The following is a 137,082-nucleotide window of genomic DNA, read 5'->3' on the forward strand; positions in this document are numbered from 1 at the left end:
AAGAATTTCCTCCGCCCTCGCCGCCCCGCCCTCCCCAGCGGGGGACCCAGCCAGGTGCCAGGTGTGAAGACAGGCGGGTACCACTGGATTCGGGGCAGGCCCAGAGGCGGCTGCTGTGCGCCTTCAGAGAGTCCATGCCCCTGGCCTCCCTGGGCCTCCGTTTTCTCTCTCTAAAATAGGATAAACCTCCCGAAGATGGGGGTGACCCGAGAAAGACAAGCCCTATGCTCCTGAGGTCTCTGACCCTTGACTAGCTCCTAATCCAAGAGGTCTCCCTACTGAATTTCAACATGTAGAGTTTTTCGCGGATGTTAAACTTTCCGAAGCGCAGGCTCCGTTCCGAACGCGGCTGTAATCCCTGCCGGGTCTTCCTTGCAGCCTTGCCTGGCTGGTCTCCAGCCCTGCCGCTGGCTAGTGCTCAGCTGGGTGGAAAACCGGGCCTGGAATTCCCACCCCTGGGCCTGGATCCTGTGTTGGGAGGGGAAGCGGGGACGAAGGCTGCCTCGGCGGCGTCCCGAAGGCGTGTCGGGGCGGGGGCGGGGCCGGTAGGGGCCAAGGAGGAGGAAGAGGTGCAGGTGCAGCCGCGGCGACGGAGCGGGCTGGAGGAGGGCGAGAGCCGGGCACCTGCTTCTCCGCGACCCTCCAGCCTCCTCCCTCACGCCAGGGTGGGGGCCAATTGTTTCTAGGCCCCCCTGGGGCAGAGGCACTGGACGGCCCCCGGGTGGACTATGGCGGTGAGATTCCAGGCGAGTAGCCCGCCGAGGGCGGGAGGGGGAGGGGACCGAGCTGGGGTCAGGGCTGGGACCTGGATCCAGGACCCCAGATCACCTTCTGCCTAGGTAACAGATGGGGAAACTGAGGCCCAGAGGAATGTGGTGGCTAGCCCGAGGCTGCATGGGCAGAGGCGTCCGCGCCCACTGGCCTCCAAAGCGGCCTCCGGTGCTTCCTCTGTCCTGGGTCTGCCTTCGCAGGTAGACCTGGGTTCAAATCCCATTTTTTCTGCGTAACTTTGGGCCGGTGAATCCATGCGTCTCCGAACCTCATCTATAAAGCGGACGATGGTCACTTTATAGAAGGGCGTAGGAAGGATTCCAGGACAAAAGTGTGTTGCAAAGCGCCTGGCACGTAGTAGGTGCCCGGTTTCCCGGGAGATCAGCGGAGTTAGGCTTGAGCACTAAGGGCGGAACCGTGGGCAGGGACTTCATTTGTGGGCGGGAGAGCCTTTGGCGAATGCGGCGAGGCTGCGGACGAGGGGATCCCCATTTATTGGGTGCCTACTGTATACAGAGCCGTTCACTTGGGCGACCTGGTAGACATGGGCGTCGAGAGCCCCGTTTTGCACCGAGCAAGCCGACCGGGGCTGCGAGAGGGAATCCCTGTGGCTCTGTTTGGGGGGACTTCACTCTCCAGGGCTGAAGCTTGAATCGACTTTGTCACACCCACCCCACTGGGTCTCAGGTCGGGCCCCAGAGGGGTAAACTGGCCTAGGCTGTTTACTTGGCTCGCCCCAGGCCAGACGGCCCGAGGCTCTAGGGCCGGGCAGTTCTGGTTCCCGCCGCCTCCTTCCCGGCAGCAAGGAACCGCTCCCAGAATCCAGTCCCCAGCTCGAGTATTTGTGACCCCCCCTTCCCCTCCCCCTCCCCACCCCCGCCGTTGTTCCCAGAGGTTGGAGTGCGGAGGGGGAGAGCGGACAGCAGCCTGGTAGCCAAGTGTCCGGGGCGGTGTGACTTGGTAAGACCAGTCCCTCTGGAGAGGTCTCCTCTCCGGTGTTTCTGTCCCGCGCATGACAGGGGGCGAGGACGAAGGCCCGGGCCCCGCCCCCTCGGAGCGCACCTTGACGGGGGCTGGGCTGAGGAGGCTAGGAACTCAGGACGTACCTGGTTGAGTTCCTGGTGGAATCAGCCTTTTATTCCACCATTCACGCATTCCTCAAACTCCCGCATGCCTGGTCTTGTGGGGACAATGCTGGGGTCCCAGGGCCCCCAGCCCTGCCCACTAGGAATCTCCCTGACTAGAGGGATGTAGGGGAGACAGGTGGACTGGGACAACCCAGGCCCCAGTAATCAGAGACGTAAAATGTGCGTGGGTGGAGGGCGGGGGGGGGGCTTGAGGACTCATTTCCTGGAGGAAGAGACAGTGGCACTGGGGCTGTGAAGGATGAATAAGAGTTTGCCAGGGAGCGCAGCATGTGCAAAAGCCTGGAAAGGAACTGATTGGAGGGCCCGTCACCAACGTACCCAGAGAGACAGCCCCACTCAGCCTTCACAGCCCAAGAGGAAAGACCAGAAACTCACTAATTGATGATTAAACAGGATAATTTAAGATGGTTTTGGATGTCATGAATAAAACCTCATAAATTAAGTAGGGAGGGGTGGTAGGGTGCCAGGGAAGATTGGCTAGTCTAGTAGGGTCCCCTGGGGAGGTTGCGTTTGAGCTGAGACCTGAGTGTCGGGGCAGCTGTGTGCATCCTGGGAGGGTAACCAGGCACAGGGGACTGCCAGGGAAATGTTTGGAGGTGAACTAAGTTGAGGTGGGATGTGGCGTTAGGCATGACCCCATGGGTCACGGAGAGTCCTTCAGTATCCCTGGAGGCAAACCTACACAAGCTGGGACAAGCCCCAGCCACCTGTGCCTGCCCCCTTAGGGGCCCTAACTCCCTGTGGGCTGTTTCTTAAAATAAGGCCAGGAAATCAAAATTCTGGGAGGCTGTTTAATGACACTAAGCATAAAATCAAAGCAAGTGAAAAGATTCTGTTCTGAAAAATAAGTTCAGAAAGAAAAAAAAAAAAAGCAGAAGGATACTGTAGCCTGGTGGTTAAGATTAAAGGTATGGGATGGGCTGCCAAGGTTTGCGGAGCGCTGTGTGAGCTCCAGCAAGTCACTGAACCTCTATGGGCTTCCTTTTCTTCCCCTGGAAGGCAGGAAGGCAGGAATAGGAGAAGTGCCACTTTCTGAGGTCACTCAGGAGTAAATGAATGGGTACGTGCAATGCGCTCTCTGGCAGCGCACGGAATAGTGTTGCTTAGTGATATTATGCAGAGGAAGAAGGTCATTATTATTACTTCTCACAACAACACTGTCCTCTCTCCTAGAGGCTCCTTCTGCTATTCGTGCATGACTCCATGCCTGCTTCCCACACCTCAGTGCTGAAAGATGGGGCGGCGGGGGTGAGGGAGGTACACATTTCATAGATGGGGAAGATGAGGCTGGGAGAGGCACCACCACAGCCAGCAAAGGGCAGACTGCAGGATTTGAGGCTCAGTTGAGGGAGCAGACCTGGCTCCCAGGAGTGTCCGTAAGGCCCTGCCCTTGGCTTTGTTTCCCTCTTCTCTGCCCCCTTCCTACCTCGGGGTGGGGGGGAGCCTGGAATGCTGCTCTCCCAGGAACCTCTAAGAAAAGGCACCAGAACACATCACACCAATGGAGGGCTCACAGGGAATCCCCCGCCCTTACAGTGCTGAGCTGCGCAACCAGGCTGGGGAGGAAGCGTCATTTCTACAAGGCCCCCAGGGTAGTGGGACAGCCCCGCAGAAGGTAAGGGATGGGTGGGGGCTGGCTTCCCGGAGGGCTTCACATCCCCCCCTTCTGCCAGCATCTCCTGGCTGAGTGACCTCTACTCCCAGAGCCTGTGATTTCATCCATACCCTGGGCTTGAAAATAACAGAATCCACGCCCTGCAGCCCCACCCTCCAGCCCCATCCTCCAACTGCTCTGTTGTCTTGGCAAGTGACTTCCCCTCTCTGTGCCTGGCTTTCCTCTTCTGTGACGGGGGATAATAGAATGCCCCTTAGTGAGCAGATTAAATGAGATCTTACCTGTGAAGTGCTTAGCGCAAAGGAAGTACTTCATTCCTTCATTCATTCCTTAGATAGTTAGAATTTCTCCTATGATCCAGGCACTCAGGCTCAACTTTGAATGAGGCAGATAACAATCTCTGACCTCTGAAGCCAATATTCTAGAGGGAGAAGGGCAGTGACCAGATTTTAAAAATCTAGAGAGTGTCAAGGGATCACAAGTTCTGTGAACGAGGAATCAGGGAAAGGAGGATAAGCTGGTCTGTTGTGGGATGGCAAGCGTTCCAGTTCCAGAAGGGTGGCTGGGAGAAGGAGGTGAGGGAGCCAGCCAGGTGCAGATCTGGGGGAAGAGAGATCCAGGCATAGGAGATGGCTCGTGCAAAGGTCCTCGGGCAGGATCAGGCTTGGTGTGAGGGAGGAACATCGAGGAGCCCTGAGTGTCTGGAGCAGAGTGAGACCCTTGTGTCTGCAGGCCCCACCACCACCACAGGGACTGAGCCAGACCTTCCAGAGGGACAATGACAAGGACTAGCATTTCCTCTGCTCCCACGACAGTATGGCACTATTAACATTTGGAGATGGATCATTGTTTGTGGTGGGGTCTGACTGTGCACTGCATGTAGGGGTTTGAGCAGCACCCCTGGCCCCCACCCCCTCGATGCCAGGAGCACCCCCCAGTCATGACAACCACAGATGTCCCCAGATACCACCCAGTGCCCTCTGGGAGAGGGGGTAGAATGGTTCTGGCTTGAGAACCACTGATTTAAGTCCATTTTGCAGATGAGAAAACTGAGATCTCAAGAGAGGTAGCAAGTAACTCACAGACTTGGGCCATGGGAGTGTCAGAGCCAGGCTCCACACCCACCCAGGTATGGGGAGCCCTGATTGCTCTGATAGACCTCATGTCCACCTTCCCTGTCACCTCCCACCAGGTGCTGGACATGGAAGAGCTGACCATCTGGGAACAGCACACAGCCACGATCAGCAAGGTGGGGCCTCCCTCCCTCTGTGTGGGCGCTGACGGGAATGGTGGGTTCGTTCCTGCAGGACAGCCGTTGTCCCAGTGAGAAGCAAAATCACGTTCTGTCTCTCATCCCCCCTCAGGACCCCCGCCGAGGCTTCGGCATTGCAATATCTGGTGGCCGAGACAGGCCCGGTGGATCAGTGGTTGTGTCCGATGTGGTGCCCGGAGGACCAGCTGAGGGCCGGCTACAGTAAGTGTCAAGGCAGCTGGGTTCCGGCGGGAGTGGGGGTGGGGAGACACATCAAGAGGAGGGAATTGTGTGGGCCAAAACCAGGAGGCTGGAAAGCACCTGGTGCCTTCCAGCTCTGTCAGTACAGGGCTTGGGGCTGGCAGAAGGACAGACAGTGACTAGCCCCCACTCTCCTCAAGGCACTGGTCCTCTGATGAGTTCTGGGGGCCATAGTGGCCCCAGGATGCTCCCGGAGCAAATATCCTGGAAACCTCTTTTTGGCTGGAGGGAGAGAGACCCAGTGTCCTAAGCCCTTGGGGGTAGGAGGCTCCTGGGAGTTATGCTGGGAAAATGGTTCTGGGACCCAAGAGGCTGACGGGTGATATGGCTCAGCTCAGAATCAGCAACCACCTTCAGAGAGAGAGAGTATGAAACGGACAGGGAGAGAAGGGGAGAAAAGCAGGAAGAGGGGGCCCGAGAGAAAGAAGTGAGGGGGTACAGGGACACCAGGTGTAATTGCAGCTTATGTTCTATGATTTCATTTCACTATTATGTGGGTTCTGCAATCAGCCCCATTTTACAGATGAGGAAACTGAGGCCCAGAAGGATAAATGTCTTCATGAGTCTGGGGACACCAGTGAATCAAAACCAGGCTTTGTACACATGGGGGTACCTGCCAGAGGAGAGGGGCTCGTGGGTGATGTCTCCTCCCTGAGACCTGGCCTCCTCCTTCAGGACAGGGGACCACATCGTCATGGTGAACGGGGTCTCCATGGAGAGTGTCACCTCCACCTTCGCCATTCAGATACTCAAGACCTGCACAAAAGTGGCCAACATTGTGAGTGGGGGCTCAGTGGGAGAGGCAGCCCCTGGCTCAGGTGGCACTTCTGCCCCTGGCTGAACCCCACTTCTCCTGGTCCTGCTGCCCATGGGCAGTGTGAGTATAAGCTTCCCCAAGCAAGTGGAATCTTGTTGCCATTCACAGCTTGGATGTTAAGGCCCAAAGGGACCAGAGTCCCCCAGGGTTCCCCAGGGTCCGCCATGGGATGGGGCAAAGACTTGAGCTGCCCCCTGCCACCCCGACCATCTCTGCCTGCCCTAACAGACAGTCAAGCGTCCCCGGAAAGTCCAGCTGCCCGCCACCAAGACCACCTCTGGCCTGGGACACCAGGACTCGGATGAGGAAGATGGGCCGCGGCGGCTGGACGAGGCTGACCACGGCCAGGGCTACGAGGGTGACACGTCCAGTGGCTCTGGCCACTCCTGGGGCGAGCGCTCCCGCCGGCCAAGGACAGGTCGCCGGAGCCAGGCCAGCAGCCATGGGCGCAGGAGCCCGGGTGGTGGCTCCGAGGCCAACGGGCTAGCCCTAGTGTCTGGCTTCAAGCGGCTGCCGCGGCAGGACGTGCACATGCGGCCCTTGAAGTCCGTGCTGGTGCGGAGGAGAGAAAGCGACGGTGAGCATGGGGGCCACGTTGTCGGCAGTGGGGCTTGGCATCCCCGGAAACAGGCAGCACTGCTGCTCCAAAATCTGATCACATATGGTGTGTGGTCAGCAGAATAACGGCCTCCAAAGATACCCACATCCTGATCCCAGGACCTGTGGATGTGTCACCTCATAGGGCAGAGGGGACTTTGCCGGTAGGGTTAAGTTAAGGCCCCTGAGATGGGGATGACCCTGGATTCCCCAGGGGCTCCTAGTGTCATCACAGGGTCCTTATAAGAGGGAGGCGGGAGGGTCAGAGGCAGAGAGAGATGGGAGATGCTGCGCTGCTGGCTGTGAGGATGCAGGAGGGGCCGCGAGCCAGGGATGCAGCGCCTCTAGGAGCTGGAAAAGACAGGAACCGATGCTGCCCTGGAGCCTCCGGAAGGATCAGCCCTGCCCACACCTGGATTTTAGCCCCGTGAGGCCCATTTCAGACTATTCGATAAATTTGTGTTGTATTATAGCCATTACATTTGTGGCAGTTTGGTACAGCAACAGGAAACTCACACATCATGACATCAGTAGACTGTCGAGGGATTAGTAGGTATAGACTAGTAGGTTAGTAGGTATAGACTAGTAGGGACGTGATCTCTCATTCCTGTCTTGAGTCAATGGCAGTATTGTGACCTTGGAATTCTGGTCATGATGTGACAAATGACCCTGGGATATCTACCCCACGTTGTAATTTTAATAATCCTGGAAATGCTCATCGTGATGTCACTGAGTATTGGGGTTGTGACCCCTAAGTCGCTTTGGTGATGTCATCAGGGTGTTGGGAAGGGACAACCTGGGCTCTGCTCCTTCTCAGGTGCCTGCTGCTGACGGCTGTGCAATGATATCAGAATCCCTGCCCCAGGGCCTTTGCACGGGCTGTTCCTACCACTTGAAATGACCTTCCCAAGACCCCTGCAGGGTTTGCTCCCTTGCTTCATCCAAGAGCCAGCTCAGACATCACTGCCTGAGAGAGGCCATCCCCCAGCCACCTGTCCCCAAACTGCCCCTCCGCGGCCACTCTCTCCACCTCCTGGCTTACTCGCTCTCTTTTTTTCTTTTAATACTATTTATTTATTTATTTATTTATTTATTTATTTTGAAAATTTATTTATTTTTGGCTGCGTTGGGTCTTTGTTGCTGCACGCGGACTTTCTCTAGTTGTGGCGAGCAGGGGCTACTCTTCAGTGTGGTGCGCGGGCTTCTCATTGCGGTGGCTTCTCTCGTTGCAGAGCAAAGGCTCTAGGCACGTGGGCTTCAGTAGTGTGGCACACGGGCTTAGTTGCCCCGCGGCATGTGGGATCTTCACGGACCAGGGTTCGAACCTGTGTTCCCTGCATTGGCAGGTGGATTCTTAACCACTGTGCCACCAGGGAAGTGGCCCAGCTTTCTCTCTTCCCAGCGCTCAGCATCACTGGGTGCTTGTGTGTTCCACCTCCCCCAACTACAGGGGACCAGGTCTACTTTGTCACCCGCCGACAGGCACCTGCAGGGGGGAGAGTGCCCGCTGGAATGGGGCAGCAGGCTGAAGCCTGCCCCCTCCCTGCACGACAGCAGCCTGGAAGGTGGGATGGTTGAGGGCAGGTGAGAAGGCTGAGGTCTGAGAGCCCCTGGCAGCCCAGAACCCAGGCCCTGCCTCAGTTTCCCTCCTCTTCCCCCCACAGATTTTGGGGTCAAACTGGGCAGTCAGATCTTCATCAAGCACATCACAGAATCGGGCCTGGCTGCCCGGAACAGCAGCCTCCAGGAAGGAGACCTCATCCTACAGGTGAGTCCAGGCTTCCTGTCAGGGGGCAGGGAGACTGGGGCCAGAGGGTAACAGTGTTACCGAGGCATATGACACAGTCAGCAAAGCTGGTTCTGAACCACTTGCCTCCTGCACTGTGGCCTGTTTCACAAAGGTTGGAGATGGCTATGCAGGATTTTCACCCCTTCCCCCCATCTGCTGCAAATCCATTGCCAGATGTCGGTTTCTAGCACCCCCTTTGGGTTGTCTGTTTCTAGTATCCCCAGAATCACATGCCCTGCTGGCTACAGCACTGATTCATGGGCCTGCCTTTGGTGCCTGGATGCTAATGGTCCAGAGACCAGGCTTTGAGGAGCAGCTCTGCCTTAAGAGCTTGGTTTCCTTCTAGACTCCTCCCCTGAAAATCTGTTTCTAGGGATTCCTAGTGTTTGATATCCAAATCATTTCTGGTTGATTGTTTCTAGAGTTTCCTCAGAGTTATCTGTTTCTAGTGACCCTGAAGAATTGTCTGTTTCTAGTAGTTTGGGGCTGACACTTGAAACAGAGCTTGGAGGTGGGGCTGGGGGCTAGAAGGGTTACTGAAAACAGACATTCCCAAGAGAAAATGTTAGCAATGGATTCCTGGTGAGCGGAGATGACACTAAACCCCTCCTAGGAATTGTATGTTTCTAATCCACTTCTAGATGTCTGTTTCCAGTACCTCCCAGAGATTGTCTGTTTCTAATATCTACGTATTTACTCCCTCTCCCCCAATTAGAGTTGTTTTTAATATCTGTTCCCAGTGTCTCCTGAGAAATTTCCCCCTCTGGGGAAATGAGAGTCAATCCATTTTTAATTTTTCCTTAGCGCTCCCCCACCCCTCTTAGAAAATTGTCTGTTTCTAGAATTCTTCTCGAGGTCAGTTATTGGCATAGTCTCCTGTCACAGCAGGAATGCAATTCTATCATTTTCTGTTGAGAATGTCTGTTTTTAGTAACCCCTGAGGGTTGTGTGTTTCTAGTCCCCCTCACCAAGGTATCTGTTTCTAGTATCCCTTATCTCTCATGAACTTGCTTCCTCCTTCCTGATCCCTTTTAGATCAACGGGGTGTCCAGTGAGAATCTGTCACTGAGTGACACACGGCAACTGATCGAGAAGTCGGAAGGGAAACTGACTCTGCTGGTGCTCAGGGACCGAGGCCAGTTCCTGGTGAATATCCCTCCGGCCGTCAGTGACAGCGACAGCTCCCTTCTGGAGGGTGAGGGGCCAAGAGGCCGGCCCTGGGAGGTTCAAATGGAGGGCCAGGGAGGCAGGCTGTGCCAGGCAGGGCCAAGCAGGAGTTGGGAAGCCTGGCCCTGAGAGGCTCAGAGAGGGACAGAAACTTGCCCAAGTCCACACAGCAAGTTAGGGCTGGAGGCCCTCAGCTGAGTCTGACTCTGGTCTGGGCCCCTTTGCTTAGAGGGGCCTGATGTGCCCCTCTGTGAAATGGTAGCCTGGAAGGCGTGCCCGTGGCTGAGACACGCTTTTCCCCCACAGACATCTCAGACCTCGGGTCAGAACTGTCTCAGGCGCCACCATCCCATGTACCACCGCCACCCCAGCATGGGCAGCGGAGTCCGGACGCCAGCCGAACCAGCTCCCCCATGTATGTAACCTCATTGGCTAGAATGGCCAAGTGGGATGGGAACATGGGCCTATCTTTTCCAACATGGGGTAGCCTTGAGGGTGCAGTCATGGCGGCCTGCCTGGAAGAGGCCTCTCCTTTCACACACAGTCCTTCTTGCCTCCTTATTGTGGCTCAGGGTTCTTGGTCCTGGGAGAACCAGATATAGGCGGACTTAAAGCAGAAGGGACAACAGAATTTTACAAGAAGCCCTAGAAGACTTCAAAATGCATAAGCCCTGTCACTGAGCAAGGCTTTTAGAGAGTTCTCTTGGGGACAAAATAACCACAGCTGTGTGCAGGGATTAGAGGATGCTTATTCATTATGATGATGTTTATAAAAGGGACAGAGTGGCAGTTATTTTGTTAGCCTCCTGGGGCTGCAGTAACAAAGTGCCACAAACTGGTCAACTTAGAACCACAGAAATTTATGGTCTCAAAGTCCTGGAGACCGAAGACCCAAGTCACGCTGTCAGGGCCACGCTGCCTCTCAAGGCTCTTAGGGGAAAATCTGTTCCAGGCCTTTCTCCTAGCTTCTGGTAGCCTCCGGAATTCCTTGGCTTCCAGGTGGCCGTCTCCCCGCTGTGTGTCTTCATGTCATCTTCCCCCGTGTATGTGTCTCTGTGTCCAGATGTCCCCTTTTTATAAGGACACCAGTCAGACTGGATTAGCCACCCCCCCCCACCCCAGTATGACCTCAAGTTCACTAATCACATCATGATGATCCTGGTCCCAATCTGAGATCCTGGGGGTTAGGACCACAGCAGATGAATTTTGAGGGTACACAATTAAGTGCCTTAAAAAACATGACTGCACAACACTTGGGGATTAGGTAACAGGCACCTCATTTAAGCATGCAGTCTCCTGTGAAGTAGGGGGTTGTGTCTGTTATCTACAGCCGTATAACAAATGACCCCCAAACCTGGCCGCTTGAAACAATGGTAAACATGTATTACCTCACTGTTGCTGAGAGTCAGGAATTGGGGATGGCTTAGCTGGGTGGTTCTGGTTCATGGTCTCATGAGGTTACAGTCAAGACATGGTCTAGGGCTGTGGGCTTTTGGGAGTGGATGATCCCCTTCTAAGCTCCCTCGCATGGCTGTTGGCGGGAGGACCAGGAGGTGGGGGTCATTGCGGTCCATTTTAGAGGCCAGGGGAGGGCCCACGCCAAGGCCCCAGATCTTACTCCACACTAATTAGGGCACTAACTAGCGGTGACACAAGGAGATGGTGTGTGTGTGCTTGGCCCATAGTGAATGCTCTTTATTACGATTGTTAAAATATAATCCTTGCCATGAAACAGGATGTCTCCAAGAGTATATTGAAAAGGCCTTGGGAAAATGCACTTGGCATTGTGTATGGTGAATGAACCGGATTGCAGAATGACACAGGGCAGCATCTCAAAGGGTTTGGGGGACTCTTGTGTGATCTTCCCAGGGATTCCATGGGCACACAGAAGGATCTGTGGACAGATGGCTCCAAGTAGCTTGATGTGTTTCTCCGATGCAGACCCTGTACTCTTTGAACCTGCCCCGTGAGACCTGGGCTGCGGGTACATCATTCTCAAGTGTCTTTCCCCACCCCCAGTCACTCAGCACGGGGGGTTCACAGGCTGTATATCGGAAATGCTAACATATGGCCTGATCTTGATTTTCTTTCAGAAGTATATATTTCCTCACCATTTCTTTGAAAGCATCTGAAAGATCTGGAAAGTAACTCTTCTGTGTTAACAGTGGGTTGATTTTGCAGGGAACTTCTTTCCGTCCTGTGGTTTAACTCTGTGTTAGTCTGCTCAGGCTGTTAACAAAATACCATAGGCAGGAGGCCGGAAGTCCATGGCCAGGGTGCTGGCATGGCCGGTTCCTGGTGAAGGCTTCTTCCTGGCCCATGGACGGCCGCCTTCCTGCTGTGTGTTCCCACGGTGGAGAGAGTGATCTCTGGTGTCTTTTATAAGGACACTAATCCCATCGTGGGGACCCCACCCTCATGACCTCATTTAAACCTGGTCACCTCCAAAGGCCTGCCTCCTAAGACCATCCTACTGGGGGTTAGGACTTCAGCATATGAATTTGGGGGGACACAGACATTGGGTCAAGAGCACCTTCTATAACTTTTCACTAATATTAAAACAATAAACATGACTGTTTGTCACAGGCTCACCTCATTTTGAGGCCTTGACTCGACTCAGCCATCCCAGGGCTCGGAGGAGGAAACTGGGGCTCAGAGAGGGGAAGCAGAGGGCCGGAGGTCATACAGCTGCAGAGGGGCAGGACCAGGATTAGAACCTGAGTGCCGATAAATTAAAATTCTTCTAAAAATTGCTACTCAACATCCCCCCACCCCCACCTCACCCCAAATCTGTTCCCCACCAGGGAGAGCCCCCAGCTTCCGCAGGAAAGTTCAGTGGATTCTAGGACTGCGTCAGAACCAGGTGAGCAGAGGGTGGTGACTCTGAGCACCCCTCCTCTGATTTTTCTGATCGCAGCCAATGAGGCTGTACCGAGCAGAGCGGGGAAGGCTGACACGGACCTAAGAGGACAGGGACAGTTCCCTGGGAAGAAGTGGGGGGCTGGGGGCTGCATTCCAAGGGGCAGGGACACCCCCCAGCAAAGGTTTGGCGGCTGGACCAGTCAGTGTGCTTGGGGAAAACTGGCTGTTCCCTTTCAGACTCCCCGAGGCAAAGGAGCTGTGACATGCACAGCGTGCCTAGCGGTCAGAGCGTGGAAGACCACGGGTATGTGCCCCAGGACAGAGCCCCCCAGCTGAGGACCCGCACACCCCGGCTGCCTCCTGGTTCCCGTCACCTGCCTTCTCGCACCAGCATGGGGGTGGGGCTCTACCATCCACGGGCCTGACGCCGTCTGTCACTGCTTCACTGCTCAGGTACAGCCCCGCCTCGCGGGTGGTCCGCTTCCTCAAGGGCGCAAACATTGGGCTGCGGCTGGCCGGAGGCAATGACGTGGGCATCTTCGTGTCCGGGGTGCAGGCGGGCAGCCCGGCAGACGGGCAGGGCATCCAGGAGGGAGATGAGATTCTGCAGGTAAGCAGGGGAGGCTGGTGGTGGGCCTGCTGGGTGGTACCCGAGTCTCTTACTGCTTGTGTGTCCTCCCCCGGGGACCCCCTGGGGACTGGCAAGACCCCCAGAGACATTCAAACATTTTAAGGTTTCCCAGCCTGGGGCATGACCTTGATGATTGGGTCATGACCTTGTGCATGTCACATCCTTGTCAATGTCATGACCTCGATGTCCAGCTCACGACCTTTCCCAGGTCACTGCCTCGTTATCGATGTCAGTCTCCTTGTTTGTGTCACTGAGTTGACCGTGACCATGTTGCCTGGGCCGCACCCTTGATCCCTGCGTCTATCCACAGTCCCTTTCTGTGCCACCTCCAGTCTGCCGTGTCCGGGTCGTGGCCCTATCCAGGTCGCGCCTTCGTGGTGTGTCTTTACCTCCATGATAATCAGTGTCTGTGACCTGCCGTCCGGGTCTGTATATTGTGTCCCTGTCGCGACCGCATGTCTGTCTTGACTCTTTCAAGTATCACAAAATTCTCACTGGTGTCCTGGTCCTGTCACAGCTGTGACCCACCGTTCCCATGTCTTGATGTTGACAACCTACAGAGCCTCGGTTATGCCTGTACTGATTGCATTCCCTGTATCCTGGTTTCTGGGCCAGACCTTCGCGCGCGTGCGTGCGTGCGTGCGTGCGTGCGTGTGTGTGTGTGATGCCCAGGCTGCCACAGGGCAGTGCCCCTTTCGGAAGGCCGTCCCCCACTCTTGACAGCAGCTCTGGAAGGAGTTGGGTGGAGGGCTTTGTCTGGAGGAAGAGCTGGGATCTTGTGCTCTGGTCCCACCCCTGCACCCACTTCCCGGCAGGTGAATGGTACTCCCTTCCAGAACCTGACCCGGGAGGAGGCTGTGCAGTTCCTGCTGGAGCTGCCCCCGGGCGAGGAGGTGGAGCTGGTGACGCAGAGGAAGCAGGACAGTGAGTGTGTGAGACCGTGTGTGTATGTGAGAGTGCAGCTGGGATCCACGGCCAGGCCCTGGGGAGGGGTCGGGTCTGGGCTGTGGCCCTGCTAGCTCATGGAGCCTCCCTGTCCACAGTCTTCCGGAAGATGGTGCAGTCCCGTGTGGGCGACTCCTTCTACATCCGCATGCACTTTGAGATGGAGCCCAGCCCGCCGTCTGGCCTGGGCTTCACCCGCGGAGACGTCTTCCACGTGCTGGACACGCTGTACCCCGGCCCTGGGCAGAGCCATGCCCGCGGAGGCCACTGGCTGGCGGTGCGCATGGGGCGTGACCTCCGGGAGAAAGAGCGGGGCATCATCCCCAACCAGAGCAGGTGGGGACTGCCCACTGGAACAGGGCACAGCATTACTACTTAGCATCCTTGGTGATTCACTCCGGGGAGCCATGCAGAAGGCTCAGGGCTGACCAGTCAGTGCTTGTATGAGTTTCCTGCAGGTGCTGTAACAAATTACCACAAACCTAGGGGCTTTGAACAACACACTTTTATCCTCTCATGTTCTGGAGGTCAGAAATGAGTCTGATGGGGCTAAATCCAGGTGTGGGCAGGGCTGGTCCTTCCGGAGGCTCCAGGGGAACATCCGTACCTGCCTTTTCCAGCTTCTAGAGGTGTCGCATCCCTGGCTTGCGTCCCCTTCTGCATCCTCACAGCCAGCAGCGCGGCATCTCCCGTCTCTCTCTGCCTCTGACCCTCTCGCCTCCCTCTTATAAGGACCCTGTGATGACACTAGGACCCCCGGGGAATCCAGGGTCATCCGCATCTAAGGGGCCTTAACCCCACCTGCAAAGTCCCCTTTGCCGTGAGAGGTGACATATTCACAGGTCCCGGGATTAGGCCTTGGACATCTTTGGGGCTGTGATCCTGGACCCCAGTGCTCACTCATCTCCTCTCTTCTCTCCAGGGCGGAGCAGCTGGCCAGTCTGGAGGCTGCCCAGCGGGCCGTGGGGGTCGGGCCTGGAGCCTCAGCGGGCTCCAGCACACGGGCCGAGTTCTGGCGGCTGCGGGGTCTTCGTCGGGGAGCCAAGAAGACCACCCATCGGAGCCGTGAGGATCTGTCAGCTCTGACCAGACAGGGTCATTACCCGCCATATGAACGCGTGGTGCTGCGAGAAGGTGGGCCAGGGTGGGAGGGGCCCGGGGGGGGGCCTCAAGTAAGAGTGTTCAGAAGCCACAATCCTTACCTCTGTCCTTCCACCCAAAATACCCCCTTTTGGTTACTTTAGGATGAAAATACACATGCACAAAACCAGCACATAGATCCTTTCCCTACCTGAGAACCAGGGGTAAAAATACACCTCATTCAGATTTCAGGAAGGGAAGAGATTAAGCTCTTGCCCACAGCCTCAGGGCAGAAGGATTAAAACCAGGTGCTGAGGCTTTTTAAAGAAAACGGTGGGAGGGTGGGAATAGCAGGTGACCCAGGACGGGAAAGGGCTGAGCTGCTTTCCAGCTGCTGCTCCGTCGTCCAGACAAAAAAGGCTCAAACATAAAAGTCTATGTACTTGGGTTTCCCTGGTGGTGCAGTGGTTGAGAGTCCGCCTGCCGATGCAGGGGACACGGGTTCGTGCCCCGGTCTGGGAGAATTCCGCATGCCGCTCCGCAACGGGAGAGGCCACAACAGTGAGAGGCCCGCGTACCGCAAAAAAAAAAAAAAAAAAAAAAAGGCTACTTAATTTCTATCCCCAGCCAACGAAAGTTTAGAAATCTGAACGTATCGAGTTTTTAAGAGCAAGAGAGAGGCCTGGAAGGAGAGGAGAAAAAGAGAGAAGGGTCAGGTGTAAAGAGCAGTCTGCTTACTCACTTTTCTCTGGCCAAGATGCCTTCTGCACCCACTTCCTCACTGGTAAAAGGGAGTATTGGTGAGGCCAGGGGTCAAACAAGCTCTTCCTGCAAAGGGCCAGACAGTATTTTAGGCTTTACAGGCCAGATGGTTTCTGTCCAAATGACTCAACTCTGCAGGAAGGCAGGAGAGAGGGGACATGCTGGATGTGGCTTTGTGCCAATAAAACTTTATTTACAAAAACAGGCAGTGGATTGGATGTGGCCTGAGGGTTGCAATGGTGGTTGCCAATCACTGAGTTAGCTGGGTTCAGCTGCTCTGACAGACCCCAAACTATAAACAAGAAGTTTTCTTTTTAAGTAACAGTCTCAGTATAAGAAGGCCAAGAGGTCTCACACCTTCCCTTGAAGGATACAACCCAGATTTCACACATCATTCTGCTTGCATCCCATTGGCCAGGATGTAGTCACATGGCCATCCTTAGCTTCAAGGGAGACTGGGAGTTGTAGTCTTTAGCTGGGCAGCTATGGGCCTGGCTAGATCTACTACAGAGAAAGTGGAGAGGCAGTTGCACAAGAAGCTAGCAGACTTTGCCCCGCATGGGATCCTGATTCTTGTCATTGATTCTCTGCCCCGCAGCCAGTTTCAAGCGCCCGGTGGTGATCCTGGGACCCGTGGCTGACATTGCTATGCAGAAGTTGACTGCTGAGATGCCTGATGAGTTTGAAATTGCAGGTGAGAAACCAGGTCCCATAGCAACCTCATTGGTGAATCATTTCATAACCCTTTCCTAGGTTGAAGCAGCTTGATAAGGGGGCTGCTAATGATGCTGTTTGGGGGAAAGAGTTAGAACAACCATGCCAAACATGAGGCAGATCAGCTGCCAGCACCCCCTCCAACCCCTGGGCCAGACACCCTCAAACAATCTTGCCACCCTTTACCTGGATAGAGCCTCAGAATCCTTCTTTAACACAGTTCACCAAGCAGCCATTGCCAATGGAGCCAGTTGGACAATTGCCAGTTGTCTGTTTGTTCAAGAAATTTGTCTATTGAGCTATAGACACAGCATCGAATGAATACACAGGGTCTCCCGAGGAGACCAAAAATGAACAACCTAGGAACAATTAAGCTAGAGTAGAGAATCAACAAATTACAGCTCCTGGGCCAAATATGGCTGTTTTTATTCAGCCTGCTAATTAAGAATGGTTTTCAGAGACTTCCCTGGTGGTGCAGTGGTTAAGAATCCTCCTGCCAATGCAGGGAACATGGTTTCGAGCCCTGGTCTGGGAAGTCCCACATGCCGCAGAGCAACTAAGCCCATGCGCCACAACTACTGAGCCTGAGCTCCAGTGCCCGCGAGCCACAACTACTGAGCCTGAGCTCCAGTGCCCGCGAGCCACAACTACTGAGCCCGTGCGCCTAGAGCCCGTGGTCCACAACAAGAGAAGCCACCACAATGTGAGAAGCACATGCACCGCAACGGAGAGTAGCCCCCGCTCACCGCAACTAGAGAAAGCCCGCATGCCACAATGAAGACCCAATGGCAGCCAACAATAAATAAATTTTAAAAAAAAGAATGGCATTGATATATTTTTAAATTTTATTTTATTTTTGAAATAGGTGTGGCTCTTTTATTTATTTATTTATTTATTTTTGGCTGCATTGGGTCTTCGTTGCTGCACGTGGGCTTTTCTCTAGTTGCGGCGAGTGGGGGCTACTCTTTGTTGAGGTGCGTGGGCTTCTCAGTCCAGTGGCTTCCCTTGTTGTGGAGCATGGGCTCTAGGCGCATGGGCTTTAGTAGTTGTGGCACACGGGCTTCAGTAGTTATGGCACACGGGCTTAGTTGCTCCGTGGCATGTGGGATCTTCCTGGACCAGGGCTCGAACCCGTGTCTCCTGCATTGGCAGGCAGATTCTTAACCACTGCACCACCAGGGAAGCCCAAGAATGGTACTGATATATATATATATATATATATATTTTTTTTTTTTCTTTTTTTTGCGGTATGCGGGCCTCTCACTGTTGTGGCCTCTCCCGTTGCGGAGCACAGGCTCCGGATGCGCAGGCCCAGCGGCCATGGCTCACGGGCCCAGCCGCTCCGCGGCATATGGGATCCTCCCAGACCGGGGCACGAACCCGTATCCCCTGCATCGGCAGGCGGACTCTCAACCACTGCGCCACCAGGGAGGCCCGGTACTGATATATTTTAAATGGTTAAAAAGAAGTTAAAACAATTTTTTTGTGACACGTGAAAAGAGCTGAAAGCTGCAACTTGAACAGATACTTGTACATGAAGATTCATCATGATTCACAGCAGCCAAAAGATGGACACAACCCAAGTGTCCATCGACAGGTGATGGATAAATAAAATGTGCTCCATGCACACCATGGAATATTACTCAGCCTTAAAAAAGGAAGGAAGTTCTGACACTCACTACAGCATGGATGAACATTGAAGACATCACGCTCAGTGAAATAAGTCAGATACAAAAAGACAAACACTGTCTGATTCCACTCACAGGAGGTCCCTGGAGGAGTCACATCCACAGAGACAGGAAGTAGATGGTGGGGGCCAGGGGCTGGGGGAGGGGGATGAGGAGTCAGTGTTTCATGGGGACAGAGTTTCAGTTTGAGAAGATGAGAAAGTTCTGGAGATGATGGTGGGGATGGTTGCACCACAGTGTGAATGCACTTAATGCTACTGATCTGTGCACTTAAAAATGGTTAAGGTGGTATGCGTTATGTTACACACATTTTACCACAACAAAGAGAAAAAAGGCAAGTATGCGTCCCCCTCCTTTTAGGCCCCAGTGTGCCTTCTCCCTCAGCTGCCATGCTATCTAGGAGGGCTTTCTAGAGGAACCAGTACTCCATCTCATGTCCTAGAGGACAGATACGGGATGGGAGAGTAGCTTTTTTCGGGTCACAGCCCAAGCAAAGGTCCAGAGTCGGGACCGAGCCTGGGAAAGTGAGTGTGTGGAGCACAGACTCTGCATCTGTCTCCCCATCATGTCAGTCGTTGGCTCAGTGACACTGAGCTGGTGACCGTATGTCCCTGACTCAGTTTCCCCATCTGCCAGTAACAGCCACTCCTGCTCAGGAGGAGGAGGTGCGGGTCGTGGTCAGGAGGGGACCCAGTGTGGTGTCAGGAGTGGGGCCAGCAGGAGCTGCTGCTGCTGCTGCTGCTGCTGGCGTTAGGATTTCTCTCAAGGGCCATGGGGAGCCATGGTGGGTTCTTGAGCAGGGGAGGAGCAGGGAGACATGAATTTGAAGGGCCAGTGGACTGCCCTCCTGAAGCTGCCAGTCGCCTCTCCCCTCCACAGAGAGCATGTCAAGGACCGACAGCCCCTCCAAGATCATCAAGCTGGACACCGTGCGGGTGATTGCAGAGAAAGTAAGCAAGGCTCTGCTGTGGGTCCCATTTCACGGATGGGGAAACCGAGGCCCAGGACTCCAACCTGTTCTGGCCCCACACCCCGCAAGTGTGGTTTTCCCCCTCTTGGAGGCTTTGTGATGTGGGGGACTTGAGGCAGACAGAGCCTGCCCAGAGTCACACAGCAGCAGGTCCTGGGAAGAGGCAGAGACTCAAACTTGGGCTCTGGTGCTCAAGACACTGTGGCCTGGTCTATCACCAAGCCCCACCCCAACATGCTGGCCTGCAGATGTGAGAGGCTGAGGTCCACTCTGACCTCAGACTCTTCATCTCTGTCTCTCTGATTCTTCACCTGTCTCTGATACTCTGTCTCTGGGTGTTTTTCCCTCCACTGTCTCTCTGTCTCCCTCCCCGACGGCCCCCAACATTGGCCCGGCCCAGGACAAACACGCACTCCTGGACGTGACACCCTCAGCCATTGAGCGCCTTAACTACGTGCAGTACTACCCAATCGTGGTCTTCTGTGTCCCCGAGAGCCGGACAGCCCTCAAGGCACTGCGCCAATGGCTGGCCCCCACCTCGCGCCGCAGCTCCCGCCGCCTCTACGCTCAGGCCCAGAAGCTGAGGAAGCACAGTGACCACCTCTTCACAGGTGGGGTGGGAGCTGAGGGTCTGGGGTGGGCGGTGGGTCCTGGCCTGAGTCTCCCAGCCATGCTGATGCCCCTCCCCACTGCCCGCAGCCACCATCCCCCTGCAGGGCACAAGCGACTCCTGGTACCAAGAGCTCAAGGCTATCATCCGTGAACAGCAGACGCGGCCCATTTGGACGGCCGAGGACCAGGTACCTGCGAGGGTTTGGGATCAGTCGCAGTTAGGGCTGGGTTAGGGGCCATGGCCAAGGCCCAGATTTGACCTGAGGCTAGGGTCTGGACCTGGTTCCTGGGGTGAGGTGGGATTGGGGTCTTCTCCTGACGCTGGAGTCGGGGTTGGGGCTCAGCTCAGATGTGGCGGCTCAGTCTGGACCAAGGTCAATGTTCAGAACTCACCTTGGGGTCAAGGGTTAAGGCTCACTTTGAGGTTGAGGACTGGAGTTTGAAAGGTGGTGTCCCGGGTCTGGGGTTTTCTCTAAGATCAGGGAGGGCCGGGGCTCGGCTCAGCCAGGCCATGTGCACCCGCAGCTGGACAGCTCCTCAGAGGACAACCTGGACCTCCCTCATCGCAGCCTGGCTGACAGCTCCGCGGATCTGAGCTGTGACAGCCGGCTCAACAGCGACTATGAGACAGACGGTGAGGGCGGCGTCTACACGGACGGCGAGGGCTACACGGATGGCGAGGGTGGGCCCCACATGGACGTGGACGAGGGGCCCCTGGCGCCAGCCCTGGCCCGATCCTCGGAGCCCGTGCTGGAGGATGAGCCTCGGATCCTGCACGATCACGGGAGATCCTCGGGTCACCGGGGGACCCAGGTGAGCTGAGCACCAGGCTGGCCCCAGCAAGGGTCTCAGGACGGGGCTGAGACACCCGGGGAGTCTATTTTCTGCCAGGATGTCGAGGAACAGATACTCCCCCGACCAGATCAGTAGCTGGGACCTGGATCTAGGGTATTTGAACCACTGAGTCACTTAAAGCAAATATTCAACCTCTGCATGAGTTTCCTTATCTGAGATACAGGGATTGATGGTAAAGTCTTGACGTCATGAGCTTGACCTTGTGGGTGGCGGCCATCCATCTTGCAGAGGGAGAAAGGAGGTTAACGCTATTTTGTTGTTGTTGTTGTTTGGCCACGCAGCTTGTGGGATCTTAGTTCCCTGACAGGGGATCAAACCTGGGCCCCCTGCGGTGGAAGCTCAGAGTCCTAACCACTGGACCACCAGGGAATTCCCACAAGCTTGTTGTTTAAACAGAATACACTTAGTCCAAGTCCCGGCCCACGGGAGTCGGGTGTTTAACAAATATTGACTTAGCACTTATTCTCTGTGCGGCTGCCACAGCCTCCAAGGTGCCTTTCTGTGAATTTGACAAATTCCTCCAGACCCTCTCTAGAGAAATGTAAAACTGCACGAATCTATGATTCTCTGGTAGAATGGTGCTCCGTGGGGTTGTGCAGTACCCGACCTGCTCAACTGTCCATGGCATCCTGATTATGGGGTAGGCTCTCCTCTAAGCACTTGACATATACGAACTCATTTATGAACTCCTGACAACAGCCCTCTGAGGAAAGTCACAGATGGGAAACCCCACTCCCCCTTTGCTGACAGGCTGGGAGATCACAGCCAAGGCCTTCCCCTATCCCAGGCTGTTTTCTCATTTAAAATTGGGGATGAGCTCCAGGCTTCTGTGGGGGCAAGGAGAAAGCCTGTGGGTAGCACTGCGGGGGGCAAAGGTGGGGAGGTGGGATGGGGTGGTTACTCATCCCAGCTTATCATACTTGGGGGATAAGTGTTAACCTCCTTTCTCCCTCTGCAAGGTGGATGGCCACCACCCACAGGGTCAATGGCGACAGGACAGCATGCGGTAAGGGCTCCTGTACTCCACGTTGGGGGGCCTCAACCCTCCCCCTGGGACTCAGGGTGTCGGGTGGAGAAGAGGCCTAGAACCACGCTATGCCTCTGTGGTGTTGGGAGCCTACTGAGTGAGACAGAGCCAGACAGAGCCACTCCAAGCCCCATGTAGTTAGGGCCATGGGAGTAGGAATCCTCTTCCTGGGAGGATTGGGAGGGCTCCCTGAAGGAGGGGAATTTGGAGTGGGCTTTGAAGGATGTGTAGGAGTTTGTCAGTCTTGCTCATCTCTGACTGCACCCACTGTGCCTAGCCCAGAGTCAACTCAGATAATGGTAGGTAAGTCCACCCCACCCACAGCCTCTGTTCTATTTTCTGATCCGCAGGACATATGAGCGGGATGCTCTGAGGAAAAAGTTTACACGAGCCCGAGATGTGGAGTCCTCTGACGAAGATGGCTATGACTGGGGACCAGCCACTGACCTGTGACCCCTCCCAGGTGGCCAGCTGGCCTGTCCTCCCTTTTTCTCCCTGGAGCTGAGACTCAGCTTCCCACACAGAACCTGGAAACCTGCCTCCCTCTGCCCGATCTTTAATAAATGGAGTATTTTCACAGCACTGGCTTCTAGTGACTTCCAGGGACAAGGGGCCAGAGTAGGGTGTTGTCTTTCCTCCCTCAACCCCACAGACCCAGATCTGAGACTTTGCCCATTCAATAAGCTTTTAATTTTTTACATAAGAAAATAATGTAGAACCAAGAAACTTTTGGGGCCCTGGCCAGCCGAGGAGGGTCCGCGGACAGAGTTCCAGGGCCGGCGGGGGCTAAGGCACAGTGGTGGGGGAAAGGTGGCCGGTCACAGGTACACCGGCTGCTCCTGGCCTGTGAGCAGGCGGTAGGTGGCAGCAGGCATCGTCTTGATGTGGACCTGGGGGCGGAGAGGAGGCATCAGCTGGAGGTGGCCTCCTCCCACTCAGGCCCCGCCCACCACCCCCGCGCAGCGCACCTCAATGTGGGCCTCCGTGAGCAGCTCAATGATGCGGGCGTGGGGCGTGGCCACCACACTCTGCCCATTGATCTCAATGATGCGGTGCCCCACGCGGACGCCCCCGCGCTCGGCAATGCCACCCCGGAGGAGGCTGCAGATCTGGGGGGACAGGAAGGGCCACGCTGCTCAGGGGGCCACGCCTGGGGCCGCCCACCCCCCACCGGGTCCCTGGACTGGGGACTCACTATGCCGTCCTCCACGCAGAAGCCCAGCTGCTCGCGGATGTGGGGCCGGCGGATGATGGCCGTGGTGACCGGCGGGCAGTGGACGATGCTGAGGGTCACCAGCGTCTGAGACTTCACTTCCTGTGCAGGATGGGGGCTGTTGGCCTGGCTGGGCCTCCGGGTGGGCTGCCAGACTTCCCGTTGGGCTGCAGCCCCTCCTGGGCCTGTTTACCCACTCATAAAATGGAACCTATAGATTCTACAAGACCCCTTGAGAAGTGGTTAAGAATGCAGACCAGAGCTGGGCGGCCTTGGAGTCAGAGCTGTGCCACCTCTCACCTCCCTGGGCCTCAGTTTCCTCATGGTCAAAAGCAAGGTTCTAGCAGTGCCCACAAGGCACGGTTACAAGCACTCAGTAACACACTGCGTGAACCGTGTCAGACTTGCCCTTCTGGCCTGGCCAGGCCCCTCCCCATCTCTGAACCTCAGTCTCCCAGTCTGGGCAACTCAAGAATACACTTGCTGCCTCATGGCAGAGAGGACAGGCCTTGTGTTCCAATCCTGCTCCCGCACCAGAGCGGTGTCCCTGGACTTACCCTCTCTGAGCCTCGGTTTCCCAGAGTGCACGGGAGCGGGTAGGACTTGAAGCTCTACTTGCCCGTTGTGGACTGAGACACAGAGACCTGGCCTCGGGCTCACCTCCCTGGCCACGTGGGGAGGGGGGGCCTGCCATCTGGGGGGTCCTTGCAGGCCCTCTGCCCCGGCCACCCCGGAGAACTCACGCGGACGGCAGCCTGGCAGGCGGCCAGGGGCAGCCCCACCAGGCTGGTCCCGTTGATGGCAGTGATGCGGTCTCCGATGCTGAGGGCCCCTGAGCGCTCGGCGGGGCCCCCGTGCAGCAGGTTGGCGATGACGGCCGTGGGCAACAAGGAACCCCAGCCCGACTCCACCAGGGCTACGCCCAGACCCTCACCCCGGCGTTTCTCGATGCACACCTGGGGGGTCACAGGTGGCGCTTCAGGGCTGCTTGGAGGAGGTAGGAGGAGGTGGGTGGGGGGCGCGGGAGGGCTTCAGGGCCATTTGGTGGGCCGGGATGGGGGGACCTGCTTGCTCACCTCCCTGCAGTTCTCACTGTTGGAGAAGTGGTCGAGGTCCCCGTTGTGGAGGTGGCCGGGGCCCGTGGCCCCCTGGCTCTGCTGGGAGCCCACCTGGCTGGGGTTGATCCCGCTTTCCCGCAGGAACTGGCTGTAGGCCACGGCAAAGGCCTGGCCGATGGCCTGGGCGATGAGCTGGGCCTGTGGGGTGGGCGGCACCTCTCTGGGGGTCCCACCCACCTCCTTCAGGTCTCCCCCCCAGCCACTGACATCCTTACTACCAGCCCATCCACCCCCAAGTGGGACTGGCCTGCCAGCCGCTGGCCAAGCATCTAGGGGGAGGGGAAGGGAGACAGGCCTGGGGCAGGGAGGGTTTGGGGAGATGGCTGCCAGTCTCAGGCTCTTACAGGAAGGCCTGGAATATATGGCTCAGGGCCTTCAGGAGGGTGAGGACGGAAGGACGCTGGGGTGACAGTGCGACCAGGTGGGGCTTTGGTGGAGAGCAGGGGCCATTGTGAGGTCCCCCTCGCCCTCAGGACACCCGGAGCCCGCTGCTCACGTCCTCTGAGTGGAAAACGTGGCAGATCATCTTGTAGAGCCGGCGGCTGTGGGGCTGGGGTGCCGGCCGCCGGGCCAGCCGCCGCCGGGCCATGAGCACCAGGACGCTGCCGATGTCGGCGATGTAGGAGATGGTCTGCAGGGCATGGTCCATCAGGGCCTCCTGGAGGGGGCGGGGAGACCGGGCTGGGTGGGCTGCGGGGGCCTCGCTCGGCCTCACCCTCAGCAGAGGCGCCCACGCCCCAGAGGCCAGGCCTGGGCCCCGTACCTGGGAGTCAGCCGTCAGAACCTTGACCCTCTTGGTGGAGACGAAGAGGTCTACCTCTGTCATTGGCTGGGTCTCCCCATCGGGGGCCTGCGGGGGGCGGGGTGGGACGTGGAGGCCCCCAAAGACCCAGACTCTGACCCGCCAGGCTCAGAGGGCCTCGGGGGACCCGGCCTGCAGCCCACCTGCCCCCCACCCACCTGCTGGCCCCTGGCTTCACCTTGACGCGATCCATGGCCTCCTGGGCCTGTGCCATGCGCGTGCTGGGGGGCGGGTTTCGCTCGGACACCAGCTGGGTGGAGCCCAGGTATTTGGCCCCAAATATGACACCATCTAGGAGGTCTTCGTGGTCACAGGGGCCGGACGCTGAGGGCGACAGCAGAGACGGGTCAGCCCCCTAGAACCTCTGCCAGGCTCGCCTACCCCTGAGGGCTCTGCCCAGAGCCCTGAATGGTCTGGAAGCACAGAGAGTTCTGCCCCACGGCTTGGCACTTGGAGCCACACACGTCTGCCCACGGTCCCAGAGCCACCCCATCAGCCGGAGCCACAGATCAGTGGCTCGGCCCTCATGGATGTAGAGCCTTCCGTCAGTCTAGAGCCAGCTCCGTCCACAGCTCAAGGACTCCCAGGCAGAGGACGCAGTTTCAGGAGCAGGCTCTGCATCCAGAACCACGGCCAGAAACAGCTCTAGTGCCCATAGACAGCACCGCCCTGTGTTGCTAGAATTCCAGGAATCAGGATAGAACCAGACAGTCCCACTCCTATTTCTAAAACCCTTGACATTATAGAACCATAGTCAACTCTGCTGGATGAATCCCAATCAATCTACAGCCAGTCAGCTCTGCCCACTGTTCTAGAATTCTCTATCGGCCCAGGACCACAGACAACTCTACTCCATGGTCATAGAACTGCCCAAACAGAGTAGAAAGAGGAAACTGTCCATATACCTCAGACTCTCATACTGTCCAGAAACCCAGGTGGTTCCTGATCTGTGATTCTAGAACTCCCTGACACGTCTCAAACCACAGAATTCTGCCTGGGATTTTAGAAACCTACACTGCTCCAGAATCACACTTTTCCACTATGTGATTCCAGAACGTCTTGATCAAGATAGCATTGGGAAACTCCTCCTGTGGTTCTAGAATCCCCTCAATAACTCACAACTGCAGATGCACTGGGCAATTCTAAGAATTATCTGAACAATCCAGAAACGAACAACTCTGCTCATGGTTCTAGAATCCCCCCAACCCAGCTCAGGACCACAAAAAGCTTTGCCCCCATGGCTCTAGAATTCCCTGAGCAACCTAGAGCCAGACAGCAGTGCCAGTGATTCTAGAATATTCTAACCAATAGCTATTGCTTTTTGGAGAAACACAGGCCACAGGGAATGAAACCACATTCCCGTGAACTTAAAGGATAGCCAGTTCTGCCCACTGTCCTTCATGATCTAAGCATTCCAGAACAACAGATAACTCTGCTCTGGGTTCTAGAACTGCACCATCCAATATGGTAGCCACCAGGCATATGTGGGTATTGTGCACTTGAAATGTGGCTGGTCTGGACTTAGATGTGCTGTAAGTGTAAAATGCACGCCGGATTTAGAAGCTCTCATAAAAAAAAAAGTAAAATTATAAAATGTTGACTGTATGTTTAAATAACATTTTAAATATTTGAGCTTAATTTAAATGTTATTAAAGTTAATTTTTAGTGTTTGCTTTTTTAATGTGGATAACTAAAAAATTTCAAGTGACATGTGGCTCAAATTCTATTTCTGTTGTATAGCTGTAGAACTTTCTAGAATTGGACAGTTCTGCCCAGTTCTAGTACAGCTCCTAAAGGTCTAGAACCAGAGATAAATTCTATTCACTCCATGGTTCTAGAACTCCCCAGTCTGAGTAGAACCTGACAGCTCTGTTCATCATTCCAGAACACCCTCATCAGCTGAGGTCACTTTAATCTAGAACCACAGGCAAAATGCTAGGTTCTGGAACTCTAGGTGAATCACAGCTCCACCCATGACTCTGGAACCTTCTTGGAACTACAAGTTCAAACCAGCTTCCTTTCCCACAACCACAGAACTTGTTCTTTGACCTAGAGCCTCAGATAGTGTGGGGGAGAATGTTCTAGAACATTCCAGGTGGCCAGAACAGGTACTTCTCATGCCTTGAGAGCAGATTGGCAAGCTTTTCTGCAAAGGCCCAAAGAGTAAATATTTTTTATTTTGTGGGCCAGATGGTCTCCATTGTAACTACTCAGTCTGGCTGTTGTAACATGAAAGCTGCCACAGACAACATGCTAATGAATGGTCATGAGTCTGTCCCAATAAAACTTTATTTGCGGATGCTAAAATTTGAATTGCCTATCATTTTCACCTGTCAAAAAATGTTCTTTCAAGTTTTTTCAACCATTTAAAAATGTATGGGGGCTTCCCTGGTGGCCCAGTGGTTAAGAATCTGCCTGGCAATGCAGGGGACACGGGTTCGAGCCCTGGTCTGGGAAGATCCCACATGCCATGGAGCAACTAAGCGCATGCACCACAACTACTGAGCCTGGCTCTAGAGCCCGCAAGCCACAACTACTGAGCCCGCGTGCCACAACTACTGAAGCCTGTGCGCCTAGAGCCCGTGCTCTGCAACAAGAGAAGCCACCGCAATGAGAAGCCCGCGCACCGCAACGAAGAGCAGCCCCTGCTCGCCGCAACTAGAGAAAGCCCATGAGCAGCAATGAACACCCAACACAACCAAAAATAAATTTAAAAATAATAATAAATAAAATAAAAATAAAAATGCATGGGCTTCCCTGGTGGCGCAGTGGTCGAGAGTCCGCTTGCCGAAGCAGGGGACGTGGGTTCGTGCCCCGGTCCAGGAAGATCCCACATGCTGTGGAGCGGCTAGGCCCGTGAGCCATGGCCGCTGAGCCTGTGCATCCGGAGCGTGTGCTCCGCAACGGGAGAGGCCACAACAGTGAGAGGCCCGTGTACAGCACAAAAAAAAAAAAAAAAAAAAAAAAATGCATGGGACTTCCCTGGTGGTCCAGTGGTTAGGACTCACGCTTTCACTGCAAGGGGGTGCAGGTTCAATCCCTGGTCGGGGAACTAAGATCCCACATGCTGCGTGGCGTGGCCAAAAAAAAATAAATTAAATAAATAAATAAAAATGCAGAAGCTGTCTTAGCTCACAAAACATACCAGAAAGTCCACGGATGGTAATTTACCAACCCTTGCTCTAGAATCAAGTCAAGTGCTACAATTTGCCAAGTCTGCCCTAACGCTCCCTATTCATTCTAGAACATTCTCAGGACTGTCTCTCTTCTTTCAGTTGTCTGGAATCTATTCAAAACCAACCTCAGAACCTCTCTAGAAGCAACTCGTTACTGGCAAACTTTGTGCCAGGTTTTGGGAGCTTGAGTCGGGCTGTTCTGAAACCCCGAAGTCCCTGGGGCCAGGGTGGGCGGAACACTCACCCTCCTGGAGGGCAGGGTAGGAAGCCAGGGTCTCGGGGCTCTGGAAGAAGACAGAAGAGGGGTAGGCCTGAGTCCTCCTGCTTGGCTCCCAGCAGTGAAGCAGTCTGGGGGGGGCGGGGCGGGCTCTACCTGGGCACTGGCAGGTGGCTCTTCAGAAGTGACTAGAGGTACTGTCTCCAGCCAGGGTTCTGGGGAGCTGCTTGAGCTCCTGCCCTCGTCCTGCTCGACAGAGGCTCCTTCTGCCCACTCCTGGGGGCCCATATCCCCCTCTGGGTCATCAGGGGGCTGCAAGAGGCGAGGAGCAGGGTCTGGAGGTTCCTGGGGACCTGACTGGGAAGGAGGGCGTTCGTCTTGCTGCAAGAGGCTCAGCAAGTCTTCCCGGCCAGCCTCGGCGGACAAGAGTCCATGGGCATCAGTGATGTCCTGAGAGGCCAGGCCGTGGCCAGTGGCAATGTGCAAGGGGCATGGGGGTCCGTCTGGGGACAGGCCCACCAGATCACCTGGCAGAGCTTCAAACTGTTGCAGCAGGTCCTGAATATTTAGCCCGTCAAGTTCCATCTGACTCAGGCTGCCGGGGCCTCCTGGTGCCGGGTCCCACTGGCAATCAGGGGTAAGGTCCTGAGAGGGTGAAAGTGTGTCCCTGGGCTCCTCCAAGTCCATGGCTGGAGGTCCTGGAAGGGGTTGGGAGGTTGTCAGGAATTCCATGCCTGGACCCTGGGCTCAAGCCAGCATCTGAAAGAGAGAATCAAAGATGAGATTTCCTGGTTGCCAATTTGGTACCAGGCTCTCACCTGGTATGTATTCATACAGGACACATAATTTAATCCCCATCATACCCCGCAAGGAAGGTTCTGCTATGATCCTCATTTTACAGACAAGGAAACTGAGGTGCAGAATGAGCAACTGTAAGGCTGTGGCTTCCCAGGCTCCAAACCCCGGGGGATTCCCCTGTACCCGTTGCTCCAGACCACTCCCCATCCGTGGACCCTGTTCACCCCGGCCCTGGTTCTTCCAAGTCTTCCTCCCCGGGGATGTGGAGGCTGGAGACATACTCTGACTATATAGACCCGACCGGTGTAGGTCGCCGAGACCCAGGACTCAAGACCTCAGTCCAAGACTTTAGACCCATAATTTCAGACTTAATACTAGAGTTCCAAGATGCCAGAAAGCGGACTCTCATCTCAAAACCTCCAATGCCACCCTCAGGATCGACCCCAGACTCAGACCTGGAACTCAGACCCAGCCTGAAGACACAACTCGAGCCTAAAGCTGAGTTAAGACCCCAGTCCTCTCTAGCAGACCCCAGACTCAAGACTTCAGACCCGTGACCTCAGGCGCTGGCTCCAGACCTCGCTCTGCTCCGCCGGCACACTCACTTCCCAAACCGAGATGGCCTCAACCCGCGAGGCCCCCAGGACCCCGCTCCCTGGCTCGTCCGGTCCTGCCAGTCGCCGCCGCTCGCCAATTCCCAGACTGGGCGCTGGCAGATCTGTCCGCACAGCGCTCCTGGACCACTGGGCATGCGCACGCCCGCGGGGCTTGCTGGGAAATGTAGTTCTCTCAGCCGCCTGGCGGCGCGGGGGCGCTAGATGTTGGGACCGTGAGTTCGAATCCCGAACCTTCATTTACGCACAGTGAAAGCTCGGACTGGCTTCTGAGCCTGTTTCCTGAGCCGCAAAGTGCGGCTTAAAGCCACTGCTTGACTGCTACGGCTTTTTTCATTATTCCAAGGAATGGCAGATGGGAAGAAATGGGACTGGAAAATACTAAAGGAGCGTGAGAGGCGGACTCTTTCGACTCCAGGGACACCGGAAGCGACGCGGGGACCATATTATAGACAGACTTCCGGTGTGGCACTCAGTAGGGCGGCCGAATGGCTCGCCTGGCTTAACTTTACCTCCCTAAACTTCAGGCTTCCTCAATTGTAAGGATAATAATAGTACCTACCTCCTAATTAAACGAAATCGAGCTAGTTACAGATTTAGCAATAGGTTTAGAAAATAATGAGCCTAATAATAGTGTTAACTTTTATTAGTTCTAGGTTTTCAGTAATTGCTCATTGACTAGAATCAAGGATGTATAAGTTGTGATACTTAAAGTAAGTGATAAGTAACTGAAGGGCAAGAAGTCGGACATCCTTTGGAAGTCGCCTCGTGCAGCACCTGGGGATAGCTACAAAAGTTTAAAGAAATCACAATTAACGTATGCTTACGGCCGGAATACTACATTTCCCATAAATCTCTAGGAGCCTACAACTCCCAAGCACCCCTCGGCCGCAGACGTCCTCCGGAAACGTGCACGTGCAGGCGGCCGGGACACGTCATGGCGGCCAGGCGCCTCTTCGGTGCTACGTGGAGCTCGGCCGGCTGGCGGGTTCGGGAGCTCCCGGATCCCGCCGCTTCTGTAAGACTCCATGTACGAGATTATGCCAAGAGACCGGGTGAGCTGGGTTACGAGGGACCAAGTTGGGAATGGTAGGGACATTGGGGAGTTGGTAGTGCGCAAGCGCTGGTTGGGGAGGCACGTCCTAGAGTCAGCGCGCAAGCGTAGAGGCTAAGCTCTATGCGCAGGCGCAGTTTGAGGTACCTAGGGCGCTATTGGACTCAGCGCGCAGGCCCAAGTGTTTTTTGTTTGTTTGTTTGTTTGTTTTATGTGGGGGCGGGGGTAGGAGTAGGTCATGGACTTGAGTCCCTATGACGTTTCTGCCTCCAAATCAGTCACCTTTGGAAGGTTATCACCAGAAATTGGGACCCATCTAAGCATTAAAACCAAAACAAGGTTATTTAAATTTTCTCTGGTTACAGCCTTGCCCGATCTCCTTTGTTGAAAGGAGGGATTTGGCAGACGTGAGGTTTTAAAGGCAGAGCAGCCAGCGGAGGCTCTTTTTTCGTGAGATAAACAGAAGGAATGAAAATGGGAAAGAGGAATGACTTGGTTACTCTGAATATCAGTGTCATTTAATGCAGTATCCGTGTCCCAGTTAAAATCATTTTGAATGCAGCAGACAGGGTCCAGCCAGGGCGGAAAGGGACGGCTGGCCTCCCGAGGGTGGAGCTGGGCTGAAATGATTCTCCCCCACCGTAGTCATTAAGGGGGGCAAGGGCGCTGTGGTCGGTGAGGCCCTGAAGGACCCAGAGGTGTGTACAGACCCCATCCGGCTCACCACGCACGCCATGGGTGTCAACATCTACAAGGAGGGCCAGGATGTGGTCCTGAAGCCGGATTCCGAGTACCCTGAGTGGTGAGTGGGCCAAGACTGGCTACGGAGGGCCTGGCTAACCAAATCTGAGGATCTGGGAGGGCTTCCCTGGGGAGGTGGTGTGTGAGTCGACCTGAGTGGGTGGACAGAGCTTTAGAGGTGGGCGGGAACAGCCAGTGCAAAGTCCCCAGGCAGAACTGCACCTGGTTTATTAGTGGACCCCAGGAGGCAAGGTGGAGAGTAGGGGGAGACAGGGCAGGAACTTGATGGAGCCCAGCTTGCAGGGGGCTGCAGGGGGAATTTTGCTCTTGGCCCTGAGAGCACTGGCAGGATGCAGAAGCCGTTGCCACCTGCCAATCCTTCAAGCTGGGGAAGGTTTAGAAAGGTTGAGTGAGTGGGTGGGGAGGCCTTACAGGTGGTTAGGCGGCACGGACAAAGGCCAGGAGGCAGGTTTGGCGTGCGTCCACCTCAGATCCCAGCACCCTTGGGATGGGGGCGCTCCCTTGTTCCACAACCCGGCACCCCCTTGTTCCATGTCCTCAGGGTGGGGAGGGACTGCCCTGAGGTCAGGGTGTCTGGGGTGGGGGAGTCGCGGGGAAGGGAGCTGCTCTGCAACCCCGACTCCGCCCACTCCCCGTCAGGCTGTTCCAGATGAACGTGGGTCCCCCCAAGAATCTGGAGGAGCTGGACCCCGAGACCCGGGAGTACTGGCGGCTGCTGCGGAAACACAACATCTGGCGCCACAACCGGCTGAGCAAGAACCAGAAGTTCTAGGCGGGGCGGGACCAGAGCACCCTGACCCTCCAGTGACCTGGAGATGCTCCCCGAGCCCACCCCCTGGACTTTTTTTCTTTTTTCTTTTTTTTGCGGTACGCGGGCCTCACTGTTGTGGCCTCTCCCGTTGCGGAGCACAGGCTCCGGACGCGCAGGCCCAGTGGCCATGGCTCACGGGCCCAGCCGCTCTGCAGCATGTAGGATCTTCCCAGACCGGGGCACGAACCCGTGTCCCCTGCATCAGCAGGCGGACTCTCAACCACTGCGCCACCAGGGAAGCCCCCCTGGACTTTTTATTTTCTGGAAAAACAGACTTCTCCGAGAACAGAGGAGACTACCCCCCTCACTGGGGTTACTGGGTGGCCCCTACATTGAGGCTGAGTCAGGGCCCTGGGGGCCAATAAAGACTTCTTGGGGCAATTGTTGGCAGGCTCCAGATGCCTCTGGGTGTTGTCACATGTCAGGGGCAGGCAGTGGGGAGGTGGGCATTTCAGACCCAGTGGTCCCATGGCCCAGCCTCCACCCTCAATGATTGCTGGGCGTCTGCAGGTCCATCTTCCCCTCCCGGCCTCACTGAGCTGCTCACCCTCATTCCTGGAATTCCTAGCATTGCCCAAGAGGCCCCAACAACCTCCATCCTCGAGGGGGAGAGTTTCCTAGCCAAGCCGCTCTGGGGTGCACTGGACTCACACCTGAATCAAGTCATCCTGAGCAGACGAGAGTCTTTTTGAGCTTCAGGAACTGAAATGTCCAGGGGTACGGTCTGACTTCAGGCACGGCTGGATCCAGGTGCTTCAGTATTTAGCTATGTGGCTCTCCGTCTCTGGGTCCTTTTAACTCCAGTGGGTAGTTCCCTCGGGCAGGGGTGGCTCCAGGGCTTCTAGCTGACACCCCCTATCCAGTTCAGCAAGCCCAGCCAGAAGGAAGGGACTTCTCATTCCTTTCTGCCAGGGTCATGGGTTATCTTCATTGGCCAGTCACTTGAGCCGAGGTACCTGGGCCTACTCATTCTCCTGTCCATCCACCCCCACTGGTGCCTACCAGATTGAAGGAAGCTGGAGGACACACACAGTGCCAGGACCACACTGCTTGGGGGGCTGGACCAGGGCCCTCTCACCCTCCAGGCTCCTCGAGAGCTGGACGGGTCGGTCAGGGCAGGGTCCCCGAGGCTAATTCTGTCTGGTCCCAGGAAAATGAGGGCCCTTATCCTCTTAGGAGGACTCTGCCAGGCGGATTACCCCACACCTGTCCTCGCTGGTGGCCTGTTCTGAGCAGGCGGATCGCCCCGACCCTCCCATGATTCCCCATGGCTCTCGGTAAAAACAGAAGTTGTAATGGCCATGGGCCTCCTCACTGTTCATCCAACGTGCCAGGCATGGTGCTGCCCCTGGGCCCTCTGCCTGCACCTCTCTTCCCCCGGATGTTCTCAAGGCTCCCTCTTTCACCTCCAGGCCTTTGCTCTGATGTTGCCTTCTCTTTGGCGCCTCCCCTGACTACCCTATTAAGTTGCAACCCTGCCACACATTCCTGATCGCCCTTCCTGGTTTTATTTTTCTCCCAAGCACTCATCACCAGCAGGTGTTTCATGTTTTACTTATTTTTAACATCATGGTTCCTGTCTCTCTCCCACTGGAGTGGCAGCTCCACTAGGGCAGAGATTTCTCTGTTTTGTTCAGTCGTGTCCTCATCTTAAGTTGGATGGGAGGACAGATGATTGGATGGGTGGTTGGCCTGGCTGCTGCAGTGTAGACAGCACACAGGCCATCGGGTTCATGCGTGAGGTGCCACCTGAGGTTGGTGAGCAGGCCAGCTGAGAGCCCCAGTGGGCAGGTGATCTGGGTGTGAGGACCTAGAAGTGAAATTGCTGGAATGTCCTGGTACCTGTGGAAACTTCCTGGACAGAGCCTGGAACGAGTGGGGTGCTGCCCCCGACCCTGCCTCACGGCACTCTCCTGTCCTGACCCTGGCTGCCCCATCCCATAAGGAGGTGCCCTGTCATGTGGGCACTGGGCCAGCCCCAGGCAGCAGTGACATCCCATTCCTTGCCAGCTCCCCCCTCCCCCCAACCTGGAGTGCAGCTCAGCCCCGGGAAGGCCAGTCATGATGCCTTCGTGAGCAGGACCACACACCCCTATCCGAGCAGGTGGGACCCCAGGACGGTCCTTGGAGGCTCCCAGGGGGCGGTGTTTTCCACCGAGTCTGGCCTCTGCTGTGGCGCATCTCAGGTGGGGTCGGCAGGGACGTGGTCAAGGACAGACTGGGCTGCAGGTGACAAATGTCTGTTCCAACTGACTTAAGCAGAAGAGGGAATCCACTGGCTCAAAGTGCAAAGTGTGGGCCGGGACAGGGTCCTGGGGAGGCCCCCCTCGCGGCTCGGGTTCCTCTGTGCTGAGCGGCCTTACTCTTCTGAGCAGATCCGTTTGCCCAGCAGCTCGTACTCTCTCAGTTCCAAGTCCCGGGGGAAAATTTCTTTTCCCAAACGGTTTCAACAAGAAGTCATGGGCCTGACAGCACCCGTGTCCCCTGCATTCATTGGCAGGCGAATTCTTAACTACTGCTCCACCAGGGAAGCCCTGTGTGGGTTTTTTTTTTTTTTGTGGTACGTGGGCCTCTCACTGTTGTGGCCTCTCCCGTTGCGGGGCACAGGCTCCAGACGCGCAGGCTCAGCGGCCATAGCTCACGGGCCCAGCTGCTCCGTGGCATGTGGGATCTTTCCGGACCAGGGCACGAACCCGTGTCCCCTGCATCGGCAGGCGGACTCCCAACCACTGCGCCACCAGGGAAGCCCATGTGTGGTCAATTTTTGACAAGACCTGATCTTACAGGTGTCGCCCACCCCGCCCCCGCCAAGGCTCAGAACCCGTGTTCTAGATGGTGTGGATGGAGATGTTACCTGTTGCTCTGTGCAGTCATGGCCCCCAGCTCCATGTGGCCAGGACAGCTGAGGAGCGCAACGTGTAATTTGTTGTCACCAGTTTGAACTTTCCAGCCACGTGGCTGGCGGGGGGCCCCAGTGGACTGTTCCAGAAATCCGAGCTGGCCCCTCTGCTCCAGCCGGTCTTGCTGCCTCTTCTCTGACTGGGAAACTCCCAACTTGTCACCAGGGATCGTTGCCTCTGGTCACCTCCAGCTCCCTCGCTCTGCAAACCCGATGCATCCTGAGCTTGGCCAGTTCTAGGGCTTCTGTAGCAGCTGTTCATTCCCCTTGAGGGGACAGTGGGGGACAAAGCCCAAGAGGTTGGAATGAGCTGGGGATGAAAGAAGAGATGGTGGAAGCTGAGGCCACGTGGCCAGGGGCGGCCTCGACAAGACAGGAAAACTTGTCTTGAGGCTAATGTACCCCAAAGTCACCCTGGGACCTGTGGACGTGTCACCTCACAGGACAGAGACTTTGCAGGAGGGATTAAGTTAAGGCCCCTGAGCTGAGGAGGACCCTGGATTCCCCGAGGGACCCAGTGTCATCACAGGGTCCTTGTAAGAGGGAGGCGGGAGGGTCAGAGGCAGAGAGAGACGGGAGATGCTGCGCTGCCGGCTGTGAGGATGCAGGAGGGGCCGCGAGCCAGGGATGCGGCGCCTCTAGAAGTTGAAGGCGGGAACCGATGCTGCCCTGGAGCCTCCGGAAGGACCCGCCCTGCCCACACCTGTGGGACCCACACAGTAAGGGTGAGGAGGGTGTCCAGGCAGCTGGGGAGGGACCCTGCTCGCCCTGGGCAAGGCAGACCCTCTGCTGCCCGCAAAAAAACAATCTGGGGTGCCTGGGCAGGTGAGGAGCCAGGGTTCTCCCAGCTCCCGCGCCCTGGCTTTGGGTCGGGAGAAAAGCCAGCAATGACCACCCGACCAGGGGTGGTGGGGCAGCTGAAAAGGGGCCGGTGTGGCCGATGTCCTAGCACCGCCCTCCCCAGCCACCTGTCAGCACTGGCCCAGGCCTGCAGGGTCAGCTCAGCTGCACCCTCTCCCCTGCCCCTGCGCTGGGCTGCGAGGAGCCCCTGCTGAACTCCCGGCGTGGACCCCACTGACAGGTCCTCGTCTCTCCCAGGAAGGACGTGGGTGCACCTGGCATCAGCCCCGCCCCCACCCGCAGAGTGGGCAGGGGCCTCCAAGGGAGCTGCGGGGACTGCACAGAAAGCACCCAAGTGTGCCAGCTTTCTGGAAACCTCCACACCCAGCTCACGCCAACACTGCTGGGGCCCAAGTGTCAGGAGGCCCCACTTGGGGCCATGGGAAGCCCGCCCTGTCTGGGAGAGGCCAGGGGTCTGCCATCCCCTCCCATCCCCCAACCCAGGGCAGGATGATGAACTTCAGGACAGGCAGGCTCCCAGCGCTGCGACACAAAACCTGGGATTCTGATAAACCAAGGCCCCAGACCACGTTCGCCCGACACGCTTTATTCAACACCGCCCACAGGAGCCTCCCTCGGGCCCGCGGCCTGTGGAGGGGATTCCTGGGGCCCGTGATGGCCTGGACCCTGGCAGTGTCACTGCTGCCACTGCAGTGCAGCGGCCGCGCTCCTCAGGGCTTTGTGCTTTGACTGGACTAGGAAGGATGCAGTCAGCCCAACCTCCTGGGCCAGAGTCCTTGGAGGGAGTGGGCAGCGAGTCCCACCCCCGAGGGGCTCCCACTGCCACTGTTGCCCCGCCGGGCAGGCCACGGCACCCCAGGGTGTCTGGCCCGATGAGGCAGCGACCCAGGCCCCGCCCCACCCCGACAGTCACGGCTGTGCGTGTGGCAGGGTTGGGACAGGGCTGGTGGGCCCTGGGGCCGCACCGGCCCGGGGTTTGTGTCTCCAGGCTGATGGAGGGGCTGAGGGAAGGGGCCTGGCCCGGGGTCCACTCAGGGTAGCAGAAGCTCCCCTGGCCCGGGGCACTCGCTGCAGGGAGGGACAGCACAGCTCTGACCGCCTCCAAACCCCATGCTTCATGGAGGCCACTGCCCAGGCCCGGCCAGGAAATGTGCCTGGGATAGGGATGCAGAGGCCCCCGGTGGTGGGAGGCCCCACACCTGCCAGATCAGTGCCACTGTCCCTGTTCTATGAGGCGAGACCGAGGCCTGGAGGTCAGCCGATGGCGGCGCTGGCCTGGAGCCTGGGCCGAATCCGGCCGTGAGCAGTTAGTTCTCTGTCCGCGGCGCTGACCATCAGGCTGGGCCGGGCTGCAGACAGCGAGGTCTTCAGGCGCTGAGGCCTGAGTTCCTGTCCGTGTGCAACAGACAGCAGGTTAAGCAGCTACGTGGACATCGACCTCGCCTCTACCATGAGTTTTACTGAAGGAAAATGTCCGGGTTGTGCCATTTGCTCTTGGGAGCACTGTGCCCGCCAGGTGGGCCCCGGGGAGCCATGCTGCATCCCCTTCTGGAAGGGGTGACGGGCGGTCCGGGATACCGTCCCTCACGTGTGCAGGTCGGGAGGGGAGACTGTTCCACAAATGTTTCTCCAGCCCCGCGGGGAGCCTCGCAGGCGGCCCAGTGGCAGCTGTCCTGTGCGAGAGGTCCAGGGCAGCAGCCACAGAGACCAGGCTGGCCTGAGTTCAGTGCGGAGCCATATGACCCCGAGGAGGGGCAGACATGGGGGGGTCCATCGGGCGAGAGGCCATGCTTCAGCCATGTCCCCGTGGCCCAGGGGAGGGGACACGCCTGGGCAGGGTGAGAGCCGAGTCTGCAGGTGGCCCCGTGCAGGAGGGCAGGTGGGTGGGGCCCGTGCAGGGACAGAGAGGGCGCCATCCGCGCCTGGCAGGCCGTCCTCCTTGAAGACAGGTGCTCTCGGGAGGCGCCCGGCCCAGCACTGCTGCCACTGGCACAAGGCAGGTCCCAGGGACCCGGACCACCCCTCACCCGTGGTCGCTGCTCACGCGAGCTGGGGCCTGGGACCCGGCCAGTGCCCGCTCTACACGTGCTCCATCTCCTGGTCCTGGTCGGGCCCCTCCTCCTGGTCCCCGTCATCCTCATCCCCGTCGGTGCCCGCCCTGTCCAGCGGCGCCTCGCCGTCCCGGGCCAGCTCCTCCACGTGCGCCAGCATGTCGGCCATCAGCGCCTCCTCCAGCCGCTTGCGGACCTGCTGCACCAGTTCCTCCTGCCTCCTGGGGACACAGGAAGACCTGCTGGCCAGGGCATGTCCATCTCTGGGGAGATGGGGGTGCTGCGAGTGCCCTGTCTAGACAGACACCCCCATCCCCAGTACAGCCCGCAGGCCCTCCCCAAATCAGCGCCACTGAGAGGGTGGCTGCCGGCCCGGGCCAGGGACCCCTGTCCCCTCCCTGCCGCCTCTACGGTGCCCGCCTCAGCACGTGGACCTGACTCTGCCTGTCGCTCCCCTCCACCGGCCACGAGTCCCTCCTCCCGGCAGGACCACAGCCACGGCCACTGCTGGACCTGACACCTGCGGTTCCTACCTCACTTTCTATTTCTGCAAGTTGTGCTTTAAAGATCTGTCTGGACTTTTCAGACAGTCGTGTTCTTTTCCTGCCCTTTTCCTAGGGACGAGCCCTGTGCATACACGTATGTGAACGTGCACACGTGTATGTGTGCGTGTACATGCATGTGCAGTGCATGCATTTGTATGTACACGTGTGTACCTGTGTGTGCATACGTGTGTACACGTGTGTGGTCTCACCGCCGTGTCCTCGCCTCTCTCGGGGCACAGAGCTGCCCTCTCGCACCCACCTGGCTTTTACCTGCAGTCCCGAGACTGCCCCCCACAGCGCTCCAGGTGCAGTTGCTCTGCCTTCTAGCCCCTCTTGTGGGTTCCTAAGCACCACCCCCCGCCTTCTCCCAACCTCAGCTGTGAACTGATGTTTCAAAGCTGAACACGACGCATGTTCTACCTTCTCAGCACCTCTAGATGTTTCCTGACCAGGAGCCACTTCCAACCACCTTCCAGGAGGCCCTCCCTGACAGCTCTACCCGCACCTGGACACCACCCACGGGGTCCTGGCCAAGCACAGGCCCAGCATTCAGGGCCCGGGACGCATCCCGCTTCCCCTCAGCCCACCCTACCCGGTCCTGCGTGTGCCAGCGCCCCCTGACCCAGGACCTCACAGCCCACGTGCATCCCTGCTCAGGGGAGCCATCACAGGGCCAAGAGCCCCGTCCTCTCCCGCCCCCACAGGCTGCCCCACCCCCCAGGCGCCCGCCTGTCTGAACCGAGCCCTCCCCCGGCCACTTCCACATCACACCTGGACACTGGCAGGGGGGGGCTACCTGATGTCCTCGTCGGTCACCATGAAGGCCTTGCAGAGTGGCTGGGCTGTGTTGAGCCACACCCCGGGGTTCTTTTCCACGGCGGCTGAGAGCTGCCCGGTGATGGGCATGGTGCTGGTGTGCAGGGCGCTGGCGATGGCCGAGAGCAGCGTCTCATCTGTACAGCCAGGACCCACGCCTGCCGGGCAAGGGAGGGTGGTCGCTGCAGGCACCAGCCTTGCCCCCTCAGCCCCGATTTCATCCTGAACCTCCCTTTACAGCCAGCCCTGCCCGGTCCTGCGTGTGCCAGGGCCTCACAGCCCACGGGCAGCCCCGCTCAGGGGAGCCGTCGCAGGACCAGGAGCCCTGCCCCCCAGGCGTCTCCCTGTCTGAATCGAGCCCTCCCCGGCCATTTCCATGTCACACCTGGACACTGGAAGGGGGCAGTCACTCCCACGACATACAGGCAGACAACTACCCTCTCAGGGACAGCAGGGACGCTTTTATGGCACGGCAGGGAAATCAGACCCCCGAGTGTTTTCAGGACCCCGTGACCAGACGCGGCCCCAGCGTCAGGTGCAGCCGGGCTGGCCCCAGGCTGGGGGAGCACAGGCCTCATCCCTCCTCCATCTCCCCGCTGCCCCCCGCAGGGGGTCACCTTGCAAGCCCTTGGGGAGGTCCATGGTCTTCACGAGCTCCTCCGCGATGTCAAAGGCATTCAGGCCGCTCAGCTTCTTCTCCCAGAAGAGCTGCCGCCACACAGATAGACGTCAGGCCAACGGGATGGCCAGGCCGCCTGCTCCCAGAGCAGGCGACCCTAGGCGGCCAGGATGGGTGTCTCAGTGTGACCTCTGACCCCCACACTTGCTGGGGCTGCTCGCACCCCAGGGTCCTCGCAGGGCAGAGAAACCCAAGCCCCGTTTCCGGAAGGACGAAGACCCAGGACGTCAGCTGTGCCATCGGACAGTCTGTGGCTCCCCTTCACCCTGGAGTTGGGGGTTGGGAGGTCCAACCTCTACCCCGGGCCGAGGGCAACAGCCCCAGCCAACCCCTGCCACAGCCCGAGCAAGCGCTGTCCATGGGCACTGCCTGGTGCAGACAGGGGACCCAGGAGCCCCCGGACGGGCAACAAGCTCACACCCTCGACCGCACCTCCAGACTCTGGGGAGGGGGGCGACAGGCAGCCCCACAGGTTTCTGACCTGTTACCTAGAGGGCTCCAACCCAAACGGCACAGCACCCAGGGTGGCTGCCCGTGGTGGGGCCCATGCCCTGCAGGGTCCCTGAGCGTCTCCCACTCTGACGGCCACGGCCCCCTGCTCTGGCCTAGCACCTCCACACCCCGCTATCTACCAGGCGTTTGTAAAGATGCGTGAAAACACGGCTAAGGCTCAGTTTTTGGAAAACAGATCACAAAACTGCATTTGTGGGATCTTATCAATCTGTTCAAGACAGCGGCCGGCCCGAGGAGGCCCCGCATACGCGTGTTGGGCACTGGTGCCCACAGGACCGTGCCCCGGGGTGACGGCTCCTGACCGCGGCGCTGGGGACCCGGGCCCGCGGACTCAGCTCTGAAGAGTAGACCAAGCGCCGGAGCTCACCTGCCGGGGCTGCTCCACGGCCTTCTGGGGGTCGCTCTTCACCTTGTTGCTGGGGTGGTTGGTGATCTTGGTCACTGGCTGCTTGAAGATGGACGCCGTCTGCCTGACCGGGAGGGCCGTGTTCAGGTCGGGCTTGCCCTGCAGGGTCGGGCAGGGTCCTCAGCGGGCTTTCCCCGTCAGCGAGAAAGCCGTGCCCCGCAAGGGGCTTCGGGGAACAGGCCCCGGTCATCAGCACACCCCGTGGCACCCACGGATCCAGAGGCAATGCCAAGCCCAGGCCCAGCCGCTTCGCTGCCCTCAGTGTGGCCGCAGCGGGGGCTCTGGACACACACCTGCCCTCTCTCACAGCCACCCACCCCCGCCCCTCACCTCCCACCCCTCTCACCTCCCGCGCCTCGTTCTCCGCAGAGCATGGGCCTGGGGGCGCCCTGGCCACCTCTGTTTTGCAGCTGGGGCAGGGAACAAAGTCCCCTGAACACGCGTCCATCAGAGACCCACAGACACACTGGTCACCAGGCACCCAAGTGTGGACCAGAGCTGAGCCGCCTCCCAGGCCCCGTGCCCGAGCCTCTCCTCGGGACAGATGATGGGCGGTTTCCTGTCTTCTTTCCCACAGCTGCTGAGCTTCCCCCAGTGAGTAGCTAGGTCTCTAACTCCAGGACGGTGGGTGAGCCCTACCCAGCAGTGGTCGGCGTGGGCTCACCTTGACCTGGCTCGGGGAGTCATAGCGCACCCGCTGCCGACTCTTGTTCATCTTGCCCATCAGCATCTTGCCCGTGCGGAAGTCGAAGGTACTCAGGTCCATGGAGCCGCCCAGGTAGCGCGCCAGCTGGGGCTTGCTCCGGAACTTCTTCCCGCTCGGGCTGCGGACACAGCGCGGTCAGTGGGGGGGGGGGGGGGGGCCGGGGGGGCCCAGGCCAGGCCGGTCCACCCTCTCCCCAGCGCAGCAGATGCCGAGGCCGAGAGCAGGGATGGACGCCCCGACCTTCGGAAGTATGGGGTCCAGCCCTGGGAGCCTGGCTGGAGTTTCTGGAACATTCCAGAAGCAGAATCTGGCCATGTTCTCGAGAAAAGACCCAAGGACAGCAGGTCCATTACAGCATTATGGACCTGTCCTGGGGGGGGTGGGGGCTGGGCTGTAAAACCTCAGTTTTGGGGCCAGGACACCAAAGAGCTGTCCAGGCGGGACCTGCTGGGAAAGCCTGAAACCTGGCTGTGAAGCTCTGCCATCCTGCTCACCCCATGGACCAGCGCAGGGGACTCGCCTTTCTAGAAAAAGCTAACGCCAACCTCTAGCTGCAGTGCAGACGCAGAGTTCATGCTACAGGTGACCAGAACGGGACCCAGTGAGCATTAATAATGACACGTCCCTGGGCACAGGGACTCCTGCAGCCACTTTGGGAAACAGTCTGGTAGTTCCTCTAATGGTTAAACAGCAATTCTACCCCTAAGTATCCAAGAGAAATCAAAACACATGTCGACATAACAACTTACACCTAATTACTCACAGCAGCATGACTCACTGGGCAGAGTGAAAACAGCCCAGATGTCCCTCCACACATGGGAGCATCACTCAGCCATGAAAAGGAGAGAAGCCCTGACACTTGCTACCACGTGGATGGACCTTGAGAACATCATGCTCAGTGAGAGAAGCCAGACACAGAAGCACACACAGTGTGTGATTCCATTGATGGGAAACATCCAGAACAGGCAAATCCACAGACACAGAGAGTGGGTTCCTGGCTGTCAGGGACTGGGGCTTCTCTTTGGGGTTATACAATGTTCTGGAATTAGTGGTGATGGTTGCACAGCCCTGAATGTATTAGAAACCAGTGAGTGGCACACATGAAGCCTCCAGTAGGCCTGGCACCCGTCTAGGATGTCCCTGTCACTCTCCATCTGAGGCTAACGAGAGCCTGCACTTTGCTGATCTCCCCTGAGAGCCTCTAGGCTGAGCCTGAATTCAAGCCAGCACACGCCCACCCCCTCCAGGTGTCCCTGGGCACTGAGGACAAGTGGCAAAAGTGGGAAGAGTAGAACCCGTTCCAGCCCCACCAGGGCCTCACCTGGGTCAGGGCCAGCCCCACCACCTTGGGTTCTGAGACTCCCGTGGACTCTTCTGGAAGATCCATTTTTCCATTATGCTCTGTGCTGGCTGACGTGAACAGAGTCCACGTGCCTGGAGCAGCGGAAAGGACCCTGAGTCCCGACTCTGGCTCCAACTATGGCCACAAAGAGGGCCAGGACCCTGACAAGCACTCGCCAGCACTTCTTGGCCTCCAGTCACCCCACCTGCTGCTGTTCTGCTTTAAAAAATGCATGAGGACAGGGAAACAGAAACGCAGAACTGTAGATTAGGGGCTGGGGAGCAGGGCTAAGGGCAGAGATAGTTAAAGGTCTAGGGCTTTTCTAAGGGGAGGAAAAGGCTCTAACTTTGACCGTGGTGGTGGCTGCAGCTACCTGTGAATTGTACGCTTTAACACGGGTGAACAGTATTGCATGTGACTCCTACCTCGATAAAGCTGTCACAAAAATGAACGCAAGACAGAGAGTGGATGGGGGCTACGAGGAGCTGGGGAGCTAATGACACAGGGCTCATTTTGGGGTGATGAGAACGTTCCGGAACTAGAGAGTGGTGATAGGTGCATGAAAACTGCTGAATTGGACACTTTTAAAGACTGAATCGTATGGAATGTGAACTATATCTCAATTTTAAAAACAGGTTTTGCAGATCTGTATTGGGACAGAAAAATGTCTGAGCTGTTTTATCCAATGAAAGAAAAAAACTTCTGTAGTAAAACCACAGGTGTAGAACAAAAATGAGCACTGCGGTCTTTCTCCGGAAACAGGCCTACCCGGTGGGTAGACAGGTAGCCAGAAGCCGGGCAGAGAGCAGCCCTGGGCTGAGTCGGTGGGACCCTGAAGCATTGGGGCCATCATGGGGATGGAGCCAGCACCAAGCGCAGAGCCCAGGGCCTGGGCCGGATGCAGGGCTGTACAGGGGTGATGAGTGGGTGTTGACCCCAGGCCTATAAGGAGGCTTGTAACCTGAGATGCCCAGTGAGGCCCAAACAGCAAGATGAAGCTGGTTCTGGCTAAGCTGAGCCCGCTGCCCAAGGAAGGGGGGTCAACCCGCCGAGCACCTCCTGCTTTCCTGAGTATTTGCACCTTTAAAATGACCTCTGGGGTCTTCCCTGGTGGCGCAGTGATTAAGAATCCACCTACCAATGCAGCTCGAGCCCTGGTCCTGCAAGACCCCACATGCCGCGGAGCAACTAAGCCCATGTGCCACAACTACACAGAGCCTGTGCTGTAGAGCCCACGAGCCACAACTACTGGGCCCGCGTGCCATAACTACTGAAGCCCACGCACCTAGAGCCCATGCTCCACAAGAAGAAAAGCCAACGCAATGAGAAGCCCACACACAGCAACAAAGAGTAGCCCCACTCGACGCAACTAAAGAAAGCCCGCGTGCAGCAACAAAGACCCAATGCAGCGAAAAATAAATAAAATAAATAAATTTATTTATTTATTTAAAAAAAAAAAAAAAAAGAGCTCTGGGACTTCCCTGGTGGTCCAGTGGTTTAAGCCTCCACACTCCCAAGGCAGGAGGCGTGAGTTCTATCCCTTGTCAGGGAACTAGGATCCTGCATGCTGCAATGGTGCAGCCAAAAAAAAAAAAAAAAAAAAAAAAAAAGCTCTGGAAAGTCCCCTCTATTCCACACACCCCAAAGAATGACGCTAACTTCCAAGTCCTCAACTTCTTGCCTGGATTGTAAATGTCAGGCAGGGAGATGATTTTTCCAAAGAAAATGCTCGGCTGTAACCAGATGCTCCACCCCCATCTCCCAGTCCTCAGGGCCAGGTCGCCAAGCTGGAGGGGCGTGTGGGTGAGTCCTACAGAACGGTCTGTGAGGTCGCTCCACCTCTCCTGCAAAGAACACACTGGCTCTCTCCCACTCTCTGGACTAGCAAACCAAGGTTCCACATCCCTAGGGGCAGGGCTAAGATCCAAGGACAGGTCTGTCCGACTCAACAGCACCGGAGATCTGCCTTCCCTCTGCATTAAGGAACCAGGAAGGGACTTCCCTGGTGGTCCAGCGGTTAAGACTCCGCGCTCCCAATGCAGGGGGCCTAGGTTCAATCCCTGGTCAGGGAACTAGATACTTATCCCACAACTAAAAGATCCCACATGCCACAACTACAGATCCCGCAAGCGGCAACGAAGATTCCATGTGCCGCAACTGAGGCGCAGCCAAATAAATAAATATTAAAAAAAAAAAAAACAGGGAAATCCATCTGTGCTCCCTGCCTAGTCACCTGGCTCGGCATCAGGTGGTGAGAAGGCCAAGGGCCCACATTCCAGAAAACATATCACATCCCCCCCAGATCTCCGACCTGCTGGGACAGGGTAGGTCACCCACACCAGAGACCTGGGAGTGGCACTGGACCACGCACCCCGCATCCTGTCTCAGGCCCTCACCTCTCATTGGAGCCGTGGGAAACCTGAAATTCCACCTGTCCAGCCCCAGTTTGGAGCCCTTCCCTACCACCAGACCCCTATGCTCGGGGGTGGGGCCATGGAGCGGGGTCCCACTTGACGGAAGCCCGGAGAGGTTCCCAGGCAGGTGGGGACAAGAGGTGAGGCAATGACGGGCTGCGGCCCTCTAGCCACGCTGGCCCTGGTTCAGCTCCTGAGCCTCCTCACAGGCTGCTGGTGCTGCCTGGACCCTCCTCCTGGCTCCACTGCCAGGGCTCACCTCTGTGCTGCCTCCCCAGACAACCCCTCACTGACCCGCCCCCAGCTCGACCAGGCACTCCCATCATCTGCCCCTCACAGATCCCCACATCTCTCTGCATATGTCATCACCTGTTAACTATGAAAGCAAAGGGGTGATGGCTGGGGTACCAGCTGTCACCCAGGAGGGGAGGGCCCAGGTCTCACTCCCATGTGAATGGCCAGGACAGACACCCAGCATGTGCTGCAGAGGCATCTGTTAAATTAACAAAGGACTAGAGGAACAGAGACCTGCCTCAGTCTTCAGACCTAAAAGGAAGAAGTGAGAACACAAGTGGGCTCAGAATTAAATGAGGGGAGGTGGTGAGAGGCCTCTTCACGCACCCAGAAGGAAGCTTTTCTAAATAGCCAGCGAGGGAGTGACGTCACAGACAGCCGCAGTGAGGGGGAATACACACGTTTCCCTAAAAGATGATGATCGTAACCCCACTATTTCACGCTTGACATTACGGGAGGGGCAGCCAATTACAGTACACACTGGAGGGCCACCAGCACTCTTTGAACACTAGAACCTGAGCTTGTCCTGGATGAGCTGCCATCCTTACCCTGCTCATTTCCTTCACTCCTCCCAAAACGGGGACAGCAAAGGCCCAGGACCTGCTGCACCCCCACCCCAACACCTGGCAGGCATTCAACACGTGGCAGGTGTCCCGCCTGCCTTTCTTTTGTCAGGGTCCTAAAGCAAAGGGGAGGAAGCCATCAAGCCTGGCTCAGAAACAAAAGCATCTTCCACCAATCAGGAGGAAAAAAAAAAAAAAAAAAAGGAAGGGAAAGGCAAACAGCAGGTGGTTGACGGTCTGGGGCTGGGCTTCCAGCCGCCTACTGACTCTGTTTCACTGGGTGTGGGGGGGTCCCTGCCACCTCTCTCAGGCCAAGGGCAGCCCTCCCCCCAGTCTGGGTGAGGGAAGCTCACAAAGGCCGCGTCCCCGGTCTGGCGACTGGAGAGGCCACTACCCACGGTGCCCAAGGATGGGGGAAGGGCGGCTCTTAAAAAGACACGCAGCTCCAGGACCAGGCCATCCTGTTAAGGGCCCAGGAACCTGCGTCCCTAGGTAGCCCGCCCTGGTCCCCCAGAGCAAACCCTGCTCCCTGAAACCCGGGATCCCCACCCGACCGAGGCTGCGCGCGGCCCCAAGAGCGCCCCACGAGGACCAAAGGGACAGCCCAGCCCCCACCCCCGCCTCCCAGCGGCGTCTGGCCCGCGCCGGGGTGCCCCTTGCCCAGCCGGCCGCTTCGCCGCGGCCGCGGAACAAAGGCCGCCGCCAGCCCGGGGCCGGTCCCAGGACCATGCGGCTGAGGGGGGAGCGCAAGCACGCTGAGCGAAGGCTTCGCCGGGCACGCACGCGCACTGGGACCGGGCCCGCCGGGCACGCACGCGCACTGGGACAAGCGCCCACCGCGCGCCGGCACGCACGCACGCATGCACGCACAACGCACGCGCGGGGCCCAGTCCGCGGCCCGGGTCGGGGCGCCCAGGCCGCCGCAGAGGCCGCTGGGAGGCGCCCGCTGGGGCCCTGCCCGGCCGGCACGTTCATTCACCTATAGTAAAAGACATCCCTGTGGCCGGCCGACAGCCCCGACCTTCTGGGCACTTCTTCCCTCTCCCAGCCCTGCGGGAGCGCCGGGCACTCCCACCTCTTCCGCTCCATCGCGCCCGGCTCCTCGGCCCGCCGCCGCCGCTGCCGCCCGGACCCCCGCTCGCCGCCGCCGCCTCAGCTGCCTCCGCCGCTGCCGCCGCCACTTGCCGCGGCTGTTCCGGCCCGTGGGCCTCCGCCCTCCGCCCCCAGCCGGGCGCGCGCCGGCTTTGCCGCCCTTTCGGCCCCCTCCCCGCGCTCGCCAGCCCCCGCTCGGGGGGCCCGCTCCGCCCACCCGCCCGCGCGCGGGGCCCCGTGCTGCGCAGGCGCCGCACAGGTCCCGCCCCGCCCGTGGCCTCCGGCCCCGCCCCTCGGCGGCGGCGCCAATCAGCGCGCGGCCTGAAGGTGGGGCCTGCGGCGGCGCGCGGCTCGTCCGCTCCGCGCCTGCGCCCTGGCCCGCCCGCAAGTGGCTCGTGGTCCCTGCTGGCAGCTGCGCCGTCAGCCTTGGTCTCTCTCCCGCGTCTCCTCCGGGGCTCCGTCTGTGTCCCGGGATGCCCGTCCAGTGCCGGACCGCCATCCCGGCCGCCTCCCTGGTCTCGTCACTGGCATCCGCGTTTAGGGTCATTGTCGGTGACCACCCACCTCCACACCCCAAGGCCCACCCGACGCTTTAATGACATATCAGAATCCGGCCTCCTCTTCCTGCCTCCTTAGTCCAGCCGCTTTCTGTCTCCTGGGGCTCCAGGCCCTTGGGAATCTCCCGCTCCCCCTTGTGTCCCCTCCCCCTCCCCCAGGCCCTCTCCTGCCTGCCCTGCTCCCCCAGGGCAGAGCCTGGCCGGCCCAGGGCAGGTACTAAGAAAAGACTGTTGAGTGAGTGGCCGGAGCTGTGGGCAGTGCCAGGAGCGGTTCGGGCCTCCCGACGGGCCTGTCCTGGCGTCGGGTCCCTGGGGGAGGGGGAGGCTGCGGGTGGGAAGGCCCTGGGCTCCCCCGAGGGCAACAGGCCTGGGCCGCGCACCTGGAGCTCCCTGCAGGTGTCTTCGCAGCCTTGGGGCCCCCCAGGTCCCTGCTCTAGTTGGAGGCGGGGCTTGGGCGGGACACCGAAGACCATGGCCCGCAGGTGTCACTTGTTTATTTATATTAAGTCCCCGGGTAAGTGCAACTTCTCAATTCCTTAACGTCCCTTTCCCTCCTGGGTTCCCCAAGGGGTAGCTGGGCTGCTCTCCCACAGACAAAGGGCATAGTGGCCGGGAGGCACCCTGATCGGCGAACGGTCACCTCGTTACAAAGCTGGTTCGGGGCACTGTATGCCTGTGTGCAGGTCAGGCCCAAACCCAGGGCTCCCGGACCTGGCCTTCCACAGAGGGCAGTGCTGGTCGCTGTTGTGTTTTCTCCCAGCGTGTGCGACTTCGTTTTAATTTAAAGATCAAAGTTGCAAAGATAGACGCGTGCATTGTAATCAGTGAAACCACGTGAAGACGCTTAAAGGAAAAAGTTCTCAGCCTTCCTGTGACAGGAGACCCCAGCACCACCCCAGCCCTGCTTTTACTTCTCTTGGGTGCACACCCAGAGCTGGAATTACTGGATCACGTGGCGATCCTACATTTTAATTTTTTGTTTTGTTTTTGTTCATTTTTTGAGAAGGGCAAAACATTAATATATTTTTTGTAACTTTTATGCAGTTTTCAAAGTGTGCTTTCCATTTACAGTTATTACTAAATATTGGCAATATTGCTCATGTCCTACAGTACATCCCTGAGCCAGTCTTACACCCAACTGTTTGTACCTCCCACCCCCAACCCCTATGTTGCCCCTCTCTCCCTCCACTGGTAACCACTAGCTTGTTCTCTGTATCTGTGAGTCTGCTGCTTTTTTGTTTTATTCACTAGTTTGCTGTATTTTTTAGATTCCATAGATGACCAGTATCATAAAGTATTTATCTTTGTCTGACTTAATTTCACTGAGTGTAATACCTTCCAGATCCATCCATGTTGATGCAAATGGCAAAATTTCCTTTTTTATAGGTGAGTAATATTCTATTATATATATGTACCACATCTTTATCCATTCATCTGTTGCTGGACACTTAGGTTGTTTCCGTGTCTTTGCTATTGTAAATAGTGCTACTCTGAACACTGGGGTGCATGTATCTTTTTGAATTAGTGTTTTTGTTTCTTTTGGATATATACCCAGGAGTGGAATTCCTGGGTCATATGGTACTTCTGTTTTTAGTTTTTGCAGAAACGTCCTTATTGTTCTCCATAGTGGCTGCACCAATTTACAGTCCCACCAACAGTGTAGGAGGATTCCCTTTTCTCCACAACATTCTCACCAACATTTTTTATTTGTAGACTTTTAGATAATAGTCATTCTGACAGGTGTGAGGTGATACCTTATTGTGATTTTGATTGGCATTTTTCTGATGATTAGTGATGCTGAGCATCTTTTCATGTGCCTGTTTCCCTATGTTTAATTTTTTGAGGAACTGCCAGACTGTTGTCCACTGTGGCTGCTCCATTTCCCATTCCCACTAGCAGTGAACAAAGGCTCTGATTTCTCCACATCCTCCTTTGTTATTTTCTGGGTTTTGACAGTCGTGTACCCATGGACACGTGATGTTGGATTTGACCTCATGGTTGGATGATGGAAATGCAACGCCTCCACCTCAAAAACCAGCCCCGCTGGTCTCACTTGCTTCTCAGGGAATCTGACCCCCTCAGGCCCAGGCTGACCCCAGAGCATAGACAGTGGGTCTCTGGGTGTTACTTGGCCCGAGCCAAGGACTATCCTCAAGGGACTGGTCCAGAGGCCTGGCCGGGAGGGTGGCCGTGACCCAGGGTGCTGGCGGCAGATGCAGAGACGAGAGGCCAGGAGGCCTGGATGGGAGGGATGGGGGCTGCCCAGCTCCTCTCCCGTTGGGCTGGGCACTGCTCCTTTGAAATAAACTCTTTGACCAGGCCTGCTGGCCCAGTCCCCAAGCAGATGCCTTCTGCCCGTCTCCACAAGGTGAAAGATAGAAATTAAACCAGGAGGTGCCATGTGAGGACCTTGAAAAGACTTTCGGAGGCAGGGTCTCTCTGCCCTGCAACTGCTGCCATTGGGGCCAATGCATTCTCTGTGGGGTCATCCTGGGCACTGCAGGGTGTGGAGCAGCATCCCTGGCCCCGCCCACTCATGCCAGGAGACCCCCCTGAGTCGTGACAACCACAGATGTCCCCAGCCAAGCATTCCTGCAAGCTAATATGAGGCATTCATGGCACTTACCTTGGGCAGAAAATTTAGTGGGCGCCAAAAACTTCAAGATTAATGGCAGTTAATGCAATATTTTAACAATCCGAAATGAATGCAAAAAATCCATGATGAACAAAATGTCGAAAAATTTTTAAATTTTATTGAAGTATAGTTGATTTACAATGTTGTGTTTAATTTCCGCTATACAGCAAAGTGACTCAGTCATACATATATATATTTTTCATATTCTTTTCCATTATGGTTTATCACAGGATATTGAATGTATTTCCCTGTGCTATATAGTAGGAACTTGCTATTTATCCATCCTATATATAATAGTTTGCATCTGCTAATCCCAAACTCCCACTCCATCCCTCCCCACCCTTGGCAATCACAAGTTTTTTCCTCTGTGTCTGTTTTTGTTTTGTAGATATGTTCATTTGTGTTGTATTTTAGATTCCACATATAAGTGGTATCATATGGTATTTGTCTTTTCTCTTTCTGACTTACTTAGTATGACAATCTCTAGTTGCATCCCTGTTGGCTGCAAATGGCATTATTCTTTTTGATGGCTGAGTAGTATTCCATTGTATATGTACCACAACTTCTTTATCCATTCATCTGTCGATGGACATTTATGTTGCTTCCATGTCTTGGCAATTGTACATAATGCTGCTATGAACATTGGGGTGCCTGTAACTTTTCAAATGATAGTTTTGTCTGGTATATGCCCAGGAATGGGATTGCTGGATCATATGACAATTCTATTTTTTGTTTTTGTTTGGCCACACCATGTGGCTTGTGGGATTTTAGGTCCCCGTCCAGGGATTGAACCGGGGCCCTCAGCAGTAAAAGCACGGAGTCCTAACCACTGGACTGCCAGGAAGGTCCCTATTTTTAGTTTTCTAAGGAACCTCCATACTGTTCTCCATAGTGGCTGCACCAATTTACATTCCCACCAACAGTGTAGGAGGGTTCCCTTTTCTCCACACCCTCTCCAGCATTTATTATTTGTAGACTTTTTAATGATGGCCATTCTGACTGGTGTGAGGTGGTAACTCACTGTGGTTTTGATTTTCATTTCTCTAATAATTAGTGATGTTAAGCATCTTTTTGTGTGCCTATTGGCCATCTTTGGAGAAATATCTATTTAGGTCTTCTGCCCATTTTTCGATTGGATTGTTTTTTTTTTTGTTATTGAATTGTAGGAGCTATTTGTATATAAAATGTAAAAAATTTAAATACAGATTGAACAGTACTGTGCCATTTTAAAGTGAGACAAAATGAGGAAGATACGCCCTTTATACATTTTTTAAGGCAATATTTACTGAACACCAACTTAGTACAAGACATTATAGGAAGGTATTTTTATTTTATTTAGTTATTTTTAAATTTAATTTAATTTTAATTTATTTTTTGGCCACTCAGCGCAGCATGTGGGATCTTAGTTCCCCAACCAGGGGAACCCACACCCCCTGCATTGGAAGCACAGAGTCTTAACCACTGGACTGCCAGGGAAGTCCCCCTTTATACAATATGTTTTTATGTAGTTTTTTAAAAAATAAGTTTATTTATATATTTTTGGCTGCGTTGGGTCTTTGTTGCTTCGTGTGGGCTTTCTCTAGTTGCGGCGAGCGGGGGCTACTCTTTGTTGCAGTGCATGGGCTTCTCATTGCGGTGGCTTCTCTTGTTGCAGAGCACGGGCTCTAGACACACAGGCTTCAGTAGTTGTGGCTCGTGGGCTCTAGAGCACAGCCTCGGTAGTTGTGGCGCACGGGCTTAGTTGCTCTGCAGCATGTGGGATCCTACCGGACTAGGGCTCGAACCCGTGTCCCCTGCATTGGCAAGTGGATTCTTAACCACTGCGCCACCAGGGAAGTCCTTCATGTGGTTTTTGATGGTTAACTTTCCCCTCCGTGAACACTGAAGTGGTTGAAAAAGTATTGAAATGTTGAAAAGGAGTTGTATGAAAACTCACAGAAGTTTAAGCCTAAATACTGTACTTAATCCGAACCTGAAGTTATTAGAATTTTACTTTTTTGGCTTTCACAGAAGCAAACACAGATATTTTCATTAAAACCATTAGCCATTACAAAAATACATAAAAACTCTTGTATAGGGGCTCACATTTCCTTTTGTTTCAGGCTTTGATGGGGGGCTGTGGGACTGTGCACATCTGCATGAGTTAGAAATTTTTTTTAAATTGAGTAACTTATCTCAGAATCCATCACTTATAGGTATTTAAGTGGCATCTATTCATTTATGTCTGAAATAACATCACTCCACAGATACTGTTATAATGGCAAATGACAGGAAATGAATGTCCTTTGCTAATAGACTGGTTAGTAAATGTTGGTACCAGGCAGCCGTTTAAAAACTGAGGATGCTGTGTTTTTTTTAATTTAATTGAGTTGTAGATTTATAATGTGTTAGTTTCAGGTGTACAGCAAAGTGATTCAGTTATACACATGTATGTATATTTTTTTCATATTTTTTCATTATGGTTTATTATATTGACTATAGTTCCCTGTGCTATAGAGTATGTTCTTGTTGTTTATCTATTTCATTTATAGCAGTGTGTGTATGTTATTCCCAAACTCCTAATTTATCCCTCCCTTCCCCTCTTTCCCCTTTGGTAACCATAAATTTATTTTCTGTGAGCCTATTTGTTTTGTAAATAAGTTCATTTGTATCATCTTTTTAGATTCCACATATAAGTGATATCATATGATATTTGTCTTTTTTTGGCTTACTGCACTTAGTATGATAATCTCTAGATCCATCCATGTGGCTGCAAATGGCAATACTTCATCCTTTTCTTATGGCTGAGTAATAGTCCATTGTGTATATGTACCACATTATCCATTCCTCTGTCAGTGGACATTTAGGTTGCTTCCATGTCTTGGCTATTGTAACTAGTGTTGCTATGAACATTGGGGTCCATGTATCTTTTTTTTTTCTTTTAATAAATGTATTTATTTATTTTTGGCTGCATTGGGTCTTTGTTGCTGTGCGCAGGCTTTCTCTAGTTGTGGGAAGTGGGGGCTACTCTTTGTCGCGGTGCGCGGGCTTCTCACTGTGGTGGCTTCTCTTGTTGCGGAGCACGGGCTCTAGGCATGTGGGCTTCAGTAGTTGTGGCACACGGGCTCTAGAGCGCAGGCTCAGTAGTTGTGGCACACGGGCTCTAGAGCGCAGGCTCAGTAGTTGTGGCTCGCGGGCTCTAGAGCGCAGGCTCAGTAGTCGTGACGCACAGGCTTAGTTGCTTTGCGACAGGTGGGATCTTCCCGGACCAGGGCTCAAACCTGTGTCCCCTGCATTGGCAGGCAGATTCTTTTTTTTTTTTTTTGTGGTATGCGGGCCTCTCACTGTTGTGAGAGCACATTGTGGAGCACAGGGTCCGGACGCGCAGGCCCAGCAGCCATGGCTCACGGGCCCAGCCGCTCCGCGGCATGTGGGATCCTCCCGGACTGGGGCACGAACCCGCGTCCCCTGCATCAGCAGGCGGACTCTCAACCACTGCACCACCAGGGAAGCCTTCCATGTATCTTTTTGAATTAGTGTTTTCATCTTTTCCAGATATATGCTTAAGAGTGGAATCACTGTATCATATGGTAATTCTATTTTTAGTTTTTAAAGGAACCTCCAAACTGTTCTCCATAGTGGCTGCTCCAGTTTACATTCCCACCAACAGTGTAGGAGGGTTCCCTTTTCTCCACACCCTCTCCAGCATTTGTTTGCAGACTTTTAAAAAATATTTATTAAAAAAATTTTTTTTTTAATTTGGCTGCTTTGGGTCTTAGTTGTGGCACGCAGGATCTTTCGTTGCAGGCTTCTGGTTGGGGCACACAGGCTTAGTTGTCCCACAGCTAACTAGTTCAAGATCGAACCTGCAACCCCTGCACTGGAAGGTGGATTCTTAACCACTGGACCACCAGGGAAATCCCTTATTTGTAGACTTTTTCATGATGCTTTGTGCTTTCCAAAGTGGCATGGCTTCCAGGAAATAAGCCATAGGTGGAAAATGTTTGTGCAGAAAAGTGTGTAAAACATGCCACTACTTGTGTTAAAATATACAAAGCTGCTGTGGTCTGAAAGCGTCTCCCTGAAATGTATATGCTGACACCCTAACCCCCAGTGTGGCTGCATGTGGAGATGGCCTCCCAGAAACAATTAAGGTTAAATGAGGTCAGAAGGGTGTGGCCCTGGTCCCCTAGAATTAGCATGTCCTAAGAGTCCCTGGAGAGCTCACTTGCTCACGTCAAGGAGAGGCCATGTGAGGATGCAGTGAGAAGGGGGCTGTCTGCAGGCCAGGAGGCGGGCCCTCGCCAGGAACCAACCCTGCCAGAACTGAGCCGACTTCCAGCCTCCAGAACTGTGAGACGTTCATTGTGTAGCTTAAGCTGCCTGGCCTGTGCTTTGTTGTGGCAGCCCAGACAGACTAATAAAACAGCTCTTCTTCACAAATAGAACGTTTCTAGAATTTTCCAGAACTTGGCAGGAGTTGGAGGGAACTGCCTGTATGCAGTATATCCTCGTGTACCCGCTCATTTTTGTATCCCCGGTGATGGTTTAACACGTCTACAGGTTCTGATGTTCCTCCTTCAAGACACAGAGCCTAATTCTCCTCCCGAATAAGGTGTGGAGCAGGGGATGGCCTGAGAGTCCTGAGTAGGTCATAAAAAGCACAGAGGCTCTTCCCTGCCTGCTCTCGGGCTGCTGTGTCGTAGAGAGGCTCAAGCAGCGTCTGGGAGGCCCATGTGGGGAGGAGCCAAGTGAGGGGGCCTCCTGGAAGCCCTGACTCCCCACCCCACCCCGGTGCCACCCTTCATCACGCAGCCGATGCCTCTACTGCAACCTGATGAGGGACCCTCAGCCAAGAGCCCCCCAGACAGATCACTCCCAAATTCTCACTGAGAGATAATGTTTGTCTTGAGCCACTAGGTCAAGGATAACTTGTTAAGGCAGCGATCGATAAAAACCCCGTGCAGGTATTATCCACTAAACATGTGAAGTAATCAAACCATGTCTGCCAGCCACTGGGAAGCTGCAGATTTGCAGTTTTGGAGTTGAAAGCCTCCCCGGGTCATCTGGGCCCCTGGGCCTGCAGTCAACATAACCAACCAAGCCCCAGCATGAGCACGTGCAGGCCAGCAGGTTTCAGAGTGAGGTTTAATGCCGTGTGTGTTCACACACCAAAGCTATTTCCACCAACGCAGGAAACCTAACTTGCGCCGTGTATTTCCTCGAGGTCAATCCCAAGAGCCTGGGCCGTTCCAGATGCACATGGAAGGGGGCAGCACCACCAGACACCTGGAGGGGGAACGAAGCAGGGTGAGCAGCAGATGCTGAGCGCCCAGTGAGAGCACAGACGCCACAGACAGGCTCCAACACCAGATCTGGCTGTGCCACTTAAGAGTCTGTGAAATGGGGATGCACGTGCACTCTGGGCTGTCAGGTGGGCAGCACAGCGCCGGGCTCATCAGTGCTCATAGCAGCCCGCCCAGGGAGGCCAGCCTCCACTTTCCTGTCTGTAAAACGGGGCATCCCTCCGTCCCACCCAGGGTGCAGGCTCAGCCTCCAGGACTGAGCCCCAAGGGGCAGCGCCCACTCCCCAGCCCCACAAACCGAGGCTGCTGGCTGGCAGCTCTGCGCCACCAGGCAGGAGGCTAGTGCAGGGCTCCGCCCTCAGGCAGGGTTCTCCAGGTGAGCCCCCAACACCTGCCGGCCCAGCCCTGGACCTGCGGGGAACACTGCTCCTCTGCTGCTCAGGAATCCCGGGCTACACCAGCCGACAGCTGCTGAAACTTACCGGAGGGGTCCGAGGGGGATGGGTTTAATTAATCGTCCTTCTTGAACTTGCCGTTGATGTAGGGCACCCAGTCCAGAATCAGCCGCCAGTCAGTGGCCCACACCAGCCCCATGGCTCCCACGGTGCCCCACGTGCCCACTGTGGGTAACCTGCAAGAACGGGGGTCAGGCCTCACCTGGTAGCGTGGCCGGATCCCCCCATCCCAAGCTGCCGTTTATCAGGTGCCCACCCCCCACCCCCCATGCACCTGGCCCTGCCCAGCATGTGGACACATCATGCTGATGACCCCGAGGGCAAGCACCAGGCAGGTGACCCTGAGTCAACTCCATTCCCAGCTGCCTTCATATTAGGATATGCATGAGGTTTTATTCTTTTGTTTTTTTAGTAAATTTATTTATTTTTGGCTGCACTGGGTCTTCGTTGCTGCATGCGGGCTTTCTCTAGTTGCGGTGCACGGGCTTCTCATTGCGGTGGCTTCTCTCGTTGCGGAGCACGGGCTCCAGGCACGTGGGCTCAGTAGTTGTGGCTCGCAGGCTCTAGAGCGCAGGCTCAGTAGTTGTGGCGCACAGGCTTCGTTGCTCCGTGGCATGTGGGATCTTCCTGGACCAGGGCTCGAACCCGACTGGCAGGCAGACTCTTAACCACTGCGCCGCCAGCGAAGTCCCTGCTTAAGGTTTTATTTGAGGAATTCCACTAAAAAAAGAGAAAGCCCAAGCTTGTAAAGCATAAGGATATCTTAACTTTGCAGGTAGGCACGTTAACGTGGTTTGCGGCAGCTAGATCCGAGACAGCCAATGGACTGAGGGAGGTGTGAGTTATCAGGGTCCCTGTCTCACAGATGAGACCAAGGCACAGAGGGCAAGCCATGCCCCCGGGACACACAGCCCACCGGGTGCAGAGCCGAGGCAGGGACTCCAAGACCACCACACTCCACATGTGCGTCCAGTGATGGGCAGGGTCCAGGATGGCCCCAATAGTCCCACCTCCTGGTGTTCACACCCCTGTACAGCCCCTCCCCTTGAGGTCGGCAGGATCCAGTCACTCGCCTCTGATGAATCAAATACGAGAGATGATGGGCTGTCACTTCTTTCGTTTTGGTTTGGTTTTCTTTGGCCGTGCCACACGGCTTGCGGGATCTTAGTTACCCGACCAGGGATTGAACCCAGGCCCCGGCAGCGAAGGCGCCGAGTCCTAACCACTGGACCGCGAGGGAATGTCACTTCTGAGATGGGCTTTTAGAGACTGGCTCTGTCAGGGCGTGCTCATTTGCTCTTACCTCTCTGCGGGGAGCCAGCTGCTAGTTTGTGAGCTGCCCTGTAGAGGGGCCCCTGTGTCAGAGGACTGAGGGTGGCCCCCTGCTGCAACCACAGGTGTGACCTGGAAACACATCCTCCAGTAAAGCCTTCAGATGAGACACTGAGCAGGGGACTCAGCTGTGTTCCAATTCCTGACCCACAGTAACTGATAATGAAAGTCTGCAAAGCTGCTGCGTTTGGTGGGCTATGCAGCGACAGAGAGCTGTCACAGGCTCCATCGCTGGTCTGTGCAGGGGCAGAATTTGTGCATGGGTGCCCACTTCACCGGATCGCCGTAGCCCATGGGCCTGGGGTGTTGGGGTAGAGAGATGGAAGCAGCAACACCCCCTCCCCAACCTGCCTCACCAACGACACCCCCTGCTCCCTGGGGAGACCCTGGGGAGAGGCCCGTACAACTCAACTTTGCGCCTTGATGGGGTCCCGGGTTACTGCTGCTTTTGGAACAGGCTCTGGGGCAGGTGTCACGAACAGAGAGGGAATCTTTCCTCTCACAGCCCAACAGCTTTGAGGGGTGTTGATGTCAGAGGAGCCTGCCCTCAGGGAGGCCTCCACCGCCCGCCCCCCCCCACTCCCGCAATCATCCTGGCCACTCCCCTTGGGGCACTGTGAAGCTCACAGAGAGGGAGGTGGCCACACACCTGACCTCCACGGGGCACCGAAGGTGATGATGCTGCTGACAGTCCCTCGTGGGATTTCGTTACACCCTCACCACCTCTCCTCCCCCTCCTCACAGGAAGACGCCCAGGGCTCGGGGAGGAGCCGAGTGCAGATTACCCAGCTGGTGAGCGCGGATGCTCCGAGCCTGAGACCCCACAACTCCACAGTGTCTCCTGGGGGTGAGTCCCGCTTCCTGGCCTCCGGAAGCCAGTGTGGGTGGGACAGGGCTGCACCCACCCCCTTTATTACTTTACATCAACCTCATGCCATGGATCACATCGCTTTAATTTTTTCTGGTCCACGACCTAGAGCATCAGCCAGGAAGTTTCCGTTTATCGCTGTGTCTCTGGCACCCGACTCAGTGGTAGGTGCGAGCACACACCAGGTGCTCAGTGGGTGCTGCTGCCGACTGAACGAAACCCTGGATGAGGGGGTCGCTGCTCTGACCATGCGCAGATGGGGACGGACCGAGAGCGCCCGGAGGCTCGAGCCGCCCGCGGTAGGGGCTGCAGGGGCCGCTGGCGGTCCCACCCGACGCCAGCGACGGCCTTTCGTCCTGAGCCTCGGTCGCTCCAGCTGTAAAGCGCCACTGTCACTGTCCACTCGAAGGTCTCTGCCGGCGCCACTGTCCAGGGACAGCCCCCACCCATCACTCTCCCTGCCGGGGCTCAGGGACACGACTGCGGAGTACAGGCCCCCTGTTTCTCAGCGCCTCACGTCGTGGGCTCCCCAATCCCGGCTGCCACGTGGGGTCACCCCCATCCCACCCGCCTCCCACGGGGGTCAGTCAAGGACAGGCGCAGCCCTCGGCTTCACAACAACGTCAAACAAAAGCAAAGCCAGGAGCGCACAGGGTCAGTTTCCAGCCCCAGGAGCTGAGCCGGGGGTGCTGGGCGCGGACTGGGTGGGCACCATCGCGGCCCCCAGGCAAAGCGCCTCAGGGTCGGGGGCCAGCCACGCGCGGGGCAGACCGTGCCGCCGCTCTGTGACTCAGTTTCCCCATTTGGGACCTGGGAGGACAAGGGGTCCGGGGGCGGTAGCCGCATCCTCACCAGTTTCTGGCCAGCTGGCGGTAGCGCGGGGCCACGAACCTTTCCAACATAGCGGCGCCGTCCCACCTCAGGGTGACCCTGGCCCCGCCGGCTCGGATGCACTGCGCAGGCGCGGCAGCCGCTGCGCGCAGGCCCGCAGGGAGGCCCCGCCCCGCCCCGCCCTGCCCGGCCCGGCCCAGCCCAGCCCAGCCCAGCCCAGGCGGGCTGACCGCGCGAGATCCGGGGACCGCCGCCGCTGCGCGCGCAGACTCGGAAAATATTTGCACTCACACTTCCGGGGAGGGTCTGAAGAACGCAGACTAGAATGGGTGGGCTCGGGAGGCTGGGCTTTCTGACCACGTGACGTGGGGACGCGGGTCTTCCTCTCCGCTCTGGCGGTCAGAGTGGCCCCAAGCTGCGCAACGTCCAGCGACCAAGTGTGGCCCGCGACATTTGACTGGTGAGTTTGTGTCCTTATTACGTGCCAGAACTTTATTTACAGTTAAAGAAACAGGCCAAACGGGGAAGGGTTAAGCCCGGAGTCGCGCAGAGGGGAAGGGTGGGATTTGAACTCCCTTTTGAAGGAATTAGGCGTTGTCACTGGACTCGCTGTGTGTGGGACCTTGGCCAGATGACAGCGCTTGCCCGAGCCTCGGTTTGCTGGCATTTTGTTGTCTGTTGCTCGGAGGCTCGGTGGGAAATTGTTTGCACGTTTCGATTGGGAGTGATTCCTCATTCCGGCAGCAGAGGGAGGCCTGGTTCCTCGCGCTGTCAACATTCCGGATGCCACCTGTTAGCTGATGGACCCAGGACAGGTGGGTCCTCCTCCCTCTGCTTTCCGCCGCCCCAGGCTCGCTCGGGCTCGCCTTCTCCTTTCACCGCCTCCGGGGTCCCAGCGTCGAATGCAGGCTTGGAGATGCGGACTGGAAACCGTGGGGTTTGTCTGCCCAGCCCAGCCCATCCTGCTGGGATCAGCCCCTAGGCACCCTCCAAGACTGCGGTTCCCAGAGGGCTGCAGGTTCTCACCTAGCCCTGGCCTCGGACCAGGGGGTTGGCTGGAGACCACGGTCTGGGCAGGAGGGGTGCTCGTTGCTATTGAGTTGGACATTGTTTCTCCGCCTTTCCAGTTGCCCTGGGATTTTTGAGCTTGGGATCAGAGAGGACCTGAATTAAGTCTCTGTCCTCGATGGAAACTTAGAAAATGGGATGTAGGGGCCACCCTGGAGATTGTAGAATCTGAGACAGAGATTAGAAATCATGAGACAGAGAATAGACCTGCGTGAAAAGATGAGCAGAGGTGGGCATAGAGGCCTTGGGGCTGCAGGTCCTGGATCCAGCAGTTTCTGAAGCTCTGCCTCATTGTTCCTTCTGCTTAATGCACTTCAGCTCACGAGGCAGAATGCTTTTCGTTTCAAGTGATAAGCGAAGAACAAAAACTGGCTTAAAAGAACAGAAGGAAGTTCTGTGGCATGTTAGATGGCTTCAGGCACAGCTGCATCCAGGAGTCTAGCAATATCATTATGAATCTTCTCTCTATCTCTCATCTCTTCTTTCTTCTGTGTTGCCCTTACTCTGTGGTGAACTCTGAGCAGAGGCACCCAGAAACTCTTGGCTGACATTCCAGCAACCCTTGCAGGAAGATGGCACCTCTTTCCCAATAATCACAGAAAATGCCCCTAAGCTGGTTCTCATTCACGTGCTGTGGAAACAGGGCAGAGTTGGCCCCTCTCATTTGAGGATGTGGGCTGAAATTGGAGGAGGATCCCCAAAAGAGAATACCAGGATTCTGTGACCAGAAGAGATGGTGGATAAGCAAGAACGGTTGGCCCCCCTCGCACCCTGCTGGCCCTCTGCCCTGGCCTCCTGGGTTCCATGCAGGATCCCTATCTGGCCCTCAGGAAACGGAATGACTTTTCTTGTTTTCATCAATGTGAAATTCACATAACATACAATTAACCATTGTAAAGTGTAGCATTCAGTGGTCTTTAGTACATTCACAAGGTTGTGTGACCACCACCTCCATCTAATTCCAGAACATTCCATCACCCCAATAGAAGCCCTGTCCTCATCAGCAGTCATCCCACCCCCCACCCCCTTCCCAGCCCTTGACAACCAGGAATTCACTCTCTGTCTATGCATCTGCTTGTTCTGGACGTTTCCCATCAATGGAATCACACACTGTGTGTCCTTCTGTGTCTGGCTTCTCTCACTGAGCATCGTGTTCTCAGGGTCCATCCACGTTGTAGCGAGTGTCAGTGCTTCACCCCTTTTCATGGCTGAGTGATGCTCCCATGTGTGGAGGGACCACATGGCGTTTATCCGTTCATCTGTTGGATTCTTTTCTTTTACAATTTTTACAACTTTACCGATGTATACTTGACCTACAAAAATGCACGTATTTAAAACATACAACTTGGTATTTCGACATATGTGCACACCCATGAAACCATCACACTGTGGAGATAATGAACACCTCCCCCTCGTCCCCTGGAAGTTTCCTCCTGCCCCTTTGGGACCCCACCCACTCCCCCCTCCAGCCCCTACAACCACGCTACTGTGAATTAGTCTGCATTTTCTAGACTTTTCTACCGAGAATCATAGAGTGTGTTCTCTTTTGTGTCTGGCTTTGTCCACGCAGCGTAGCTATTTTGAATCATCCAAGCCATTGTTTCTGTCAGTGGTTCATTCCTTCTCCTGAGTCGTGGTCCATGGAGTGGGTGGACCCTTGTGTTTCCCCACTGACCTGTTGAAGGACATTTGGGTTGTTTCCACATTTTGGCGATGGGAAAGGAATCTGCAGTGAGCAGTTGCATCCAGGTCTTTGTGTGGATGTGTGTCTTTGTGTCTCTTGGGTGGATGACTGGGGTGGACTGGCTGCTGGCTGACTTGTAGGGGAGGCTTATGTTTAACTGTAGAAGAAACTGCCAAACGCTTTTATTATTGTTGAGGTGTAATTGACGTGTAACATGTTAGTTTCAGGTGCACCACCAAAGTCTTTTCCAAAGTCCTTGTATCAGTTTGTGTCCCCACCAGCGAGGTATGAAGAGTCCCTGTTGCATTTGGATGTTTTGCCGTTTTAAAAAAGGGCACAGATGCTATTAATTTCCCATGGCTGCGTGACAAATGACCACAAGCTGGGTGGCTTAAAGCAACAGGGGTTTATCCTCTTCCAGTTCTGGAGGCCATATGTCTGAGATCAAGGTGTCACAGGGCTGTGGTCCCTCTGGAGGCTCCAAGGGTCCTTTTTGCCTCTTCCAGCTTCTGGGCCGTGCCACCCCGCCGCACTGCCCCCCACCCCCGGCATCCCTTGGCTTGTGGCTGCATCCTTCCAGCCTGTTGTCACGTGGCTTCTCCTCTGTGTCTCTTGTCTTCTGTCTCTTATAAGGACACTCATTGATTTGGGGGTCACCCTAAACCAGGGTGATCTTGAGATCCTTAACTCGATTACATCTGCAAAGACCCTTTTTCAAAATAGGGTGCCCTTCACAGGCCAGGACGTGGGCCTTTCTTTTGTGGCTCCCATCATCCTGCTGCAGCCTGGCACTGTCTCTCAGTCAGGCATGTCCCTTCCCTCCCTGGCCTGCGGGTGTCAGGGCTGCTCCAGGACCGGGCTCTGCGGGTTCTCTGTCAGCCCTGGAGGGCCCGGTGGGCATCCAGCAGATGGGGAGCCGCAGGCTTTGAAAGGCTTGGACTCAGGAACACACCTGCGGCACCAGTGGCGCTGTCAAGCCACACACACATCCACCGCCCCCGTTTCCCTGTGCCCAACCCCCTGCCACCAGATTTCTCTGACCTGAGTCAAGCAGATGCTCCTTCCAGAAATTTCCCTGGAGCCGACCCCTGCTGGGACAGAGAGGTGACGCCTCCCCGGATAAGAATTTTGGCACCTTTAAGATATTTTTAGACAGCTTTATTGAGATATAATCCACACACCATACAATTCACCCATTCAATGTGCATCATTCAGTGGGTTTTGGTGTATTACATTATTTATTTTTTAATATTTATTATTATTTTTCTTAATATTTATTTATTTGGCCGCGCCAGGTCTTAGTTGCGGCATGTGGGATCTAGTTCCCTAACCAGGGATAGAACCTGGGCCCCCTGCATTGGGATCCAATAAAGATGTTAAAATACATACATACATACATACATACGTACATACATACTAACTCAGGGAGTGGCCTTCCGCCAGGAGCCAGTCAGCTTCCACATCCCGGGAGCCCTTATTCCAAGTGCAGGTCCCTGGCTTTGCCCGAGGAACTTTGCTTCTAGAACAAGGAATCACCGTGGCCACCTTTCCCAGTGTCTGCGGCCTTGCTCCCCACCACCCCATCAAACCCCAGTTGAGGGCTAAACTGTGTCCTCCCAAGAGGACATGTTCAAGTCTTGACCGCCCCCCACCCCTGCTACAGCCTGTGAACTGGACCTTATTTGGAAATAAGGTCTTTGCAGATGTGATTGGTTAAGATGAGGTCATGCTAGAGATTTTGCGGCCCTAAGGCAATGACAGGTGTGTGTGTAGGAGGGACACCTGGACACAAAACACACAGGGAGAGGCCACCTGAAGATGGAGGTGGAGATCAGGGTGATGCGGCTGCAAACCGAGGCACACCTGGGGCCCCCAGAAGCTGGAAGAGGCAGGAAGGACTCTCCTGGGGTGGGGGTGGTCAGGAGGGAATGCGGCCCTACCACACCTGGACCTGGGACATCTGGCCTCCAGAATGTGTGAGAACAGATTCCTGTGGTTTCCAAGCCCCCCTGCCCACCCACCCACCCGCCGAGCTGTTTTAGCTGTCCAGGAGATGTGCAGTGCGGATGAGCCCACAACCCCCCGGGCCATCCTTGGTGGGATGTACTCAGGCCACCTAGTGAGCGCCTACACCGACACCGGAGGCACCACCTTCCCAACCCCTCTTTTCATCTGTAAGCACACAGCAGCTGAAAGATCCAGGGACAGCAGAGTATTGTCATAAAATGTCACATTTATTGCTACAGTGCTGTTATGTACAGGTCTCCAAATCGACTTTAAAGAGGATCGTTATTAAAAATCCCAAAGAATTCAGCCAGCTGTGTTGACACTTATATAAAATTATTCTACTTAAAAAACTTTTTGTTGTTGTTTTTAAAAAAATCAGTTATCCTGAGGCACTCAGAGCACAATTTTCCCCGTAATTGTGGTTCTTCCCCTCCCCCAAGGCTACTTTTTCCCGTGCTGGGTTAATCTCATTATATATATATAAAATATATAAAACTTAAATTATATATGTAATACACAGTTCAAAAGTTTGTGGGCCTCGGGGGGCCGCAGAGGCTCCTCCGCCCCTGCCCATCTGGGTCTGTGGGTTAGGCCCAAGGCAGAGGGAAACTGAGGCAGGTTCCCCAAAGAGAGACAAGACCCACAGACCAGGGGAGTCACCAAGGAGAGTCCCCTGATCGGTCTCAGGGGCAGACCCCAGGGGATCCCAGGGACCTGGAAGTAGCCCCGGCCCCAAGCTGGGATGTCCTGCTCGTGCTGGCCTTGGGGTTCCCTCAAGCTTCCCGTGGGGCACCCGGCCCCCAGCCATGGGGAGTTCCAGTCTTGAAGAGTCAGGCCACCCCCGTACTCGGGGAGTGAGGGTGGGGTTCTGGGGGAGACACCTGGGATGCTGGTAGGGTGGGGTGTGCGCAGCCAGCCTGGGGGTACGTAAGGCCTCTCTGCAAGGGGTAAAGGGAGGGCAGGTGAGACCCCAGCAGGCCTGACCCCCACGCCCAGGTGACACGTAAGGTGACCAACTGCCCTGGACTTTGTTTAAACCTGGGACAGCCCAAGCCAAGTGGGTTCCCCTGAACACACGGGAGAGAGGGCTACTCGGGGAGGCCTGGGAGTTGGCGCCCAGGGCCTGAGGGCGGCTCACCCTCCTGGTTTGCAGTGGGGCGTCAACCCTGACAGACACACAGCCTAGGGGCCTTTCTGGGCAGGGGGATCCTGTAACTTCCCCAGTCCACACCGGGACGGCCACTTGGGGAGCAGGGGGTTTCTGTGCCAGAGTTCAGAGAATGAAGGATGGGGTGTTTAGGGAGGCCCCCCAGTACCATACTCAGCAACGCAGGCCCCGGGCCCAGGAATGCTGGTCCTCACAAAGTCCCATCTGAGAGAGGTCCCAGGACTTGGAGGGATGTGGGGCTGGCAGGCCGCAGGCAGGGGCCTGGGGGACCAGAGCTGTTTGTGGGGAGGAACTTCGGCTGTGTGACAGGGGAGCGTCCCTGCCTCCTTGGAGGTGCCCCAGCAGGGTGTCCCCCTTCCTGAGGGGAGATCGGGCAGGGGAGGCCCCCACCAAGCAAGGGCCCACTCATTACTTCACAGGAAGCAAAACCACAAGAGCAAGCCCCCCACGCTAGAACCCAAACTGGACGGCACCTGCCACCCCTGGTCCAGTGGCTCCCGGGGCAGGGGGTGGGGAACCTCAAGTTTACACGGGGTCTTTTACAAGTTTTTTGGCCACGCCACGTGGCACACGGGATCTTAGCTCCCCGACTAGGGATTGAACCCATGCCCCCTGCATTGGGAGCGCAGAGTCTTAACCACTGGACCACCAGGGAAGTCCTGGGGTCTTTTTAATACAACTTTCAATAACCTTGTTGATCATGAAATGCAATGCTCATTTCTAGAAACAGCAGCAAAAATAGCAAGACACGAGACTTTTATACAAAAAAATTTGTTGCTTAGAAAACATATGCAAAAAAAGCTAAAAAAAAAAAAGGCATCATTCTTACTAACTTTCTTCTAATTAAAAAAAAAAAAAAACCTCTCATAACTAAGGTTCCTTTTATTTTCCTTAAAAAAAAAAAAAAAAAAAACTCTCAGGCGTAGGCACAAGTTGCTGGTTGGTGGCTGCCGACCAAGCTGGCTCCGCACAGCATTTCCCTTCTGTGAACGGTATGTTTGAGTCTTCACGTTTTATACTTAAGGCATTCATTTTCTCGTCTGACAACGTGTATATACCAAAAACAAAAACAATGCTCCTTGCCACCCAGGCCTGGGCAGCAGGGCCGAGACACAGTTTCAGGATCAGGCCAGAGACCTGGCGGTGGTGTTGCCTTCGGAGCCCCCAGGGCGGTGTTGGCTCAAGGCTGACCACGGGCTGCGTGGGGTGGGGACCAGGCGCCTGGCGTGACTGTCCCAGGTTAGATCAAGGTGGGGTCATTCGTCTGGGCGGCGTTCCTGTCACATGTGCCCGGCAGGGTTGTGGGCCTCGCCCAGGCCGGGGTGGGCGGCCGACAGCACCATCTGGGCGTCTCCGACCACGCCGGACACCTTCTCCTCTTCTCGGCGCTTCAAGCAGGCCGCTTTGGGGTTCAGGTTACGCTCTGGGGGGAGGCGGAGAGCACTGTGGGAGAGGGTCCCCAGGGGAGGAAGGACATGGGGGGGCCCGCACGGCTGCTCCATCTCTCGACCTGTCCCCGTCCCCGAGAAGGCCATGCAGGCCGGGGGTCTAAACAGCAGGATGAGCGTCGGGGGGCGCCGGCGGCTCAGGTCCCCGGTGGGCGGGAGGGCGGGGCGGGGCCGGCCCGGGCGCCTACCTCGCACCTGCTGCTCCAGGCCCAGGATGACCTGCACGGCCTGCTGCAGGATGAGCAGCTTGGTCTGCGCCTTGTCCGACTTGAGGTGCAGCTGGCACATGCGCCCCAGCTCCCGGAAGGCCTCGTTAATGTCCCGCACGCGCACCCGCTCCCGCGCGTTATTGGCCATGCGCCTCTCCCGGTCCCTCAGGTCTTTCTCCTCCAGGGACAGCACCTCCTCCGTACTGCTGGGTCACAGCACCGGGGCCCCGTTAGTCCCGAGCGGGGGTCGTGGGGAGGGCACCCGCTGGCTGCGAGTGCGCATGCCGTGTGCCTGGCAGGAGGCGGGGCCTTGACCCCAACACGCGCGTCTGCAGGGAGCTGGGCACAGCCCTTGCCCCCGCCCGCTCGCCATGCCCAGGACTGGCCAGGAAACAGGGAGGCCCCATGCTCCCACCCCCCCCCCAGGATGACGACCTTCCCCGTTCAGAGCAGCTGCTTGCTGGGCGAAGGAGAGCTGGGCCTGGGGCTCCCAGAGCTCAGGACACTGAGTCCACAGAAGCAAACCAGCTCATAGCCTAGAGACCCCTCATGCCTGGGCGCCACAGGACTGCACCTGCCCCACGTTGGACCCTGGCTGCCTGAGAGCTGGGCCTGAGTGGCCGTTCTGAGCCCTGCTCGCAGGCCCCTGAGGCCTGGCACTTGTGCTGTAACCGCTGGGCAGCGGGCACAGTGTTGAGTCCCCCCAACGAATCTGGAACAGGGGCTCAGAGAGCTGACCACGGCACGGGGTCCACACCCCAGCTCAGGCCCTGGGAGCGTGGGGCTCTGCACAAGCAACCTCTCCGTCTGCCTGTTTCCCTGGGAGCCCGTCCTGCCCGCCCACCCTGCCCTCGGGCCTGAGCGACCCCCACGGGCGGCGGCGGCGGCGGCCGGAGCTCAGGACAAGCGTGCAGACCAAACTGACAGTCAGGCCTCGGGGCCCCTTTCTTCCCTCAAGTCCCGACGGGGGCTGTGGGGGAGGAAAGGCCCGGGTCGCAGCCCTGCCGTTTCAGCGCTCGGGCGCAAGTGCGAGGTAAGGAGGGCAGCCGGTGGGAGTGAGGAGGTGGGCGGCCAGGGTGGGGGAGCACGGGGGGCAGAGAGCAGAGAGGCGGACGCGGCGTGATGCCCACGCCGCCATGGGGACGCGGAAACCCCAGAGCTCAGGGGACAGTGGGCGGCAGACGAGGGCCCTAGCTCCGGTCCAAGCGACAGCGCTGCAGGAGAGAAAGGGTTAACGGGGCAGCGGGGGTGGGGTGGGGGGCGTTAAGGAATCAGCTGGAGGGAGTCACACAGCTTCCCTGACCCTCACTCAGCCTTGGGGATGGGGGGTGAACCCCACCTGCAGGTGGGGACCGATGGGCTCAGGCGCCCCACCAAGTGTCTGCTCAGAGCGAGAGCGACAGTGACAGTCTCTGGGAGCCAGGGGACACGAGTCCCTCCCAGCCGGGCTCTGGGCTTCCTCAGAAGGAAGGGCTGGGCAGGTGGGGTCTTTGGGGTCTCAGGACACAGTTCTGTGCCAAAGTGCCCAGGGCTACAGGGCTGGAGTCCAGTGTCTGTTCCTCTCACTTCAGAGAGAACAATGGGATGGGACTTCCCTGGCGGTCCAGTGGTTAAGACTTCCCCTGCTTCTGTTGCAGGAGGTACAGGTTCAATCCCTGGTTGGGGAACTAGGATCCCGCCTGCCAACGCAGCACGGCCAAAAAAAACCACTAGAGGCGGCAATGGGGCCTGGCCAGGCAGAGGGCCCACGGTCAGGAGGGAGATGGTCACTGAGGAGGGAACGGTCACTGCAGAGGAGGATGGTCACTGGGGGGATAGTCACAGCAGGGAGATGGGAAACGGTCACTGAAGGGGGACTGGTCACTGTAGGAAGCGGAAAGTCAGCAGGGGGAGGTCACTGCAGGGGTGATGTCACTGCAGGGAAAAGGTCACAGGGGGAGGGAGGAAGGTCACAGCGGGGGATGTCACGCAGGGGAGGTGGGCTCCAGGAAGGGAGCAGGGGAGAGCGAGGGCAGCAGTGGGGGAGGGGAGCGGCGCCCCCACTGACCTCGCACCTGCTGCTCCAGGTTCAGGATGACCGACACGGCCTGGTGCAGGATGAGCAGTTTGGTCTGGGGCTTCTCACTGTTGAGGTGCAGCTGGCACATGCGCCCCAGCTCCTTAAAAGCCTCATTGATGTCTCGGACCCGCAGCCGCTCCCGCGCGTTATTGGCCACCCGGCGCTCCTTCTCCCGCTCAGCCTTCTGCTCTGGGGGGAGAAGGTCGTCCTCGTCCTCGTCCGGGCTACGGGGCCAGGGGCCAGAGGGAGACAGTGAGGCGGTGCCGGGCAAGGGCCTGCCGCGACCTCGGGAGCCGGCGCCCCGTGCGTGTGCACGGGCGCCCTGAAAGGCCCCGTGCGCATGCGCAGCCGGCGCCCTGAGGGGGCCCCCGTGTGCGTGCGCAGCCGTCCGGGGGGGTGGGGGGGGCGGCACCTGGTCCGGGCGCGTGGGGCCTTGAGGTCCTTCTTCTCGTCCTCGGCGGTGTCGGCCGCCACGTTCTCTCCGTCCTCCTGCTCCTCCCGCTTGATGTCGCCGGGCCCCGGGGCAGCGCCGCGCCCGAGATCTGCAACGGGCTCGGAGTCAGGGGCCTCCATGCGCAACGGCAAGCCACCCAGAAGCCCACCGAGAGCGGGACACCGGCCTCACGCCACATGCGGGCACCCGTTCCAGACCCCACGGACTGAAAGGCCTTCAGAACAAAGTGCGCCGAAATGTCGTGGCCACTCAGGGGCGGAAAATTGTTTCCTAAAACGCTAAGGAGCTGTCCTCAAAAGAAACAGAAATCGATAAACTTGAATATATCGAATTGAGAACTTCTCATCACCGAGAAAATAAGCGGCTGCGCCACTGGACAGAAGACGCCGTCACGTACAAGCCAGTAAAGGGCAGGTCCCCACGATCCCAAAGAACTGCTACAAGTCAGTGCAGACGTGATGAAGAAGCCCGAGGGGAGCAGGGAGGGCCCCCAGGAGCCTGCAATCTGCATCAACGCTTCAGGAAATGCGAAAATGCTGCGGGTCTGAGTATCGCTTATGGGTGTGACCGCTCTGGAAAACACTTTTTCCACCTTATCTGGAAAAGGCGGGCACGTGTGTGCCCAGCAACTCTCCAACCCAGAATCACACCCGCCACCAGGAGACACGCTCGGAAGGTTCGGTAAAGCGCCCACGCGTGGGCCCAGGGTGGGGCGGGACCTAGTGTCCCGTGAGGCCAGGGCTGGTCCTTCCATGGCAGCTGAGCGAGCAGTCGGCTGGGAAAGCCACCCAGTAGGACGACGACACACAAAACCCCATGCCACATAAAGAGACCCACGGCCGAGAACACACAGCTGCTTGAAACTGCCACGTGGCCGCGGGACTGGCCTGGGCTCTCCCGCAGCTGAACCGCAGGACGGGGGCAGTGCTTAAGAGACCAGCTCGGGGGCTCCCTCAGAACTGCTGCCACCAGGCTGGGGCGTCCTGGGCCCTGTGGGGGCTGAGCAGCATCCCTGCCCCTGTAACAGCCAAAGATGTCCCCAGACGCCACCCAGGTGTGGAGTGACAAAATCTAGACACCCAGGAAGCACGAGTTAAGAGTCAGGCTGGTTCTGGGGTCAGGCTGGTTCTGGGGCTGCAGGGTCCTCAGGTGGGCATGAGGGTTGTGTGGTGGGTTCAGGGGGGCCTTGCTGTCAAATGCGCGCAGCATGTGGCACAGCGTATTTTTCACCAGGTCGATGGGGGCAGGGTGGGTGGAGTCCTGGATCCTCTCCAGGCCTTGGTCTCACCAGCTGTTGCAGGGTCAGCATTAACTGACCCTGGGATGGGTCCCTGTTGACACCCAGGGCCCCAAACCCCAGTGGGCATGCGCAAGCCTGCCACCGTTACCCCCTTCTGTGGATAACCTCGTGCCCAGTGACTTCGCCCCCTCTCGCTACCTTCCCTGGGCAGTTAACAACCCAGAACTCCACCAACGCTGCCCCACTTGCCCTGACGGGGCCCCTCAACTCAGCATCCAACGTCGTGCACCCTCCTCCAGGCCCCTCAGCGCCCGCCCCCCCAATCTGCCCGGGACCCTGGCCCCGCCTGAGACCCTGCCCCACCTGGGACTTGCCCAGGCTCCCCACCATCAACTCCACCGTGTGCCAAGGACCCCGAGACCCCACCTACAGACTGGAACCGTACCTCCTCCTCCACATCTGCAAATCCTTCAAAGCACCTGGAAATCGCCCACCACTGCCCCTCTTCGGCCCCTCGCAGGCCAGTCCATAGCATCCACCCACACCATTCCTCCTGGACCAGCAGTCCCCTCTGCCCCGTTTCCCACTTCCAACCCAAGCCCCCCCCCGTCTGTCCTTCCAGCAGCAGCCACCAGAGGGCGTCTACGAGCACCTGAGCAAGGCCCCGCCCCTCTTCTACCCACAGCCCTCCAGGGCCCTCACCTCCCTGGGGTAAAAGCCCAAGTCCTCCCCAAGGCCCTGCATGACCTGCCCCGTCCCCTCCCCCGTCCCTGCCCTCCTCCCTCTCTCCCCCTCGCTCACTCTGCTCCAGACACACGGACCTCCTTGCTGTTCCTCCAACACACAAGGCACGGCTCTGCCCCAGTGCCTTTGCACGCGTGCACCACCCCCCCCACGCAACTTTCTCCCCAGCACTCATCCTGACACACTTCCTTCACCTTCCAGTTTCCGCACAAGTCACCCCCTTTCTCTGCCTGATCTGTTTTGTTCCCTGGTGCCGAGAAAAGTGCCAGATGTGCAGTGGACGCTCAACATATGCCTTTTGGGACTCTCCCAATTGACCGGGTGAACAGAGAGAGAGGTAGCAACCCACCCCAGAAGCAGCAGGGCCCCTCCCAACCCCTGTGGGATCCTGGCACCAGGCCAGGTAGGGCTTCGGTGATGTGGCAGGGGGCATCTCCCCCCACCCTCCACACCAGTGCCCAGTTAGTTACCCTGGACCTCAGTTTCCTCAACTGGAGATGGGGGTGACAGTCCAGAGTCCACAGGCCGCCTGGAAGGTTGGCGGGTGGCTCTCAGTCCCCATTTTCCAGAGGAGGAATGTGGCTCCAAGGAGTAGTGACGCCCACTGGCGGGCCCACGGCACGGGCCACCCTGGGGTGCAGCCACCCCTACGCAGGGGACGTCACAGGGACTTACCGCTGTAGGAGTCAGGCGGCCGGGAGAGGTCGGGGAGGGCCACGTGGTTGTGCACGAGGCCGCCGCTGCTGGAGAGGCCGTCCTCCGAGTGGCTGCTGCCCACCTGTGGACAAGGGGGGTTATCAGTGCTGGCCTAGCCCCGGCTGACCCCCCAGGCTGCCCTCGCCCAGCACTCACCAGGCCAGCGTGCCGCCCGCCCAGTGGCATGACAGCGCCAGCAAAGCCCGAGGCCAGCGCCCCGTGGCCGGGCAGCAGTCCGTGCACGTCCCCCGCTGTGCCCACAGCATGGCTGCGGAGGACGTGGATGGCCTCGTCCAGGTGGTCCTCCATCTTGCTCTGCTGTGGGGTGGACAGGGGTGAGGGGCCTGGGCTGCCGGGACCCCATACAGCTGCCAACAGCCTAGCTGCCTGTCGTGGGACATGGGCCATGGGCTACAGCCACAGCTTTGGCCACCCACCAGCTTTGGACCCTATTCCCAACAAATTAGCTGAAAAGTTTAACCTGGTCAAGGGGCACCTATCCTGTCGCACGTTCTGCTGTTTCCACAACACCTGAGACCTTACAGGATGTGGCTTTGTGGCCATGGCAGACATGCGAAGCCACCCCCCACCCCAAACGGGTGTCCCTATGTGTTCACAAGCACCTCTGCTCCCCGCGCTCCCATGAGGGTGCACCCTCCCCGGCCCCCAGGACACTCACCAGGCCGTGGAGACCCCCATCGTAGCTGGGCGATAAGGCACCGGGGGCTCCTGCTCGAGGCCACTGTGATGTCCCTGGAAGGGGCAGATGCACGTGAGTGACGGGGGAGTGTGGGGGTGGGGTGTCTGCGCAGCCTGGCCCAGGGAAGGAGAAAGGCTGGGCTGGGAGTCTGCGGCTGTGATGCCCAGACTGGCCACACAGGGGCTCCCACGCCCACAGGGCGGTCTAAGGACCCCTGGTCTGAATTTCAGCCAGGCTGGGGTGTGAACCCAGTGGGCAGGTCACGACTTTGAGCCTCAGTTTCTCCAACTGCAAAACCCACGGGGCAGGCGGCCCCTCCCAGTCCCGCCCCACCGGAGCCCCAGAGGCACCGCGCAGGCCTGTGCGCCCTCCGGAGACCGTGGCCCTCACTTCTCCGCGGCCCCTGGCTGAGCCCCGGGTGCACCCTCTTAGGGACAGGGGATCCGGCCCCCTTGGCAAAGCTGAACATGAGGCATCCAGTAGGTGCCTAACAGCTTTTGGGGTGAATAAACGCCAACATGCCCACACCCTGGAGTCCAGGCGGGAGCCTCGGGCCGGCTGCTCTGCCTCTTGGGCATCCCAGGCCCCCCTGCTGGATCCCACGTGCCCCTTACGCTCACAACGCATGGCCTGCTGTGTCGCGCCTCCTGACCTTTGCCTCTGCTGTGACCTAGGAGCATTGGCTTGGAAGCCCCCCCATCCTCTAGGGAGCCCTCCTTGACAGCCATGGGAACGTGAGCTCTGAGGCATGTGGTCTGTCCAGCTCCCCACCCAGCCAGGGCTACAGTCAGCAGACCCATTCCCCTCCCCCAGCATGGTGCACAGACCTGCCAGGCCCTGTGGGGAGCCCACGGGGGTGGAGGGGCTGGATGAGAAGTTATTGCTTGACTGGTCTGGGGAGTAGATCTGTGACGGGGACAGGGAGAGAGAAAGGGCCACCACGTGGCTGGTCAGGAGTCAGCCTCCTGGGTCACCAACCCAGCCACCCACCACGTGCCAAGTCTCACCGAGGCCAGCGCCTTCCCAAGGGCGTCCCCAGAGCTGCCGGCCGTGGTTCCACGGGAGCCTGTGGGTGGAGAGAGGTAAGGCCCAGCCTCTGGGATGCAGCAGCCCCAGCACCTGGGCCGGGCTTACTCGCCCGACGGGGAGCTCCCTTCTGCATGCAGCTGCTTGCACGGATGCCGCAGCCTGGCCCTGGGCAGCCCCGGTCTCAGTCAGGCGTCTCCTGACGCCTCGCCACATGCTTCCACAGTGCTCTGGGGACAGGCAGGCTGCGGGGCTCGGGGTGAGCAGCCCCCTCACTGCACCTCAGTTTCCCCAAATGAACAGTGGGACCTACGCATCGAGGAGCCACTTTGAAACATCTGAGGGAGCCCTAGCCAGGCGAGGGGGATGCGGTTAATGATGATACCCAGGGCTGGATCCTGAGCCCACCGGGGGTGTGGGGTGAGGGGGCCATACCCAGGAGGCTGTCGGCCCCGCTGACGGGGGGTGTGTGACTGGAGACACTGCTGTAGGCGCCCGTGGGGGCCGAGGAAAAGGTGGACACAGCCGGGAGCCCGCCGTTCACCTCTGCTCCGTGCAGCTGGTAGCCCTGTGTGCGGGGGACGGGGTAGGAGGGGTCAGATGCAGCACTGCCCACACACCTCCCCACCCCGCCCCGGCCACGGCCACCCCGTGGGGCCTACCATGCGCTCGTGCTGGTGCAGGCCGCCAAACCCACCGCTGCCACTGCCGCCCACGGAGCTGCCGCCACCTGCCGGGAGGGGCAGGGGGGATGAGCCCCCACCCAGCATGGGCCCGAAGCCCACCTGGCCTGGGGAGCTCCAGAGCTCGGCCGAGGGGTGCAGGCTGCCGTCTGCGGAGAGGGAAATGGTGAGGTGGGCGGGCAGAGGGAGCCCGGGCCCCACCCCAGGCAACCCGGGCGAGCCCTCAAGTACCTGCCACGTAGAAGGAAGCAGGGTAGGTGCCGCTGGAGGTCTTGGTGGGTGGGTAGGCAGCAGTGTCCCTGCTGTAGTCATCACCTGAGCTGGGTGGGTACACCTGTGCTGGGCCAGCGGGCATGGTGAGGCAGGAGGGGCCGGGCGGGGACCGGCCAGCCCCCGCCCCGCAGCTCCCCCTCCTTGGTCTCCCCCTCCACCTGGAGGACTGTCCACCCCACCGCCCACTTCCCTGTGCTTCTCCAAACCTTCCCTCTAAAACCGCACCTCGGCCCCGCGTCTGAGGCTTTGCTCATGTTACCACCTCTCTCTGCTGTTCCTCCTTCACCCCCACCTGCTGCCCTCCCCACAGTCCCAGCCTTACGCCTGAGGCCTCTGTAGACTGGACCCCCAGCCCAGACTGCCTTTTCCCTCCTTAATCCAGTAAACTCCTATTGATCCAGCAGAGCCCAGCTGTGCCACCCCCAGCCCTGATCACACAAGACCTGGGGGCCTCAGAGGCAGGGCCCCGGGTGAATATCCTGCACCAGAGCAGTGAGACAGCAAACGCTTTCAAGGATCGGCGCCGACCCTGACCAGCTGGGCACTGCAGCAAAGTGCTGGGGTCAACTGGCCACGTCTGCCCCGGCACTGGAGCAGAAAGCGGGGTGCAAGTGCCGAGAGATGGTGGGACAAAGTGGGCTCAGGGGCCTCTCAGATCTGACGTTCCAGGATGTGACATCACGAGCTGAGTCTTAAAACAGCCTCTGGGCCTGCGGCCTGGTATGGGCCAGATCAGCCTCCAGGGCTCAGCACAGAAGGCAAGCAGAGAGGGTGGTGGCCGAGCCGGGGAGGCCAGCAAATTGCCTTTTTTCCCAACGTGATTAAGTCTCGGGAGCACGGTGCTGGGAGCCGCTGACGGCTCGGCACTATCTGTTGGGCCTGGCAGCCCGCCAGCCACCAGGCATCGGGGTGAGGACAGAGGGCAGCCCCAAGCAGGGCGGACGGGGCGGGAAACCCTCTAACTGGCCGCCAGGACGCCTGCCTGCTCCCGCTTCCAGGACCCCGTTCACGCCCTTTCTGAGGTGCCTCGGCCAGAGGAAATCACCTTCTCTTAAAGCAGGAGGGACCCAGGCTAGACCCAGGCTAGAGGTAGCAGGAAGGACTTCCTGGCTACCTCAGGGCTGGGGCCTCAGGGAAGAAGTCCAGCTGAGCCCATGGGGCTTTCGTCAGACCCCACGCAGGACCGGCCCACCCTCGGGAGGGGGTCACGAGAGGCGCTCGGCCTGTGGGGCCCGTTTGTCCCACAACTCACCGAGGACGGGAGACCCGGAGGCACCTTCCGGACTTTCTTGGGCTGCGTGTCTGTTGGGACAAGAGGAGTGAGCACCCCCGGCCAGGCTCCCGCCCTCACCACTGGGAGGGGTGCAGGGGGCCCTTCCCGCTTGGACACTCCTGTCATTAGGGGGTGGGAGACAGCCCCACCCTGCAGCTCGGAGAAGAGACCCCCAAGCTCCCCTACTAAGAGAATGACTTAAACCAGCCTCGGGCCCATGTGGCGAACTCAGAGGGCGGGTGTGTGCCGGGAGCCGGGTCACAGGGTTCATGGACGTGGGAGCCGGTGCCTGCTCCGCGAGCCCCAGCTCCTGGCAGCCGCCCGGTCGCCGAGTCCCAGACCTGCAAGCTCCCCCCCTCGCCGAAACTGCTAAGCCCCAACCCTGGCTTGGGCGCCTCCATGGTGGCCAGGTGCCGCTGACCTTCTGGCTCCAGTGCGGCCCAGACGGGAAGCCGGGGTCCCGGTCCCGGTCCCGCTCACTGTGGGCCCGCGTTGGCACCTGTGTACTTCTGGGTGGGTGACTTTAGCATCACTGAATCAAAGCAACCTCGCTAAACGAAGCGTCTTTCGATAGAACCGCACGGTGCGCAGGGTGTGTATGGCCGGGGAAGCGACCAAGGGCTGTGGGACCCTCGCCGCGCCAATTCAGCGCTGCCCAACCTCACAGGACACGACCGCCAGGACCCACGGGGACCGCCGTCCCCACTGCCCCGCCACCACCCCACTCACCCAGGCTGCCATCCGCCGCTCTCCGCCGAGGGTGACCAGAGTAGGAGTAATAGTGGGGCCCGCCTTTGACGCCTGAGGGGGACAGCGGCCCTGGGCTGCTGAGGGCCAGCTCGCTGGGCAGGAAGCTGGCCTGAGGGAGGGGGAGGGTTAGCAGCTGGTCCCCTGCCCAGCCCCCAGGCCATTCTGGTTTAAAACAACAAAGGCAAGAGTGAGGACCCAGGCCAATTGCAGGGTCCTGGGGTGACAGTGACCTGGGGGCGTAGGTTCCTCCCTGCTGACACCGGTAGCGTTTCTCTTATCTAAGACCTACCGATTCATTTTCATGAAGGAAAAAGACGGGGAGAGAAACACCTTCAAGCCTGAAGATGTGTCGCTGTCTGGGCACTAAACGGGCACAACTATGCTTCAGGTGTCAAGGGAATCTACGTACTTTGTACGTATGCCCCCCCACCTTTTTTTTAAGGTAAACAGTTTAATCTCGCAGACATGAGTTTGAAATAGACTCTCTTCCCAGGAAAGCAACAGTGAGTGGGGTTCGAGGTGCAGTGGAAAGCCTTGGCTTTCCTGTCTGTGAAATGAGCATGTCAGACATTCCACGGCTCAGGGGCATCATGGGGACAGATGGGGCCATCCAAGTTCTGCCCCTGGCCGACGACCTGGGGCCCCACAGGCACTCAGTGGCTGTGACCTGGCTGAGGCCCAGTGTGCACACAGGCGGCACTGCCTGCAGCAGGGCCTAGCTGCACCCTGAGGTTCCAGAACTGCAGGCAGGGGCAGGGAATAAAGCCCTCGGGCGTGGGGCAGGAGAGAGACCCAGGCAGAGACCAGGACAGGAGGCCACAAGGGACCACTGTGCCAGGCAACTGGCCCGTCAGCATCCCAGTGGGGTGGCCACGGGTGACAATCTCGCCCAGGCCTGGGACTGTGCCAAGGCTGGACCACAAGGCTGGGGGCATGGAGCAAGGGTCAGGCCTCGTCTGCCTGGCTGGCCTCGGTTTCCCTGCCACTTGGGGGCCGGTGGGCGGGCAGGTGTCTCCTGGAACCCCTTCAGCTGTGCACAGGGCCCCACAGGCTGGACCCCAGCCTCCCCTTTCCCCATCAACAACCCACCCAGCCTGGCCCAGGGCCTGGGCCTGTTTCAGCATCTGCTGGAGAGTGACCAGCACTTGGCTAAGCCTTCACAGATCAGGAGACAATTGGGACGAATTTGTTTCAAATTAAAACTAGGGAATACAAGTTGGGGTGAAAAGTCAAGAGGTGACTGTGGCCCCCACTGGATACTCCCCGTCCCTAACCACCTGCGCTGCCCCCTAGTCTGGAGACAGGGGCTCTCCAGGCTCCAAGGGCCGCTGGGGGCTGATGGGACCCACGCCCTCCCCTGCCCACCCTGCAGACGCAGCCTCACCTGAGTCAGGCTGCCGACCCCCGCGTCTCTCCCAAAGGGGGTGTATGCGCCCCGCTCGCTGCCCTTGCCTGGGGAAAAGGAAGGAGGATCACCCAGAGCTGACCTAGAGGCGGGCACATGCCCGCATACAGCAGGCGCTCCACAAGTGCACAACACTGAAAACCGTGGTGGGACACTGGTCTCCCCATCAAGTGGCAAGGGGCCGAGGGACAAGTGGGGTTCCAGCCAGACGCTATCCCTGGATGACCCGCAGAGGATTCTGCAAACCCGCCAGGGCCCCCGCGTGCCCCATCCCCAAAGCGGGACAGCACCGACTTAGCTCCCCACCCCCGCCCTTCTCAAGCTTCGGTTTCCTCTGTTCAAGGTCATGAGGTGTCAACTCCCCAGGGTGCTGGGTTCCCAGGGGACAGGTCGAGGTCCCTGGTATCTTGCAAGTTTCGGCACCCAGGCCCTGGGCTCCTGGACAGGGTCAGCTCACGAACAAGCATGTGACATCCCTGGGGACGCTGATTCAAGCCACTCGGGGCGAAGGAGCCCTTCCTCTGTGTGGGTGGGGAAGACCGAGCTGTGGGGGGACAGCCTGCCCGAGAGAGCAGCTGGTGTGAACAGACTCCTGCAGCTACACAAACACCTGGATCCAGCCTGGCCTGAAGCAGGTCCCTGGACCCATCAGTACCTGAACAATTTCAGTTTGTTTCTGGCTTCAGCTGGGCACCTATCCTGACTGAGGGTGGACCTTAACCAGCCTTACCGTAAGCAAGGAATCAGAATGCTTGACTAATTTGGTTTATTCTCAAACTGGGTGTGGGGGGCGGGAATTCTCCCCTCTATCCATTTATTTCTTGAATATTTTTACTTATTTTTTGGTCATGCTGCACAGCTTGTGGGACCTCAGTTCCTCGACCAGGGATCAAACCTGTGCCCTCGGCCGTGAAAGTGCCGAGTCCTAACCACTGGACCACCAGGGAATTCCCTCTCCCCTTGATTTTTTTTTTTTTTTTTTTTTTTTTTTTTTTTTTTTTTTTTTTTTTTTTTGCGGTATGCGGGCCTCTCACTGTTGTGGCCTCCCCCGTTGCGGAGCACAGGCTCCGGACGCGCAGGCTCCGGACGCGCAGGCTCAGCGGCCATGGCTCACGGGCCCAGCCGCTCCGCGGCATATGGGATCCTCCCAGACCGGGGCACGAACCCGTATCCCCTGCATCGGCAGGCGGACTCTCAACCACTTGCGCCACCAGGGAGGCCCTCCCCTTGATTTTAAAAGGACAATTTCAAGTGGACTCTTGGAGCAAATGCCATTTAGGGGGCAGGGAGAAGGACCACGCTCCTACCAACACAGCAGATGCCCCACAGGCCACGCCCACCAGCTCAAGCTCAGGGCAGGTGACACAGGGCCCATTTAGGGATGAACAAACCACAGCCTGGAGGCCAGAGGGAACTCGCCCCCAGTCCAGAGGGTGCACTCCTCCCTCCCTTCCCAGGGTGGCCGTGGGAAGCAAAGCTGGCCGGCCCAGCCAGGGCTCTGGGCTCCCCACTGCAGGGTGGGGCTGCTGTGGTTTGACCCTGCGTACAGCAGGCACCAAGCAGGGGCATCCTGAAAGGAAGGCTGAGGGAGGCAAGGAGAGAAAGCAGAGGTTCTGGGAGGGGACCTGCGAGGACCACGAGCCCTGTGGGTATACAGCAGGTACCCAAGCCATGCACCGGGCCCGGGCATCAGGGTATGAGAGGGAGAAGGAGGACAGACACCAAGAGCAGAACCACCAGGTCTCACTGAGGAGCTGGACCAGGTTGGGGGCCGCACGGGAACAGAGTGACCTTCGCCCCCTGGGCCTGGCACTCACCGCCTGCTGCCCCACCATGGCTATCACCAGCCCCAGTCCACGGGCAAGAAAACCAGGGCCCAGGGAGGCCGAAACTGCGCCCACCTCCCCACTGTCTCCCTGGGCCTGGCCTGGGCTCCCTGCTGCACTCTCTGAGCTCCTCAGCCACTGGGGCGTGTGACACAGCTGGTCTCTGGGCCCTGCTGACCAGGCCCGGCCGTGGCAACTGCCTGTGCCAGGAAGAAGCCGAGGAAGGGACAGCAGAGGGGAAGTGGTGTCGCAGCAGGTGCAGAGGCCACCCGGCCAGCCCTCACCTCCCGTCTGGGAGACGCACACAGACTCCCGCCAGACACAGTGCTCCCCCTCCCCGCCCGGGACTGCGCCCAGGCCACGCTCGCCCATCCGGCTCCTTCCATGCGCCAGCCCACAAGGGCTGGACCCCAGGCCCTCCGGCCTTGGCTGCCCCACTGGTTGGCTGGGCCTGGCAACCAGACTTCACCCACCTCCCCCAGCAGCCACCAACCCCGCCGCCATGCACCTCGGCCTGGGAACCGCTGGGGATGGCACCAAAGGAGCCTACCTCACCCGGCTATCATGTGCAAGGACCTCGTGTCTCAGGAGCACCGGGAGTGCGCAGCCCAGGCCCTGAGGCGGGAGCTGACCCACCCCCTGGCCCCTTTCAACCCCCAGAGATGCCAGCTTTGCAGTCACCCCGACACTCCCTCAGAACAGGGAGGGCCCAGGCTCAGCAGGGCCAGCGCTCAGACACCCAACCAGGGCCTGAGGGTCCCAGAGGCTGGGTCCCTTCTCGCTGAGCCTCAGTCTGCTCATCTGCAAGATGGGGGTGGGCCTTCGGGCCTGGGGAGCCAGGTGAGTCCTTACCACTGGCTACGCAGAAAGCTCCGTGAGAATCCCCATCCCTGCAGGTCGGGAAACTGGGGCTAGAGAGGGGACCCTCGTCCAGGTCCCGATCCTGATTCTCACGGTCAGGATGCCGGTGCTCTGGGGAGAGCAGGCGAGGGGGCCGGCCTCAGACTCGGCCTCCCCAGGTTGTCGGGAATCCGGAGTCCACTTCCCGGCAGGCACCTGGCTGGTCCCCACCTGTGTCCTCTGCTCTGGGTGGCCATCCCGGAAGCCCCGGTGCTCAAGGACCGAGCGGGCACGGGGGTGGGGGCAGGGACCATGTTGACACTCACCTCCGAGCCCAGGTCCCAGGAATGTGGATGAAGTGAGGGTGCTGTGGGACTCACTGAAGTGGGCGCCATCACTGTAGGTCTGTGGGGGGCACGGGCAGGGATGAGGGAGGCTCGGGGACACCTCCGGGTCAGGATGCAACCGCGCGCCACAGAGCCCCTGCAGGCCAGGCCAGGGTTCTCCTCACGCCCACCCACCCCCACCCCCACCCCCACCCCAGGGTCTCAGGCCTCCACGGGCTCCTCACCCGGCTGGGGTCGAAGGAGGAACTGTTCTGCTCGCCGGCGCCCCACGAGCCCGAACTGGGCCGGTCCTCGAGACCTGCAGGGCAGGAAAGGCAAGGTTAGGGGCCCGGCCCCTGGCCGCTCCACACCAGCCGCGTTGCCTCGGGGAGCCCTCACTCGACCTGGGAAGCTTTCCAGGCCCCTCCTGACCCAGCCTGGTGCTGAAGCCCGTCCAGATGCACCCACCCTAGCACTACCCATGGTGACACCACTGCCAGCGGCAAGCACCCCGGACACACCGGCACTAAGCAGACCTCCGGGTCCACGGCCCAAGAAACAATTCCACCACCAGCTGCTGGCAAACTCGCCATTGCTGCTGGCACACTTCTACCCTCCCATCCAGCCCCCAGCCCACCCTGGACGGAGCCCTCACTCGCACTCTGGGCTTCCCTCCCCAGGCCCAAGTCCCTCCCTCTGGCCCAGGCTCATGAAGGCGTCAGGGAATGGGGATGAGGGAGGATCTCTCATCTCCAGAGTGGGAGCCTCCCCCTTCCCATCTCTGCCAATTCAAGAGGCGGGGCCGACCCTTTGTTGAAGCAACAGCTGCCGCCGACTACCCGACTACCCAACTACCCGCCAGGCTGGCGGGCAGGGAAGGAGAAATCCAATCCCGTAAGATAGGCGGGGCCCTGAGGCCCAGGTGTGGCAGGGTTAGCCACCGTGGGGACAAGGACCTTGGATGGAGGGTGGGCAGGGCAGGGCCCTTATCTCCCTGAACACTTGCCCAGGGGCCCAGCCCAGGACCCGGATCTTCCCAGCAGGCAGGCACACGGGCCTGCACCCTTCCTGGGCGGGTGGGCTCCAACACCGTGCATCAGGGGCCACGGGGCTCAGGGCCTGGACAAGCAGAACGGGAGCAGTCCCCGGGCCCCTCCCAGCTGTGCCTCAGTTTCCCTCCTCTTCAGATGGGGTCACAAACACGCCCTACTTTGCAGGGCTGGGGGTATCCACGTACGAGTCTGAGTCAAACCTGCCCAGGCCAGGCTGGGCCGGAGAGGCCGTGCCCAGCCCTGCCATCTGTGCCAGGGGACGTGCCCCACCCCACCCCCGACCCCACGTGGTGGACATCCCGAACACCCCAGCCAGAATCCTTCACCCTGCCCTCCTCTGCGCATCTGTACCAGAAACTTCTTTCAAATTGCATCCTTCTCTTTTGGTGCCTTTTGAGTTAATCATTCCCCTGGAGGGTTGGTGTTTAATTGCTGTCTGATTTGCATAATATGCATATTAATCTCCCAGTCTGATAAATATTCCTATACCTCGGTTAGATTCTGTTTCCTAAACAAAAATTTCCAATGTGATTACAATGAGGAGCTGGAGGCCGCCTTGGCGGGCAGGGGGTCAGACAGAGCTCCCATGGTCTCCACAAATCCATCTAACATTTGGCACCAGGTTTGGGATGTCTGCATCCCAAGGTCCTGAGTCCCCACTTGGGCTCTGGCGACGAGAGCAACTGGTGAAGGGGGGGTGACCCTGGGCGAAGGGCCAGCACCCGAGCCCCAGTTTCCCTCCACGGCCACTTACTTGTCATCCCCTCGCTCTCCGGTGCCCACCCACGAGCTCGTTCCACTCTGGGTCCCCCACCCCCAGGGCATCCACCACGGGCCCCAGAGTCGCCAGGACCCTTGAGCAAGAGCAGGAGGCCAGGTCCAAGGCCAAAGCAAGGCCTTCCCACCCCCCGAGGGCTGGCAGGGTGATGGGCGCTCCTGGGGCCGACACCCAGGGACCCCTCCAACTTGGGCCCCACAAGCTTCGGGCAGAAGAACCCAGGCCCTGCTCTGCCCTTTCTGGTAAAACCCCCCAACCCAGCCCCAGCCTCCCCGATGCTGGAGACCAGACGACAGAACGAGGGAGGGGCCCTCCCCCACCGCTGCCATTAATAGATATTAACCCCCCGCTGGTTAATTATGCATTTTAAATAACCGATCATGAATATTCATAACATCTCTTGTGCACGTTCTAATTAAAATGTACTAATAGAATAAGACGTTGCTGACGCAGTATAATTTTTTCTTTTTAAAGTGCTGGAGGTGAAGTGGTGGCAGGGCAGCCCCCGGAAAGGTCATCTCTCTGCTCAGACTGGGCCCTGCCCCCAGGAAGAGGTGGGAGATCGATCAATTGAGCAGAGGGCCGACCGCCCCTCGGAGTTTCAGATCTGATCCCAAGTCACCCCAGGTGACAGAACTGCTGCCGCCAGGATGACCAGTGTGGCACAGCTGGACCCGCCCAGCCCGGGCCCCAGCCGGACGCCACCTTGGCTGGATGACATGGGGGGGGCCCTCTGAGTGGCCTCCGTCCCGACTGATTCCTCCAGGGCAGGTGTGCCAACTGTGACTGGACCAAGTCTTGCCCTTGCCTGCTTTTGTCAGTAAAGTTTTATTGGCGCATGGCCACGGACGTTTGTTCCCTGTATACAGCGGTGCTGGTTACAACGCAGGGATCAGCTGCGATACAAACTGTCTGGCCCTTTACAGGGAAGGTCTGCTGACCCAGGCACAGAGAAGATTCCAGGAGCCAGTCCCTCCGTAGAAAGTAGCCAGACTAGCAGACTTCGGTACCTGGAGTGTGGGGAAGACGTAGTCACAGGGCCTAGGCATGGCCCTGCTCCATCCCCAGGTAGTCACAGGGCCTAGGCATGGCCCTGCTCCATCCCCACCACAAACCTGTCGCATAGCCACGGTCGTCAGGGGCTTCGTCCTGCAGCCCCAGCTCTGTCAGCACCCCCTCGCCCGGGTGCCCGGGTGCCCGGGCTAAATCCCGGGAGCCGTCCTCTCCCCTTCCCTCACCCCACTGCCCCCCACCCGTGGCCTCGGATCAGAGCCTGGCTCGGCCCTGTGTCCCCTGGGTCAAGCCCCATCCGTACAGCAGTGTCCCCCCCACCCCTGCCCACACTCCACCCCGAGCAGCCTGATGGAGCTTCCGGAAGCCAAACCTGCCTCTCCTCCCTCCTCCTAGCCTCTCCCATGGCTCCCCACTGCTCTCAGGGTAAAGACCAGACCCCTCCCTCACCGCCCTTCGCCCCCAGCTCACTCCTCCCTGCCCAACAATTGAGCAGATCCCCAACCCCGACCCAAGCTCTGCCCCAGCAGTCCCCACACCTGCTAATCCTTCATCCCCTGTCAGGGAGGTCGCCTCGCTGGCCCCGTCCCCAGCGTTGCCTGAACAGGGCTGGCCCCCCAAAAAACTCGACAAATATCTGTTTTTGGCTTCTTCGTTGCTCTGATAACTATCTAACCAATCACAATGTCCTCCGGAGGTGCCATCCTCCTGCGGTGCCATCCTCCTGCAGTCACAAGCAGCTGCTACGGGACTGGCGGAAAGACCTCCCCACTCGACGAGATGTTAATTAACGCACGATTAGATGACCCTGTGTGGCTAAGCGGCTGCTGTGCTGGACGTGTGGCCCCCCCAAGTAAAGACTAAAGTAGCAACAACAATAAAAATAACCACCGTGCACCATGATCACATCTGAGAAAAAATTAACAGCCCTTAAGGGCAGCCGTCTGCCGGTCCTCACGTTAGTGTTTCCTTCCTGCCACTATCAGCTCCCCCTCTGGCTTTTTCCCCTTAGAATTAAAATCCCCAAGAAACGGGATGTTGGCCTGTTCACCAGCACATGGGGTCTCACGAGGGGCAAGACCAACACAGGTGTGAGTCAGGAGAAAGTCCTTCCTCAAGTGGGCCGGGGCCTCCCTGCACGGGCCAGTGGGGTCCTCGCCTCTCTTCCTGTGGTGTTTGGGGCAACTTCTGCACTCTTACATCACTTCAGACTTGAAGGAAAGCTGCGGGGAGATGCACGATGTGCCCTAAACCCAGACCCTCTCATCGCTTATATGCGCCCCCTTTTTCATTTGCCCCTCCGTGTTCACAAGCTGCTACGCTTGTTTCTGGCCTTCAGAGTTTCAAAAGTTGGTAGGAATTCCAGGGCGCCAGGGAGCTCCCGCCAGAGGGAGCAGGTTCCAAGTGGCTGGAGGAAAGTGCCGGAGCGGCTCACAGCCCTTGCTGTTCCTGCCCCTGAAACTGGGGGTGGGGAGACAGGGGACCTGGAGCTGCGCCCAAGCAAGCGGACCTGAGGCTGGAGAGGAAGTGAGTGGAGGGCACAGCCCACTATTTCCAAGAGCAGATGGTCCCCCAAACCAGGGCTTGGCTCCAACCCAACCTCTCCTGAACCCCCGGAGCAGCAACCCCCCAACCCGAGGCTTCCCCAATGGGCAGAGCTGGTCCTCAGGTGGGGGGCCCACAGATGCATGGTAATTCAGAGGAACGGGGTCCCCCAGCTGCAGAAACTGCCCTGCCCCCTCCTTCCTGTGAATTTCAGATTCGAGACCAAAGCAACAGCAGAAAGACCCCATCCTGCTTCAGCCTCAAGGGGGACCCCTCTACCCAACAGCAAGGATGGGAGGATCTCACCCACCCCACCGCTCAGCCAAATATGAGCTCAGAATCCCAGCTGGGACCTCCCTGCAAGAAACAGGCCCAGGGCGAAACAAACGTGGAACACATAAGATGGACATTCACAGATTTAGGATTTATCCCAGGAAACGGAAGCATATCTAAGACCACCACCATGCGCCGTCAAGGAAACTACAGAGCTTGTGGGTGCCGTAAAATAGAAGGAAGATAAGGCTTCAGGGAGAGAGGAAGAGCGAAAGCAGGAAAAACTAATAAGTTTTTGCTGCCAATTCACAAGAGATTTTAAAAGCAGCATCAGAGGCGGCAAGGCAGAAGTGACAATGCAGAAGAGGTGATCCAACAGAAGGGTGGGTTCTGGAGATGCCCCCAAACACCGGGGAAGGGGGGATTCTGAGACCACGGACACGAGGGCCTAACACGAGCCCAGACACCGGAGCCGGCATCCTGGGAAGAACAGGAAAAACACCCAAACCTGGAGTTAGAGAAAAACCCGGAAAAACACGCGCGCACTCCCTGGAGGCTGTGTGCGCACGATGACACAACCCACGGGGCTGGAGCTGAGGGAAGGAAGGCGAGGGCCCGGGAATTCCACCCCCAACCCACTGCCCCTCACAAAAGGCAGGCGCCAGGTGCACATCCAGAGCCGCACCCCTCCCTGGAGAACATCCCCAAGGGAGGGGAGTCCCAGCACAGACCCTGCGAGTCTGGAGGACGTGATGGTGCAGGGAGGCTGAGCCCATCTGGGCCATGCGTTAAGTTAAACTAAGTGGAATTTCGACACCATCCCAAGAACAGGCACCAGAGCCCGCAGGTGCCGCGCTGCTCCAGGCACTTCCTGTGGTTTATCCCACTGAACCCTTAAATGGCCGCCATCAACCTCACTTCCCAGGTGAGGAGACTGAAGCCTCGTAAGTGACAGAATGAACACAATAAGGACAACGTATTTATACCACACAGGAGGGGTGGGGAAGAACCCTTTCCTGCAGGACAAGATGCGACGTCAATTCTGAGGCAGAAGGAGCCAGACATGGGAGGCTTCAGCACATTCCCTAAAACCATCAGAACCACCAGCAGCACAGCCTTCCAAACCCAACCCAAGAAAAGACACCAGGCACAACTGCAAGAAAAAAGTATAAAGACGTGAAAACATACAATAAGAGCATGGAAAGTATAAGACAGATGCAGACTCAATTTTTTTGAAAGCTGAGAACACAGCACCTACAGAAAACAGTTCTGGAACGAGTGACTCAGGAAAACAATCCGATGCACATAGATATACCAAGCAACGCAAGTGAAAAGGAGGGGCCATCACATTCATAGAAAAGTCTGAATTCAAGGCGCAAGCTCTCACGTGGAATAGAGGGTGGGTTTTTGTCAACAGTGGGTTGGACCCACAGAGAACATCCCACCACCCTGGGTCCTTGACACTGAACAAATTAGAAGTCTAAACGTGATGGGCAGGAGATGAAGACCTCACAGCTCCGTGTCCAAGTATCCCTCAAGCCCTCAGGAATAAGGATAAACGCGGCCCCCATTTCAGGAGAGTAGGAACGCCCTGCATCTACCCAACAGCAGCACAGCCCAAGCCACGGTGACTTTTGCATCGGTGACCTAGAAATTAGCCAATCGAGGAATAAACACTCCACGGCCAACCTGGAAATTGGAAATCTCTGAAGAACCTGACTCAAAGAGAAACGTGTTTTTTTTTTTTTTTTTTTTTTTTTTTTGCGGTATGCGGGCCTCTCACTGTTGTGGCCTCCCCCGTTGCGGAGCACAGGCTCCGGACGCGCAGGCTCCGGACGCGCAGGCTCCGGACGCGCAGGCTCAGCGGCCATGGCCCACGGGCCCAGCCGCTCCGCGGCATATGGGATCCTCCCAGACCGGGGCACGAACCCGTATCCCCTGCATCGGCAGGCGGACTCTCAACCACTTGCGCCACCAGGGAGGCCCGAGAAACGTGTTTTAAAAATTATTACCAAGAATCTATTAAAAAAAAATAATGAAAATACGCATTATTGAAACCAACGGGATATGGCCAATGTGGTCCTCGGAGGGAAATTTATAACCCTCAACATGATTACTGAGCAAGAGAACAGTGATAAACAAAAGGGCCTTCTATTCAAAAGTCAAAAGAGAAAAAAGAAAAGAAAAACTAAAAAAACGGGAGGAATTAAAACAGAACTAGTGGGGAATTCCCTGGTGGTCCAGTGGTTAGGACTCCACGCTTTCAATGCCAGGGCCCGGGTTCGATCCCTGGTTGGAGAACTAGGATACCACAAGTCACACAGCACAGCAAAAAAATGGATATAAATTAATTAAATTAAATAGAAGTAGTGAAGAGAAAAGCAGTTAATTGATACACATCGATTCGTCAATGAAGCAGATTCCTTGGGGAAAAAGTCAATAATACAGACACGAGGGCTTCCCTGGTGGTGCAGTGGTTGAGAGTCCGCCTGCCGATGCAGGGGACACGGGTTCATGCCCCGGTCTGGGAGGATCCCACATGCCACGGAGCAGCTGGGCCCGTGGGCCATGGCCGCTGAGCCTGCACGTCCAGAGCCTGTGCTCCACAACGGGAGAGGCCACGACAGTGAGAGGCCCGCGTACCGCAAAAAAAAAAAAAAAAGAAAAGAATGCAACATGAACCATTTTTAAATGTGCCTGAAACGGATGATATTTTTTCCCCCCTAACAAAATGCTAGAATTGACAAGAGGAGTGGACAAAATCACAACAGGCCAATCGCCGCAGCAGAAATAAAGCAGTTGGGGAAAGTGTCACATGCAAACAGGGTGGCGGTCTGCTCCCCAGTGCCCAGAGAATGGGGGGCCCCACTTGCTGGAGACTGTTCCAGAGAAACTGGTGCAGAAACATGGCAGGGAGCCACAAGAAGCCTCAGTGCCACACGACATGGGAACACAGGCAAAATGCAAAACGGATGCTGGCAGATCTGGTCTGGCAGCTAAACAAGGATATGGACCAAACCCAAAATTCAGGGAGCGTCGGGGTGAGAAAAACCATTAATGAACAGCGTCAGGACGTGGGGAAGGAGGAAACCAGGGGCTGTCCTGAGACACCCAACACACCACAGTGATGCCAATCACTTGTGTGGATGGTAACATAGGACCAGAAGGAAACGCCCTGAACATGATAAACACAGACAGTCAGAGAGATCTATCTTGAATTGACAGCCAGGATCAGGCCCGGTCCTGCTGACAAGAAGCCAAAGAGCACACACCCAATGTGGTTCTAGAAACACTTGCTGATGTGAAAAGGCACATGGCCTCCACACCAGGATGGAAGAGGCCTGAGGATGATTTACCTGGAAAACCAAGTCAAGGGAAGAATGCAAATAATCAGGGGATGTCAGGAGGCAACCAGGTAGAAAATATGGTAAAAAAGATCCCCAAACCACAGCATGGAAAATCCTAAAACACCTAGAAACAACCCTCACTGCAAAAGTATGTGAGCAAATTAAGAAAGAAAGAAAACTATAAAATGGCTAAGTGCCTTATGCTTTCATTTTCAAAGTTTATCTTAAAAACTTAATATTAAGGGTCAAAACTTAAGGGAGAAGACACCAAGTTCTTACAACATGAAAATGCAGTACTATAAACACAAACAGTTCTTCCGAAATTTACCCATGAATTTAACATAACATCAAAATCCCAACAGGTAGGTTTGTTTTGGAGGGATGTGGGAGGAGACATAACAGTTATTCTAAAGATCATGAAAAAGAATCAGCATATCTGAATATGGGGTGGAGGGGGGACCTGAAAAATAACAATTGAAGACTATAAAAACACCACAAAGCTAAAGTAACTAGGGGACTTCCCTGGTGGTCCAGTGGCTAAGACTCCACACTCCCAATTCAGGGAGCCTGGGGTGTTTGATCCCTGGTGAGGGGACTATATCCCACATGCCACAACTAAAGACCCCACATGCCACAACTAAAGACTCTGCATGCTGCAACTAAAGACCCCACATGCCACAACGGAAGATTCTGCATGCCACAACTAAAGATCCCACATGTGGCAATGAAGATCCCACACGCTGCAACTAAGACCCCGCGCAGCCAAATAAATAAAAGAAAAAAAGAAAAATTTAATAGTAATTCTAAAAAGCCACAGTAACTGACACCGGGTAGTACTAAAGTAACAGGAGCGTAAAAAGATGAGACAAAAATTCATGGGTAAATGGCAATTTAGGAAATGCTTTAAGGCATTTCGAACCACCAAGAAAGGTTTTCTTGAGTTTATTCCGTCATCCTAGAACTTCCTAAATTAAATGCTTACTCCATTTCTTTTCATTGTATCTGAACACTGTCAAAGGCTATGAGTCTTCCCTAAATACAGATTTAGCTGCACCTTGTAGTTTCAGTGTGTTTAGATTATTGCTGATTTCTGTCTAGCCTGTTTTAATTTCCTCTTTAACCCAAAGGTAAACAAAAAGGAATTTTGTTATTTCCAAGTCATTAAGCTTTTTACTTATTCCTACATTTTTTGGTCTTTCATTTCCAGTTTTACCACATTGTTCTCAAAGAATATGGTTTATACTTTGGTCACTTTTTTTATGTTACAGGTTTTTTTTGTGCACAGTATGTGATCAATTTTTATAAGAATGGTATGATCTCTTTTACAAGGCATGGCCTTTAAAGGTAAGTGCTTCTAACTGGAGGTGCCCCTCAGAATTGCCTGGAAGCTCTTACAGGCCCCATCCCAGGCTTTTTATCAGTGTCTCTGGGTCTAGAGCCCAGGGGTGTGTGTTCTGAGCAGTCCCACAGGTGAGCTGGATGTGTGCCCTTGGCCAGGAACTGCTGCATAAGCTCAACCTTGATCACTTCACTGTTGAGGTTCTCTACCTCCCACTTATTTTTCACTTTTTTGCTCTGCCAAGAACTGCAAAGGCATGCTTTTCTGCCCTCCAGCATCTTTTCCCATATATTCCTCAACTTGATGGAATGAGGAACAGGCACATTCATGACTGTCACATCTGCAATGCAGAATGGACTATGCCATCTAATTCTCAAGGATTTTGCAGAAATGGCACCAAAGCTAGAACAACATAGAAGACTTGACAACAAAAAACTGAAACCTGTAAAGCACTGAGACAAATTAAAAGTCTCCATCAGGGCTTCCCTGGTGGCGCAGTGGTTGAGAGTCCGCCTGCCGATGCAGGGGACACAGGTTCGTGCCCCGGTCCGGGAAGATCCCAAATGCCGCGGAGCGGCTGGGCCCGTGAGCCCAGCGTCCGGAGCCTGTGCTCCGCAGCGGGAGAGGCCATGGCAGTGAGAGGCCCGTGTACCGCCAAAAAAAAAAAAAAAAAAGTCTCCATCAACAACGGTTATAGATGAAAACTTAGGGAAAAGGCTGCAGATCACAAGACTAACATCCTTCCTCTATAAAAAGCTCTTACAAATCAGTAAGTGCAGCATAGTGCAGGAGTACAAGACATTACAGGGAGACAACACTGGGTGGCTAACTGAGATGGTTAATAAACTCTGAATTTCAGCTTCATCGTAAGTAAAATGGGAATGACAATCGCACTTATTTCACCAACCTGTGAGGACTGAGGACTCAGAATAAACAATCCAGGCTCAGTGCCTGGCATACAGCACTCAACAATTGTCGACATAAGTTGTCGTTGATAAGTGTTGCTGTTGTTAAAAAGTTCACCAGCCAGCAATAAAAAGGAACAAACTATTGATGTAGCCAAGGAACTGTGCTCAGGAGAAAAAGCCAATCTCAGAAGGTTCCATGCTGTATGATTCCATGTATGTAACATTCTCGACACGACAAAGTTGGGAAGATGGAAAAGAGTAAATCAGGGGTCGCCAGGGTGAGGGGTGGTGGGTGGTGAGTGGCAGCAAGTGGGAGGTCATGGGGCGATAGAACAGTTCTGAACAGACCATGGTGGTGGCTTCATGGCACTACACACGGGATAAAACCAAGCAGAACTACACGCAAACAAACACGGGATAAAACCAAGCAGAACTACACGCAAACAAACGTGTGCACGCAGATCTTGTGAATAAAGTACAATACCCAAATAAACTCTTGTAGATCATACCAAGGTCAGCCTCCCGATTTGGTGTCATGTGAGGAATTTGCAGGACTGACAGCTGGGGAAGGGTGTGCGGGGCCGCCCCGCACATTTGTTTGCAACTTCCTGTGAATATATCACTATTTCAAAGCAAAAAGTTCACTAAATCCAAGAAAAAAAAGGGGGTAGTGATCGGAAATTCATCAAAAAATAACTCACCTGGCCAATCTGCTTTTGGAAAGATAATTGCCCATGATTAACGTGTAAATGCCCATTGAAACGGCACATTTGGAGGAGGTTGGAAAGAGCCAGAACTGGGATACCAGAGGGACATTCTTACCGTGGACGCACGTCCACGGCTGGCAGTTCTAGCCGGGAACTTACGCTGAGGCCGTAACCGCACACCTGTGCTGAGCCAGGGTAGATGTCGCCTTGCCTACCTATTAGGTTTGTACCCAAGGGCACGTTACCTTTAGAGTCACACAGACCAGGAAAGCTGCGAGACAGGAAAACAGGGAAGATGTCTCCTCCGGTGTCAGCAGGCATTTCCCCATATCTCGTGGGGCCTCAGACCCTATAGGTTGTGGCAGAGGACGTGCTGCCACTGAGAGATCTGTGCCTTGGGGTTTCCCAAAAGGGAGGGAGTGGAAAAATTATCCCCGTTCTGCAGTCTTCTGCTCTAGATGACGAGGAGAAATCCTCTGGCCTCGGTGCCTCCCTGACACCAAGTCTTTAAAACAGAATCTTTAAACAGAGACGGCGCAAGCAGCCCGCACACCCCACATGCTCAGCTCCTCTTCCTGAGACCTTCAGAGACCACTCCTCAGAGACCCGTCCCCGCTAGCCTGGGCTGCTCCTCTTCTAACATGAAGTGCCCTTTTGGAGTGAATCTAAAAGAAGCAAGTTGACTCAAAGGAATTCTAAGTAGAGACACACTAGGCCAAGACATTCAAGGAGAGTGAAGGGGAGAATGTGGCTGGCGTGACCTACTAGCATTCAGAAACTCTTGTCCCCTTAAAGCGACACTGCCCGTCTGGAGGGCGGTGACCCATCTAACGGATGAAAAAAGCTAAGGCTCAGAAAGGGGGTGACTTCCCAAGCCCTATCCCGCTGTTGGACCACCAACCTTTCCACCCCCCCACCTTCTCCTGGAGTCTTCAACTCCACCAACGAGGGAGTAGGGAAATGAGCTCAGAGCTGGGAGAGCCCCCCAAAGGGACCAGTCTCAGTTCCTGTGGCTCCCGGGTCTGGAGCTGCGACCCCCTGCACACCCTCAAGGCAGACACCGAGATGGGCCCCACGCCTCATTTTAAGGCACTTTCACGCCCAAGGACTCGCTGAACCCTCTGCCGATGGGGACACTCCCATTTTACAGACTAGGAAACTGAAGCTTGCAGTCACACCACCTGTGTCAGGTGACACGGCCTGCCTTGTGCCTGAAGTGGCAGCAAGGAGGGAACCCCTAAGCCCAGGTCTTAGGGCTCTGGGTCCCGTGCCCCCTCCCCCGCCCCAGACAGCACTAACTGCTCAACTGAATTGGGGAAAGGGGTCCCCAGCTGTGTGTCCAGAACTGGAGACCTCCTGGGCTGGACTAACCACACAACCCTTGTGGGGAAGAAGAAAACTCAGCCCAGTGTGCAGTGGGACAAGGCCAGACCCTCCCCACCTGAAGTGGCCAAGGTAGGGCCCTTGAGTGGGCTACAGCTGCAGAAACCACACAAAATCAACCTGCAAAATTCACAGGGATCCCACTCAGGCTGGGCCAGGCATGGGGTGTCCTGGAGGGGCCCCTTCCTTGGGGGCTACTGGCCCCAAGTGGACACTGGACAACAGAAGAGAGCAGGGGAGGAGCTGGGGGAAGATGAGGGAGGAACTGTGCCACCACCTCCAGGAAGCCTGCCGGGGCCTGACCCTCTGCCTGAGGCAGGGGAGCAGCAGCACCCCCTGCTCCCCAGGGCTGTTTTGGGAATGGGGAGGCAGGGTGGCCTGTGGGGATTTCCACACTTCAGGGAGGACTCTGGCCAGCCCTGAGGCCACTTCCTCAGGCCGAGAGGAAGGCCAGCGTGGGGCAGTGGGGTCAGCAGCACGATGCCCTTCCTTTTGCAGGGGGGGTGGGGGGAGTACAAACCACCCTTTAAACCCCCTCCTCCTCCAGCCAGAGCCCACTGGTCACCCTGATGGAATCTGGAGAAGAGAGACCCTTCCGTCTTGGACCCCAGAAATGTGGGGGGACACGGCCCCCATCCCAAGACCCCAAAAAGATACTGAAGTCCATGCAGAGCTTGGCCTTCCCAAGGGGTCCCCCATGTCCTCCCAACAGCCAGAGTGGGCTCCCCCCCATGCACGTGGCTCCTCTCAAAAGCCCAAGTCCACAAGGCCCTGCACAGCCTGCCCTCCCCTCCCTCCTCTCCCCACCCCTCCCCCCTCCCCCTCCCTCACTCTGCTCCGTCCACACAGGCCTCCTAACTGTTCCTCCAACTCACCGGGCATGGTGCTGCCCCAGGGCCTTTGCGCCCCCAGGCCTCCACTCAAACAACCAAACATCTCGGTGGAGACAGCCCCTACTGCCCTCCCCACCACTCTGCAGCCTGACCCCTGCTCTACGCTCCTTGAGGCCATGCCATCTGTCCTCCCTGGGCCATGTCCTCTGCACTCAGTACCAGGCAGGGTGACCAGCTCACCCAGGTGTGCCTGGGATGACCCCAGTTAGAACGTTCAAAGTCCCAGATCCCAGGAACCCACCCCCAGACCTCGAACAAACCAGACCAAGCGATCACGCTAGTACTGGGTCTCGTCAACGACCAGCACCTAATACGTACTTGAATGAGAACAGCCAGGAGCAGGGCAGGATTTGGAGAAAGCTGGGCTTCCATGTCACACCCCTCCTGGGCCTCAGGTTCCCTCCCTGGGGATGGACTGGACACCCAGAATGCCACTGGGGCCAAGGAGACCCTGGAGGCTCAAGTGCCCAGCTCACCCAGGCCCTTGTGAGTCACACAGAGTCCCCCACACCCGGACCAGGGGCCAGGCTCTCGGGGCAGGGTGGACGGTAACACCATGCTGACCACGGGGCTCCTCCCTTAGCCCCAAGACAAGTCACACAACCACAGCGGCAGACGCTTCCTGGGGTTCCCTTAGGCTCACCCTCCCCCCACCGCACGCTCACATGGGCACCTGGACCTCTGTCCCGGGCCCCTCACCCCGACTCTGCCTGGCGGGCCTGAGCGCTGCCCCCGAAAACCTCTCCTGTTAGTGCATAGTCCACGAGGCTGTGCCCGGCCGCCAGCCCCACCCTGCGGTCGCCCCCCCTCACCCTCCATGGGCCCACCCTTCACACGTGGTGATCTCCTCAAGCAAACAAGAAGCCCCCAGGCAGCCAGCGGGGTCCTACCTGAGCTTCCAAACTGGGCCCCGGCCAGGGAGGTGGGCCGGCTCTTCCCATTGGCCACCGGCAGGGGGAACATCTGTGGGGAGAAAGAGGGGGTGAGTGGGGGGCACAGCCCAGGGCCACAGCTCTGCTGGGGTCCTGTCCCCCAGGAGGCCCGAGGCGCCCTGAGGGCCCTGGCCGGAAGAGGCTCCCCGGTGCCCCTCCGGAGCACAGCCGGGGGCAGGGAAAACTCCCCGGTTTACCTCTATATTTGTTTTACTGGGGATGAAATAACACGAAGGCACTTGATACAATATACCCGCTTAGAAGTGATACAAAGTTTTCTTCAAGTTACAGCTTAAAAAAAATGAGATCATTTACACTCCCAGATGGATCGCGTGTCCCACCCGTGTCCCAGCCGCGGACCCCGACCTTCACCCAAGGAGCCCGGCATCCACCTCCCCATGGGCCCCTGACCCCGAGCGGTGGGAGTGCAGGGAAGACAGCCAGACCCCGCCACCGGGATGGGGAGCGGGGGGCCCCCACGAGCCGGGCTCCGTGCTCAGAGCTGCATCCTTCCCGGCCAACGACAGGGCAGTTCTCCCGGGTGGGCAGGCACCGAGTGTGGGTGCATCGCCACGCCCCCCCCACTCGTTCACCCAAACCCACAGTGTTAAGTCCCTCAAGATTAAACAGCTTAGCAGCATTAACTGGGAAAACCCAACATCAACAAACCCTTGTGCCGCAGAAGAAACAAACCGTGGCCCTGCCCTGCCCCAACGGTCTGAGTTTCAGAGGTTCTTTTGGGGACCAAGAAATTCAGAGTGGCCGCAATCAGCATTAAAGCTCTGTGGGGAGTGGCTGAGGGCTGACAAGCAGGACATGGGGGTGTGCGTTCGTCGGGCATGACTCGGGGCAGCATCACAAGCCCTGGGAGCAACCCAGGAAAGGGGGTCCTGCCCCCACACCCTGTTCTCCAGAAGGGGACACTGAGGCCACAGGCTGAGCTGGCAGGGCAAGTGCAGACTCGGGGCACGTGTGCACCCAGGCACACCCAGGACTCAGGTTCCCACGGGGTCTGTTGTCCCCTCCGGGGGCGGGGCTGTGCTCACTGCACCCAGGGCCTTGGCCTCAAGGCGGGGCCCCTTTCCTGCTGGGGACACTGAGGCTTGCGCTGGGGGAGGGGCAGGCCTGGGGATCAGGAGCCTGAGGGGGGTGGTGCTCAATTCTGTTTCTGTTTCGCCCTCCAGGGTGCCAGGGGCCGCTGACGTGGCACTTGACACGGGGGGGGGGGGGCAAGGGCGGGGGGAGGGAACTGGGCTGTGTCCTGCAGGCACTGAAGGTCTATGATCAGCCCAGCCAGGCCCCCGCACCCCCCTCGGAGCCTCAGTATTCCCTTCTGTGAAACAGATGCAGAAGACACAGGGCTCGCACCGTGTGGGCTGTTGTGAAACCCAAACGCTCATGGGCATCGTGGGCATGTAGGGGCCTCTGCACGCGCAGAGCTCAAAGGAGCACGGTCGGGCCACCAGGCAAGCCCACAGCACCCTCCCCTGGCCCCTCGCCCTTCAAGGCTGTCGTCAGACCCAGGGACCACCTCAGGCCCACACACCCTCAGAGCCACCAGCCTAACAGGCGAAGCTCAGGGCTGGGGCAGAGGTGCAATTTTAACAGCTAGGAGGAGCCATTTTTCCTGGTATTGAAGTGGTAGTTGCCTCGTTTACTTTACACGGACCTGCCCCAAGGAAGCGCTTTCCCTTCAAAATCTTTCCAGTCGAAAACTTGTTTCAAAAAAACAAATTAACTCAGTGTCTCTGGAGCAGGTGGGAAGGAAAGGGTGTGAGCCTCCTGCAAATGGGGGCTGCCTCAGGGCCTCTCTCCTCGTGGGAACAAGGAGGTCGAACAAAAATCCAGTTCTGGGTTTTCCCAGAGGACACACACTGGGCACCTCGCACACTCAGCTTCGCTTTCCTCATCTGTGAAATGGGTCTGAGCTGGGGGGCGGGGGAGTCTGGACCCCCTGGACAGCAGGAGGGGGTGAGCAAGTGGTTGAGACTGTGGGGGGGGGGGCGGGGGCAAAATCAGAACCTGTGCCACCCCCTCCCCTGACCCCCAAGCCAGTCTGTTCCGGCCCACTGGTCTGTGACTTGTCAGTTTAACAAAAAAACAACTGAGCAGCACCCCTGATTCCTCAGCTGAGACGCAAAAATAAAACGGGGCTTAAAAATACCGGCATGGCCCTTCCGGAGCCGCGGCCGCTCCGTCCCGTGGGCTGTGTTTTTCCACGGGGCGGCTGATGTCGTTTCAGTTTGGGGACTTGTTTCGACAGACCTCAGTGGCCTGGGCCTCATACCGGCAGAGGATTAAATTCAGACCGAAAGCATCCTCCCTGAACCCATTTCAAACCAAAATAGTGCTCGCTGGGGGAGGGGTGGGGGGCAGGATTTGGGGAGTCCACACACAGCTCCTGGGTTTGTGAGGAAACGCAGACCACCCCCCTCCCCCCGACACAGGTGGCCCATTGCACAGACGGGCAAACCAAGGCCCCCAGTCCTCCAAGGGACGGTCCAGCTCCCAGCCTCCCTGGGCCCGTCTGAGCTGTGTGACCTCTGGAAAGCAGTACCCTCTCTGAACCTCCATTGGCCTGGCTGGGGAACGGGCTGTGTCAGATAGAGCACACCACCTGGGAAGTGTGAGGACATCCCCCTGTCCCCCCACCCCGTAGACCCACAGCACTGACTCTCGTGTCAGTAAACAACTGAGGAATCACACGTCCACTGCCTGAGGCCTCTCCTCATTCAGGGAAGGTCCCCACAGAAGACACCTAGACTTTGGGCACCCCACGTCTTTTGCACCCACGATGGCATGAATAACCCCGATCAGAGTTTTATGAATAACCCTGATGACAGTTTTACAGGTGCCAAGGCAAGGTCACTGCATGCCCAGAGCCAAACTGGGGCCTCACGGCCGAGCCTCCCCAAGGAAAAGCTGAAGGCCCTGGGCAGTCCCTCCCTCGCTCTGGACCTCAGTTTCCCCAACTGCAAAGTGGTGGGTTGGACCCACTCCGTGCCTGGGCAAACAGCTGGGTGACGACGGGTGCCTCTGGAAGCCCACAAGGGCCCCAAAGCTGCACCCTGCCGCGGGGGCGTCAACCCATCCATCCTAGGGTGCCCCACTTCCCCTAGCCCCACCTGGGGCTCTTTAAGCCATAGAAACTTGAGGTCCAGATGCTGGCAGTGTTTTTGGCACAAGCTTCTTTCCCACCGTCTGGGGGGCGCACGAGTGTGGACAGCTAGGCATGCGGGGGGCGGCAGGGGGACGACGGTGGGATGGGGAGGGCCGCTCACCATGCTGAAGTCCAGGAGGTCACTGAGCTCCTTGTCCGTGCCCACGGGCGCCATCCTCTGTGGCTGGTTCATTCTCCAGCAGCAACGGGGGGCCAGGGGCCGGGGTGGGCTCCTCAGGCCTAGAGACAGCCCTGCAGGGTGCCCACAACGGGTGCAAGGAGAGGTGAGGGGTGGAGAAGAGGTATGAGTGACAGTGGCTGAAATGAGCAGATGGGGGAGAGCTCTTTAAGGCCCCTCTAACTGCTCTGGATCTGGGTCTTCCCAGTCTGCGTCCCTTCCAGACCCTGAGGCATGGGGGTGGGGCAGCCAGAATTCAGGGACTGGGGCCCCTAGAGACCCCTCCCCAGAGCCCTCAGGGAGTTTGAATAATGGCGGGGAGAAGCGCAAAGTACATTCCCTGAACTCCCTCTGCGACCACCAAGGAATCAAGTTGCAAATTTTAAACTGGATGCGGAGTGGAGTGGTCCCTTCCCAGCTTGGCCAGAACCCGCCCCTCTCCCCGCCACCTCTCCCATTTCCACCCACTCTCAGGCTTTCCACTGGCCCCACCCCCGGGAAGGGGGAGGGGCGACCCGGTCCCGCCCCAAGGGAAATTTGGTGACCCCCCTCCAGCAGCTGTCAGAGCACGTTGAAGGCCCGATCACCCCCAAATTCAAAGCAAAAGAAATCCACAAGACGGCGAACCCCCCTTCCTGCTCCACAACTAAACAGGGGGGACGCCCCGCGCAGGGACCTACCCGCAAAGCTTCCCACTACACTTAACCTCCTCCCCCCCCATAAAAAACAACCAAATTCTGGGGGAAAAAAAAAATACCCTAGATTGTTTTATTGTCACGATGTATCCGGGAATTATTCTTAAGCAACTTTGAAAACATCCCTTGCCCTGGGGGGAGGGGGGGTCCCAAGACCAGGGTTTCCCCCCACTCCGCATGGTCCCTAGGGGCTCCATTCTAGCATGGGGGGGATCCACCTGCCGGGCCCCATCCCACACCCAGAAAAGAGAGGAAGGAAGGGTCTCCGTCCCACAGTCAGACAGTTAAGTCCCTTCAGCTTCTCTTCCCCGGGCCCCAGGTGCGGGGGGGGGGGGGGTCGCGAGGGAAAAGGGGTTCCGAGATCGAGGGAGACCCGACCTCAGAAGCGGAGAAACCCCCGCTTTGTTTGCCAACTGAAGACGAGTGTGAAACGGATGCCCCAGCGCACCCCCTCCCCCGCGAAGCTTTTTCTTTTTTGGAAAGCGTGTGAAACTGACTTTTTTTGAAGAGCACGAAACCGCACTTTTTTGTGGGGTGGCTGAAACCGATTTTAAGGCAGACCTCGGGGGGCTAAACAGGCTTCTCTAGGAGAGCTAAAACACTTCTGGGGTGTCACGAGAACTTTGGGGGGCTTGAAGGGGACTCGAAGGATGTGTGAAGCCACTCTGGGAGCAGAGAAGCAGAAACGTCTTCCTCTCGGGGGGGAGGAGGGGAGGAGGCCCGGGAAACCAATCCCCACCCCACCCCCCGCAGCCAGTGCGGGCGGCGCGGCCCGGGAACCCTTTGAAGCTCGGGGCGCAGCCGCCGCCACCGTGCTGCTCGCCCCGAAACCGCCGCCCGTGCCCGCGGAGCGCGGAACAGATGTGGCCCCCGGCCCGGTTCCCGGCCCGAGCCCGTAGGCGCGCGGCGCACCTTCCCCGCAGACAAAAGGACGCTCCCTCTCCCTCACTCGCTCCCCTCCAAACTCCGCCGCCGGCCGGGCCCCGGGAAAAGGGGCACTCGCGGCCTCCACGCCGCTGCCCCGCCGCGAAGTTGGGCGGCCCCGCGGCGCCCCCCGCGCCCCCGCCCGGCTCCTCAAACTTTCCCGAAGTGCCGGCCGGCGGGGGCGCGCGGGCCCGAGCGCGCCCTCCACGTCGCCGGCCCCCTCCAGCGCGCAAAGTTGGAGAACAATGACTCCGGCCGCGCCGCCCCCGCCCGGCCCGCCCCCGCCCCGCGTCCCCGGGTCCCCGCGTCCCGGAGCCGCGCGGGGAGGCCCGCCCCGCCGGGCACCAAGCGGCGGACGGTCCCGGCGCGCTCACCTGCTCGGCGTGGCCCGGCCCGCAGCGCGCGGGGGGCGGCGGCATGAACGGCCCCCCCGGACAAAGGGGCGTCGCGGCCCCGAAGGGCGCGCGTGGGCGGCGGCGCGTGGCCCGGCTCCCCGCGTGTCCGCCCCGCGGGCCCTACGCGGCCGGGGCGCTGGCGGAGGCGGCGTGCGAGGAGCCCGCGGTGCCCGCCGGCCGCGTCGTTGGGCTCGGTCCGGCCCGCTACGCCCGCGGCCGCCGCCGCTGCCTCATCTTCCTGCGGCGGGAGACATGTTCCGCCCCCACCCCTCGCCGCGCCCCGCCTCCCGCCCCTGCCAGGCCCCGCCCCGCGCGCGCCCCGCCCCGCCGCCGTCCGCGGATCCCTCCGCCTTTGCCCGCTCGCCCGGCCGCCGCCGCCCGCCCCACGCTTCCGCTGAACGCGGCTGAGGTCCCGCGGAGTCCGGAGCCTGGAGCGGGCGCGCCGGGGGTCCGTCGGCCAACGGCGGGGGTCGAGGGCAGGGACTATCTTCCAGCGCGGAGGCGCACGTGGTTTCAGTGCACAGCCTGACGCAAGCGGGTGGGGCCGTGAGATGGAAAGATAAGGCAGAGCGACCGAGGCCAATCGGAGAGTGCGAAAGTCTGATTGGCGGGGCCCTCGGCCTTTCGTAACTAGGCCCCGCCTCCACCCCGCCCCTCTGAGCTAGAGGCCGCGAGAAGCGGTAAGGGGTGGGGCTTGCAGTTTTATTCTCAGGTTTGCGTGGCCGCCCGCACGGCCGTTTAGGCTCGGTCGTATCTGAGTTCCTAATGCTGGACCCCGGTGCTGGGTGTCTCGAGCGTTCCAGACCCCCCGGGAACGAATCAGACTAATCTTACCTGCAGGGCCACCGATGCCAGCTCTGTTTTAGGGTCAGAGAGCCCCGCGTGTAACCCGCTCTGTGCTTCTGACTTGCTGGTTGCCTTTGCCTGCCTGAGACTCAGTTTACTCATCTGTAAAATGGGATTTGGACCTGAGTTTGGGCTGTACTAAGGCCGGACCAGGCCCTGAGAGTCCACTTAGATCCCAAGGCCCCCCCACACACAGCCAGGGGCTCTTCAGCTTTTGGGAACCATAGACCCTACAGAATAAAAATAATAATTCGTATAAATGAAAATAACATAATCTTTCATGGCCCCCTGTGTCCGCAGAGAGAAAGCTACACTCCCTTCCAGGCTGGGAAGAGGCCACGGTACCCCTGGCCCACTGGGCTCCAGCCTCAGCGGCCTCCTCCTCCTCACTATTTCAGAACCTGCCACGCTCATTCTCATCTCTGGGCCGTTGCCCTGGCTGTGCCCTCTGCCTGGCAGGCTTTTCCACCCCATCTGGAGCCCTGAGTTCCCACAGTTCAGGGCAGCCCTAGGTCCAGGGAGAAGGGCTGAGAGGAAGGAAGAAAAGTAGGGGTCCTGGGGGGAGGGGGGTGGAGAAGACCCCAGGGGCAGGTGGGGAGCTCAGGGGGCTCCTAATAAAGCCTCTTCCTGCTACATCCGAACTGGGCTGACCTTCACCTTGACCCCTTCTGGGCCAGAGCGCCGCCATGTGCCACAGGTCTGGGGAGGGGACTGAGAGAGTCTTGGGGACAGGGTTCAAATCCCTCATCCTTCCCAGTATCACTGTGACCTCAGCCAAGTTCTTGCCACTCTCTGGGCCTCAGTTTCCCCATCAGGAAAATGGAAGGGTGTACTGATGGGCACAGAGTAGGTGCTGAGGACATGTGCCTTCATCCTGCGGCCTCTCCCCACTGTTAAGACCTAGGTCTCCGAAGTGAGGGTCCCCTCAGCCCACAGCCTTTCCCTGGACCGACCAACCATGACTGCACAAGTCCATGGTCTGCTCTGGCTTCCTCCTAGCCTGAGGGGTTTCACAAGGACCAGGCTGGGGCTGAGGCCCCTCCGGGACCCCAGCCTCACTCAGGTCGGGCCAGCACCCTCTCCTCCGATGATGCTAAGGTTCTAACCTGCATGGGGCCCGTGTTCCTGGAGTTGACACACCCACTGAAGCAGGGGAATGATCCATTCATAGGCCATGCAAATACTGAGCACCGATGGTGTGCCAGGCTTGGTGCTGGACATTGGCACACATTGGTGACTGTGACCTGTCCAGTCCCTATCCTCCAAGGCAAGAAGAGCCATCAAAGGCTTCCCCCCCAGGGCATCCCCCCCAGGGCATCCCACCCAGGGCATCCTCCCCAGGGCTTCCCCACCCAGGGCTTCCCCACCCAGGGCTTCCCTGGTGGTGCAGTGGTTAAGAATCCGCCTGCCAATGCAGAGGACACAGGTTCGATCCCTGGGCCAGGAAGATCCCACATGCCGTGGAGCAACTAAGCCCATGAGCCACAACTACTGAGCCTGCACTCTAGACCCCAAGAGCCACAACTACTGAGCCCACGTGCCACAACTACTGAAGCCCACGTGCCTAGAGCCCGTGCACCGCAACAAAGAGTAGCCCCCGCTCCCCACAATTAGAGAAAGCCCGTGTGCAGCAACAAATTCCTAGCACAGCCAAAAATTAATTAATTAATTAATTAATATTTTAAAAAGGCTTCCCCCTTTAGTCCCAAATGTGCTCTTTCCATCCATGTTTGGCTGTCAGGTCCTCACGCCTGAGTGATTAAACCCATTGTACAGATGAGGAAAATGAGGTTCAGAGATCTCCTCCCTGGGGCCCAGTCCACCCTGGGGCTCACACCTGCCAGAAGTCCCTCCCGGCACCCACAGGCCATCGTTGTCTTCCCTGGGGAGACCCGGCTTGGGGCTGAGTCACCGGGAGGAGCAGCCCATGGGGGCCACACTCGGCCACAAGCTCTGCCCAGCCCCGAGGCCTGGGTGCGCCCTACGGGGCCCTGGCATGGGGACAGGCAGCCAGCAGCTGGTGCCAGGGGCCCCTCGAGGCCAGCCACAGCCCGCCCCCCACCCTGACTGTGGCCTTTGTTCTCCTTTGGGTGCCAGCTGGGCAGGCAGGCTGGAGCCAGGGACCTGCCTCCCCACCTGGGGCTGCCTTCCCTCCCCCCAAGCCAAACCTACTGTGTGCTGCCCCGGGTTGGGGACCCAGAGGAGGAGGAGGACCCCATTCCTGGTTGAGCAAACTCATGCCAAGGACAGATTCCCACCAGTGAGTGGGGCAGCTGGGGACAGAACATGGGGATGGTGGTGGAAACTTCCAGAAGACAGTAGTTGTGCAAGCCACGGTTGACCATGGAGAGAAAGCAGTTGGACTTAGGACTTGGGGGCCACCCTGCTGACATTGTGCTTATTTGTCTCCAGAGTGGGTACTTTCTCCTGGGCTGTGAACAAGCCCACCCCCAACACTCTCCCACCCCCACCCAGCCCCTCCCTGCTTTTCTGAAGCCCGGGAGGAAGGGAGGGGCCCTTATCAGTCAAGCCAGACCCCACATACAAACCTAGGTTCATGGTCTCGAGGGAAGCAGGGGGCGGCACTGCCTCTGGAGCTGGGGGCTTAGTGGGCCACCCCCGTGGAGGGACCTAGCCCCGATTTGTCCACACTCACCATGACCCCCACCCCAGACATCATCGGGGCTCATTCATTCATTCATTCATTCATTCTCCCTGGCTTCTGGGAGAGAGGTCTCTGCAGGGCCTGCTGCTCGGGTCTGGGGCCAAGGGCTCTCGCTGGATACAGGGTGGGGGGCTTCTTACTCTCTGCAGAGGCGGGAGGAGGTGCTGGCCGTGGTGGGCATAAAGTGGACGATGAAGCAGCACCACTGGCCACTCCCCAAGCCTGCCTTCCCTGGCGCTCACAGCCGTGGGCATAGGAGGGGACCCCATCCTTCCACCTGAGCTTGTCCTAGGGAGCCAGAGGGCCAGGAGAGCTGGGTGGGGTGGGTGCCTGGAGCCCCAGCCTCGTCCTCCCTATTGCCGGGGCATGAGGAGGGGCTCTAAACTTGCCCTTCTCTGTGGTGGGTTCCCTGGGGCAGCAACACTTGGATGTGACCAGAAGGATGAATGATATCAGCGGGTGAAGAACAGGGAGCACTGGGGGTGGGGGGACTGCACAGGTTACTTCAGGAACCCAGGAGGCTGGAGCCCAGACAATTGGAGGGAAGATGAGCGAAGGTCAAGGGCGCTGGGTCGCCATGGTGGGGTCACTATGGAGCCACTTGGGGATCTGAGCAGGAGAGAGAAGTGGTCCCAGTGGTGCCATTTGGAGGCTGCAGGTTCAAAGGGGAGGAGGAGGGATGATCGTTAGGGGAGAGAGGGGCTGGCCGTGGGGTGGTGAGCTGGGTGGGCTCGGGGTACATTTGAGGGGTAACAGAAGGCTTGCCTGGGGTGGGAGTGAGGAGGCAGCCACCTATGGGCGCTGGGTGTGAGGCCTGGGACCTCAGTGCCTTAGTAGTGGTGCCCTCCTCCGAGCAGGGCCGTCTCAGGGCCAGTGACAGGGATGAATGGGGCACAGGAAGCCCATGTCCCAGCTCTGCCAAGGCTCCAGGGGACACAGCCCCAGGGGACAGAGCCAGGGCTTGGCCACGAGGGGCTGCGTGAATGAATGAATGAGCGCCGCCCCAAGCTGAGCCCCAATTCTGCTCTGAGCCCCTACCCTGGACCAAACCCTGAGACCAAGCTGAGCCCCTGGCCCTGGCCCAAGTCCGACCGCACTGAGCCCCTCCCACCCGGGCCCCCCACCTGTCCCCTCCCCCTGCCCTGTGCCCATCCGCCCCAGGGGGCTGGTGCCACCTGTCGAGGGCTGCCCTTCCTCCTCCTGGCCCGGTGCCCACAGCTCCTGACTCAGGGGCCCTGGGGGCCTGTCCCACCACATTCCGGGGCAGCCTGTGTCAACACTGGGCACCTCCCCCTGGACTGGCCCCCAGGCATTCTTTGGCCCAGTTCTGGGGTGGGGGTGGGGGGCGAGGGGGGAAGGGCAGAGGACCGGGAGGCCCGGCCTGATTTCTGCTGCCCACGTGCCCATCCACAGGGTGGCCCCACTGACTTCTGCCTGCGGCGATATGGGGGTGCTCCTGGCTCCCCAGGGCACACTGGGGTGACACCCTTCTCCCCAGTGCCCCGCAGCTCCCCTGAGCTTCATGCGGTGGGAACCACCCATTGTTCAGATGGGCAAACTAAGGCTTTGGCCCCCGCCTAAAGCAGGCCAGCCTCCTATACCTGGTTCACCTGTCTGTCCAAGCTCCTTCACCTCTTCCCTGGTGCCTTCCAGGAACAGGGGGGTGTCCTGGCTGCCAGCACCTTGCCACGCTAAGGAGTGTGGGTTTTACTCAAGGGTGCTGGGAAAAGCCAAGAGGGCAATGTGGTTTCCTTGGGGACATGGGAGCTGAGCCTGAAAGGCTGAGGGAGGGTGATCAGGAAGAGGGCACAGCTGGGGCCAGGGCCGGGTGTGGCCTGGGGGATCAAAGCTGTTCCCTGGTGTGCACTGAGGGCCCTGGAGAGCCCTGGCACCGACCCCGGTCCTGGCCACCCTGTCTGGAGCTCCGACCCCTTGCCTGCCCCTCCCCAGCCCCCCGTGAGTTTCCAGGCCTTTGTCCCGGCTGTGCCCTCCTCCCGGGTCACCCTTCCTCTTGCTGTGCCTGGCTCTCTCCTCCTTATCCTTCGGCCCTCAGCTTGGGTGCCACCTCCTCCAGGAAGCCTCCCCAGCCCACAGGGCAGGCCAGGCCCCCTGCCTGTCTTATAACTCCTGTCACCATTCGTCCATCTTTTTGCCATTTATGTTACCCCGTCACTTGTGCCCGATTAAGGGTCCCCGGGTGGGGGCCCAAGCTTCCTTGCTCACTGTCATGCCACGAGGCATGGGGCATCGCAGGTGCTGTGGAGGCCTGGAGGGTGGCAGTGAGGCAGCCGAGGTCCAGCAGGGCTCCTGGTTCCTAGGGACAGGTTTGGGGCCAGACAGGTGGGTGTCCAGGGGAGGACCCAGAGCGTGAGGACTCCTCCCAGCCCCTCAGCCCTGCTCTCTAACAGGTTCAAGTTCAAGTCCCACCCCCAACCCCACCCCCAGTCTTGGCTGGATGACCCTGGGCAGGGCTGGACTGGGTCATCTCCGGGCCCCGGGAACTGCTCAGTGGCACTTTCCCTGCAGGTATCATCTCACTGAATCTCACGTCAGCCCCGTGAGGCAGTGACCATACGGCGCCCGTGTTGTAAAACTGAGGCCCAGAGGAATGCAGCCACATGACCAAAGCCACCTGACCTGGCGGTGAACTCAGCAGGGCTCCATGATCAGGACCATCTGAGGGCAGGGTCCCTGGGTAGGTGCTTACAAGGGGCAAGTCAATGGGGTCACCCATCAACATGATGCAGTTTTTCTGCCCAGCATCTCCTGCAATCTTTCCGCCTGGCCTCTACTTGTCCTGTGCAGCCAGCAGGGAGCATGTGTGGGGTGGGATCTGTTGACTCAGCTGAGCTCCCTGTGCTCCCAGGATTGGAGGAAACTCTGAAAAGTTTGGCCTCCCATCTCCCCCCACCTCCTTGCCTTCTTTGGGGGTGGAAAAGGCACAAAAGCCAGAACTAAAAAGGGACAAACATCTTCAAATGTGACTCCATAAATATGCTTCTGAGTTGTAACAAACTGACAGATGAGGTTAGATGAGGTGGGACATCTAGGGAGAAAATATTTTCCACATGGGAACAGAATAAGGATTTGGGTCCTTCATACACAAAGAGTTCCTACAAATCAATAAGAAAACAACCAAACAGAAAACTGGGCAAAGAAAGGAACAATTCATTCACACATGAAGACACACAAATGGCCACTGGAGAGACAGAGAAAAAGAAGCTTAGTCACTCATGACTGAAAAAAGTGTAAACAAATACGCAAATAAGAAACCACCTTGGGCTTCCCTGGTGGCGCAGTGGTTGAGAGTCCGCCTGCCGATGTAGGGGACACGGGTTTGTGCCACGGTCTGGGAAGATCCCACATGCCGCGGAGCGGCTGGGCCTGTGAGCCATGGCCGCTGAGCCTGCGCGTCCGGAGCCTGTGCTCTGCAACAGGAGAGGCCACAACAGTGAGAGGCCCGCATACCACAAAAAAACCCCACAAAAAACAAAAAACAGAAGCCCTGAATCCGTTTGAACTCCCTCCCCTTCCAATTCCAGCCCTAACACTCAGGAATCTAATAAAAATGAGAGTGTTCATTAGAACAAGTTTTGTGGCAGCTAACACTCAGAAACAACCCATGCCGGCCACCGGGGATGCGTGAGAAAATTCCAACGTGACTGAACAAGGAAAACCATCCTGCCTGACAGTAGAGGGGGTTTGCACACCTGTCCTGAGCCAGAAGGACATCCGAGGTGGACTGTTCAGACAAAATACAAGTTCAAGACCCATGATGCCATTTTGAGAGTAAAGTTTTTGCGACGCAAAAAAGTGTGTATTGAAGAAATACAGGCGGAGGAAATGCCCCAAGGGTTCCGCGGTTCCTCTGCGTGCAGGGTGGAGGGGGAACTTTCAGTTCTTACTTTATATTTATATTCAAGAGGTGGGATGAGCTGAGAGGTTGGATTGTATTTCTGTGTGAGTGTGTGCGTTCTGGTATTTTTTAACTTAAAAGAAAGTTTAATTTTCAACTCATAGCTAAAGTTGGGTCTCTGAAGAGCCATGGGATGGGGTGGGGTGGGTTTCCACTTGGGGGATCCCTGACCCCCTCGGGGACCAGGCTCACTGGGCATTCCCTGGAAGGAGCAGGCTTCCAGCTGCCCCGGGGTCCTCGGGGGGAAAGCTGAGGAGGTGCTCCGGGGAGGCCCCCCCCAAAGGGCGACCCTGGGACTGAGGCAAGTACAGGGAGCACTGAGGAGAGAGTCCAGCATGGGGTACTTCCCTACTCGGGGCCCAAGTTCTCACCAGGTAAAGCAGACTGGTGAGCACGCCACCCACCAGGGGCGAGGCTGGGCTGCCTGGTCTCCGGGCAGGTGCTAGGGGAGCCCAGGAGGTGGGGGGCCCTTCCCCAAGGGCAGGGACGGCCCCAAGCACTGTCCAGAGGAACTGGGTAATGCGGGGCGACGGAGCATCCCCTCTGAAGGTCCCTGTCTCAGTTTCCCCCTCTGCATGGAGCCTGGAGAGTGGAGGTCCTACCTCAGACCCGCGGAACCACCCAGCTCTTGGTGTCTCTGGCTTGGCCTCCCCATCACCCTGCTGTCTGGGTGGGGCCTGGCCCCTCACTGCTCCTTGGCTTCCTCCCACCCCTAGCTGGCCCCAGGCGGTCTGCAGAATGGGCACAGAGAAGAACGAGAAATTCACCCACCAGCTCCTAATTCTTTCCCCGCCTGGGGCCTGGCTGTGTCAGGCTGGACAAAGACACCTCCCAGCCAGGGCTGGGGTCCCAGCAGGCCTGAGTTGGGGGGCGATCCGGAGAAGGAGCAAACTGGGGGCAGAAGCACCGACTATGTGCGCTCTGACCTGGCCTCCCTCCAGCCCCCGCAGCGACACTGGCTTCCTATTCCCTGCTCCTTGGACACCACGCCTCATTCTGACTTCAGGGCCCTTGCAAGGCTGGCCCCTTGGCCGGGAACACCTCTCTCCCTCACTCTCCAGCCTATTATGCTGGATTGTCACCTCGCCCCTCGCCCCACCAATGCCCAGGACTGTTTGATTTGCTTGCTCAGTGCTCCCACCCCATTTCCTGCAGGGCAGCCCCCAGGCCTGGGCCTGGCACACGGTGGGCAACCACTGGGTGGAGAGGCTGGGGAGGACGGTGGTCCCCATTTCACAGGTGACAAAACCAAGGCTCAGAGGGAGAGGCCTGAGGTCAGGCAGAGAGAGGCACTTAGAAGCCCCGGCCCAGGCAAAGGCATTTCCTCCCGTTCAGGGGGCTGCGGGGTCCTGGGGCAGCTGGTGGGGCGCCTAACGGGCCTGCTTGTGTGGCAGCAGCAGCTGGGGCTCCTGGGGCCCAACCCCCACCCAGAGTGCAGGAGGGAGGGCGGGAGGGGGAGGGGAGGGGAAGGCAGCAGCTGGCGGCTGGCCCTGCGCCAGCTTGGGGCTCTGCAGGGAGGGGCTGCATGGGGACTGTCTCTCTGTCTCTCTCTCTCTCTCTCTCTCTCTCTTTCGGTCTCTGTTTCTCTTTATCTCTCTCTCTGCCTGTCCCCCTCTGTCTCTCTGGGTCTCTGTTTCTTTGTCTCTGTCTCTGTCTCCCCTCTCTTGCTCTCTGCCTCCTCTGTCGGGGCTGGGGGCGGGGCTGGCCCCATTTCAGGGCATTAGAATCCCCCCTTCACTTCGACCCGCCTGCATGACTCCATGAACTGAAGGACACCCGGGCCTCTCTACCCTCACTGTAGTCTCTATTCCTCCCCAGATGGGGAGCCTGGGACACACCTCTCATGGGCTGGGGGACCCCGAGCAAGTCTCCCACCTGTAGAGTGTTTGTGGGCACCCTCTCTGGGCCAGGGCATGGGGGTGGGGGTGGGTCACAGCCAGCCTGGGAAGAAACAGTCACCAAGGAGCCACTTTATAGGCATCTGAACCTGTCGGGGGTCCAAGCTGGGTAGCTCGAGAGGGCCCTGGGGAGAGGATACAGAGGCCAGGAGCGATCCTGGTGGGGGCCCCAGCCTGTGCAAAAGCCCTGAGGCCTGGGGCCACCCTCAGCCAAGTTCCTGGGTCCCCACCCCCAGGTCACACAGCAAGCTGAGCTGGCTGACCCTGCCCACTGTGTTCGTACCCACCCCCCGGCCCCCCAGGGTGTGCAAGCAGCAAGGAGGACACTGTGGGGGCAGGGAGCTGGGTGACCCTCCCCCCAGGACCCTTACCACCCAGGCCACATCCCCCCACCTCTGCCAGCACCTCCCTGACAATAGAATCCATCAAGGCAGAAATATCCTCTGGGGGCTGTGGCTTAATCACCCCCAGATTTGCATTTTTGCATATTAATGCAGGCAGAGCTGCTAATTTTGCCGCATTACGTTAAAGGTGCAGAAACTCTGGAACTGCTGAGGGGTGAGGAAGGGGCATTCCTCACTGGGCCTGGGGGGCTGGGTCTCTGGGGACAGGATCCCTGACCCTCGGGTCACAGGGACCATGCCCCCCAGGGGTCTGCGGGTCTCTGATCCTGAAATTGAGGCATCAACCCTGGGAATGGGGATTCTGATATTTTCTGCAGGTGGCTCCATCCTGAGCATCCCATAATGGGGAAGTTGAGAATTGAGGATCAGACTGCCTTAAAACCTGTGGATTGTCTCATAGACCCTGGATCCAGCAGTTATCCCCACTTCCTGCGTTCAGGCCAGAAGCCCCGCCCCCACCCCCACTCCCCGCAGCCCCCGTGGTGGGTGTGGTGCGCCCCACAGTTGGCCCCAGGCTCCCTGGCTCCCTCAACCCAGGCTCAGCACGCCTTCCAGCTCCCACCTGCCCACCTCGGGGTCTTAGCACATGCAGTCCTCCCCCTCCCCGCGCCGGGTGTGCTCCTCCTTTCCCTACAAGGTCACCTCTTCAGAGGTCCTCTGAGCCACCCTGCCCACGCATGTGTCCAGCCCTGTCATCTCCAGGTCCCCATCGCGAAACTGGGAAACCGAGGCACAGAGCGGCGAGGCCGCGTGCTCGGGGTCACACAGGGTCCTCCCAGACCGCTCCCCTCCCAGGGGCCGCGGGGGCGGGGGCTGGACCCTGGGGACTCGGGGTCCTGGGGTTCAGGCCCGAGGTGAGCACTTGGGCGCGTGCTGCCACCTGGTGGCGCCCCGAGGTTGGGCTGCCGGTTTTCCTCCGGCATCGGAGCCCTCACCCTATGGAGACCACCGCGCGCTGGCGGACCCCTGGAAGCCCCCGGGTGAGGGGATACCGAGCCGGGCCAGATTCCCCGGCCCCGGGCGCGCGGGCGCCAATGGGCGGGATGGAGAGGCTTCAATAGTGAGACAAGAAATGGGGACCCGACCCGGCTGCCCCTTCCTGACCCTGTCCAGACCCCTCCCGCCCTGCCTCTCCAAACCTTCCCGTCCCATTCTCACCCTAATCTGACCACTTTACGCCCGCGCTGACTCCCGGCCTGACCCGGTGGCCCTGGGGTCTCCCCGGTCTGGACCCTCCTCTGCGCTACCCGGGACAAACGCGCTGCCGGGCCCGGGCCGCGGCCGTTTTCCACTAGGGGGCGCGCACCGCCCAGAAACCCGCGGGCGCCTGCTGTGAGCGGCCACCATCTGCGTACGAGCGTGCCCTGTGCTCGTGGGTTCTGAGTGCTCGCGGCGCTGCGACTCGCGCGGGTAAGTCCACGCGTGCCCGGGAGGGTCCCCGCACGTGTGAGTACGCTGTGCTCGCATGTACGCAGCTCTCAGCCGTGCTCACGCGCTCGGTCCTGCTTGCATGCTGGCGTGTCTACGTTGACGTGGGTGCCCACACGGGCTGCAACAGCTCGTTTGGGTGTAGAGTGCTCAGCTGTGTTCACATGTGTACGTGTGCCCTGGCGTGTCCATGCACATGCACGCACATTTGTGTTTGCACCCGTGAGGCGTGTTTATGTTTGTTCACGCGTGTGCACACGTGCTGGCCATGCCCAGACGTCCACGTTTCCTTTGTGCCTTGATCTGTCCGCCTGCCCTCTGGCATGGTCACACGTGTAAGTCTCCACGTGCTGCCTGGCGTATCCGCATATGCGCATGTCCTGGCAAACACGTGTCCACATATTCTGGCATGTTTATTGCATGTTCACACGTGCACTGTGATGGGGCACTCACACGTGCAGTGTGATGGGGCACACGCACGTGTGCTCAGGCATGCTCATGTGTATATCTGTGTACACACCTGTGCTCACTCAAAGCCACAGACCACACTCGCTCCCCCCCAGACCCTGGTCCCAGCAGGACCCCCTCCTACCAATTCAGCTGCCTGACCACTGTGAACCCGTCCTCCCTGAGGTCCTGACGCCCATCCTGCTCCCTCCCTGCTCTCTCTATGGCCTACCCTCAATCTCTTCGCATAGGTGACCACAGGCTCCATGTCACCTGCTCCAAACTCCCAGCTCCTGCACAGGGAGCTTCTGGCCGAGTTGACATCTGGGCCTTTGCTGTGGCTTTTGGCCCAGACCTCCCCAGGACTCTGCTGGCATGTCCCCCGCTTGGCGTCACCTCTGGCCAGCACTGGCACCCACAAGGTCCCCCACCCCATTTCTTTCCTTTGCTGCCCAGGTCTCAGTGTCAGCTGTTGCCTCTCCCCCATGATGACCTGTGCTCTGTGAAGTCACCCCTCATGTCCAGCACTCCATGGGCACCTACCTGAGAAACAGCTCAGAGACCCAACTGTCTGAAGGATCTGCCCAGCAGTCCCCATGATTATGGGAAATCTATGCCCGGCTCTGACAACCAGCCACAGTCCGCCAGCCTTGGAGAAGTGCCACCATCATGGAGCCTGCCTGATACCCCAGCCTCCCACCCCTTCCTCTCCACTCACACCACTCTTCCTTACTGTTCCCTCTCCAACCCTCAAACTCCTATTCATCCTGTGGGGCCCTGTGCCATTGGCCCCTCTTCTAGGATGCCTCGCCTGGTCTCCTGGGCGTGCACGGATGAGAGGCCACCATGGAGGCAGGCTGACCCCGGGTGGTCCAAGCCCAGTGTGCACACAGAAGGCCATCAGTGGTGCATCAAAAGTGGACTACAGGGAGGGTGAATGCCGGTTCCCGGGTCACCCCGCAGCTGTTGGTAGAGCTGACATGCTGCCCAGGAGGCTCTGACGTGTGCCCCTCCCTCCGTGCCTCTGTCCTTCCCTCTGTCTGTCCATCCCCTCCCTCTATCCCTACCTTCCTCTCCTCCCTCTCTCTGTCCCTCTGTCACCCCCGGCCTCGCCACCCCCGCCCAGCCCCCAGGGGCCATCTCCTTGGCAACGGTGGCCATGGGGTCAGGGGCTCCATCAATCTCCTCTCACCCCGGCAGCCCCGACCCTGGACCTGGACGGTGACAAGGAAGTGGGGTCAGGCCTGGAGTGCGGGGTGGGGGGATGCTGCAGGGTTAGGACAGGGGTCCACAGCCAGGGTGGGGGTGGCAAGGTGTGGAGGGGGAGAGAGGGTCCCTGGGGGTAGGGTCAGCAGGGTCAGAGATCAAGCAAGCTCTGGGCACACACTGACTCCAAGTCAGGTCCAGGCCTGTTCTTCCGAGCACTCATGACATGTGAGGACCAGGAGGACGGCCTGCTCCTCATCCCAATTTATGGCTGAACACAAGGCCGCCTGGCCGGGCACTGGTCAGAGCTGGCCCTGGAAACCAGGGCTGTGTCCACAGCACACCAGGCAAGTCCACATTCCAGCTCCTGAGCCGGCTGCCATCACCACTTCTGGAAGATTCCACTGTCACCGCTTCTAGATTATGCCACCATCACTGCTTCTAGAATATTCCATTACTGCTACTGCAGGCCACCATTATTGCTTCTAGAATATTCCCCATCACCACTTCTAGAAGATTCCACTGTCACGCTGCTAGACTATTCCACCATCACTGCTTCTAGAATATTCTTCCATCACTGCTTCTGAAGAGTTTAGCCCCAGGGGCCTTTAGGTTTTTCCCTTTCCGGGCAGGGGAAGGTCCCCAAACACACCAGGAGGAATTGGCTCTCTCCCTTCCTCAGCTGTGGGGGACACAGCTCTGCAGAGCAGTGCAGAGGGGTTGGGGCCACAGGGGGCCCGATGGCAGGTCGATGAGCCTGGCCTATGAGGACATTGATCGCTAAGTGCGTTTGTATAGATCCTGAGACAGGTAGCCCTGGCCCGCGGGGAGGGGAGGCAGGGCCAAGGGAGCCTCGGGGGACCTTGAGGGGGCTGAGTGGGGACACTGTGGCTGGGGGCGCAGCAGAGTACAGAAGATACCTCAGCCTCACTTTCCCCATCGGGGAGGTGCAGACGTGGAGGCGGTTTGCAGTGGGTCTCCCGGGCCCCCTTTTCCAGAGGATGCACCTCCAGCTCAGAGAGGTCAGGCTGCTGGCCCAGGACCACACAGCCTGGGGGGGGGCCCGCAACGCGCTGTGCTGATGCAAAAGCCTTTCTTTACCCAGGGCCTTCCCACCCTGCGGCAGGTACTGGGGGGCACTGGGGACCCCCTCCCCGCCTGCCGGGCGGGGCCGCTGGCCCTTTAAGAGCCTCATTTTGGCGCGGCCTCGGGTTATCGATCGATCGCAACCTTGGAAACACGATTAGATTATATGGGCTGGGAACAGCAGCCTGGCGGGGGCCAAGCCGGGACTGTAGGCTTCTTGTGAACGGCTCCCCTCCCCGAAGGGCACTGGGGCTGGGTCTCGGGCCCGGACGCTGGGGGCTTCCCGAGTGCAGGAGGCCCTGTGCTCCCAGGAGGGACGAAGGGGTGGATAACCGGTGCCCCCATCTTGTGAGTTTGGAAACTGGGGCACACAGAGGGGTGTGCCGTTGTCCAGCCACATATATTGAGCGCCTCATGTGCGGGGAGCGTGAATCCAATAGTCACTATATAGAAAAACATAATCAAATGGTATTATTACCATCAATAATAACTGTGGCTTGTGCTGTCCTGCTGTCCTGCGAAGGCTTTATACGCGTCCTCTCTGATCACTGCAACAATTGGTGTGGGTTGGGGAATCCCATGATCGCATTTTACAGATGGAGAAACCAAGGCCTGAGCTCTCGCACGCCTGAGGAGCTGAGCCAGAACGCGCAGCCCCCGGCTCATTCCTGGGGCGCCTCCCTGGTGGGTCACTTGGAAAGGGTCGGGAAGGGGCCGGTTTGGGGGACAAGCCCTTCCACCAACCCTACCCCGTTCTGCACCTGCAAAGGCCTCTGGTTGGTGCTGGAGCTTGTTGGGCAGGTCTGAAGGCAGACTTATCCCCCACTGTGGGCGGAGGAGGTGGCGAGTGGGGAGGGCAGTGTGGCGAGGACTGACGGGCCTCCGCGCCTGTGCGGGGCTGGGGCGCCCCCTCCACCACCAACTTCTGAAGCTTGGGGAGGAAGCTCCACTCACCTGAGGCCTGCCCACGCCGTGGACCGGGCGGCGCAGGCAGCGCGCAGGACCCGCCTGGCTCACACTCCTCCGCTGGTTGGGGAGTGGGTGGGAGGGGCACGCCAGAGCACACGCGGACTTCCTTGACCACCTACTGTGTGCGCATGCGGGACCCTGCTGGCCCTCACGTGAGCACACCTGCAGGATGCGCAGCCACAGCTGATTCCTACGTCCACCCACGCTCACCCCAGAGATGCCCTGAGGCCCAGTTCCAAATGCTCCGACAGTGAATGTTTGTCGATTGGCTAAACAATAGTACTTAGCAGTAATGGTAATAGCAGTAAATTAAATCCAAAAGGCTTAGGCTGGATGTCGCCTCTTGCTTACCCTCCCAGCCTCATCATCCCGCAAACGTCTACCATCCAATCATTCCCAACATTTATTGAGTGCAGACTGTATGCTCCAGCTACTGCCTTCATCCCCTCAACAGCCCTGCGAGGCAGGAAATATGACCCATCTGGTCTACAAAGGAGGAAACAGGGTCAGGGAGGTGGTGGGGCTTTACTGCAGAGCCCAGAAGATGAGTTCTAAACCCAGATCCATCTCTGCCTGACCCTCAGGTGATCTCTGAGGAAAGGGGTTTGATCGTGTATTTCTGAGGTTCTGAATGTGGGGAAACTGAGGCCCAGAGCCAGGGAGGCAGTTTAGACAAAAGTGGGGACAAGCCAGGTTTGGGTCAAAACCACACAGTGTGACCTTGAGAGCTTCACGAGGGACGGCACACAAGGAAGGGGCCTGGCCATTGGAGGAGGGATCTGAATAGAGGGAGGTCCCCTGAGGGGAGCATGCCCACAGGCGATCCCAGACCAGCCAGAAGGGCCCTACACACAGCAGGAGCTTAATAGATGCACCGTGAAGGCCCAGAGGTGACCGTGGGAGGGGCTGCCTGGGGGCTGGGCAACGGGAGGGCTGGGGAGGAGGGATCCACCCATGTCCTCCCAGAGTCTCCCCTGCACACCCCAGCACAGGGCTCCCCCAGGGGCCCGCCGTGTGCCCTTTCATAGCCCTCTGTCTCTCTACATCCCTCTGTCTCTCCCTGTCCCTCTGTCTCCCTGTCTCTCTGTCTCTGCGACCCTCTGTCTCTCCCTATCTCTCTATCTCTCTCCACCCCTCTCTCTCCATCTCTGTCTCTGGGCTCTGCTGCAGTCACATGTCTCCCCACCTCTTAGCTCTGGCTCACCCGCTGCCAGAAGCCACTGGCCGTGGCCTTGCTGGGTGACCCAGCCCTTAGCCCCCAGCCATCAAGAGCCTTGTGGCTGGCCCAGGAGCTCAGGGCCGAGAAGACTTGAGAAGCTCCACGGACGACCCCGCCCCTCCCAGAGAAGAGTCCGAGGCCACTGGACTGTGTGGCCTTGGCAGGGACCCTGCCCTCGCTGGACAATGTTACCCCACTGTAGACCCCCAAAGGGCTGGGTCTCCAGGCAGTTGAGAGGAGACACGCAGGGCCCCATCCTTCCCCCTGACTCAGCCCTCACCTTCACACAGGCTGGGAGAATGTTTTGGGCTCCGTCCCTGAGCCTGGGGCCCCCGAAGGGCCAGGCGCCGATGGTGAGCGGATGCTGGGTGGAGGGAGAGGAGAGAAGAAATGAACCCAGCAGTCCTTCACATCTGACCCCCTCCTGCAGGGACCTCCCCTCACATCCTGCTAGGGAAACTGAGGCAGCGGCAGGACAAGGGTGCCAGAGGAGGGCCGATGCCCCACGTGCTGGACGTCCGTCCCCCTTGCTGCCTCCAGGCCTGGGTTTGGAGCATCCCCACCCCATAGATCCATCTAGATCCACCCCAAGGGACTGCAGGCTGAGGTGAGCAGGATGGCCTGGGCCCGGCGGGGAGACAGCCTTCCAGGCGGAGGGAACAGCAGGATGCAGGAGGTTCTGTGGGCCATGGTGAGGTCTGGGGTCTTTTTCTGGAGTGCACTGGGGAGCCACAGGAGGCATTAGAGTGATGGGCAGATGAGGAAGGAATCATGCTTTTAACCAGGCCTCCTGGCCGCTGGGAGGGAAGGGACACTGTGGGCAGGCAGGGAGGCTGGGTGGAGGCTGCTCCAAGGCCACGTGGACACCTGAGCTAGGGCAGGGATGGAGTGACGGGCCAGGTTTGCCTTCCTGCCCAGCCCCAAGACCTGGAGAGGAGCAGGGTGACCAGGGAGGGGCCCAGGGCCAGGAAGGGGTGCAGGGCAGTGGCCGTGGCCCTGCAGGTCCCTCTGAAGCAGTAATTAAGGGCTCCCGGCGTCCCCGCGGCGTGATGTATGTGTGCCTTAACTAATCATTTATTAGGTCACTGATGGTTCGTCAATATTAATTCATTTATTTAAACAACTCGGCTCTGTAATGAAGATGTTTCCTGAGAGGGGACGCCAGTGGACGGCAGGGCCAGGGTTGCAGACAAGGGGCTCAGGCCCAGGTCTGGGGGTCTCCAGGGCACCAGGAGCCAATGTCCGGGTGAAACAACCCAGCAGGTCAGGGTTACACCAACACTCCTGGGCCGACGGGGAGACTGAGGCCAGAGCAGGTGAGCTGCCTGGAGGCCCCGGAGCAATCGGGGAGGGTGGTGAGAACTCAGACTGACCCCTCTGGACACTCCACAGCTCACCTGCCCTCTTCCTGCTGCCTTGCTTCTGGAAAGCAAACACCAGCCCAGCCAGCTGGCTACGGGCTAAAATGCTCAAGCTTGGCTTTCTCCTTATGCACGCTGTGCCCTCTGCCTGGTGCATCCTTCCCAGACTCCCTGCCTGCTGGCGGACTTGGACTTGTCAGGGGAACATTCGAGAACAAAAATCAGATCACATCCCTCCTCTGTGCAAGAGCCATCTATGGCTCCCCAGTGCCCTGTGGAGAAAATCCAAACTCATCTGTCTCTGCTGACCTCCCTGACCCTCCCCACCCCAAGGGGCCTCCTTCACGTCTCTAACACCCGTGACTCTGTCCTGGTGATTTGTTTACCTGTTTGTCCTCTGTTTTCCCTGCCAGCCTCACCTCGCTGAGGGAAGGGACGCTGTCTGTCCCAGAGTGTGGGTGACACTCAGCAAATGCCCCCCCAACAGCAGACACTTTGGGAGCTGGCGTCTTGGCCCCATGGCCCGTGTAATTTCAGCATAGCTGCAGCTGCCTGTTCCCAGGGAGACTGAGGCCTCCTATGTGCTTCTGGAGGGACTGGAGGTGAGGGACAATATCCCTCCATGACCTGATGGATAAGTGTCCGTCATTTGTCCTTGACAGTGAGCATTCTGGGGTGTGTCCTTCAAGATCCTTCCTGGGTGGGCTCCTGGATAACCACCATCACTCAGCCCTGGTCTTGGGGAACCCATGACTGGAGTTTCTGAGGTCCAGGAACGGAAAATACATATCGTGAAGCTCTCCCACCTCCTTGCTCCAGATTCTGCCTTTTTTTTTTTTTTTTTTCCTGGCTGCGCAGTGCAGCTTATGCTATTAGTTCCCCGAACAGGGATCGAACCCAGGCCCTCGGCAGTGAGAGCGTGGAGCCCTAACCACTGGACTGCCAGGGAAGTCCCCAGATTCTGCTATTTAAAAAAAAAAAAAATTCTAAATCAAGATAGATTTAAAACATTCATTTAGGGCTTCCCTGGTGGCACAGTGGTTGACAGTCCGCCTGCCGATGCAGGGGACACGGGTTCATGCTCCAGTCTGGGAAGATCCCACATGCCACGGAGCGGCTGGGCCTGTGAGCCATGGCCGCTGAGCCTGCGCGTCTGGAGCCTGTGCTCCAGAACGGGAGAGGCCACAACAGTGAGAGGCCCGCGTACCGCAAAACAAACAAACAAACAAAAAAACATTCATTTAATAAATGAGCCTATGGACGCCACAGAGACTGAATTAGTCACATCACTGGATTCCACTGCTCCATCTGCCTCTGTGGTTTACTGAGGATCTAAGCTTAAACTTTGTTACGACTTGAATGCTTATGCATTGTTTTAATATTCTCACTACTACTGACTATCCATAGATGTTATTATACCTGCAATTCTTCATTGCTCCATTTGTTATTCAAATAAGTGAAAGCTATTTTCCATCAAATTTCCACTGAAATGGGTTACTAATAAATTTAAGAAAAATATGAACAAAAATAGGTACACCAAAGTAAAATAAATAAGTTTTTATTTAAAAAAATCTAAAAATAAGGTAGTAATTGAAATCTGCATGGAGATGACAAAGACACAGGAATGAGGGTTGGAAGAAAGGTGTAAAGGGACACAAACTCCAGGGCACCCGTGGTACTGTTCATCCAGTACGCTGGGATTCCGGGATCTCGGAGTTCTGGGACGTGGAGATTTGGGCATTTCAGGATGTCAGGATTCTGAGATTTTCAGGATTTGCTGCTTTATTTTCCTTCAGGGAGGGAAAGCATCTACGGAGGGAGGTGGGCGCCTCTCCCCTGAGGAATGTCTAGGTCCCTGCTGGCCTGGGGCCAATTTTGTTCCCTCCTCTTCTCCCAAGACCCTGCTGACTTCTTTGGCCAGCAGGACCCAAGTCTGTCATGGACACAATCATTGTCCCCCTTGTCCAGAAGGGGACACTGAGGCACTGTATGGCTGGGTTACACGCAGGCAAATGTCAAAGCCAGGATGCAGACTCCTGGTCTCCATCTCTCCCACCCAAGACATTTCTTTCTTTTCTTTTCTTTTTTTGGCCGCATGGCTTGTTTGATCCCACAGTTTGACCAGGGATCGAACTGGGCCCTTGGCAGTGAAAATGCCGAGTCCTAACCACTGGACCACCAGGGAAGTCCCTCACCTGAGCCATTTCTAACAGTCATCCAACCAGGGCCCTCTCCTGCTCTACAACCTGCCAGGGCTCCTCACTGCCCACTGCCCACAGAGTCATGGCCCCGGGGCCAGGGTCTCGAGGCCCACACCCTCCTTGCCTTGGTACCCACAGTCCCCCCTCTGCCTGTTGCTCACTCTGAAGGCTGAGCTCTGGCCCTCTCAGCCTTGGACTGTGTGAAGTTTCAGCTGGTCCCCTCAGTGGGCACGTCCAAGGGGCCATGGGGAGGCCAGCTGGCAGTGTCTTCAGCCCTCCCAGCTGTGGCCTCTTGTCCTGGTTCTGGTCCAGCCTCTGAGTGCTGCAGTGCCCATTTTACAGATGGGGAAACTGAGGCTCCACAAATGCAGCAGGCCTGCCCGGCAGGCACAAATCACAACAATGACAACAATAATCTCTCACTGCAGGGTTGTTGTGAGAATCTGTCAGTTGTTCATTCATTCACTCGTGCCCCCAGGTGCACCTCTCTGTTCCCTGGGTGACCTGGAGCCCCAGCTGGTGAGTTCAGATGGAGTGGAGACAGAGCTGGACACAGACATTTCCAACTCCCTGGAGGTCAGGGTGGGGTCAGAGAGAGAGATCCAGGGATGGGGCAGGGGGTCAGAGAGGGACTGAGGGCCGGGCCTGGGGGAGGGCTTGAAGGATGAGAAAGTGGGTATTTTCTGAGTGAAGAGGGAAGGGAATTCCTGGCAGAGGGACCAGAGCTTGCAAAGGCTCAGAGGTGTGAAAGGGCATCCTTTCCTTAGAAATCCTGCCCGGCTGCAGCGAGAAGGGGAGGCTCAGACTGAGGCCAAGGTTCCAGGGTCCACTGAGGACTCTGTGCTCTTGCAGGAGGGCACAGGGGTGGGGGCTCAAGTAGGGGAGGGCTGGGGCCCTGATCTGCCTCCCAGATTTGTTTATTTTTTTTCTTATTTTTAAAATTAATTTTTAGTGGAGTATAGTTGCTTTACAATTGTTGAAAATTTCTGCGCCTCCCAGATGTATAACTCAACACTGGGTGCAAGTGGGAGCGAGAAGCCCCACTGAGAATGGGGGATTAATTGAGCACCTACTCTGTACCAGCCTTTGTCCTCATGCTCAGAGGTGCCAGCACACCAAGGCTGGAGTTGGCTCGCATCACATCCTGACAGCAGGGCTAGCCTCCCAGGCCAGCCTGAGGCTTCTACTGTGCGACACAGGAGGGCCTCCCATGCCTTTGTGCACAGCTGGAACAGCTGAATCTCGCAGGGCTGGGAGCCGGGTCTCAGTGGCCGGGTGGTATGTGGCAGGCCAGTGCTGGTTCCCTTCCAGACTCACCGCTGGTCCACGTCTTGGGGTCTCGCCGGCGCCCGCGGAAACTCCCGGCAGCTCTCACAGTGCGCGAGGCGGGTGGCCAGGGCATTAAAGTTAACTTCCTCTTAAACAGACTTAATTAGTGTTCTCCAGTCCCACATAAATTAATCGTGGCCGGCCACGGAGGCTGGAGCGCCCGATCGATGGGCAGCTGGACGGCAGCGAGGATTTCTCCAGCTCATCCGTCACGTTGCTCTGGATGATAACGGCTTACGGCTTTATCTTTTCCAACCAGGCCCGGCGGCCAGAGGAGTCTGGGCAGGGGCAGTCCCTCTCTGGGCCTCAGTTTCCACATCTGTGAAGTGGGGCGTTGCTCAGATTGGCAAGGAGGTTGGCAAGGAACCTGCTGAGGAAGGAGTAAAGTAATAACGTAACAATCCCCCAGCGGGTCATGGGACCAGCCTGGAGCTAAGTATTACTTAATTTTTTATTTTATTTTATTTTATTATTTTATTTTTTGACCGCACCGCTCAGCATGCGGGATCTTAGTTCCCCAACCAGGGATGGAACCCTGTGCCCCCTGCAGTGGAAGCGCAGAGTCTTAACGACTGAACTGCCAGGGAAGTCCCAAAGTACCACTTCATTTAATCCTGGCAAAGGGCTACAAAGCACCCGTTTCTGAATGTGTCAGCTGGGGGCAGAAGAGGTCATGTGAACCGGGCATCGAGCTCCAGGATGTAGTTTAACCACATCCCAAGGCGTCTCCTGCTCTGAGGGCTGGGACTTTGGGGGTGGTCACTATGGCATTGATTGTGCACCTGCTGTATCAGGGCAGGAGCCAGGGGAGGTGGAGAATCCCCCAGGAGACCCTGCACCCCAAACTCTGCCAAGGAAGAGGGCACCCCAAGTCTTCAGGAGTCAGTGGGCTTGAACTGGGGGGGATCCTAGGGCGTGAAGGGTGCAGGCAGCTCCCAGGACACCCCTCCAGACAAGCCCAGCCTGGCAGACCTTTGCCCTCCCAAGGGCAACGGGCCAGGCAGGGGTCTTCAGGAGCCCTCCAAGTGAGGACTGAGACCCCACATTCCTGCATGTTTACACAAAGATATTGTGAATACCTCCTAAGCACTAACCCCCGGTCTGGGCACTGGGATCACTGCAGTGAGGACATCGGAAGTGACCTTGTTCTGTGGTAGAGACAAACAAATGAAGGTCGAATTAGGAAACTGTGAAAGATTCAGGGAGGACTTCCTGGAGGTGGGGGCATTGGGCTGAGACCTAGAGAAGGAAGGGCTGAGGGGGAGGGGTGGCCGGGGGCAAATCGATGCCATCAGGAAGGGGTGGAGAGTGGGGGAGGTATGAAGGGGCTCCCGAAAGCCCCCAAACCTGGAACCATTCTGGAGTCGTGGGGAGGGAAGCGGGATGGGGCATTTGGTCAGGAGCAGAGCTCTGGAGGGGCGGCTTGCGTGGGGGTGGTGGCCAACCCGCTGAATTTACCTGTGGGCGTGGTCGATATGGGGCGTGGCCTGGGCCTAGGTGAGTCAGGCAAGGTCTCCCCTCTTTGAGGGCAGGGCTCAGGTAGCAAATATTCTCCCACCCGGGAAGAATTTGGATTAAATTGAGACCAGAGAGGTCTCTGTCTCAAGGTCCCGGAGGCTGGTGGCAGACAGAACTGGACACGGACTGCTTCCAGGGCTGTGGGGCAGAGTGGGGTGCGAGGGAGGGATGGGGGTGGGGGGTGGAGCCTAAGAGGTATTGGAGGCTCTGCTTGGGGGGCAGGGAAGTCTCCCCAAGGAGAGGACTTTGAGTAAGGAGAAGGAGCTGCCTAGGTAAAAAGAAGACCCGGATCAGATCTGCATGTGCAAAGGCCCTGAGGCAGGCAGAGTGAGGGATGGGGAGTGGAAGAGCCTCAAACCCCGGGTTGGAAAAGTGGGTGGGGTGGTCGGGGATGTGGATTTTACTGAGAAGGGAGGGAGCCATGGGGGGCTTCCAGAAGGTGGGGGGCAGGCAACAATGCAATTGTCTTTTGGAAATCCCTTCTGGTTCCCCATGGAGGCTGTCCCAGGCAGGAGGAAAGGAAGGAGGAGGTGGGGGATCAAGATCCAGGCAGGAAACCAGGGGCATCATGGAGGGGGGGTGCAGAGGTGGAGAGAAGTGGCCAGATTCAGATTCAATTTTTTTTTTCTTTTGGCCTTGCTGCCAGGCATGTGGGATCTTAGTTCCCTGATCAGGGATTGAACAGGCACCCCCTGTATTGGAAGCTCGGAGTCTTAACCACTGGACCACCAGAGAAGTCCCTAGGGTCCAATTTTGAGGGGAGGGTGTTGGAAAAGCAGGGAGGACCCCTCCATCGACCTGGGGAGAGGCACAGGTGGTAATGTGTCCCCACCCCCACCTTCATAGCTGCCTGAACCCAGACAGAAGGCTTCGATCCTGATGGCTCGGGGCTGCCTGGAATTATTATTCATAAACATATTTCAGGCCCAGCCACTGAGCTGGAATCCCAGCCCTGCATGTGTGCCGGCAGCATCTGGCTGCTGTTGTGAGCTCGGCCAGGTCTGGAAGCAAACTGCTCCTGACCCAGCATCAAACAGCCACCCAGGTGGGCAGCTCCCCAACCTGGCTAGCCTCAGTTTACCCATCTGTGCAGTGGGGCTTCCTGTGGATGGAAAAGAGGTTGCTAATAGGGGTCTGCAGGCAGGGGCAGCTGTGTGTGATCCCTCTAAGAGCTCTGCCATGGGGAGACGGTACACAAACTCCCCAGCCTGAGGGGTCAGGGCAGGGAGCCTCCTCCAGGCTTCAGATTCCCCATCTGGGTCTGGTTGAGTGCCAGGCAAACAATAACAACAACAACAACAACAACAACAATCATATCTGCCCAGGGCGGCTGAGAGGGGCTTCCCAGGGCTTTACTTGGGCCAACTGACCTTCCTCTCTGGACCTGGCGGGAAGGATGCTGGTGGTTAGGGAAAAACGACGACTTTGGAAAATGATGGTCAGGGAGCGGCTGAGTGGGATCCTGTGCAGACTTGCCAGAGCAGCCAGTCCCACTGGCCCACTGGGGGCCTTGGGCCAGCCACTGGGCTCTCTGATTCTCAGTTTCCCCATCTGTAAAATGGGGGTGGTTTGTGCCTTGAGGAAGTCTTCTGATCTTGGAGCCGCAGACTGGGTGCCAGCGATGAGGTTACCCATGTAAAATGAGCTCCACCCTCATTAGAACTTCACCTCCTGCAGGGGAGGCTGGGCCCCCTGCCCCAGGTGTGTCCCCAGAGCCTGGATGTGTGGAAGGCAGACAGGCAGGCAGGGAGGGGTGAGGAGGGAGGGGCTGCCTCTTCCCCTTAGGGGCCCCGGCGTCTCTCTAAACTCCCGGGAACAGCCTGCAGTAGGTCTGCGTGTCTTTGAGCTTCAGTTTTCCCAGCTCTGAAATGGCTGCACCGACTGGCATGCCCTTGTCTGAGCCCACCCTCCCCTCTCCGACCGCTTCCACCCCTGAGGGACAGGGAGCTCACGCCCTCCCCAGAGCCCACAGGTGGTAGTTTGATGTGCATCAGGCTGGGGCCCGGGGATGGGTCTGGAGGAGGTAGTTCTGCGAAGAGATGGAGACAGTTCTGAGAAACCCCGAGACCCGGCGGGACTGCTTCTCCTTCTCAGAAACGCTCCCCCCGCCCGCAGGAAGACGGCTGAGCCAGAGACGTGGCATCCGCGGGCAGGGGGCTTGGACCACCGCAGACACCAGCCCCTGACAGTACCCCTGCCTCCAGTCCCCTTCCCATCTTCCCCCTCCAGCCACAGCCCCCCACCCAGGCCATTGTCTCCCACCTCCTGCCTGTCCCCTGGGGGCCCCCATCCTTCCCCTCCAGGCCCTGGGCCCACCAGGCCTGTCCCCCATGTCCCTCCTGGTTCTGAGCTGACGGCCTCCCCGCCCTGCCCTGACCGGGGTCCACTTGCGGCTTTGGGCTGACAACCTCTTGAGCCCAGAATTCACACCCACTCAGCACAGATTTGGGGGCTGCTTTGGCCCTGCCTGCCCACTGTCCCCTCCCCACACTGGGGAAGGGGTGACACGCTGACCTGCAGCCTCTCCTCCCCGACGGCTCCCCGGCCGCCCTGGCCCAAGGTCATGCTGGACACAAGGAGCCCTCCACAGTGGGACATCTCTGGGTCCCCTCGCTCAGGAAGCAGACTCAGCCCGGGGCACCCCCAGGGTGTCGTGGTTGGCAGCGCTGGGGTGGTGGGGCCACCCTGACGTCAGGCTGGGAACGGCTGCCACACGCTCCAGGCTGACCAGCCGCTCATTGTGCGCGGCTGGGGTCCCACCCCAGGCCTCCCAGGAGGCGAGATGCTGGTCCTTGACCAAGTGCCCCCACCTGAGTCCTTACATGGCCCAGGTCACCCCCGTGTCCCAGAGGGAAGGTGGGGCTCTGGTGGACAGTAGCCGGGGTGTTGAGATGCAGGGAGGCCCCCAGCCCCAGTGCTGGGGAGGAGACACTGAGGAGAAAAGGAGGAACATCCCCTCATCTGGCTGCACCCAGAGCGGAGCCTCACCCCCCCAGTCTCCCCACCCCACCCCTGCCTGAAAACCAGGCAGTTCTCCCAGGAGCTGGAGCCTGGTGGGTGGGAGTTGGAGGGGTCGAAGCCCCCAGCCTCCAGTTTCTGCTACAAATATCAAAGGTTTCACATCCATCAGAATGGCTTTAGGGGCTTCCCTGGTGGCGCAGTGGTTGGGAGTCCGCCTGCCGATGCAGGGGACACGGGTTCGTGCCCCGGTCCGGGAAGATCCCACATGCTGCGGAGCGGCTAGGCCCATGAGCCATGGCCGCTGAGCCTGCGCCTCCAGAGCCTGTGCTCCGCAACGGGGGAGGCCACAACAGTGAGAGGCCTGCGTACCGCAAACGCAGACAGGAAAAAAAATGAGAAGTTTTGGAGATGGAGGAACTGGATTCCTAGGGCATCCTGGGAGGGGCTGTGAGGTGGGGCAGCTGCAGGGGCCTCTTCCCTGGATACCTCAGAAGTTACACGGTCGCCATGTGGCCTCGTGGTCCCACCCCCAGGGCAGCGATCAGCATGGGCAGCGGCAGCCTCAGGTTGCAACCCTGGATTTTTAAAAATAGAGGTAAAATTGACTTCATGTAAAGCTAACTATTTTACAGTGAACAGTTCAGCGATTTTCAGCACATTTCACAACTGTGAGCAAACATCACCTCTAGTTCCAGCACCCCAAAAGAAGGCCCGTCCCCATCAGCAGTCCCCCTATCCCCCTCCCCAGCCCCTGATAACCAGGAACCCACTCTCTGCCTGTTCTGGATGTTTCCCATCCATGGAATCACACACTGTGTGTCCTGTGTCTGGCTTCTCTCACTAAGCATCGTGTTCTCAGGGTCCATACACGTTGTAGCGAGTGTCAGGGCTTCACCCCTTTTCATGGCTGAGTGATGCTCCACCATACAGATGGACCACATTGTGTTTATCCATCATCTGTTGATGGACATTTGGGTTGCTTCCACCTTTAGGCTGTTTTGAATCACGTTGTTGTGAACATGGGTGTGCAAATGTCTATTTGAGTCCCTGCTTTCAATTCTTCTGGGTGTATACATGGGAGTGGAATTGCTGGGTCATGTGATAATTCTATGTTTATCCTTTTGAGGAGCCACCGAACTGTTTTCCACAGAGGCTGCCCCATTACACTCCTGAACGTGCACCTGAGAAAGTGGGGGTGTGAAACCAAGGGTTTGAGGAGGTGGACGCTCAGCCCAGCTCAGCCAGACCATCGTTCAGACCACCCGCTCCCCCCTTCTCCTCGGTTTCCCTGTCTGAGTGGTTGGCAGATGGGGTCAGACCGGGGCTTTAAATCTTTGCACGTAGTGGCAGAACCGCTTTTTTCAAAGAATCAATTTGCAGAAGACTAACGGTTCGGACGGATGAAACAGGGTTCCTCCGCAGCAGGGAGGCAGGGGCATGCAGGTTGGGGGTGTATGAGTTTCCTGTTGCTGCTGTAACAAACTCCACAAACTTAGAGCTTTAAACCACAAATGTTCATTCTCTCTCAGTCCTCAAGTTCAGAACTTGGACGTGGGTCTCATGGGGCTAAATCCACGCGTGGGCAGGGCTGGTTCTTCCGGAGGCTCCAGGGCAGCATCGGTTCCCGCCTTTTCCAGCTTCTAGAGGAGCCGCATCCCTGGCTCGTGGCCCCTCCTACATCCTCACAGCCAGCAGCGCAGCATCTCCATCTCTCTCCGCCTCTGACCCTCCCCCTTCCTCTTATAAGGACCTTGTGATGACACTGGGCCCCCCCAGGGAATCCAGGATCACCCCCATCTCAGGGACCTCAACTTAATCCCACCTGCAAAGTCCCCTCTGCCTCATGAGGTGACACATCCTCAGGGCCCAGGGATTAGGGATGGATGTCTTTGGGGGCCACTATTCAGATCATCACAGAGGACACCCCCCCCAAGTCAACCCCCCTTATCCCAATTCTACCTTGCAGCCGGGACACCATTCATAGCCTCTGAGGCTGCGGAAACTGTTTGTGCCCCTGGGATTAGATGATCTCCAACTTCCATCACTCACGCAACAAGCATTTATTGAGCACCTGCTGTGTACCAGGCCTCTCTAGCGGGGCTGGCTTTGCAGGCGGGCGACCTATGTAGTCGCCGAGGGTTCTACACTTGGTTTAACACTCTGCTGCCGCCCTCTTGAGACTCTTGATCATTTGATCTCTGACCTTGTGTTTGGTAAGTGACGGCCACTGGGACCACAGAGCAGGATGTGAGCTCAGGACCCACGCACGAAATGCGAGCCCCCACGTTCCTGCTGCCCTATTTGCACCACCAGCGTCCACAGCATCGGCAGAATGTTCACATGTCCAGAAGTGAAATGAAAACACCCAGGTTTGGGGCTGTGTTTCATCTGTTCTGATGAGAACAAAACACTTATGCAGGCACAGGCTACAAAATCCAAACTGTGTTTTTGGTGATGCTGCGCATACGAGGTACGCGATCTTGTATCTGTTTGCATGCACGACCTGAATTGCACAAAACAGGTGGTAATGTTCCTGCTGATCATTCAAACTTTTCATTTTTCTTTACTTAGAAAGACACGGAACCGCAAGTGTTAAGAAACCATGACAAGTGGAGAGACACACACTGAGGGAGAAAGGAAAAAGCTTTGTATTTTAGCACCCTGAATGACGCATCATTTCTTGCTCTCCAAACAGACGGTCCTGCACTTTCATTTTGCAGCAAAGCCCCACCCATTATGCCTCGGTTCCTGCATCCTGGGGCCTGGAGACAGCTGTGAATAGACATGCATTCTAGTGGGAGAGACACTCAAGGAATAAATGAATATTTTGAATGTAAGGTAGACAAGATGGTGGGTGATATGAGCTGTGGAGGAAATTAGGAGATTGGGGAGGAAAAGGGAAGCTGTGGTTATGTATTTGTTCTGTCTATGAAACACCTACTGTGTGTTGGTGGTGATGGTAATTGATTTCAAGTTGTCTGCATAAAAGAGGGGCCCGATTCCTTCTCCCAGCCCAGCTGCCCTGCAAGAGTCCCCATGGTGCCAAGCACACAGCCTTCTGTTTTCTCAGCAAGGGAGCGAAGGATTCCTCCTTGCTGCCTTTGACTGAAAAGCTCCAAGGAAGGACTTTTATTGGTCAGTGGGGGGGGTCACATGCCCATTTCTAGACCAATCAGCACAGCCAGGGGGAGGAGATAATACACAATTGGCTGGCTTGGGCACAGGGGAGGACTTTTATTGGTCAGTGGGGGTCACATGCCCATTTCTAGACCAATCAGCACAGCCAGGGGGAGGAGGTACTACACAATTGGCTGGCTTGGGTAAAGTACTCCCATGACCAAGACATGGTTTGGAAGAATCCCCGGGATTGGGAGGAGACAGGGCTGGACACAGATATTTTTAAGTCCAGGTGGCAAGGCTGGGGTGGGGGTGGAGCAGGGGAGAAGGTATGGTCAAAAGCCATGCTTGGGACCCAGGTGAGGAGTCACAGAGGAGGGGGCATTGGAGCTGGGGCTTTGAGGGATGAGTAGGAGTTTGCCTGGTGATAAAGGTGGATGACAGAGGAAACAGCATCAGTGAGAGAGAAAGCATGGCTATAAAAGGCAGCAGTGATGGCAGGCTAAGCCAAAGCCCTGAAGAGCCTTCCAAGCCAAGACAAGAGAGTGGGACCTTTGTCCCCCACCAATGAAGAGGCAGAGAAAAGGTTTAGCTCAGGGGAGGTATGCACCAGGTCTGAGAGTGAGAAAGAGCCCCCTGAGGTCAGTGTTGGGGGGTGGGCTAGATCAAGAGTTAGCAAACTATGGCCTGAGGGCCAAATGTGGCCCTTGGCCTGTTTTTATCAATAAAGCTTATTGACACACAGCTACGCCCACTCACTTCTACATCACTTACGGTGCCTTCACTACAAGGGCAGAGCTGAGCTGTCCTCACAAAGACCGTCCGGCCCAGAAAGCTGAACTTATTTACTCTCTGGCCCTTTGAAGCCTGGTCCAAAGGAGTGAGAGCAGAGGTGGAGGCCCAGGAGGAGTCGAGGCCATAGGGAGGCTGCAGAGGCAGCCCCTTCCAGGGAGACTCAGAACGCAGGATGGAGATTGTTGGAAGGACTGACTGTGGGGGCCGGACGAGGGCCAGTGGACAGCGTCTCTAGCTGGGAGATGGGTGGCTTGCAGGGCCATCACTGATGGGGACACGGAAGGGCCCTGAGGCCAGTGAAACTGGCCAAGTCGGGGGCCTGGGGCAATGGAGAGGGGCTGTCAGGAGAGGACTGCAGTGGCCCGTGGGCCTGGAACCTTCCACGGGGCCTGGTGGGCTTGGGCCAAGGCCCCCAGTGGGCCCCCAGGGCCCTGCTGGCTATCTTCAGAGTGGCCCCTGTGTTGCTGGAGGTCACCTGGTGACTCGGGACAGAAGAAGGTCCCACAGCCGGAAACCCCGAGGGTCCGGAACTGCACTGCAGGCAAGGCAGACATCAGGTATGGAAGCTTTCCTGGTGGCCACCCGGATGGTCCAGGGGGAGCTGCAGAGTCCAGAAAGTTTCCCCTATGAGAAGCCCGTGAGCCACTGTCTAGGGCTTGTCTGGAGTATGTGGAATCACTACAAGTGACCCGGGGAGAGTTGCCCACGCGGTGGGGGGCAAGGCTGGCCCGGGGGGCCGGGTGCAGCTCGGGCAGAGCTTCAGATCATGGCCAGAGGCATGGGGGCTTCATCCCACACAAAACAGGGACCGCTGGTCCTACAGAAAATGCCCATTGGCCCCGATGGTGCCCTGTACAGGCCCCCAGCTCGGGTGCTGAGCTGGCCCCGACGGCCCCCGCTGCCCCGGCCCCGAGCACCCCGCCTGGGCCCCTGCGGCCTCCCGCGCTGCCTGGGCCGCGCCTGGCACAGACCCTGGTGCTCCGAGGATCCCCGGAAGGATGGGCCGTGGGGAGGGCCCAGCGATCAATAGCTCCATCAACCGCAGTGGGGGCGGGTGGAAGCCAGGCCCGGGTGGCTGCCTGCTGTCCCCCACCCCACCCTCCAGGAAGGCGGATAAGACTCAGGGACCCTCTTGAGAGAAGCCGGGCACCCGCCTGCCACCGGGCACCCCTATCTGCCGCGGAAGGACCCAGTTCCTGAATTGCTCGGATGGGCCGCATCGCAGGCCTCTGCCGAAGCCGTTAATAGCCTGGGCCTAATGTTTTATTGTTGGTTTTAAAAGTGTAATTAGTTCAAGTGTAAACAGAAAAAACCTGCTTAATTAAGAATTTTTAAACAGGGGCATAAAAGCGCTGGCGGAAACACTGCGAACCCCTAACTGCTTTCATAAAATCGATCGGGAAGAGGCTCAGAGCGCAGGGCCGGGCGGGCGGGGCAGGGGCGCGTGGGGCTGCGGGCAAGCCTCCGGATGGATGCCGTTCACCGACCGGGCGCAGGCCCCAGGGACCTGCCGGTTTATGCTCGGGGTCTCGGGACCCGTGCCTAATGATTTTTACGCATTAATGAAGAAGAGAGTTGGCTAGGACGACGAGACTGTTTAAGAAGTACTTTTGGATGGCTTGGAGCTGAGTCCCGTGACCCCGGGGCTGCCTGGGTGGTGAGCACCCTACCCCCGCCAGGGAGGCCCTGGTTCTGACCCCTTCTTGGGCCGGTGGCCGGCCATCCTCTTGGTGTGGGCCACACACACAGTATCAGTTGACGGAAGCTCGGTGGTCACTGGGTCACCTCCTTGCCGATCGGGCTTGTCCCCTGCGTGTGTTAGACGCCCTCCCTCTGTGTCAAGTGCATGAACTTCCCGCTGGATGCTGGCAGTGCCTGCCTTCCACAGGGGTGGGGCAGTATCCACAGAGGCGCTCTGGGCTAGGTAGGAGCCAGAGCCCCCCAGAGAGATGGGCTGGACCCAGGTGCCGGGGAGGGGCGGGTGGGACTTTCACCCATCACCAGGAGGTCACGAAAGCCCCAAGTTGGGCCCCACCACTCGCAGACTCGGGGAGTTAGCCTGCTCCGAGCATCACGTTTAAGAAGCAGGAGAAAATTCCAGAGAGCCGTGTAGTTGATGGCACCGTGCCGGTGTAGACTGGAGCCTGTGGATGGAGGGTCCCGGGGCTTGGGGAACAAGTGAGGCGGGGCGCAGAGCGTGGGCTGTGGTCTGGCCCCAGCGCCCTCGTCTGTGAAGGGGTCCCATCCTCCTTCACCCTCTCTCCAACAGCCAGTTTCTGAGAACGCGAATATGCGGCGTTTCCAAAGTGGTTGGCAGGTCCACGTTGGGGTCTGGAACCCACTTTCGGTCTCAGAGCCTCTGGGGCTGAGAGGGGTTGGTGGTCTTCTTCACCTCCGTCCCCTGAAACCCTCCTCGGGTCCACTCAGCACTGCTCCCCAGGAATGGAGACTGGGCACAGGAGCCAGCCTGGGCCGAGGTCCTTGCTTGCCAGTAGCTGCAGTAGGATTCTGGTGTTACTGTCGCTGCATCCCACGTGGCCAGAACGCTGCCCCACTGGACCGGCGTGGACACCTGGGCTGGCCCAACCCATGCGACCCGGGGTCAGATCTGGTTGTGCCTGGCTCCAAGGCCTGAGCTTGGATCCACTGAGCCACATGGAGACCACTGGGGAGGGCCCAGAAGGAGGAGACTCTCCCTTTCCAGAACAAAGAGGCTATCTGCAGGAGGTCCTGGGTCCCTGTGTCCCTGGAATCTGGGCAGGAAGGGGTCCTATGGACACCCCTCAGGGGATCAGAGAGGCTGAGATGGCCACCTGAGGCAGCCCAGTGGCTCGGGGTAGGGGGACCATGGATCTTGGGGTCCTTTCTTCCTACGGGACAGACAAAGTGGATCCCCTTTGGCCCTCTGCCCACCTGCCCACTGGTATTTGGGGTGTCTGGGCTGAGCCCCTCAGTCTAGGGGGTGCTCCCTGTGCATCATAATGAAACTGATATATGGGGGGAGGCCCGGGGCTGGCATGCAGGCTGCCCCCCGGAGCCCCACCTGCTCCCAGCCGCAGCCACGAAGGCAGATCAATAACCGGAGAGGCAGACAGACTGGGGATTTCTCTCTTCTAATTGGGAGGTGCTGGTGGGGGGAGAGGCGGGCTGGGGTCAGATGTGCAGGCACGACTGGCACCTCTGTGGCCAGACATCAGGGTCTCGGGCCCTGCTCTGCAGCTCTCATGTTTGTGGGTCTCTCTCTCTGTCTGTCTCCATGTCTCTGTGTTTCTTTGTCTTCTGTGTCTTTGCATCTCTTTATCTCTCCTTTCTTGTTGGCCTCTGCTTCTCCAGTAAGCCTTTGTGGGTCTCTGTCTCTCTTTTTTTTTTTTTTTTTTTTTTTTTTTTTGCGGTATGCGGGCCTCTCACTGTTGTGGCCTCCCCCGTCGCGGAGCACAGGCTCCGGACGCGCAGGCTCCGGACGTGCAGGCTCAGCGGCCATGGCTCACGGGCCCAGCCGCTCCGCGGCATATGGGATCCTCCCAGACCGGGGCACGAACCCGTATCCCCTGCATCGGCAGGCGGACTCTCAACCACTTGCGCCACCAGGGAGGCCCTCTGTCTCTCTTTTAATCTCCATTTCTCTGTCTCTCTCTGTCTCTATCCCTCTCAGTGTCTCTCTGTCTCTCCCTCTGTCCCTGTCTCTCTCTGTCTCTCAGAGACCTCTCTCTCAAAGTCTGTACCTCTCTCTCTCTCTCTCCCTCTCAGAATCCAAACTAGGACCTGAGATCTCCCCCACAAAGCACCCCCAGGAGCCCCCAGCCCAGGATGGGACCACGTCAGCCTCACCTCCCTGTGGACCTGGGGCCCCCACCCAGGCCCTGGTTGAATGTCCTTTGTCAGCAGAGTGTTCAAGTTTGAACAAGTTTCCATCACAAAAGCCATGAGATTTCCATGGGAAAATCCTATGCTGGCCACTGGGCTGCCACAGCTGCCCTGGTCTGCATTCCTGGGGGGGTCCCAACCCCCTGGCCCTGCCTGCTGCAGGGCTGGCACACCATGCCTTATCGGTTTGGACCCTTGCCATCTGCGAGGTGGGGTCTGTGCTACAGATGAGCAGACCCAGCGACTCCCTATCCTTTCCCCACCCCGTGTTTGAATCTTCCTCTGAGGGCAGACCCTGGCTGACTCCTCAACCCCTTGGAGTCTCAGGGCTCTCGTCTGCAAAGTGGGGGTGAGTTTCAGAAAACAACTCCAGTTCCCTGAGATAAGCAGGGCTCCCTTAGCAGGCAGATGCTTGTGGGTATGAGAAACAGGAAACTGGATTTCAGTGGCACCAATAATAGAACGGTGGAATGGACCTATGAGCGGAAGGCCAAAGGTAGCAGCTGCAGGTAAGGCTTGATCCAGCGGCACAGCCTGGTCACCAGAACCCCAAGATGATGGCTAGCAGCCTCTTCCCTCCTTTGAGCTCAGTGAGAGAGAGACAGAGAAAGAAAGAAGGAGAGAGAAGGAGAGGGAGAGAGGCACATCCCTCATTGTCCCCAAGCAGTTCAAGGCCTGAGGTTTGCTCTGATTGGATCACCTAAGTCACAAGACCACCCTGACTTAATCCCCGAAGCCCCGGGCTGAGCCTCTCTGATTGGCTCTACCTCTGGCACGTAATTTTCTTGGGGATGGAAATCGGGGGCCGCTGGGAAGGGAGAGGGAGTTATGGATGTCAGCAGCCAATACCTGTGCATGGGGTGCCTCCTTCCTAAGGGAGAGGGTGGGGGAGTCAAGGAAGGGGCAGCGATGCTTGTGCAGCTGGGGCTGACCAAGCCTGCAGGCCCTACCCACCGGTGGTCAACCCCAACTTCTTTCCATCCCCAGCTCCTATGCCTTCTCCTCCAGGCAGCCCTTCTTGACTGCTCCTCCCCATGAATTTCCCAGGTTGAAATCCTCCTTCTGGCCTGGCCTGGGCCACACAAGGGCTGCACTTATCCAACTCTGTCCCTGCCCCTTAGGCTATGGGTCTCAAGGCCTCTCTGCCCCTCCCCCCTACCATTGTCTCCATGTCATTCAAATAAATCCTGTGTCCCTCTGCCCTGGCTGTGACCTGGGGTATGCCCCACCCCCAGCCTCCCAGCCTCAGTTTCTCCTCCTATAAAAGTATCTTGATCTGGGGAGTGCTCTCAGCCAGCATCTCAGCCAGAGGGAAAAAAACACAGGAGGCTGGATGAGATTCCAATTTCCTAGAAGCAGCAAATACGTTTCTAGTGCAAGTGCAAGTTTTAGCACTTCCTCCTGTCTGCACGTCTGTCCCAGCTGCGGGTGAACACAGGGGCTTTGAAGCCTAGCTCCCCACTCACTGGGGCGGGGGCGGGGCTTATGTGGATGGGGGCTGGACACCCACAGGCGCCACCAGTATGAGGACAAGGACTAGCACCCGCACCCGCGCTCGGGACCCACTTGCACTAGTCATTATTTTGCTGAACTCACGTGTAACTGGGCCTTTATCGGGCGACTCTGGGGGTAGGAGGAGGCAGGCTCTGCTCTGGAGCCTGTGGGAGCGCCTCTCACGGCCTAGGGCCTGGCTGACTTCCCGAACTCTCCCCCACGCCCCGCCCCCAATGGAGCATTTATTAAGCACCTACTGTGGGATCTAGACACACACCCCCGGAGGTGGGGGCAGGGTCAGGGGGCGCCTGGGGTCACACAGAGGCCCCCAAAGGAGCTCCCCGGGGAGTGTGCAGCCAGACCTCCGGGAACCTCCACCCGGGCCAGGCCGCGCATCTCTCCCAAGGCTGGAGTGTGCGGATCGATGGCTTCTCGGTGTTTCCAGGAGCCGCGAGCAGCCCAGATCCAAGCGGGAGGGGCGCAAGGGGCTGGGATAGGGGAATGGACGGCGCGGGTGCGCATGTGCCTGTGTGCCCGCAGACATATGCCTGTCTGCCTGTGCACCTGTGCACACAGCCGTGTGGGAGCGATGCTCTGCATCAGTATCTCTGTGTGCCCGCCAGTGGCCTGTGTAGATGTCCGGGCAGCGTGTGCCCCAATGTGGACGTCGGTGTTGTCTGTGTGGATGTGTGTGGACGTGTGTGAATATTTGTGTGTGTGGTGGACCCTCTGGCCTTGTCTTTTGTGCCTGGCGGCCTGGCCATGTTGGAGAGGTCACCCTGGGCCATTGGTGGTGCCGCCAGGACAGCAGGGACGCTCAGGAAGCCAGAGTCAAAGGGGTTGAGGGTGCCAGGCAGCTGGCTCTCCCAAGGCTCCCCGGCTGGGCTGCCCACGTGTGGCTATCAGGCTGGTGGTCCCAGGTGTCCACCTTCTCTTCCCAACTGGACAGAACGGGGCAAGACCACCCAGGCCTCTGGGTGGACACTTGGCCAGCAGCCCTCCAAAGCCATTTCATAAACTCCCAGTATGGGAGGGGCGGTGGGCTGGGGAAATCCAGAGACAGAGAGACAGAAACAGAGAGAGAAGGGGCAGTGGGTGGAGGATAGAAAAGAACCTAGAGACACAGCAGCAGCTCACACTGTCTCTGTTTCTGTCTGTCTCCCTCCCTCCCTCCCTGTGTGTCTGTCTGTCTCTGTCAGTTTTGACTCCACCAGGCCAGCAGGATAACACATCCTTACATAGAAACAGGAATAAATAAAGAAGCCCCCCAGCAGCATGCATTCCTGGGGTGGTCTGAAGGACAGAGCTTTTTCCCTGCCTCAGAAGCCCTGGCCTGCGTAAAGGCCAGCAGAGTTGGGGGGTCAATCTTTCCACAGCTGGAGGAGGCCCCACATGTGCCCTAGCCAGCAGTTCCTGCCTACCGACACCCTTCTGGTCACAGCAGCTGGACAGACTGAAATGCCAGCTTGATGGTACCACTCTCCTGTTAAGACACTCGCTGGCTCCCTATTTCTCTTGAGATCAAATCAGACTCCTCACGGTGGCCACGTCAGAGGTGGGTCCTGCTGTCCATCCCCCTTTTAGAGAGATAAACACTGAGGCTTGGAATGGAAAAAGGACTCACCCAATGCCTGAGTTCTGGCTCAGCTCAGAGAGTAACAGAAGCACGGGTCAGGCCTGAAATGGT

The 137,082-nt window shown here is 57.9% G+C and overlaps 6 protein-coding genes across 31 annotated transcripts; 2 read left to right on the plus strand and 4 right to left on the minus strand.

The window, feature by feature from the left end:
* Positions 1–728: 728 nt before the first annotated feature.
* Positions 729–22,016, plus strand: TJP3 (tight junction protein 3). Its single transcript, XM_060092403.1, has 21 exons — positions 729–746; positions 4,727–4,783; positions 4,899–5,008; positions 5,723–5,825; positions 6,093–6,441; positions 8,126–8,229; positions 9,286–9,445; positions 9,724–9,832; positions 12,222–12,291; positions 12,513–12,583; positions 12,733–12,889; positions 13,726–13,834; positions 13,954–14,191; positions 14,778–14,989; positions 16,296–16,391; positions 18,979–19,049; positions 19,470–19,680; positions 19,769–19,869; positions 20,207–20,494; positions 21,496–21,542; positions 21,914–22,016. Exons 1-21 carry the CDS (start codon positions 729–731, stop codon positions 22,014–22,016), a joined length of 2,784 nt encoding a protein of 927 aa, XP_059948386.1.
* A 214-nt stretch (positions 22,017–22,230) lies between these two features.
* On the minus strand, positions 22,231–29,606 carry APBA3 (amyloid beta precursor protein binding family A member 3). Of its 9 annotated transcripts, none has more exons than XM_060094644.1 (11): positions 29,493–29,606; positions 28,246–28,787; positions 28,117–28,156; positions 24,875–25,020; positions 24,658–24,744; positions 24,391–24,552; positions 23,853–24,032; positions 23,520–23,732; positions 22,759–22,878; positions 22,532–22,672; positions 22,231–22,453 (listed from the first exon to the last, which is right to left on the minus strand). In XM_060094644.1, exons 2-11 carry the CDS (start codon positions 28,774–28,776, stop codon positions 22,382–22,384), a joined length of 1,692 nt encoding a protein of 563 aa, XP_059950627.1. In that variant the 5' UTR covers positions 28,777–28,787; positions 29,493–29,606; the 3' UTR covers positions 22,231–22,381. The 9 variants fall into 9 exon arrangements, 8 of the variants coding, with proteins under 8 accessions (XP_059950627.1, XP_059950622.1, XP_059950626.1 ...); XM_060094639.1 differs by having other exon boundaries at positions 28,246–28,848; XM_060094643.1 differs by having other exon boundaries at positions 29,466–29,606.
* A 781-nt stretch (positions 29,607–30,387) lies between these two features.
* MRPL54 (mitochondrial ribosomal protein L54) lies at positions 30,388–32,509 on the plus strand. Its single transcript, XM_060092404.1, has 3 exons — positions 30,388–30,556; positions 31,201–31,357; positions 31,957–32,509. Exons 1-3 carry the CDS (start codon positions 30,439–30,441, stop codon positions 32,087–32,089), a joined length of 408 nt encoding a protein of 135 aa, XP_059948387.1. The 5' UTR covers positions 30,388–30,438; the 3' UTR covers positions 32,090–32,509.
* A 3,949-nt stretch (positions 32,510–36,458) lies between these two features.
* On the minus strand, positions 36,459–47,478 carry MBD3 (methyl-CpG binding domain protein 3). 6 transcript variants are annotated; one of them, XM_060094650.1, is made up of 6 exons: positions 47,197–47,478; positions 41,563–41,722; positions 40,860–40,958; positions 39,918–40,008; positions 39,281–39,458; positions 36,459–38,202 (listed from the first exon to the last, which is right to left on the minus strand). In XM_060094650.1, the coding sequence occupies exons 1-6, from the start codon at positions 47,304–47,306 to the stop codon at positions 37,968–37,970; spliced, it is 873 nt and encodes a 290-aa protein (XP_059950633.1). In that variant the 5' UTR covers positions 47,307–47,478; the 3' UTR covers positions 36,459–37,967. The 6 variants fall into 6 exon arrangements, with proteins under 6 accessions (XP_059950633.1, XP_059950631.1, XP_059950632.1 ...); XM_060094648.1 differs by having other exon boundaries at positions 40,860–40,997; positions 47,197–47,472; XM_060094649.1 differs by having other exon boundaries at positions 36,459–38,178; positions 40,860–40,997; positions 47,197–47,471.
* An 8,136-nt stretch (positions 47,479–55,614) lies between these two features.
* LOC132485802 (cytochrome b-c1 complex subunit 10) lies at positions 55,615–59,394 on the minus strand. Its single transcript, XM_060092405.1, has 3 exons — positions 59,294–59,394; positions 56,269–56,417; positions 55,615–55,769 (listed from the first exon to the last, which is right to left on the minus strand). The coding sequence occupies exons 1-2, from the start codon at positions 59,341–59,343 to the stop codon at positions 56,297–56,299; spliced, it is 171 nt and encodes a 56-aa protein (XP_059948388.1). The 5' UTR covers positions 59,344–59,394; the 3' UTR covers positions 55,615–55,769; positions 56,269–56,296.
* A 4,843-nt stretch (positions 59,395–64,237) lies between these two features.
* TCF3 (transcription factor 3) lies at positions 64,238–100,923 on the minus strand. Of its 13 annotated transcripts, none has more exons than XM_060094659.1 (19): positions 100,651–100,923; positions 98,601–98,731; positions 95,278–95,350; positions 81,397–81,470; positions 81,152–81,230; positions 78,139–78,206; positions 76,734–76,863; positions 75,984–76,033; positions 74,690–74,792; positions 74,438–74,607; positions 74,211–74,343; positions 73,757–73,815; positions 73,577–73,655; positions 72,729–72,802; positions 72,206–72,364; positions 72,029–72,131; positions 69,328–69,457; positions 68,904–69,139; positions 64,238–66,622 (listed from the first exon to the last, which is right to left on the minus strand). In XM_060094659.1, the coding sequence occupies exons 2-19, from the start codon at positions 98,670–98,672 to the stop codon at positions 66,480–66,482; spliced, it is 1,935 nt and encodes a 644-aa protein (XP_059950642.1). In that variant the 5' UTR covers positions 98,673–98,731; positions 100,651–100,923; the 3' UTR covers positions 64,238–66,479. The 13 variants fall into 13 exon arrangements, with proteins under 13 accessions (XP_059950642.1, XP_059950645.1, XP_059950643.1 ...); XM_060094662.1 differs by lacking the exon at positions 68,904–69,139 and adding an exon at positions 66,836–67,059 and having other exon boundaries at positions 72,206–72,367; XM_060094660.1 differs by lacking the exon at positions 68,904–69,139 and adding an exon at positions 66,836–67,062 and having other exon boundaries at positions 72,206–72,367.
* Positions 100,924–137,082: the final 36,159 nt, after the last annotated feature.

The sequence above is a fragment of the Mesoplodon densirostris genome, chromosome 3 (genome assembly GCF_025265405.1).
Source record: "Mesoplodon densirostris isolate mMesDen1 chromosome 3, mMesDen1 primary haplotype, whole genome shotgun sequence".
In the NCBI taxonomy this organism is placed as follows: Eukaryota; Metazoa; Chordata; class Mammalia; order Artiodactyla; family Ziphiidae; genus Mesoplodon; species Mesoplodon densirostris.

Coding starts and splice junctions, on each gene's coding strand:
- TJP3 (XM_060092403.1), top strand. Junction 9,446..9,723: donor CGACAGCTCCCTTCTGGAGG/GTGAGGGGCCAA, acceptor TTTCCCCCACAG/ACATCTCAGACCTCGGGTCA. Junction 14,990..16,295: donor ACGCGTGGTGCTGCGAGAAG/GTGGGCCAGGGT, acceptor TCTGCCCCGCAG/CCAGTTTCAAGCGCCCGGTG.
- APBA3 (XM_060094639.1), bottom strand. CDS start 28,821: ATGGAATTCCTGACAACCTCCCAACCCCTTCCAGGACCTCCAGCCATG. Junction 24,745..24,874: donor AGGCCATGGATCGCGTCAAG/GTGAAGCCAGGG, acceptor CGCCCCCCGCAG/GCCCCCGATGGGGAGACCCA. Junction 22,454..22,531: donor TCACGGAGGCCCACATTGAG/GTGCGCTGCGCG, acceptor CTCCGCCCCCAG/GTCCACATCAAGACGATGCC.
- MRPL54 (XM_060092404.1), top strand. CDS start 30,439: ATGGCGGCCAGGCGCCTCTTCGGTGCTACGTGGAGCTCGGCCGGCTGG. Junction 30,557..31,200: donor AGATTATGCCAAGAGACCGG/GTGAGCTGGGTT, acceptor CCCCCACCGTAG/TCATTAAGGGGGGCAAGGGC. Junction 31,358..31,956: donor GATTCCGAGTACCCTGAGTG/GTGAGTGGGCCA, acceptor ACTCCCCGTCAG/GCTGTTCCAGATGAACGTGG.
- MBD3 (XM_060094648.1), bottom strand. CDS start 47,306: ATGGAGCGGAAGAGGTGGGAGTGCCCGGCGCTCCCGCAGGGCTGGGAG. Junction 40,998..41,562: donor ACTCCCCGAGCCAGGTCAAG/GTGAGCCCACGC, acceptor CCGACCCTGCAG/GGCAAGCCCGACCTGAACAC. Junction 39,459..39,917: donor CCTCCCCAAGGGCTTGCAAG/GTGACCCCCTGC, acceptor CTTGCCCGGCAG/GCGTGGGTCCTGGCTGTACA.
- LOC132485802 (XM_060092405.1), bottom strand. CDS start 59,343: ATGTTGGAAAGGTTCGTGGCCCCGCGCTACCGCCAGCTGGCCAGAAAC. Junction 56,418..59,293: donor CGCCAGCTGGCCAGAAACTG/GTGAGGATGCGG, acceptor CCGTTCTTGCAG/GTTACCCACAGTGGGCACGT.
- TCF3 (XM_060094654.1), bottom strand. CDS start 98,672: ATGAACCAGCCACAGAGGATGGCGCCCGTGGGCACGGACAAGGAGCTC. Junction 73,816..74,210: donor CGGGGCCGACAGCCTCCTGG/GTATGGCCCCCT, acceptor CTCCACCCACAG/GCTCCCGTGGAACCACGGCC. Junction 73,656..73,756: donor TTGGGAAGGCGCTGGCCTCG/GTGAGACTTGGC, acceptor TCCCCGTCACAG/ATCTACTCCCCAGACCAGTC.